The sequence below is a fragment of the Nelumbo nucifera genome, chromosome 4, assembly GCF_055504915.1.
Source record: "Nelumbo nucifera cultivar China Antique chromosome 4, China Antique-T2T, whole genome shotgun sequence".
NCBI lineage: Eukaryota > Viridiplantae > Streptophyta > Magnoliopsida > Proteales > Nelumbonaceae > Nelumbo > Nelumbo nucifera.
The window spans coordinates 65,772,252-65,916,430 of record NC_142652.1 but is presented as its reverse complement, the minus strand read 5'-3'; the positions used below and the strand labels follow the sequence as shown (position 1 = coordinate 65,916,430).

Sequence of the window (144,179 nt, the reverse complement as noted above, 5' to 3'; positions counted from 1 at the left end):
TCTCGTAAAGTAAAAGGAAAAGCTATAAGTTTTACCTGATCCTCAGTCATACCCTGTGGTTTCATGCTTGAATAGACAACGTGGAATTCCTTGAGATGCTTATGAGGGTCCTCACCTGGAAAGCCATAAAAAATAGAAAACAGTTGAATCAATCCAGATTTTAGTTCAAAGGCTACCTCGAGAGTGGGATATATTATGCACAGGGTTGTTGGTTCATGATTGGTGCAGCCAACTCCCTTAGCGTTCTCTCTCTATCAGCCATCCTTTCTTCCTCTTCAAAAATAGGTGGATGACAAGTTGGCAAGTCGAATTTAGAATTTACCCTTGGAGGTGAATCGTCCTTCCTTTGCTTAGCCTCCTTCCTTAAACGACGGGTAGTCTTCTCAATTTCGGGGTTGTACTCTAGTTCACCTCTTTGAGAAGCACGAGTCATAAAAGAAAGAAGGTTAACACAAATAGAGGGTAACAAGCTAAGAAATTAAAGTAGTTCCCCGGCAACGGTGCCAAAATTTTGACGGGTTGTTGAAGCCCTCAAAATTAATGCTAGTCCCACAATAAATTTGTAGTAGTAGTGGTACTAGGTCGAATCCCACAAGGAGCTAGGGAAATAATTTCTTAGTCGAGTGTGCAATATAAAGAGTGGAAAAATTAAATAATTAAAATTCAAAAAGAATCAAGAGAGTAATATCAACTTAAGAGAAATCAATCTTACCGAATTCTGATTCAAGGGTTCGGATTTAATCAATTGGTCATCGATCCTAGGTAGACTTCGGCAGTCTTGCAATTCAAGCATTTAACCTTAGATTTATTAGGATAGCCATAATAAACCTTGTGTTTTCCTAAATCAGCTGACCAAACCCAGCATTTGATCAACACTTATCACTAATTGACTAGGTACGATAGCGCTCCATATTAACTAGTGATAGCATTAAACTTTGTGAAAACAGTTAAACAAAAATAACAATAATTGAGATAGCTGCAATTATCAAATCTTGTTCCATTGATTCCCTTTAGGTTAAAACATGTCAATACATTGGTCAAAGGCTGTCACGAACAATTGACCTAGAAAGAAATTAACCTAATTGCTACTTGTACCACTTTTCGTGACAATTACGAATCACCGAACCATGGATAGCTGTAGGAAAATCAATATTAATTAATTTGTTAGACTATTTAACATTAAAATCCATAGAGAATAAGCAGAAGAATCAACGAATACTTGAATTAAAAAGCAAGAACTTGAATTAAATACTGAACCTCACAATGACACAATCGAACATCCCCCCTTGAACTAGAAAAGAAAAGCTTAACTGCTCATGATTTTCGAATCCTCCATGCTCTGCTTCTCAGAAGGCCGAACTGATCTTTCTTGATTGATTGAGTTGCTTGATGTTTGATTGGTGGATTTTTTTGATTGATGCTTAAAGATAGTCCCCCCCTCCCTTTATATAGCTGAGGGGGAGGGCTATTTTCCAACTCCTTTTAGGAGATTAACCTCAATTAAGAAAGTCCTGATCTGTTTTGAACTAATCCTATCCTATCTCTTATCTAGTGATCTAATCTCAATCATCTTATCTTTCTAGGATTATATTCAAAACATAAATTTGATAAGACTCTCTTTCTGGAGATTACATTCGAAATTAGGACTCTTGGCTCTTGAATTCGAGTTCGGCTGCCTTAATAACTTGGGCTGCTACAAGGCTCTTTTGCGAATTGGGCTTCAGCTGTGAAATGGGCATTGCTGTGAACTTGCTCTGACTTCGGGCCCAATTTCATCTTCGATTAGGACCAAATCTGTCAAAATCCAAAACATAAAAGTTGTCGTCGGCCTATCCCTCTTCTTTCCAGTGCATCTTGAATTATCCAAATCGGAGTCCGGAATAGAGTTATGCCCAGATTACTGAATGGTGCCGAAACATGCAAAATCATCCGATTAGCCTTGTTTTCTTCCAATCGCCTTCTTGATTGCCCTGAATCAAAATACAAGAGTAATGAGTCCAGTTAAGTGCTAAAATAATGAAAAATAGTGAATATTTGGGGGTAAAAATAGTGTACTTTTTAGTCTCATCAGCATTCTATTCTAGAAGATTCAAGAGAGGGGTGAGGTGGCAGCATCCTAGGCTCCTTGAAAGCCTATTTAAGGAGGCCTCTTGAAGGGGGAGAGTGTTCAATTGCTGGAGTTCAAGGCTCTCCCCTTGGGTTCAAAATTCTTGAAGAGAAGAGGAGAGGAGAAGGAGTTATGCGCAAGAAGGAGAAGGGCTGAAGAGATCCAAGAAATCAAGAGAGAAGAATGTGAGTTCGATTTGGGGGAAAGCATGATTAAGAGATTCTTTGTTCTATTTCTACTTAATCTGTGTTTTCTTGAGTTCGAATTCAGCTTCAATTCTTGTAATTTCTCTTCTTTTCTTTCATTTATTCTTGTTGTAATCAAGTGCTGTAAAAATTTAGATTGTGTAATCAAGTTTTTTTTGAGGCATTCCAATAGACTAGATCTAATCTTGTTGTGTTTTGAATAAAGCATGAATTGTAGATCAGATTGGCTGAATTGATCTCTTAAAAATCTAGATCTGAAATTTCAGATCTAAGATTTGTAAGGACTGAATTGCTTGAGAAAGAATTCAGACCTTCATATTTCAGCTTGGCCGATTTGATCTAACTCTTGGAATTTCTAGAGTGCTTGAGAGAGACTCTAGAAATTCAGATCTGCTATTCAAGAACTGAATTTCTTGCAAGGTTAGAGATAACTTGCACAATTCAGTTGGTGATCAATTCAAATCTGAATTGATGCCCTTGAAGTGTTTGATTAAATGCATGAATGATTAGATTCTTGATAGAAATATAAGAATCATCATTTTTGCATAGGATGAACATACACTTGAAAGAGGATGTTCATTGCCTTGGGGTTTCACCAAACCAAGGCTGAATCATGTCCTATTCGAATGAGTTAAGAAGGTTGATTGCTGAATGATGAATTTGGATTTTTAGCTTACTCTTTCATCTTGAATGTAAGGTATTTGAGTCAATGCTTCTTAGATAGATTGTAGCTTAGGATTTTGGATTTGAATAAAGTTGTAACGTTTTGTTAATCAGATAAGAGTTAACCAATTTAGTATTAGAAGTTGCTTCCTAAATCCTCGTGGAAACGATACTCTACTCATCTCTTTATTACTTGAACGGCTAGTGCACTTGCTAGTGTCACAACGACCCACCAAGTTTTTGGCGCCGTTGCCGGGGATTTATGGTAGCAATATTAGGAACCATTGGCCATTTTTAATCTGATTTGTAGCTTTGCATTCATTGCTGGTTTTCAATTCTGCATCTTAAGTTTCAGCTTTGAATGTAATGGTTTCATTGATGGAGCTGGTTTTCTTTCTTCATGTTTTATTGCTACATCTTTAATTTCAGTTTCATTTTAGTTAATTTCTAGTTCTATTATCTCAAAAGAAAAGAAAAAGATTTCTTCTCTTAACACTTGATTGCTCCATCTTTAATTTCAGTTTTAGTTATGTAGATCTGATCTCTCTCATTTTTTTTAGTTTCTTGAATTCAGCAATCAGATCTGCACTTACATAAAAAGATGTTGGCTGCATTACTCTCTTTTGTTTTAGTTCTCTTCTATCTTAAAAGAAAAAAAAATAGTATGTGTGCTTTCAAATCTGAGCTTCAAATCTGAGTTACAGATCTGAATTTCAAATCTGAAATGGTGTGAGTACAGGTCTGATTTCAGATCTGTAGCTCACTTCCATTCAAAGATTCATCAAGGTTGATGAGAAGAAAGCTAGAACAACTGATGTACAGACCTAAGATCAATGATTTTGCATGATTTTAGACCCGATCTACTGCTCTTAGATATGTATGCACCAATATACCTTGCTGAACTCTCATATCAGCCTTGATAACTGAGGTTCTAGCTGCTGAACCAAGCATCAGTAGCTGCTGAGATGCAAAATCTCAGATCTGAAGGTGAAAGGCATTCAAGCATATATCTCATAAACTTCAGATCCCAAGGTATAGAAATCATGTACAATATCTCTATCTTATTTGGATGGTGGTTTGAACTCGGATTGCAGGTCTGAATTCATCTGAGTTCAGATCTGAACTCAGACCTGAACCCACTCAAATCAGATTTGAATTTGGGTGATAACAGTGCCCAAATTGCAATCTGATGCATCAGACCTGCCTCATGGATGAAGGTGTAGCAATAAATGGTGAAATCAGACCAGAGTGCACTTGATTTCTAATGAGAACTGATATGAGATCTAATGCAGTATATGATCTAAAATATCTGTGGACTGCTATTTTTTGTTATCTTATTTGCATCAAATCTGATGCAGTATATGATCAAACCTGACTATTTTTGTGTTATATCTGGGGTTCGAAGATCTAAGAAGGGCATCATATCAGTGGACTAATGTTTGTTTTGTAAACTACTGGCATCAGATTTGATTGCGGCTGCTAACAATACCAAAAATTGCAGACCTGATTTCAAGTCTCTACAATTATTTGATATTTATGAGCTATACAAGTTTGAACTTCAATTACAGAGCTTAAAGCTCTTGAACCAAGCCTAATTCAGATCTGATTACAGTCTAGTTCAGATTTTTTTTTTTTGATCCCAGCCCGAATGCAATTCAGATCTGATCCTAGCTCTCATTGATTTATATTTCAGTATATTTCAGATCCCAATGGATGTGTATTTGTATACAAAAATAGCTCAGATCTGATTGTTATCTTATCTATGGACTATCAGTACTAAAAGGTTACAGACTTGAATTCATCCTTATCAGATCTGAGTTCGGATGCTAACAAAAATTGCAGACTTGATTTCAGGTCTTTGCAATTTATGGTTGTAGATAAGTTGTGCAGTTTTGAACTTTGAATAAGCTCTTGATTCCAGTCTTTTCTCAGATTTGATTGCAGTAGATTTCAGATCTACTTATTGATGTTAGGATTGGAATTTTGTATTCTAAATGCCTTGTACATTTCAGTAGCCATTGCTCTCAGCTTTGAAATCATGGTTCCTCATCATCCATAATTCATTTCAATCACCTTGCATTTCTTTTCAGATTTGATCTGTAATTCATTTCAGTTAGCCTGAGGCTATGGTGTGGAACCAATGCTATTGTTCTAATAAAAAGAACTGAATACTACTCATCTCTTTGCTCCTCAACCAGCTTTGACTTCAGATTGGTACAGTGAGAGTTTGCAAAATTGCAGTAGCTTTCAGATCTGATCTTAGATCTATGTAAAACTGATATCTGAACTACAGATTTCAGATCTGAGTTGAAATGATCTCAGACATGTATACTGATGGTGTGGTTGTTGGGATTTCAGATCTGATATGGTATACTGTATACTAAGAAAATTTTTTCTTTGTGAATTGCAGTAGCTAACTGATTTCAGATTTGATACTGAGAGAGAACTTGTAAATTGCTGTCCTACTCTCAGTAGCTACAGAATTCAGATCTGTACATTGATATTTAATAGCCTTTCATTAGTTCAGATCTGTATACATTGGCTTATGACTTCAGATCTGGTTTGATAGATTGCAGATTTGCTAAAACTTTTAGTTTGGTTAAATTGTATTCTTAGTTGCCTTGTATATTCCAGTTAGAGTAGGACCATTGATGGGTTAAATTATTCATATTCTTTTGTGGATACTAGTCTTTTTATTGCTTTGACTTTTACAGTTTATGACAAGCAGACCTGAACTGGAAGAAATTCTGTACAATCCGGAGATTGAAAGGACTCTCCATATCCGATTAAAAGTTGCTCGACAAGTTAGACCGGAATTAGAAGAGATAGCTGAACCTAGAACCATAATGGATTATGCAAAGCCCACTCTAACTGGAGCTGCTTCGAGCATTGTGAGGTTGGCCATTGCTGCCAACAACCTTGAAATCAAGCCGGCCATAATTCAAATGATTCAAAACACAATTCAATTCTGTGGTATGGCTCATGAAGACCCAAATTTCCATATAGCCAATTTCTTGGAAATTTGCGACACCTTCAAGCATAATGGGGTAAGTGATGATGCTATAAGGCTGAGGTTATTCCCATTTTCTTTGAAAGATAAGGCCAAGGCTTGGCTAAACTCATTACTAGCCGGGTCTATTGCCACTTGGGAAGAAATGGCTAGCCATTTCCTTTCTAAATAGTTCCCTCCCTCAAAAATAGCAAAAAATGAGGAATAATATTACCACGCTCTTCCAACAAGAGGGAGAATCTCTCTATGAGTCATGGGAACGATATATGGAGATGTTGAGGAAGGTTCCTCATCATGGCCTTTTGATATGGCTGCAAGTGCAGACCTTTTACAATGGTCTCACCGACTCAAATAAGACCATCCTAGATGCAGCATCCGGGGGCTCCATCAATAATAAGAAATGACAGCCAATAATTACCATTGGCATTCAGAAAGAACACAAGCAACAAAGCAGCATGGCCTTCATAATGTTGATTCATACACGGCTCTATCTACTCAAATTGGTGCCCTCAGTAAGAAATTAGACGAGATGCAGATGGATGCCATGCATGTGCAGCCCGTGACATGTGATTTGTGTGGGGGAGGCCACATCAGCCAAGTTGGCAATCAGTTTAGGCAGTCTACTGAATAGGTTGACTTTGTCGGAAACCCTCAAAGGCAGCAAAGATATCAGTACCCTCATGTCTTTCAACCAGGATGGAAAGGACACCCGAACCAATCATGGCAGAATCAGCATGCACCAAAGCCCTTCCACCAAAATTTTCATCAGCTAGAACAAAAATCTAACTTAGAAGAGTTGATGACAAAATTCATAGCCAGTCTGAAACCAGGCTTCAAAACCAAGAGACTTCAATAAAGAACTTAGAAAATCAGGTTGGGCAGCTGGCGCAATTGATCTCAGCAAGGATACCCGGCACATTACCAAGCAATACAGAGGTAAATCCATGAGAACAAGTGCAAGCTATCACATTAAGAAGTGGTAAAGAGCTTCCAGAAGTAGAGAAGAAAGCAAGGGTTGAACCCAAGGCAAATGCAACCCTTGAAACCGGGAACCAGAAGAAGGAGCAATCTGAACCGCAGCAAGAAATGCACCAACAGCCACAAGTTCCCTTTCCTAATCGGCCGAAGCAACACAAGCTTGAAAAGGAATTCGGTAGTTCCTTGAGATATTTAAAAGTTTATTAATATTCCTTTTGCTGAATCTTTAGCCCAGATGCCCCACTATGCAAAATTTTTGAAGGAACTATTGGTAACAATAGGAAATTGGGAGATGTGGCTACGATTGCTCTAAATGAAGAATGCTCGGCAATCCTTCTTAACAAGTTGCCTCAGAAGCTTAAAGATCCAGGGAGTTTCATTATCCCTTGCACTATAGGAAGTTTAAAAATTGAAAAAGCTTTATTTGATTTGGGAGCTAGCATAAATTTAATGCCATACTCGGTTTTCAAAAAATTGGGATTGGGAGAGTCCCAACCCACCAGAGTTGCATTGCAATTGGCAGATAGGTCCATTAAGCATCCTAGGGGGATCATTGAGGATGTGTTAGTAAAAGTAGACAAATTTATTTTTCCTGTTGATTTCATTGTATTGCACATGCAAGAAGATGTGGATGTCCTTCTCATCCTAGGGAGACCTTTCCTGGCTACCGGGAAGGCAATGATTGATGTCCAACAAGGACAACTCGGCCTTAGGATACAAGATGAGGAGATAATTTTTAAAATGTCTGATGCCGTGAAACATGCACCCTCTAGTGATGACTCTTGTTACATGATTGATGCTATTGATGATGTAGTTCATGCTTGCTTCCAGGTGAGCAGATCGAATGACCCTCTTGAAACCTACCTACAACAAGGAGAAGTTGATGTGGTAGAAAATGAGGAAATAAACCTCATGATGGTATACTCGAATGATAAGCCTTAGTTCAAAGGGAAGGGATTTCTCAAGTTAGAAAACTTAGGCAAAACTCCTGTACCAACAGGTGAGCCGTCATCTCAACAACCCCCCACCCTTGAACTGAAGCAATTACTTGAAGGGATGAGAGATCCATCGTATGGACGCCCAAATCTTGCGGAATAATGGGGCAAATTTCAAAAAATTTTCCTCTCCCTTTCAACTGGGAATCGCATTCCCTATTTAGAAAATCATATTTTCAAGGATCAATCTTGAACCATGAACTGAACCAGATCTGAACCAAAAGCAATAGGAGAAGATTATACCTGATACGGAGAAGTAATATCTCCCAACGAAGGTGTTCACGCCCAAGGAAGGATCCGAAGACTGCTCCCACTGAAGATGGCGCAATGCAGGATGGAGCAGAATCAGCAGTATTCTTCTCCAAGAATTCTGTCCTTTGCAAGAAACAACAGAATGACACGTGAGCACAACTTCCTATCATTTCTTTCTCAAAGAACTGATGTCAAGATTGAATCTTGACTTCTCCCACAACTGGAGATCAAACTGGGTGTCTGGCGGCTGCAGGAAGGAGGTGGCAAGAAAGATCCTTGCAGGGATTGCAGAAATCTTTCTTCTGTGTTTTTCAGCACTCAAGAGGATGTGAATTAATCTCTAGTAAAGGCTGCCGCCCCTTCCTTAATTGTAACCCCAAAGGTTTAGCTCCTAATCCAATTCAGAGTTGCTGATCCAAATCTTATTTGGATCAAAGCATCGCTTTAGGTGATAAGGATTAACCCCTATCTTATCTGCAGATTAGATTAGCTTTCTCCTAATCTCATTAGGAGGTTTCTAGATCTGAATCACATTCAGATCTGGACTCTCTGAGTGGATAGGGTCAAGACCCTATCCTATCTGCTAATCCATCTCAGAATTCGCCCCATATTTAACTAATTAAATAGCCAAGTTCGAAATGGGCTTTAGGCCCATTAAGCTTATGTGCTCACTTAACCTTCCTAACTGCTGCCCAGTTAGGCTTCCTTGTAAGGCGTGGGACCCAAGCATTGATTTACACATCAGCCACATGGATTCGGCCCAGCCTTTGTTACAAGGCCAGGCCGAATACACTGTTATGGACAGTGCACCCCCTGAAACCCATCAAATGGGCTCTATGGGCCCAACATTTACCCTAAGTGGTCACTGGGCCAAGCCACCTTGTAACACCCAGGGACTGTGGGTAGATGCAAGATTAGCCCATCAAGTATTATCCTCAATGGTCTTACACTTAACCTCTCAGCCCATAATGATCATACACTGCCCGACAAGAGAGGGCCTCTCCCTCAGCTGCAAGGAATAGTGTTGCACTCTCTACTTTTATGGATCCCAGGAATTAAAACCTTTTTGCAATCCTTTTAGAAACCATAAGATATATACATTCATATTTCATATAAAATATACTTTGCAAAACAAATCTCAACGATTGAAATCGGCTGTCGGCAGTCTTGGTTTCCATCAGTGAGAGTGCATCCCCAATCATTACCTTTGTCCGACAAAAGGGCTGATCCTATCACTATGATCACCCACTCAGATGAATTCTCAGATTGTCCCAACATACCCAAGTTTTGACCCCCGCTAAGGATCTCACTGATTGGTACATCAAAGACAGCCCAATCCGACACCTAGTGCAGTATCATAATCAAGTCTAGGGGTCGGGTGTAACTTTCCAGTTTTGCCCATCAATCTCCAAGGTCTAGGGCAATACTGGAAATCTAGTCCAGTTCAAAGATTCATTTAATCATACACTGTATGCGCCTAGGGTCTCACCCTGGTAGCTGAGACAGGCCACCCCAACCGACTTGGTGGCACAACAGTGTCAGCCTTATCAGGATAGGTCTCCCCAGACCGACCCACTGGCTGTGAACATTCTAAACTAACACGAGTCTCATTCAGTGTCCAGTTTAAGGGTATTACATAGAAATATACCAAGGGAACATGAATCAAATATGTACTTTTATTCATTTATAATAAACTCATATTGTACATCATTCTGATTGAAGCTAAGGGCATACAAAACTATCTAACATTACCACCCTACTTGGAGTATGCTTTCCTTGAGGAACCATCACCTCTCCCTGTAATAATTTCCACATCCTTGACCCCACTGCAAAAAGAATAATTGCTAAGAGTGTTGCAAGAACACAAAACTGCACTAGCTTGGAAGATAGAGGACATCAAAGGCATTAATCAATCAATATGCACACACAGAATTTTGATGGAAGAGGATAGCAAGCCCTCGGTTCAGCCCCAAAGACGCCTAAACCCAAACATGAAAGAGGTGGTGAAGGCTGAAGTCATTAAGCTCTTAGATGCCAGGATCATTTATCCTATCTTTGATAGTTCTTGGGTGAGTCCCGTACAAGTTGTGCCCAAGAAAGGGGGTATGACCGTTGTCCCAAATGAAAAAAATGAACTCATCCCGACTAGAACTATCACCGGGTGGCGAGTATGCATTGACTATAGGAATTTAAATGAAGCCACCCATAAAGACCACTTTCCTCTCCCATTCATGGACCAAATGTTAGAGAGGCTAGCCGAGCATGAGCATTATTGTTTCTTGGATGGACATTCAGGGTACAATCAGATCCCAATTGCACAGGAGGACCAAGAAAAAACCACCTTCACTTGCCCTTATGGTACCTTTGCATACCAAAGGTTGCCATTCGGATTGTGCAATGCCCCAGCAACCTTTAAGCGGAGTATGATGTCCATATTTTCTGATATGGTTGAAAAATTTATTGAGGTTTTTATTGATGATTTTTTAGTTTTTGGCTCTTCATTTGATGCATGCTTGAATAATTTGGAATAGGTGCTTAGGAGATGCGAAGAGACACATCTAGTGCTGAACTGGGAAAATTGTCATTTTATGGTGCAAGAAGGCATAGTGCTTGGACATAAGATTTCACAAAATGGTATAGAAGTTGACAAAGCTATGGTGGAGGCAATTGAGAAGTTGCCATCCCCATCATCTGTCTATTCTATAAGAAGCTTCTTGGGGCATGTTGAATGCCTACAGGCATTCAACACTTTGAAAGACAAGTTGATCAATGCACCCATCCTAATAGTAAACAAACATTTTCAGCCGATTTACTATGCTAGCAGAACCTTGAATGGTGCACAGCTAAATTACACCACAACAGAGAAGGAGCTACTAGCGGTAATCTTCGCACTTGATAAGTTTTGTTCATATATAATTTTGTCCAAAGTTATTGTGTACACAAACCCACTCGGCATTGAGGCACTTTCTTACAAAGAAAAATTCAAAACCAAGACTGATCGGGCGGATCCTATGTTAGACAGTTTTGTATGCCCTTAGCTTCAATCCGATTTGATGTACTTTTGACATTTAGTGTAAATAAATAAAGTGCATGTTTGATTCATGTTGTTTGGTATAATTCTGTGTAAGACCCTAAAACTGGACACTTATTGAGGCTCGTGTTAGTTCTAAATGTTCACAACCATTGGATAAGTTTGAGGAGATTTATCCTGCCAAGGCTGATACTGGTGTGCCACCAAGTGTTGGGATGGTTTGTCTCAGCCACCAGGCTAAGACCCAAGGCACATGCAGTATGGGATTACTCGAATCCTTGAACCGGACCAGATTTCCAGTATTGCCCTGGACCTTGGAGACAGATGGGAAAAACTAGAAAGTTACACCTGATCCCTAGACTCGATTATGACACTTCACTAGGTGTCGGATCGGGCTGTCTTTGATATGCCAATCAGTGAGTTCCTTAGCAGAGATCAAAACCTGGGTATGTTGGGACAGTTTGAGAATTCATCTGAGTGGGAGATCATAGTGACAGGATCAACCCCTTTGTCGGACAAAGGTAATGATCGGGAATGCACTCTCTCTGATGGAAACCAAACTGCTGGTAGTTGATTTCAATCGTTGGAATTTTGTTTTGCAAAATTAATATATATATATATATATATATATATATATTTGTACGGTTTCAAAATGTTTGCAAATGGTTTTAATTCCTGGGATCCATGTGAGTAGAGAGTGCGACACTATTCCTTACAACTGAGGGAGAGGTCCTCTCTTGTCGGGTAGTGCTTGATCATTAAGGGCTGAGAGGTTAAGTGTAAGACCATTTAGGATAGTACCTGATGGGCTAATCTTGCACCTGCCCACAGTCCCTGGGTTTTTATAAGATGGCTTGGCTCAGGGACCACTTAATGTAAGTGTTGGGCCCATAGGGTCCATGTGATGGGCTCAGGGGTTTACTGAGCTTTTCAGTAAATTCGGCTGGGCCTTGTAATAAAGGCTGGGCCGAACCCATGTGGCTGGTGTGTAGATCAAAGTTTGGGTCCCACTCCATACAAAGAAGCCCAACTGGGCAGCAGATTGGAAACTAGTTAAGCACTAAACATTGAATGGGCCAAAAGCCCATTTCGAGCTGGGCTGATATGATCACCCATTTATGGGGCGAATCTAGGATTGAAGTTAGCAAAAGGATTGGGCCTTTAACCTTATCCACTCTGGGAGACCAAATTCAAATTAGATTTGAATCTGGTAACCTCCTGATAAGATTAGGAGTAAGCTAACCTAATCTGCAGATAGGATTAAGATCATTCCCTATCCAAATACTGATTTGGATTGGGATAACTCCTAATTAGGAGGTTTCTTAATCAAGAAGAAAAGAGGAGAAACTAGAAGAGAAAATCATCAGATTTTGAACCTAGGGTTGTGTGCAAGAAATCATCCTACAAATTGAGATTAGATCTCATACACATTCCAGAAAGAAGAGAAGCAATTCAGCCATCTTCGTCCCAGGAGTTTTCCTCCAGCCGCCGCCATTCTTTCTTGCAAGATACGATCTTTGAAGAAGAAAGAAATCAAGAAATTGGTTCTTGACATCAGTTTTGCAGAAAAGACTAAAAAGATCTGGTGCTTAGAGTTTCCAGTGGATTCTTGCGAAGGATTCAGGGTGTAGGACGCACCCTGCTGGTTGTGTTCCACATACAGTTGTGTCATCTTCAGCAGGAGCGGATCTTGGTATCCTCTTTGGGCGTGAACACCAACTTTGGGAGATACTGCATCTCTGGATCAGGTATAATTCCTCCCATCCCTTTTGGTTCAGATCTGGTTCGGTTATGGTTCAAGTAGGATCCTTGATTATTGTATTCTTAATTTAGGGAATATGATTCCCAGTTGGAAGAAGGTAGGAAAATTTTTAAAATTTGCCCACCCGTTCCGTAACCTTCATGGCATCCATTAGATGGATCCTACCATTCTTTCAGTGGTATCAGAGCCACAGGTTCGAATCTTGAACCAAAAGAAAATCATATATGAACCTGTGCAAGTGGACAGAAGTTGTTCTGCCAAGATTTGCGCAGATTGTTTTCTTTACTTCAAGAAACTGTTACTTGTTAAGGGCGATTGATCTGAAATTAATCTCTGTTAAATCCAAAATTTATTTAGAATTGTTCTTTATTTATTTTGATTTAATGGACTGTTCAAACCTGGAGATCGCAGTGCAGATTTGGCGCAGATGGTCTGCGCACCCTTTTTCCTTTTTTTTTATTCAATTCGGTCTGTAAATAATTTTTTTTTATTTTCTAGACTGAATGTATAGGATTTGATCAAGAATGTAATTAATTAATAGAAATAGGATTTCTGTTATTTTTTTTCTTGATTGAAGAAGAAGGAAGAAGAAGGCGGCGCTGGAGATTTGCAGATGGAGAAATCGCTTTCTGCGATTTGCAGTTTGTGAAACTGCAACCCTAGTGATTAACCTCTATTTTGCAGGTGGTGCGAACAGTCCATGTTTGATTTGTGATTGTCTAAAATTAAAATTATTAATTTCAGATCTTTCATGAATTAACTCTTGAATTGAAAATCAGTTTCGGACAATTTCATACTAGATTGGACCAAAACTGTTTGGACCGAATCTAGGGTTCGAAGGGGACTGTTTTCAGTCCAATTTTCTCCCCCTTGCAGTTCCAAATCTGATGTTCAATTACAGGGATTAATTCGGCCCACCTATAAAGCCCAGTTTTAAAAGGTTCAAACTATAAAAGCCCACCCTTGCGAGAAAAGCTATATGGGCCGAATTGCTATCTGCAATTCAGCCCATACACCTAGTGTTAGACAGTTTTGTATGCCCTTAGCTTCAATCAAAATGATGTACTTTATGAGTTTATTGTAAATGAAGAAAAGTTCATATTTGATTCATGTTTCCTTGGTATGTTTCTGTGTAATACCCTTAAACTGGACATTTAATGAGACTCGTGTTAGTTTAGAATGTTCACAGCCAGTGGGTCGGTCTGGGGAGACCTATCCTGATAAGGTTGACACTGTGGTGCCACCAAGTCGGTTGGGGTGGCCTGTCTCAGCTGCTAGGATGAGACCCTAGGCACATACAGTGTAGGATTAATTGAATCTTTGAACTGGACCAGATTTCCAGTATTGCCTTGGACCTTGGAGATTGATGGGCAAAACTGGAAAGCTACACCCGACCCCTAGACTCGATTATGATACTGCAGGTGTCGGATTGGGCTGTCTTTGATGTACCAATCAGTGAGATCGTTAGCAGGGGTCAAAACCTGGGTATGTTGGGACAGTCTGAGAATTCATTTGAGTGGGTGATCATAGTGACAGGATCAGCCCCTTTGTCGGACAAAGGTAATGATCGGGGATGCACTCTCACTAATGGAAACCAAGACTGTCGGTAGCCGATTTCAACCGTTGAGATTTGTTTTGCAAAGTATATTTTATATGAGATATATATATTATGGTTTCTAAAAGGTTTGCAAAAAGGTTTTAATTCCCGGGATCCATATAAGTAGAGAGTACAACACTATTCCTTGCAGCCAAGGGAGAGGTCATCTCTTGTCGTGCAGGGTATGATCATTATGGGCTGAGAGGTTAAGTGTAAGACCATTGGGGATAATACCTGATGGGCTAATCTTGCATCTGCCCACAGTCCCTGGGTGTTACAAGGTGGTTTGGCCCAGGGACCACTTAGGGTAAGTGTTGGGCCCATAGAACCCATTTGATGGGTTTCAGGGGGTGCACTATCCATAACAGTGTATTCGGCTAGGCCTTGTAACAAAGGCTGGGCCGAATCCATGTGGCTGATGTGTAAATCAATGCTTGGGTCCCACGCCATACAAGGAAGCCCAACTGGGCAGCAGTTAGGAAGGTTAAATGAGCACATAAGCTTAATGGGCCTAAAGCCCATTACGAACTGGGCTATTTAATTAGTTAATTATGGGGCGAATTCTGAGATGGATTAGCAGATAGGATAGGGTCTTGACCCTATTCACTCAGAGTGTCCAGATCAGAATATGATTCAGATCTAGAAACCTCCTAATGAGATTAGGAGAAAGCTAATCTATTCTGCAGATAAGATAAGGGTTTATCCTTATCACCTAAAGAGAGGGCTGATCCAAATATGATTTGGATAAGCAGCTCCTAATTGGATTAGGAGCTGATCTTTTGGTTTAACAAAAGAAGGAGGGGGCGGCAGCCTTAGATACAGATTCACATCCTCTTTAGTGTTGAGAAACACAGAAGAAAGAATTAAGCAACCCTGCAGAATTCTTTCTTGCCGCCTCCCTGTTCTTGCCGCCCTGTTTGCCAGTTCGATCTCCAGTTGTGAGAGAAGTGATGATTCGATCTTGGCATCAGTTCTTGAAGGAAGAATTGATAGGAAGCTGTGCTCACGTGCCATCCTGTTGTTTCTCGCGAAGGACAGAGTTCTTGGAGAAGAACACTGTTGATTTTGCTCCATCCTGCACTGCGCCATCTTCAGTGGGAGCAGTCTTTGGATCCTTCCTTGGGCGTGTTGGGGGATACTGTTTCTCCGTATCAGGTATAATCCTCTCCTACTCCTTTTGGTTCAGATCTGGTTCAGTTTATGGTTCAAGAATGATCCTTGAAAATATGATTTTCTAAATAGGGAATGTGATTCCCAGTTGAAGGGAGAGAAAAATTTTTGAAATTCGCCCCCTTATTCTGCAATCTTTGGGTGTCCATACGATGGATCTCTCATCCCTTCAGTGGTATCAAAGCCATGGTTCGAATCTTGAACCAATTTGTTTCAGATCTGAACCTGCGCAAATAGGCAGAAGGCGTTCTACCCAATTTGCGTAGATATGGGCTTTGGGAAATTTGTTCCCAAAATTAAGGGGCGAATAATCTGAATTTAATTTTATATAAATCTGATTGTTATTTAGAACTGTTCTTTATGATTTTCTTGATTTATGGGCTGTTCGTACAAGAGGAGATCGAAATCTTGATTTGCGTAGGGAACCTGCGATTTTGCAGTTTTGGATTGCTTTATTACTTTTGGTCTATAAAATATTTTTTTTTAGACTGAATGTATACGTATTCGATCTGATGTAATTATTAATAGAAATAGGATTTCTATTTTTTTAATTTTGGATCGAAGATGGCGGCGCAGAAAAGGAGATTTCGCAGAGAAGGAGATTTCGCAGATGGGAGAATTATAATCTGCGATTTGCAAATTATGAAACTGCAAACTGCGATCTAACCTCTGTTTTGTAGGATGGATAGTGCGAACAGCCTTGTTTGACTGATTCTTGATTTTTCTTTTATCAGTAATTAATTTCAGATTATTTTCTTGAATTAAAGGTTTAATTAAAGATCAAACCCTAGACCCATTCGAACCAAGATTGGTTCAAACTGTTTGGACCGAATCTAGGGTTTAATCAAGGCTGAAAGTCAGCCCTAATTTTCCCACTAATGGGCCTCAGGATTGATATTTAATTTAATGGTTAATTTGGCCCAACCTGTAAAGGCCCAGTTTTAAAAGGTTAAAACTGCTAAAAGCCCACTTAACACATAAAGCTATATGGGCTGAACCATACGGCCCATATACCTAGATAATATTAATGGTTAATATTATGGATTTAAAATGGGCTTCAAATGGGCCTTATAGATGATTAATTGATTGGATCAATTTATCCCTGCATGAGATGTACGGATGTGTGATGTGCTATGTACATGGGCCATAAGTGCTTGGCCCATGCTCAATCGACAGTGGCTCTACGCACACCATGGCTGAATGCACATCATTGCCATGGTGTCCCTTTTGGTCATTGGATGACCTCCCTCAATGGTGGGCCCTGCACCTCATCAAGAGGTTACGTGCGGAACCCTAGCCCTCAATAGTGGGCCCCGCACCTCCCTCAGTGGTGGGCCCCGCACCTCATCTGACTTTATGAAAGTCAGTGGGAGCCACTTTGGTTTGACCTACATCAAACTAGGTCGTAATTAACTGTTCCCTCCAACTAATATGAGTGCATGTGATAGGGAGATTCATATGATGAACTCTCTAAAGGCCTTCCATCCTTAACATGAGGATGGGTCCTTCAGTAATGAGGAAACGCACTAGAAAATGGGCTATCCATTTGCTGTTGGGCTTGTATGAGTGTTTCATAAGATGATAGGGGCGTCATAGACCGATGTGGGAGGGGCTTCACCAGAAAATGGGAACTCTCCCACGGTACCTTGGCGTTCACGAATATGATGGGTAAGCACTCACTGGATAGAAAGGTTTACCTGAAAACGACTCTGAACCTTTTTTGACAGTGGCCAAAGGGAAAACTCATATGATGAGTGGATATGATCCTTCACAGAAAGGTGGTGGGGTTATGCAGCTGAAACAGTTGGCTCCATGCACCCTATGTGATTTCCCACATTTCCAGAGACAACCCGTAGTCTCCGTCACTGAGAAAGGAGGGAAATCTCAGAGATGAATAAATGGAAATGGAACGTAGATTAAAATCCATATCTATGAAATGAACATGAATCAAATTAGGTTGTGGACTGATGTTTGCTCTTTTATCAGAAAATGGCAAACGGATCATTTGCAAAATTGCTTGATGACAGCAAGTTGAAGGGCCCAAACTATGCCGACTGGTACAGGAACCTTATGTTGGTCTTAACCTCTGAAAAGTTGGATAAGGTAGCCAAGAATCCTGCCCCGGATCATCCGGGAGATCGGGCTTCCGAGGCCCGAAGAAGAGAATACCAAGAATGGGAGGAGAAAAACTCCCTTGCCCGCTGCTATATCATTGTCTCTTTAGACAATCCAATTCAGAGGCAGTTCGATCAAATCAAACTTGCTAAGGACGTATTGGACAGTCTGAAGACAATGTACGAAGAGCAAAATCGTTCTACTCGGCAGAAGGTCTTGAAACAGTTCATGACCATGCAGATGTCCAAGGGCCAACAAGTTCATGACCATTGTCTTCGGATGATGGGCTATATCAACGAATTGGAGGTTCTTGGATCTGGGTTGGATTTGATAACACAGATCGATGCTATTCTCAACTCTCTGCCTCCATCCTTTAATCCATTCATCATGAACAAGCTGAACGTCAGCTTCCAGGAACTCAGCAATATGTTTCAGAGGGCCGAAGAATTGATTAAAAAGGATGAGCCCATTGCCATGCTTGTTGAAACTGGCAAATCGGGCAAGAAAAGGAAGGCAAAGAGAAAGCCCCAGAAGAAGGCTGCCAAACCCAAGAAACAGAGGAAGGACAAGGTTTCAGATGCCTGTCATTTTTGCAAGAAGACCGACCACTGGAAAAGGAACTATCCTGCCTACCTAGAATCCAAGAAAGGTAATTTTGAAACTTGTGTTATAGAAACCAATTTATTGGTAGCTTCTGCGTCCTGATGTATTGACTCCGGGGCTTCAACTCATGCGTGTAACTCACTGCAGGGGTTCAAGGTAAGCAGAAGGCTGAGTGAAGGAGAAGTCACACTCTACTTGGGGACTACTTCAACTGTTGCAGCCGCGGCCATAGGAACTGTGGAGTTACTTTTTAGAGAAGGAACAATTGTACTGAAAGATAGTCTTTATGTACAAAATTTAAGGAGAAATTTGATTTTTGTCTCAAAACTGTGTGCAGATGGTTATTCTGTCTTCTTTAGTAATACGATTACTATTAAAAGAAATAACAGATTCATCGCATACGGTGAACTGGAGAATGGTCTCTATGTTCTACATCCTTCTCTAGAAACTAACATAACCGAAACTACATCGGCTGAAATCCCCAAGAAGAGAGCCCGTGATACAGTTAATCCCACGTGTCTGTGGCATTACCGACTTGGCCACATCGGTGTTGACCGAATCACAAGGTTGGTAAAGGATGGTCCTTTGGATTTTCTAACTGTAGAAGATCTTCCCACCTGCGAGCCTTGCCTACAAGGCAAGACGAAAAAACGGCCATTTAACGGTAAGCCTGAAAGATGTACAGGCACACTTGACCTAATACATACTGATGTATGTGGTCCCCTGAGTGTTAGGACACGGAATCAACACATGTATGTCATCACCTTCACAGATGATTTTTCACGATATGGTTACGTGTACCTAATGAGACACAAGTCTAAATCTTTTGAAAAGTTCAAAGAGTTTAGACAAGAGGTTGAGAAACAGTTAGGGAGAGAAATTAATGCCCTTCGATCAGATCGAGGTGGCTAGTATCTCTTTGACGATTTCAGGGACTACTTAAAGGACAATGGGATAGTATCACAATTAGCTCCTCCTGCTACACAACAACTTAACGATGTTTCAGAGAGGAGGAGTAGGACCTTATTGGATATGGTTCAGTCGCTTCTCGTACACTCAGAGTTACCCACATCCTTTTGGGGTTACACATTAGAGATTGCGATTTACGTTCTGAATCGGGTTCCAACCGAATCGGTTCCGAATACTCCATATGAACTTTGGACCGGAAAGAAACCAAGTGTTAGACACTTGAAGATTTGGGGTTGTCTAGCATACGTTAAAAGAACGAGTGCAGACAAGTTGGAATCCAAGACCAGCCGTTGCCTATTTTTAGGCTACCCAAAAGGCTCTGTAGGTTACCTATTCTATGACCCTTCACCTAGCAGACATTAATTGTTAATGTTATGTTTTTAAATGGGCTGTTTATTGGGCTTTACAGTAGTTAATTGATTGGATCAATTCTTCCTTTACGTATGATGTTTGGATGTTGGATGTGCTGTGACCATGGGCCATAAGCACTTGGCCCATTATAATTCGTTAGTGGCTCTTACGCACACCATGGCTGAATGCACATCATTGCCATGGTGTCCCTTAAGGTCATTGGATGACCCCTCCTTACTTGGTGGGCTCCACAACCCTAAAAAAGGGATGCGTACGGAAACCCTAGCCGATTAAGCCCCCCAGAAATCTGACTTTATAAAAGTTAGTGGGAGCCACTCTGGTTTGTCCTAAATTAGAACTAGGGCGTAATTTTGTTCCCTCCAACAAATATAAGTGCATGTGATAGGGAGATCCATATGATGGACTCTCTAAAGGCCTTCCGTCATTAGCACAATGATGGGTCCTTCAGTAATGAGGAAACACACCATAAAATTGGGCTATCCATTTGTTGTTGGGTCTGTCAGAGTGTTTCATAAGATGATAGGGGCGTGATAGACCAATGTGGGAGAGGCTTCACCAGAAAATGGGAACTCTTTTACGGTACCTTGGCGTAACCTGAATATGATGGGTGAGCACTCACTGGACAGAAAGGTTTACCTGAAAACGGCTCTGAACCTTGTTTGACAGAGGTCAAAGGGAAACTCATAGGATGAGTGGACATGATCCGTCACAGAAAGGTGGTGGGGTTATGCACCTAAAACAGTTGGCCTCATGCACCCTATGTGATTTCTCACATTTCCAGAGACATTTCGTCATCTCCGTCACTGAGATAGGAGGGAAATCTCAGAGATGAACAAATGGGAATGGAACAATGATTAAAAACCATATCTATGTAGGTAACATGAATCAAACTAAGGTTGTGGACTAACCTCTTTGCTGTTTTATCAGAAAATGGCAAACGGTCAATTCACAAAGCTTCTAGACAATAACAAGCTTAAGGGCCCAACTATGCCGACTGGTACAGAAATCTTATGTTGGTCCTAACTTCCGAAAAGTTAGATAAGGTGGTGAAAAATCCTGCCCCGGAGCGTCCAGGTGATAGGGTTTTTGAGGCTTGTAGGAGGGACTACCAGGATTGGGAGGATAAGAACTCCCTAGCCCGCTGCTATGTCATTGCCTCACTAGACAACTCAATACAGAGGCAGTTCGATCTGATCGAACTAGCCAAGGACATATTGGACAGTCTAAAGACAATATATGAAGAGCAGAACTGTTCTACTTGACAGAAAGTCTTGAAACTGTTCATGATCGCGCAGATGTCCAAAGGGCAAAAAGTTCATGACCATTGTCTTCGGATGATGGGGTACATTAACGAACTCGAAGCCTTTGGATCCGGGCTAGATCTTGGCACACAAGTAGATGCCATCTTGAATTCTTTGCCCTCTTCCTTCAATGCGCTCACAATGAACTACAACATGAATAAGTTGAATGTCAGCGTCTAGGAACTCAGCAATATGTTGTAGAGGGCCGAGGATCTACTCAAGAAGGATGAGCCTGTGGTTATGCTTGTTGAAGCTAACAAATTGGGCAAGAAAAAGAGAAAGGCAAAGAAGCCCTAGAAGAAACCTGCCAAGCCTAAGAAGCAGAAGAAGAACAAGGCATCTGATGTCTGTCACTTCTACAAGCAAATCGGCCACTGGAAGAGGAACCGTCCTGCCTACCTGGAATCTAAGAAAGGTAACATCGAAACTTGTGTCATAGAAACTAATATGTTAGTAACTTCTGTGTCCTGGTGTGTTGACTCCGGGGCTTCAACTCATGTGTGTAACTCACTACAGGGATTCAAAGTTAGCAGAAGATTGAGTGAAGGCGAAGTGACACTATTCTTGGGAACGACTGCAAGTGTTGCAGCTGCGGCAATAGGAACCATAGAATTAGTATTTAGAGAAGGAGTGCTTGTACTTAAAGATTGTTTTTATGTACAGAACTTGAGAAGAATTTTAATTTCTGTTTCTAAACTGTGTGTTGATGGATATACTGTTTATTTTAGTAATCCGATTACTGTTAAACGGAATAATAAATTCATCGCATGCGGGGAACTGGAGAACGGTCTCTATGTTCTACATCCTTCTCTGGAAACTAACTTAACCGAAATTACGTCGGTCGAAAATCCCAAGAAAAGGAATCGTGATACAGTAAATTCCACATGCCTCTGGCATTACTGACTTGGCCATATCGGTGTTGACCGAATCACAAGGCTGGTAAAGGATGGTCCTTTGGATTTTCTAACCGTAGAAGATCTTCCCACTTGTGAACCTTGACTCCAAGGTAAGATGACTAAGCGGCCATTTGACGGTAAACCTGAGAGATTTGCAGGCACACTTGACCTAATACATACTGATGTATGTGGTCCCCTAAGTGTTAGGACACGGAATCAACACGTGTATTTCATCACCTTTACAGATGATTTTTCACGATATGGTTACGTGTACCTAATGAGACACAAGTCAGAATCCTTTGAAAAGTTCAAAGAGTTCAGATAGGAAGTCGAGAAACAGTTAGGGAGACAAATTAAGGCCCTTCGATCAGATCGAGGTGGCGAGTATCTCTCTGACGAATTCAGGGACTACTTGAACGTCAACGGGATAGTGTCACAATTGGCTCCTCCTACTACACCTCAACTCAATGGTGTTTCAGAGAGGAGGAATAGGACCTTGTTGGACATGGTCCGGTCACTTCTCGTACGCTCAGAATTACCCACATCCTTTTGGGGATACGAATTAGAGACTGCTATCTACGTGCTGAATCGGGTTCCAACCAAATCAGTTCTGAAAACTCCATATGAACTATGGACCGGAAGGAAGCCAAGTGTGAGACACTTGAAGATTTGGGGTTGTCCTGCACACGTTAAAAGAACAAATGCGGACAAGTTGGAGTCCAAAACCAGCCGTTGCCTATTTATGTGCTACCCAAAAGATTCGGTGGGTTATCAATTCTATGACCCAAGTGAGCAGAAAGTGTTTTGTAGTCGAAACGCCCAATTCTTGGAAACCGAATACATCCTAGACACCCATCATCAGGAAATAGTTCTTGATGAGGAGAGCTCAGGAGCAGTGGGAGATGTCCTACAAGTTCTAGGTAGTGACCAACCTAGAAGATCCACTCAGGTATCCAGACCACTAGGCCGATATGGTTATGACCCGGATAGTTACCAGGTGGAAGCCTTGACTAGTGAGGAGGATCCCCTAACTTACGCAGAAGCTATGTTAGACATAGATTCCCAGAAGTTGGTGGAGGCCATGAGAGCTGAGATGGACTCGATGGAGACCAATGGGGTCTGGACTCTAGTAGATCTGCCCTCCGGGGTAAAAGCAATTGGTTGCAAATGGATCTACAAGAGGAAAAAGGGCCCCGATGACAGGATTGAGACCTATAAAGCTCGTTTGGTGGCGAAAGGGTATACTCAGAAAGAAGGCATCGATTATGAGGAAACCTTTTCGCCCGTGGCCATGCTTAAATCCATTAGGATCCTGCTAACTGTAGCAGCATACCATGACTACGAGATTTGGCAGATGGATGTCAAAACCACGTTCCTGAATGGAGATCTTAGTGAAGATATCTACATGCAGCAGCTGTAAGGCTTCATTGCTGCTGATCAGGACCACATGGTATGTAAGCTTAATAGATCCATATATGGACTTAAGCAGGCTTCTAGGAGTTGGAACATCTGTTTTGATTCTGCCGTCAAAACGTTTGACTTTGAGGAGAATCTAGATGAGCCCTGTGTTTACAGGAAGTCCAGTGGGGAAAAGATTACCTTCTTGGTGTTGTACGTGGACGATATCCTACTCATTGGGAATGATGTAGGAATGTTGACTTCGGTCAAGGTATGGCTATCACAGCAGTTCTCCATGAAAGATCTTGGAGAAGCTTCATATATACTGGGTCTTCGACTCTATAGAGATAGATCGAAGTGGATAATTGGATTATCCCAGGCTGCTTACATTGACAAAATTGTCAAAAGATACAACATGGAGAACTCCAAGAAGGGAAACATTCCTTTCAGGCATGGAGTCACTCTCTCCAAGAAGATGTCACCCAAGACTTTTGAGGAGATTAAGGGCATGAGAGACATTCCCTATGCCTCAGTTGTAGGGAGCATCATGTATTCCATGCTGTGCACTCGCCCGGACATTGCTCAGGCGGTGAGTGTGGTAAGTAGATTCCAGACCAACCCAGGGTAGGAGCATTGGACTGCTGTGAAGAACATACTCAAATACCTTCGAAGGACAAAAGAGTTTTGTCTGGTATTTGATGGTAGTTCACTACAAGTTCTAGGATATACTGATGCCGATTTCCAATCGGATCCAGATGATAGAAAGTCTACATCTGGATATGTTTTCACGATAGGATCGTGTGTTGTTTGCTGGAAAAGCAGCAAACCAGGGTCCACTGCAGATTCCACAATCGAGGCCGAGTACATTGCCACAAGTGAAGCTGCCAAGGAAGCCGTTTGATGGAAGATGTTCATACACAAATTGGGAGCGATTCCATCCAGCACATCACCCATCCCGTTGTTGTGTGACAACAATGGAGCGATCGCCCAGGCTAAAGAGCCTCGGGCCCACTTGAAGTCAAAGCACATCAAGAGGAACTACCATGTACTACGGGAGATCGTTGGTAGAGGGGACGTCCTAATTCGAGAAACACGTGGAAAGTATGAGACTCCGGCTTATACCAGATTGGACCTAAGTGCAAGTGGGAGCTGTTAGATAGTTGTATGCCCTTAGCTTCAATCAGAATTATGTACATTATGAATTTATTATAAATGAATAAAGTACACATTTGATCCATGTTCCTGTGGTGTGTTTCTGTGTTGGACATAGACTCCCGTAAATGAATAAAGTACACATTAGTGAAGAGGATCCCGTAACTTATACGGAAGCTATGTTGGACATACTCCCGTAAATGGGTAGATGCCATGAGAGCTGAGATGGACTCAATGGAGACCTATGGAGTCTGGACTCTAGTGGATCCGCCCTCCGGGGTAAAAGCAATTGGTTGCAAATGGATCTACAAGAGGAAGAAGGGCCCCGATGGCAGGTTTGAGACCTACAAAGCTCGTCTAGTGGCGAAAGGATACACTCAGAAAGAAGGCATCGATTATGAGGAAACCTTTTCGCCCGTGGCCATGCTAAAATCCATTAGGATCCTACTAGTAGTAGCAGCTTACTATGACTATGAGATTTGCAAATGGATGTCAAAACTACGTTCCTGAATGGAGATCTTGCTGAAGATATTTATATGCAGCAACCGCAAGGTTTTGTAGCTGCGGGTTAGGAACACATGGTCTGTAGGTTGAATAGATCCATATATGGACTCAAGCAAGCTTCTAGAAGTTGGAACATCCGATTTGACTCTACGGTCAAAAAGTTTGATTTTGAGCAGAATCCGGATGAACCCTATGTTTACAGGAAGTCCAGTTGTGACAAGGTTACATTTCTGGTTCTGTATGTAGATGACATTCTACTCATTGGGAATGATGTAGGAATGTTAACTACGATAAAAGTATGGCTATCACAACAATTCTCCATGAAAAACCTTGGAGAAGCCTCCTATATACTGGGTCTTCAGCTCTATAGAGATAGATCGAAGCGGATAATAGGATTATCCCAATCTCCTTATATTGACAAAATAGTCTAGAGATATAGCATGGAAAACTCCAAGAAAGGAAATGTTCCTTTCAGGCATGGAGTCAATCTCTCCAAGAAGATATGTCTCCAAAGACCTCTGAGGAGATCGAGAGCATGAAAGACATTCCCTATGCCTTAGCCATAGGGAGCATCATGTATGCCATGCTGTGCACTCGTCCTGACATCGCCCAGGCAGTGAGTGTGGTAAGCAAATTTCAGGCCAACCCAGGGCAGGAGCATTGGACTGCTGTGAAATGCATACTTAAGTACCTTCAAAGGACAAAAGAGTTTTGTCTGGTATTCGATGGTAGTTCACTACAGATCCAAGGGTATACATATGCAGATTTCCAGTCGGATCCGGATGATAGAAAGTCTACATCTGGATATGTTTTCACGATAGGATCGTGTGCTATTTGCTGGAAAAGCAACAAACAGGGGTCCACAGTAGACTCCACAACTGAGGCCGAATACATTGCTGCAAGTGAAGCTGCCAAGGAAGCCGTGTGATAACAATGTTGTGCAGACTCGGTCCAGCACATCACCCATCCCATTGTTGTGTGATAACAATGGAGCGATTGCCTAGGCTAAGGTGCCACGAGCCCACTCGAAGACAAAGCACATCGAGAGGAAGTACCACATACTCTAGGAGATTGTTGGTAAAGGGGACATCTTGATTCAGAAGGTAGCATTAGCGGAGAATGTAGCAGACCCATTGACTAAGCCACTGGCACAGAAAGTGTTCGAGAAACACGTGGAAAATATGGGACTCCGGCTTATACCAGATTGGACCTAAGAGCAAGTGGGAGTTGTTAGACAGTTGTATGCCCTTAGCTTCAATCAAAAATATGTACATTATGAATTTATTGTAAATGAATAAAGTACACATTTGATTCATGTTCCTGTGGTGTATTTCTGTGTAATACCCTTAAACTGGACACTTAATGAGACTTGTGTTAGTTTAGAATGTTCACAGCCATTGGGTAAGTCTGGGGAGATTTATCCTGCCAAGGCCGACACTGGTGTGCTGCCAACTGTTGGGGTGGCTTGTCTCAGCTACCAAGGTGAGACCCAAAGCACATGTAGTGTAGGATTAATAGAACCTTTGAACTGGACCAGATTTCCAGTATTGCCCTGGACCTTGGAGATAGATGGGCAAAATTGGAAAGTTACACCTAACCCCTAGACTCGATTATGATACTACACTAGGTGTCGGATTGGGCTGTCTTTGATGTACCAATCAGTGAGATCCTTAGCGGGGGTCAAAACCTGGGTATGTTGGGACAGTCCGAGAATTCATCTGAGTGAGTGATCATAGTGACAGGATCAGCCCCTTTGTCGGACAAAGGTAATGATCGGGGATTCACTCTCTCTGATGGAAACCAAGACTACCGGCAGCCGATTTCAATTGTTGAGATTTTGTTTTGCAAAATATATTTATATAAAGATATATATATATATATATATATGTTATGGTTTTAAAATGATTTGCAAAAGGTTTTAATTCCCGGGATCCATGTAAGCAGAGAGTGCAACACTGTTCCTTGCAGTCGAGGGAGAGGTCCTCCCTTGTCGGGCAGTGTTTGATCATTATGGGCTGAGAGGTTAAGTGTAAGACCATTGAGGATAATACCTGATGGGCTAATCTTGCATCTGCCCACAGTCCCTGGGTGTTACAAGGTGGGTTGGCCCAAGGACCACTTAGGGTAAGTGTTGGGCCCATAGAGCCCATAAGATGGGTTTCAGGGGGTGCACTGTCCATAACTGTGTATTCGGCCAGGTCTTGTAACAAAGGCTGGGCTGAACCTATGTGGCTGATGTGTAGATCAATGTTTGGGTCCCATGCCCTACAAGGAAACCCAACTGGGCAGCAGTTTGGAAGGGTAAGTGAGTACATAACCTTTAATGGGCCTTAAGCCCATTTCGAACTGGGCTGATTTGATCAGTCAATTAAAGGGGGCGAATTCTGAGATGGATCAGCTGATAGGATTGGGCCTAGACCCTATCCACTTAGAGAGTCCAAGATCTAAATAAGATTTAGATCTGGAAGCCTCCTAATTAGATTAGGAAATGGCTGATCTGATCTACAGATAAGATAAGGGTTCTACCTTATCACTTAAAGGGACTTCTAATCCAAATATGATTTGGATCAGCAACTTCTAATAGGATTAGAAGCTGATCCCTTTAAGATTATAAAAGGAGAAGGGGGCGACAGCCTTTAGAGATTGATGTTCAATTTTCTTCAGAGCTGAAATCACAAGAAGAGAGAATTCTGCACCCTACGAATACTCTCTTGCCGCCTCCTTCCTGCCACCGCCATTACCTTTAGTTCGATCTCCAGTTCTTGGGAGAAATCAAGATCTGATCTTGATACCAATCGTTTGGGAAAAGATTGATTGGAGTTGTACTCACAAGCCATCCAGTTGATTCTTGCAAAGGGTCATTTTCTTTTGAAGAACATTGCTGATTCTACTCCATCCTGCACTGCGCCATCTTTAGTGGGAGCAGTCTTTGGATCCTGCCTTGGGCGTGAACACCTCCATTGGGAGATACTAATTCTCCGTATCAAGTACATCCTCCCTCCTACTCATTTTGGTTCAGATCTGGTTTGGTTCATGGTTCAATATTGATCCTTGAAAAATATGTTTTTCTAAAATAGGGAATTCGATTCCCTGCAAAGATGGGAGAAATTTTTTGAAATTCGCCCAGTCCATTCCGCAAGACTTGGGCGTCCATGTGATGGATATCCTATCCCTTCAGATCTACATATTGAACAGGAGTGAAAACTAGTGCTTGAAGAATCTCATATTCTCTCTTTCCTTGGCTCTTATGCATTTGTTAAATAGTAGTTTACATGAATAGGAGCTGAATACTTACAAATGTTTCCCGACCACTCAATGTAATTCCCTCCTACAAACTCATCCAGTAAATGGTGAGAATAAAATTGGGGGATGATCAGTTTATGGCTGATGTCTTTGCTTGAGGACAAACAAAAGCTTAAGTGTGGGGGTATTTGATGAGCACATAGTTTACTTATAATTTATGCATTTTTTGTATGAGTTTTATGCTAGTTCGATTGGATTTCACCCTATCTTAGCTTGGTTTCGAGAAAAAATTCAGGGGAAACCAACTCAAGAAAAAGAAGGTATAAAGCAAGAAAAGAGAGCCAAAATTTAATCAATTTAGCCCAGCCCAGCCAAGAGAGCAATGGTGGAGCAATCGGCCCATGTAGCCCATGCTACACTCTTTGGGGGAACCCAAAGAGAGAGCCTAGCAAGCAAGCTAAATTCGGCCCAGCAAAGAGGAGCCCATTTTCAGCCCAAAAGCGGCCTAGAGTACAGCCAAAATATGCTCAAAATTCAACTTAGTTGCAGCCCAAAGTGCAGCCCAAAAGGAGCAAGGGGCGGCAACTTCTAGAGGTTTCAAGTAGAAGAGAGAAGAACAATCTATTCTAGAAGATTCAAGAGAGAGGTGAGGTGGCAGCATCCTCGACTCCTTGAAAGCCTATTTAAGGAGGCCTCTTGAAGGGGGAGAGTGTTCAATTGCTGGAGTTCAAGGCTCTCCCCTTGGGTTCAAAATTCTTGAAGAGAAGAGGAGAGGAGAAGGAGCTAGGCGCAAGAAGGAGAAGGGCTGAAGAGATCCAAGAAATCAAGAGAGAAGGTGAGTTCAAATTGGGGAAAACCATGACTGAGAGTTTCTTTGTTCTATTTCTACTTAATTTGTGTTTTCTTGAGTTCGAATTCAGCTTCAATTCATGTAATCTCTCTTCCTTTCTTTCATTTCTTCTTGTTGTAATCAAATGGTGTAAGAATTTTAGATTGTGTAATCAAGTTTTTTTTGAAGCATTCGAATAGACTAGATCTAATCTTGTTGTTTCTTGAATAAAGCATGAATTGTAGATCAGATTGGCCGAATTGATCTCTTAAAAATCTAAATCTGAAATTTCAGATCTGAGATTTGTAAAGACTGAATTGCTTGAGAAAGAATTCAGACCTTCAGATTTCAGCTTGGCCGATTTGATCTAACTCTTGGAATTTCTAGAGTGCTTGAGAGAGACTCTAGAAATTTAGATTTGCTATTCAAGAACTGAATTGCATGCAAGGTTAGAGATAACTTGCACAATTCAGTTGGTGATCAATTCAAATCTGAATTGATGCCCTTGAAGTGTTTGATTAAATGCATGAATGATTAGATTCTTGATAAAAATATAAGTATCATCATTCTTGCATAGGATAAACATACACTTGAAAGAGGATGCTCATTGCCTTGGGGTTTCACCAAACCAAGGCTGAATCATGTCCTATTCGAATGAGTTAAGAAGGTTGATTGCTGAATCATGAATTTGGATTTTTAGCTTACTCTTTCATCTTGAATGTAAGGTATTTGATCCAATGCTTCTTAGATAGATTGTAGCTTAGGATTTTGGATTTGAATAAAGTTGTAATGTTTTGTTAATCAGATAAGAGTTAACCAATTTAGTATTAGTAGTTGCTTCCTAAATCCTCGTGGGAACGATACTCTACTCATCTCTTTATTACTTGAACGGCTAGTGCACTTGCTAGTGTCACAACGACCCACCAGCAGCCCATAGCTCTGAACTTGGGGCCCATCAAGGACAATTAGTGCTAAACAACCATATCCTACATTTAGGTTTCTACTGGCCAACCATGATGGAGGATATGTAGCGACATGTACGCAGATGCCATAAGTGCTAAGTCCACGGCGAAAGAATTCGCAAACCTGCCAACAGTCTTCATCTAGTCATCACACCCCAGCCATTCCACACTTGGGGGGTAGACCTCATAGGCAAGATACACCTGACTTCCAGATGGTACTGCTTCATTATAGTGGCTACAAACTTTTTCGCCAAATGGGCAGAGGCCATACCCTTGCGACGAATCTGCACAGAGAACATAGTCAATTTCCTAAGACAAAACATAGTCCAAAGATTCGGAGTCCCAATGCGGATAGTGACAAACAATAGCCTATCCATCAAAAACCAAGAAGTCCATGACCTCCTAGGGCAATACGGTGCAAGACAAGGGACTTCAACAATATACTACCCATAAGGAAACGGACAAGTAGAAGCCATAAAAAGACCTTACTGAGAATGTTGAGTAAAACAGTGGTTGACAACCAAGAGGACTGGACAAAAAAGTTGTTAGAAACCCTTTGGTCTTATCGCACCTCTATTAGAAAGAGTACATAGGCGACGCCCTACTCATTGGTGTACGGTCAAGAAGCAATACTACCAGCAGAGATATAAGCCGTATCTGCTAGAGTATCCTTTGCGATGGGCAAGAAAATTAGGCTAGAGGACATGGAGCAGTTACTTGCCGATAAGCTCGAGGTAATTGGTGAAGCTAGAAAAATGGCCTTGCAAAAGTAGACCAAATATAAACAAGCCCTAGCCACAAACTTCAATAGACATTTGAGACCTAGAAACTTCAAAGAAGGGGATAAGGTACTCAAAACTCAAATGGCGATCAACGTTAGACAAGGAAAGTCTGCAGGAAAATTTGCTCCTACATGGGAGGGGTCGTATCTGATAAAAGAAGCCCACACTTCAGGCCATTATGTACTGAAAACTATAGACATAAGAAGAGGATGAAACAATCAATGGCTATTGGTTGAAACCCTACTTTAAGTAGTTTTGTGTTACTGTAATGCCATTACTGCATGTATCCATTCCATGAATAAATGTGCAATGTTTTAGTATATCTGTTTTCTTTTGAACCCTATTGCTAATACATGTATCAATAAATCACACTTTTTGTGATATAGATTTTTTTTTTATATATAGCCCTAGCTGCGATAAAGTCTACACACATCTATACTCTTCATGTGTAATCAAATTATCTAAATGCTATAATATGCTCTCCATACTTGCACTCATCCCCGGCAACCCCGGGTAAGCCCTGGTAGCCCTAGGCACTCTTATTCCCTAGCCAGTTCTAGGATGCTATGGCTGGTTCCACGATGCCGCATGCTCCATGCAAAGGCCCTGGCAATCCCATGCACAGTTAAAGCCCTAGCAGCCCTAGGCACTCTCATTCCCTAGCTGGTTCCACAATGCCGCATGCTCCATGCAAAGGCCCTAGAAACCTCAGGCGCAGTTAAAGCCCTGGCAGCCCTAAACACTCTTGTTCCCTAGCTAGTTCCAAGATGCTGCATGCTCCATGCGAAGGCCTTGGCAACCCCAGGCGCAGTCAAAGCCCTGGCAGCCCCAGGCACTCTCATTCCCTAGCTAGTTCCAGGATGTTGTGGCCGGTTCCATGATGACGCATGCTCCATACGAAGGCCCTGGAAACCCTAGCCGTAGTCAAGGCCCTGGCAGCCATAGGCACTCTCATTCCCTGGCTGGTTCTAGGATGTCGTGGCCAGTTCCACGATGTTGCATGCTCCATGCGAAGGCCTTGGCAACCTCAGGCGCAGTCAAAGCCCTGGCAGCCCCAGGCACTCTCATTTCTTGGCTGGTCCCACAATGCCGCATGCTCCATGCGAAGGCCCTGGCAACCCCAGGTGCAATCAAAGCCCTGGCAGCCCCAGGCACTCATGTCGTGGCCGGTTCCATGATGTCGCATGTTCCATGCGAAGGCCCTAGCAACCCCAGGCGCATCCACACCTCCATGCAACCTTTGGGGGGCTTTGTCAACACCAGGTATAATCCCTATCCAGTCTACAGCCGCTCTCATATATGCAATGATCTAAGGGGGAATAAACCCCAACGACCTAATACATTGGTGTGAACACATTGCCAAAAGAACAACAATAACTTCGACTGAGTGATATCTCACTTCCACAGGAAGGCAGATACAACCCTCTCATGCGATGACCATACTGACAAAAGTGACATGTTCTGAAACTATAACTTATGCCAATTATTCATACTACAACCAAACCTTAAACTGCACTGCCTGTGAAGGGTCATCAAAGACCTCAGTTACAACAAAGTTGTGATAATGAACAACTCCATCCTACAGGCATGCTAGTCACCCACTCATTTATATCACACAATATGAGTTAGCTTACTCTCATCTAACAATATCTTAGTGTGACATAGTAACTTCACTCAACTTCTCTAACGCACTGCGATAAAGCCTACAACGCCCGTGCCGATACTTAATTGCGATGAGGATAAATGTGCGCTCAACCAGAAACAGTTGAACAACGTTACCCACAAATATTTCTTACAAATTTGTGAACCACCGTGCAACTTTAGCAAAATTCGCCACTATCTCCCCTAGTGACATCCAGCACACTTGCACAGAAGTCCCAAATTACGGGATACACGCGATTTCTTTATTTTCCACTCCACTTGTGATGTTACTTGATGAGACTAAAAAGTACCCTATTTTTATCCCCAATTATTCACTCTTTTTCATTCTTTTAGCACTTAATTGGACTCATTACTCTTGTATTTCGATTCAGGGCAAGCAAGAAGGCAATTGCAAGAATACAGGGCAATTCGGATGATTTTGCACAGTTTTGGCAACAGTCAGTAATATCGGAATAACTCTCAATTACAGAATCAGAATTGGACAATTCAAGAAGCATCAGAAAGATAAAAGAAAGGCCCACAACTTTTATGTTTTGGGTTTTGACAGATTCGGTCCGCATTGAATACGAAACCAGGCCCGAAGTTGGAGCAAGTTCGCAGCAAAGGCCATTTCACAGCTGAAGCCCAATTCGCAGAAGAGCCTTGTAGCAGCCCAAGATATCAAAGCAGCCCACTCGAATTCAAGAGCCTAGAGTCCCAATTTCGAATGTAATCTCCAGAAAGAGAGTCTTATCAGATTTAAAGTTTTGAATGTAATCCTAGAAAGATAAGAAGATTGGATTAGATCACTAGATAAGAGATAGGATAGGATTAGTTCAAAACAGATCAGGACTTTCTAACTTGAGGTTAATCTCCTACAAGGAGTTGGAAAACAGCCCTCTCCCTTTGCTATATAAAGAGGGGGGCAGACCAGCTTTAGGCATCACTCAGTCAGTCCAACAATCAAGCGTCAAGCAACTCAAGCTACCAAGAAGATCAGTTCGGCCTACTGAGAAGCAAAGCCTGGAGGGTTCGAAAATCATGGGCAGCTAAGCCTTTTCTTTTCTGGTTCAAGGGGGGATGTTCGATTGTGTCATCGTGAGGTTCTGTATTTAACTCAAGTTTTTGCTTTTTAATTCAAGTATTCATTGGTTCTTGTGCATATTCTCATTGGATGTTAATGTTAATTAGTCTGACAAATTAATTAATGTTGATTTTTCTACTGCTATCCATGGTTCGGTGATCCGTAATTGTCACGAATAGTGGAAAAAGTAGCAATTTGGTTAATATCTTCCTGGGTCAATTGTTCATGACAGCCTTTGACCAATGTATTGATATGTTTTAACCTAAAGGGAATCAATGGAACAAGATTCAATAATTGTAGCTATCTCAATTATTGTTATTTTGGTTTAACTATTTTCACAAAGCTTAATGCTATCACTAATTGATATGGAACGCTATCGTACCCAGTCGATTAGTGATAAGTGTTGATTGAATGCTGGATTTGGTCAGCTGAATTAGGAAAACACAAGGTTTATTATGGCTATCTTAATAAATCTAAGGTTAAATGCTTGAATTGCAAGACTGCCGAAGTCTACCTATGATCGATGGCCAATTGACAAACCCGAACCCTTGAATCAGAATTTGGTAAGATTGATTTCTCTTGTTTGATATTGCTATAGCTTTCATGTTCTTTTAGAATTTTTAATTATTTAATCTTCCCACTCTATTATGTTGCGCATTCGGCTAAGAAATTATTCCCTAGCTCCTTGTGGGATTCGACCTAGTACCACTATTACTACAAAAATTTTATTGTGGGACTAGCATTAATTTTGAGGGCTTCGAAAACCCGCCATTACTAAATTGCGATTAACTCCCAAATTTCTAAAAACAATCTATGGAAGTGCGCACCCGGGTCAAATACATGTTCGATAAAAATCACATATTTGATATTTCCCAAAGCACATCTCACACACTAACAAGCGATAGGCTTAGCACTCATGGATCACCACCCTATGTATATGATAAGTTGTTCACATCATGTTAAGATAACTTTATTACACTCAGTAATGTCTTTGAGGAGTAAAATAGCAGCTGAATTCATCCTTTTTCCTAAATGCTTCAAGACTAGAAGTCACCTATGACCAATAGAAAGCATACAGAAGTATCGACTCGCAAAAAAAATGATCCCTTAGGCCTCATTTGACATTCACAGACGCAATGTATAGTTAATCTACACATGGAATATTTCAAGACAATAATGCTCAATGATAGTCAGCCCTTTACCCTGGCAACCTATGATAAATATTGTGATCGTATTCTGAGCAATAGCCGTTCATGTTCCACCCTCTAATCGTAGAGGTACGTGAATGCGCTGAAATTTCGCGAAACACATAACTAAGAATGGCTGACCCTTTTCCATAAAAACTGCACACCGCAATGTCCCGAATCCCCATTAAAATCCAACAACTATTGCGATGAGCCAACAATCAGCCCTCTTTACCTTTTTTTTTACAAATTAGACTTTTGTTACACACAAAAGCAAATGACCAAGAATCGAGAAAACTATAATATTGTTGTGTGTGCATGCTACACATTGTTTTTATTGTCTCATACATGGTTTTTATGATAAATCTTAATGGTTCTTGCCCTAATTAAGCTGAATTTCAGGAAACAGGAGTTTGGAACAGTTTGGGGTTAATAGAGCATGAAGACATGGTGATATTGCTGCAAAGGAGCACTTCGGTCTAGGAGAATAGAGGCACAGCCACAACTTATTGGGAGGCTCTAGGAGGCGGCTGATTTTAGCAGAGTTCGAAGGGGAGTAGGACTCTAAAGCTGCAAGAAAGAGTAAAAAAGAAAAAGAAAAAAGAAGAATTTAGGGTTTGACTTCTTGTAACAGGAACCAAGGGAGAAGTGCTGGGAGAAAGATCACAAGGCTGCCGAAGGAGAATTGGAGAGGAGATCGAGAATTCATGTAGAAGTTTTAGGTTGTCTTCTTCTTTAATTCAGCAATTTCGGTAACCTAGGTTCAAATAGGGTTTTCTTTTGTTTGAATCTTTCATTCTTTCTACCTTGCGAACCATGATTGATGTTATTTCAGATTTGTGATTGATCTCTTAAGCTAATCCGATTGATAGTTATTCAGTATTGGGATTTCTTGATTAGGGTTTTCAATAGTAAGAGTAAATTCGATCGATCTGCTCTTGTTTCTTGGATTACCTATATTGCTTGAGAAAGGGTTTAGGTAATCGGACTAACTGATCAAGAAAATGAATTGAATGTATCTTAGAGATAATTTACATGATTCGTTTGGCATTCATTCTGCAAGAACTGATATCATTCAATTTTCTTATGCTTAATGCATCTATAGTAATTAAATTCTTGATAGAGATATAAGGGTTGTTACTCGTAGATAGATTGGCATGTGCTCAAAAGAGGCTATTCATAACAAGAAGGAAATTGCTAACCCATAACTAAAATCAACTTCGGTTGGATAGTTTAATGAGATAACCACTGAACCGATTTTGCAATCATCTTCGTGAAGTGCTTTCTCTTTTCAATTAGGGTGGTTTAATTCGAGAATACCTAGAATAGTTAGCTGATTAGGAAGTAATTCATTGATTTTCGGATTATCAGATAACATAAGGCAGATTTAGTACTAGTCGTTGTTAGATTAATTCTCGTGGGAATGATACTTTACTCATTAGTATATTACTTGATTGGCTAGTGCACTTGCTAGTGTAGTTCTAAACGCATCAAGTTTTTTGTGCCGTTGTCGGGGATTATCGTAACAATATTAGGAATCATCTACTGTTGTTAATCTGATTTTGTATAATATATTCATGTTGTGTGTGTATTAGTATCTTTACAACTTTGACTTATTCAGTATATGATACACAGCAGTGGGAAGGAGAGAATCATCTACGATCTGGAGATTGACCAAACTCTTCACCGTCTCCTTAGAGCTTTGAAGCAAAGGAAGGCTGAAAGGACGAAGATGGCCAAGCAAAGGACTATGATGGACTATGCCAAGCCAACCCTCACCGGGGCAGCCTCGAGCATAGTGAGACCAGCTATAGCTACTAACAACTTTGAGATCAAACCGGCAATCGCCCAGATGATTCAGAACACAGTTCAGTTCTGTGGCTTGGCTAATGAGGATCCAAACACTCACATCGCCAACTTCTTGGAGAATGTGACTCATTCAAACACAACAGAGTTACTGATTATGCTGTGAGACTCAGATTATTTCCTTTCTCTTTGAAGGACAAGGCTAAGACTTGGCTAAACTCTCTACCAGCTTGATCGATCTCAACTTGGGATGAAATGGCCAGCCGCTTCCTATCCAAGTATTTCCCTCCATCCAAGACTGCAAAGATGTGGAATGACATCACAACTTTTTCTCAGCAGGACGAGGAATCATTATATGAGACATGGGAGAGCTACAAGGAATTATTGAGGAAGGTCCCTCATCATTGACTTCCCGTTTGGCTCCAAGTTCAGACATTCTACAATGGATTGACTTAAGCAAATAAGACCATCATGGACATTGCAGTTGGAGGGTCCATTAACAACAAAACACCTGAAGTTTCTCATGCACTTATTGAAGAAATGGCTGCAAATAACTATCAGTGGCATTCCGAGAGAGCCCAAGTTAGGAAGCAACCCGGTATTCATAATGTAGACACTTATACAGCATTATCAGCACAAATCAGAGCCCTTAGCAAGAAGATCGATCGCATGCAGCTGGCAGCCATGCACGTTCAAGCAGTAGCCTGTGAATGGTATGGGGGAGGTCATATCAGCACCGAATGCCAAGTTGAAAATCAATTAATGCAGTCCCCTGAGCAAGTGGATTTCATAGGGAATCTTCAAAGGCAACAAGGTAACCACTATCCTCATGCCTTCAATCCCGGATGGAGGAATCACCCCAATCTTTTGTGGTCAAATCAAAATGTGGTGAAACCTCCTCCTCAAAATTTCGATCAGCTGGAAAAGAAATCCAATTTAGAGGAGTTGATGACTAAATTCATATCAAGTGCGGAAACAAGATTTCAGAATCAAAAGGCATCGATTAAGAATTTAGAGACTCAAGTGGGGCAATTGGCACAAATGATATCCGCTAGAGTCCAAGGTGCCTTGCCTAGCAATACAGAGGTGAATCCCAGAGAACAAGTGCAAGCCATTACCTTGAGGAGTGGTAAGGAGCTGCAAGAGGTGGAAAAGAAAGCAAAGGAAGAAAGGTAAGATGGGTGCAACTCTAGAGACTGAAAAGAAGGAGGAAGAGCAGTTGGATTCAAGGAAGGAGACAAGTCAAAAGCAACAAGTACCATTTCTCAATAGGCTTAAGCGACACAAAATGGAAAAGGAATTCGGTAAGTTTCTTGAAATTTTCAAAAGTTTACATATTAACATCCCTTTTGCAGATGCCTAGCCGCATTATGCAAAATTCCTTAAAGAAATCTTGGCAAACAAAAGGAAATTGGGAGACGTGGCTACAGTTGAATTGAATGAAGAATGTTCAGCAATCCTCCTCAACAAGCTGCCTCAGAAACTGAAAGATCCAGGGGGTTTTACTATTCCTTGCACTATAGGCAGTTTAAAGATTAATAAGGCATTGTGTGATTTAGGTGCTAGTATAAATTTGATGCCCTTTTCGGTTTTTAAGAAATTGGGGTGGGTAAACCCCAACCCACTAGAGTTGCATTGCAATTAGCTGATAGGTCCATCAAGCATCCTAGGGAAATCATAGAAGATATGCTTGTTAAGATTGATCAATTTATTTTTCCCATGGATTTCATAGTGTTAGATATGGAAGAGGACGTTGATGTCCCACTTATCCTAGGGCGACCCTTCCTAGCTACAAGAAAGGCAATGATTGATGTCCAACAAGGACAACTATGCCTTAGGATTCAAGATGAGGAAGTAATTTTTAAGATGTCTGATGCTATGAAACATGCACCATCTAGTGATGATTCATGTTATATGATAGATGTCATTGACTATGTGATTGGTGGGTGTTTTCAGGTCAACAGGTCGGCCGATCCCCTTGAGTTATGCATACAAGAAGAAGAAGCCATAATGGGAGACGATGAAGAAATTCAAAGCATGTTAGCATACCTGAATGCTAATCCTCAGTTTCAAGGAAAGAGGTTCATCATGTTGGAGAGCTTGGACAGACCCTCAATGCCAAAAAGCAAGTCTCTAATCGAAGAGTTGCCTACCCTTGAGCTGAAACAACTCCCACCGCATCTGGAGTATGCCTTTTTAGAAGCACCATCATCCCTACCAGTGATTATCTCATCAGCCTTGACCCCCTTGTAGAAGGAAAAATTGTTATGGGTGCTATGGGAACACAAGACAGCTCTAGCTTGGAAGATAGCAGATATCAAGGGTATCAATCCATCCATATGCACTCATAAAATTCTGATGGAGGATGGATGCAAGCCCACAGTTCAGCCCCAAAGATGCCTGAACCCGAACATGAAAGATGTGGTGAAGGTAGAGGTCATCAAGCTATTAGATGCATGTATCATCTACCTGATCTCAGACAACTCATGGGTAAGCCCTGTCCAAGTAGTGCCGAAGAAAGGAGGCATGACTATGGTACCGAATGAAAAGAATGAACTCATACTGACTAGGATGGTACCGGATGATGAGTGTGCATCGATTATAGAAAACTAAATGAAGCCACACACAAGGATCATTTTTCTCTACCCTTCATCGATCAGATGCTAGAGAGACTAGCTAGTCATGAGTTCTACTGTTTCCTAGATGGGTACTCGGGCTACAATCAAATTCCGATTTCACCTGAAGATCAAGAGAAGACCACCTTCACATGTCCTTACGACACCTTTGCTTATAGGAGAATGCCATTTGGTTTATGCAATGCTCCAACAACATTTTAGAGGATTCTACAGAAGGTTCATCAAGGATTTCTCCAAGATAGATAAGCCTTTGTCCAATCTATTACAGAAAGATGTGCCCTTTGATTTTACAAAGGAATGCCTAGAAGCATACAATATCTTGAAGGATAAGTTGACTAATGCACTGATCATGGTAGCACCGGATTGGACACTCCTTTTTGAGTTGATGTGCGATGCGAGTGATTCAATAGTTGGAGCTATTCTAGGACAAAGAGTGAATAGAAATTTCCATCCAATTTACTATGCTAGTAGGACCTTGAACGGAGCTCAACAGAATTACACCACGACAGAAAAGGAACTACTAGCGATAATTTTTGCTTTTGACAAATTTCGCTCTTTTCTAATTTTGTCCAAAGTTATTGTGTATACAGATCACTCAGCACTCAGACATCTACTTGCAAAGAAGGATGCAAACCAAAGGCTGATCAGATGGATCTTGTTGCTTTAAGAGTTCAATGTCGAAATCCGTGATAAAAAGGGCACCGAGAACCTGGCCGCAGACCATCTCTCCCGGTTAGAGGATTCAGATTTGGGAGGGAAGACCACAAGCATCCTCCGAGATGAATTTCCTGACGAGCAGCTCTACTCAATTCAGGTAGATAATTCCCCTTGGTATGCTGGTTTTGCCAACTTTCTCGCCAGAAACGTCCTCCCTCCTAACCTTTCATATCAGCAGAGGAAGAAATTATTCTCTGATGTGAAACATTATTTTTGGGAGGACCCCTTTTTGTATAAGCTTTGTGCAGATCAGATCATTCGGAGGTGTGTCCCCGATGAGGAGATGGAGTCGGTGCTCCGATATTGCCATGACCAAGAAGTAGGAGGCCATTTTGGAGCCAACCGCATAGCAGCCAAAGTGCTACAATCAGGTTTCTATTGGCCCACCTTATTCAAGGATGCTCATAGGTATGTGTCTGCATGTGACCAATGCCAAAGGATAGGTAACATCTCTTGGCACAACGAAATGCCTCTTACTAACATATTAATATGTAAAATCTTTGATGTATGGGGTATTGACTTCATGGGACCCTTCCCAAATTCTTTTGGAAATAAATACATCCTAGTTGCTGTTGACTATCTGTCTAAATGGGTGGAAGCCATGGCTTTACCCACAAATGGCTCTAGGAGAGTAGTCAAATTCATTAAAAAGCTATTCACTCGATTCGGCACACCCTGCGCCATAATTAGTGATAGGGGAACTCATTTCTACAACACCCAATTTGAGCGGCTGATGCGAAAATATGGTGTCATGCATAAATTAGCAACCCCATATCACCCCCAAACTAGTGGCCAAGTTGAACTAGCTAATAGGGAATTAAAAAGAATTTTGGAGAAGACGATAGACTCTTCAAGAAAAGACTAGTCTATCAAGTTAGGTGATGCACTGTGGGCATATAGAACTGCATACAAAACACCTATTGGCATGTCCCCATATAGGTTGGTTTTTGGCAAACCATGTCATTTACCCGTTGAATTTGAGTATAAAGTGTATTGGTCCATAAAGTTATTGAATTTTGATTTGCAGGCCGTAGGTGCACAGAGACGGATGCAACTAAATGAGATGGATCAATTCAAACTTGCAACTTATGAGAATGCCAAGATATATAAGGAATGAACCAAACAATGACATGACAAGAATTTATTGAGGCGTGACTTTCAGGTAGGACAGCAAGTACTGTTATATAATTCATACCTTCGGTTGTTCCCAGGTAAGCTGAAATCGAGATGGTCCGGACCTTTCACCATATCACAAATTTTCCCTCACGGAGATGTAGAGGTGACGCACCCAACACAAGGCGCATTTAAGGTCAACGGTCAGTGCCTCAAACCATATATAGTGGATGGGGCATTGCCTACCCCATCAACTGTATACCTAGATGATCATTGATCCCACTAGAATGTCAAGCTTCAGACATAAAACTAGCGCTTATTGGGAGGCAACCCAATGTCGATAAGTAGTTTCTTTTTTTTTCGTATCATCAGAGTTCTTCTTTTATGATTTTAGGTTTTTACTTTCATTGATTATTGATCACTCCTAGTTGCTCTTCATTCTCTCCTCCTAGTTCTTTTTTATCCTTAGCAGCTAGATGGTCCATGACAAAGAAGCCACTGCAGATTTCCGAAAGCTGTTCAGGGAAGTTCTCTCAACCCCCTCAGATTCTTGAACTCCTACTCTCTACATTGCTAAACCATCTTTGTGCTCTATCAATATGAACATTGAGGACAATGTTTGTGATAAGTGTGGGGGTATTTAGGCTATAGTTATGCACCCGTATACATAAATGCATTGATAGGCCGCATAAACTAGTAAGCTCCTGGAAATTTATTGTTGTCTATAAAATGAATTCACAAGAGAGAATATGATGAAGTTTGAGGAAAATTACTTGTAAGTGTTATAATTTGTTTCTGTGACTTATTCAATTTTATCACAATATATGAGGATTAGGAAGTCGAATAGGATTTTCATCATGGCCAACACTAATTCTGTTCATATGTATAGTTGTACTTGATTGAAGTTTTAATGAACACTCGAGCATTTGGTGAACATCATGAACTGTTAATAAATGAATAAATTTTGATAGTTGAGAAAAATTGTCCCTGGACAAAGTCCGAACTACTCCGCTATCATGATTTGAATAGTAAAACTAGCGGTTCATGACATGAGTTCAGTCCCAACTCCACTATTTCAAGTTGAATAGTAAAACTTGCAACTTGGAATATGAGTAATGTCATCTGCCTTTAGCCTGTGACCTTTGTGAGATGGAGCATAAAATGCACTCACATTCAAAAAATATATATATATTCGGTGATGGATGAGGTTCAAGGGGGCAAAAATATAGTTGGATATTCAATTTAGTGCATTGACAGGAGTTAAGATCAAGCTCGAGGTGATGGTTAGTCATGGCGGTAAAGGAGCTACTATATACTGAATGGAATTGAGTGCTGGAGCATGAAGAATCTCATGTTCTTCCCGTCCCTCATTCTTGTGTATTGGTAAGAGTGGCTTGTCATGGGGATGAATTAGAATACTTATGTATGATTTTCGATCACCTAATGCATTCTCATTCCAGAATTCATGTGATAGATAGGAGTAATTTGGGGGAATGGCCAATTTATGACTATTATCTTTGCTTGAGGACAAGCAAAAGCTTAACTGTGGGGGTATTTGAAGTGTGTGCATGCTACAAATTATTTTTATTGTCTCATACATGGTTTTTATGCTAAATCTTAATGGTTCTTGCCCTAATTGAGATGAATTTTAGGAAACAAAAGTTTGGAACAGTTTGGGGTTAATAGAGCAAGAAGACATGGTGATATTGCTGCAAAGGAGCACTTCGGCCTAGGAGAATAGAGGCACAACCGCAACTTATTGGGAGGCTCTAGGAGGCGGCTGATTTTAGCAGAGTTCAAAGGGGAGTAGGACTCTAAAGCTGCAAGAAAAAGTATAAAAGAAAAAGAAAAAGAAGAAATTAGGGTTCGACTTCTTGTTACAGGAACCAAGGGAGAAGTGCTGGGAGAAGGATCACAACGCTGCCAAAGGAGAATTAGAGAGGAGATCGAGAATTCTTGCAGAAGTTTTAGGTTGTCTTCTTCTTTAATTCAGCGATTTCGGTAACCTAGGTTCAACTAAGGTTTTCTTTTGTTTGAATCTTTCATTCTTTCTACCTTGCGAACCATGATTGATGTTATTTCAGATCTGTGATTGATCTCTTAAGCTAATCCGATTGATAGTTATTCTGTATTGGGATTTCTTGATTAGGGTTTTCAATAGTAAGAGTAAATTTGGCTGATCTGCTCTTGTTTCTTGGATTACCTATATTGCTTGAGAAAGGATTTAGGTAATCGGACTAACTAATCAAGAAAACAAATTGAATGTATCTTAGAGATAATTAACATGATTCGTTTGGCATTCATTCAGTAAGAACTGATATCATTTGATTTTCTTGTCCTTAATGCATCTACAGTAATTAAATTCTTGATAGAGATATAAGGGTTGTTACTCGTAGATAGATTGGCATGTGCTCGAAAGAGGCTGTTCATAACAAGAAGGAAATCGCCAACCCATAACTGAAATCAACTTCGTTGGATAGTTTAATGAGATAACCACTGAACCGATTCTGCAATCATCTTCATGAAGTGCTTTCTCTATTCAATTAGGGTGGTTTAATTCGAGAATACCTAGAATAGTTAGCTGATTAAGAAGTAATTCATTGATTTTCGGATTATCAGATAACATAAGGCAGATTTAGTACTAGTAGTTGTTAGATTAATCCTTGTGGGAACGATACTTTACTCATCATTATATTACTTGATCAGCTAGTGCACTTGCTAGTGTAGTTCTAAACGCATCAAATATCAAAAGATTTACAGTATTAACAAAGCATAAAAATCCACATTATATTCAAAAAAATCAATCCAGAAGTTTTTTTTCTTTCTTTACATCAAAAGTAAATGTTCATCACTTAGCCCATTCATTTCCCATGTCCTTTATAACTTCCAAAACCCGGCTACATTCTTTGAAATACTAGAGGTCTTTCAACTCTACCTCATATTCCGCAAGGATCTTCCTATGACGGGCACATTCATCCATCAACAACTCAATATTCTCCGTCGTTTTCACTATATTCACCTTGACAACCTTTCGGCGGAGGCGCGCATCCTTTAGAGAACAAAACAGGACAGATCGCGATACCTTCAAACCAGCCTTCCAAAAAGCATGGGCTATCATGATGACATGCTCTTCGATCTGTATCATAAAGAAGCCCATTCTAGAAAACCCTAGCCTCCAACCAATGGGCAAAATCAGACCATGACAATTCCTCAGCTAGGTGGGTCATCACATGACTCATCATCATGGCGACAATGTTCAATGTAGGACCCATGACTTCAAGAGGAAGATTTCCCTCTGGCAACCACCCAGCCCGTATGGCAGTCGAAGCAAACTATGCCACTAAGCTAGACACACCACTGTATTGGACGCCCTTACGATGGCCCTGAACTAAAACAAGGCTAACAACTGGGTAGTGTAGTGATGGGATGTCATGATTATCGCAATACTCCATAAGCTCCTACTGTATCTGAGCCAACTCCTCTTCATGACTCAACTCCTCAGGCAGAAAGACAACCCCAAGTTTTGTGTCCCCATCCCCTGACTGATGCTCCATGTTATCAAAGACACCAAACTCCCCAACTGGGGCCTCTGGCTCAATAGAAGCATCAACCCCAGATTCCACACACTCGTCCTCAGGTTGATTTCCCAGGCCCTCAGGGGAACCAACCCCCGCAACAAAGGTCTTTGGCTCGGCATCAATCCTGATTCTTGCATTCGTAGAGAAATCAGGCTCGACAGGTGGGGCAGCAAAGAATTCTTCATGATAAATAATTGGGTTCACGTCCGTGACCACCTGGCCTACCTCCTGCACCATAGCATCAGGAGCAGCATTGCCACCCCTAGCACCTTTAGCAGTCCTAAGATCATGATTGAGGGTCTGCAAGATGTCAGGTCCTCCATTAAACGCTTGATAATAGGCAAGATCGGAATATCGGAGATACCCACAGGAAATGAGGCATGCTACATGGCGAAACAAACAATCAGTGCAATTGATTCAAGTGAGACACAAGCTGTATATCAACAAAATAGCAACCTTTCGTGTACCTCCTCGTCCACAAAAGGGATTCATGACGTCTCTATGCCTGGCTGAGCCTTGTATGCATCTATGCGCTTCAAAACAAAAGACTAAACACTAATTAGCTACAATCATAACATATAGCCGTGCCAACTAAAAGGAATCACAAAAAATGTATCGACAAAACAATTTTACTCGCCAAGTTGTATCCGAAGGAATTGCCAGAAGCCCCGCGCCCGATGGAGTGTTGCGAGTCTCAATAGACTTAAGGAAAAATAGCAAACCAAGAAACACTCAGCCACAAATCGAAATGGAACAGTGTCAAAGTAAAGAGGACTAAAAGAACAAGGTGCATAACAAATCTTCCTCCCTCAGCGCGCTCTTTTGAGGCAGGGGAGCCATTTTCTTTACACGTCCGCTCAAAAAATGGACACATGTGACCCTTTGTGGTGGGATCGCGATTGCTGATTGCGCGGAACCTGCATTTGAGTGATCATCGCTCCCGGGTGTTGGAGCAGAGGGCTCCTCCATGACCTTGGACCGATACTCCCGGTCATGCGATGAAGCCATGTCTAATGCTGCAGCCTGAGGCACGACTGGTGGCTGAATGGAACACAGGAGAGTTTGACGATGCACCCTCAAGGATCATGGCCTTTTCATCGGCGGATGGCTACCCTCCCCCTCATCTACTGGACGTTTCCCATCGCGCTTCGTCATTGTTCTTTGTGGTATGGGTGATGGGGGAGCGGCGGGACTATTTCCGTGGTTGGCGGCATGACCTTTAGGGGGAGCCTTGACGTGACGAAGACTGGAGCTTGCGTGTAACAACTCTTGGAGACCCCCAAAAAGCGCATAGAGATAAGAAAGTTCAAGGGAGGCACAACCCTGCACCCCCACAAAACCTACGATGGGGAACTGTGTGCACCCAGGGAAGGCCAACTCATGTTGCTAAGTCCAAAAGATGTCTTCCCTAGTAGATCTCAGAAACTAAGCACTCATGTCATTGACGGGTTGTCGAAGCCCTCGAAATTAGTGCTAGTACCACAATAAAATTTTTGTAGTAAAAGTGGTACTAGGTCGAATCCCACAGGGAGCTAAACAATAATCTCTCAGCCGAATGAATAATATAACTGAGTGGGAAAATTAAATAACTAAAATTTAAAAGAAAGCAATAGAAAATTCAACTAACAAGATGTAATCAGTCTTACCGAATTCTGATTCAAGGGTTCGGGTTAGTCAATTGGCTATCGATCACTGGTAGACTTCGGTGGTCTTGCAATTCAAGCATTTAACCTTAGATTTATTAGGATAACCATAATAAACCTTGTGTTTTCCTAATTCAGCTGACCAAACCCATCATTCAATCAACACTTATCACTAATCGACTGGGTACGATAGCGTTCCATATCAACTAGTGATAGCATTAAGCTTTGTGAAAACAGTTAAACCAAAATAACAATAATTGAGATAGCTGCAATTATCAAATCTTGTTCCATCGATTCCCTTTAGGTTAAAACATGTCAATACATTGGTCAAAGGCTATAACAAACAATTGACCCAGAAAGATATTAACCTAATTGCTACTTGTACCATTATTCGTGACAATTACGGATCACCGAACCATGGATAGCAGTGGGAAAATCAACATTAATTAATTTGTCAGACTAATTAACATTAACATCCAATGAGAATATGCACAAGAACCAATGAATACTTGAACTAAAAAGCAAGAACTTGAATTAAATATAGAACCTAACGATGACCCAATCGAACCTCCCCCTTGAACCAGAAAGAAAAAGCTTAGCTGCTCATGAATTTCGATCCCTCCATGCTCTGCTTCTCAGTAGGCCGAACTGCTCTTCTTGATAGCATGAGTTGCTTGATGATTTCTTGGATGCTTGAGTGATTCCTAAAGCTGGTCTGCCCCCCTCTTTATATAGCAGAGGGAGAGGGCTGTTTTTCAACTCATTTTAGGAGATTAACCTTAGCTAGAAAGTCATGATCTGTTTTGAACTAATCCTATCCTATCTCTTATCTAATGATCTGATCTCAATCTTCTTATCTCTCTAGGATTGCATTCAGGACTTTAGATCTGATAAGACTCTCTCTCTGGAGATTACATTCGAAATTGGGACTCTTGGTTCTTGAATTCGAGTTGGGCTGCTTGAGAACTTGGGCTGCTTCAAGGTTCTTCTGCGAGTTGGGCTTCAGCTGTGAAATGGGCCTGGCTGCAAACTTGCTCCGATTTCAGGCCCGGTTTCGTATTTGGTGCATACCAAATCTGTCAAAACCCAAAACATACAAGTTGTGGGCATTTCTTTCATATTTCTGATGCCTCTTGAATTGTCCAATTTGGAGTCCGGAATTGAGAGTTATGCCCAGATTATTGACTGTTGTCGAAATTGTGCAAAATCATCCGAATTGCCCTGTTTTCTTCCAATTGTCTTCTTTCTTGCCTTGAATCGAAATACAAGAGTAATGAGTCCATTTAAGTGCTCAATAAAATCAGAAAATATACTCATCATGCATCTTTGAAAAGTGCCTGGAGCGTTACATAGACCGAAAGGCATCCATCTGTAAGCAAAGGTACCGAATGGGCAAGTGAAAGTTGTTTTCTCTTGGTCCTCCTGGGCAATAACTATCTAATAATATCCTGAGAATCCATCGAGAAAACAAAAGAAGGCCTTACTTGCTAATCTTTCTAACATCTGATCGATGAAGGGTTAGGGAAAGTGGTCCTTTCGAGTGGCCAAATTAAGTTTTCGAAAATCAATTACCATACGCCAGCCACTTTGCACCCTCATTGGGATTAGTTCATTATTTTGATTTTTTACCACAGTTATCCTAGTTTTCTTGGGTACAACATGTATAGGACTTACCCATTTACTATCCGAAATTGGGTAGATTATCCCTTCATCTAACAACTTGAGTATTTCTTTCATCACTACCTCTTTCATTACCGGGTTGAGTTTTCTTTATGGTTCTCTAACTACTTTGGCGTCATCTTCCAAAAGGATTCTATGCATGCAAATCGAGGGGCTGATCCCCTTTATGTCGGATAAGGTCTAACCAATCGCCGCCTTATGTTCCTTTAGGACTTTGATGAGCCACTCCTCTTGTTCTTCGGTCAACCCTTTCGCAATGATCACGGGTAGTGTCTCTTTTTCGCCAAAGTACGCATACTTAAGGTGATCAGGTAAGGTCTTTAGTTCCAACTCCAGAGCCTGCAAAACAGAAGGTAACAATTTCTTGTGAGGAAATGATGATGGAAGATCAGAATTGATTACCTTTTGATCCGGCATCGGTTCCAGAGTGTCATAGGGTGTATCGGACTCCTCCTCCCTGTCCAATTGTGCATTGAATTCAAGTTCTTCATCCATGTCCTCTTCTCCAAAAACTTCATGCACAATTGAATCAATGGTATCAATAGAGCAGATCAAATGGCATTCACTTGGATATTTCATAGCTTCAAATATATTAAATTTAACAATCTCTCGGTCGAACTCGACGGAGAGGGTACCCTCGTCCACATCTATTTTGGTCTTGGCCGTTTTCATGAATGGCCTGCCTAATAAAAGTGGGGCTGAACTCGTGACGGTGTCCTCCTCCATCTTCAGGATGTAAAAATCGGCTAGAAAAATTAAATCATTAACCTGCACCAACACATCCTCAACAATCCCTTCCGGGTAGGCATTAGAACGATCAGCTAGCTAAATAACAACTTTAGTTTCCTTTAAGGGACATAATCTCAAAGCATAGTAAATCGAGTATGGCATGACGTTGATGGATGCACCTAAGTCTAGCATGGCATGCTTGATTCGTTTATTGCCAATCACACAAGATAAGGTGAACATACCTGTATCAGCACGTTTTTCTGGCAAGGTCCTCTTGATGACAGCTGAAACGTTTTCTCCAACCCTTACCTTCTCATCGATTCGCAGCCGCCTCTTGTTAGTGCATAATTCCTTTAGAAACTTTGCATACTTTGGGATCTGTTTTATAGCATCTAACAAGGGAATGTTGATTTCCACATTCCTGAAGGTTTCTAAAACTTCCTTCTCATATTCCTCCTTCTTGGGCCTTTCCAACCTACAAGGAAAAGGTGGTATGATGGCATTAGTAATCTTAGGGGGGAGGGGATCGGATATTACCTCAATGGGATCCTCGTTTGAACCTTGTCTCTCATCTTCCTTGTCTCATTTACCTGCCTTCGTTGGTGAGGTAGGTTGGGGCTGCAACTCCTTTAGTGTTCTCTCTCTATCAGCCATCCTTTCTTCCTCTTCGAAGATGGGTTGATCACAAGTGGGTAGGTCGAATTCAGAATTCACCCTTTTAGGTGAACGGTCCTTCCTTTGCTTCGTCTCCTTCCTTAACCGACGGGTAGTCTTCTCAATTTTAGGGTTGTACTCTAGTTCACCTCATTGAGAAGCACGAGTCATAAAACAAGAAGGTTAACACAAATAGAAGGTAACAAGCTAAGAAATTAAAGTAGCTCCCCGGCAATGGCGCCAAAATTTTGACGGGTTGTCGAAGCCCTCAAAATTAGTGCTAGTCCCACAATAAAATTTTTGCAGTAAAAGTGGTACTAGGTCAAATCCCACAGGGAGCTAAACAATAATCTCTCAGCCGAATGAATAATATAACTGAGTGGGAAAATTAAATAACTAAAATTTAAAAGAAAGCAATAGCAAATTCAACTAACAAGATGTAATCAGTCTTACTGAATTCTGATTCAAGGGTTTGGGTTAGTCAATTGGCCATCGATCACTGATAGACTTTGGTGGTCTTGCAATTCAAGCATTTAACCTTAGATATATTAGATATCCATAATAAACCTTGTGTTTTCCTAATTCAGCTGACCAAACCCATCATTCAATCAACACTTATCACTAATCAACTGGGTACGATAGCGTTCCATATTAATTAGTGATAGCATTAAGCTTTGTGAAAACAGTTAAACCAAAATAACAATAATTGAGATAGCTGCAATTATCGAATTCTGTTCCATTAATTCCCTTTAGGTTAAAACATATCAATACATTGGTCAAAAGCTGTCACGGACAATTGACCCAGAAAGATATTAACCTAATTGCTACTTGTACCATTATTCGTGACAATTACGGATCACCAAACTATGGATAGCAGTAGAAAAATCAACATTAATTAATTTGTCAAACTAATTAACATCCAATGAGAATATGCACAAGAACCAATGAATACTTGAATTTAAAAGCAATACTTGAATTAAATACAGAACCTCACGATGACCCAATCGAACCTCCCCCCTTGAACCAGAAAGAAAAAGCTTAGCTGCTCATGAATTTTGATCCCTCCATGCTCTACTTCTCAGTAGGCCGAACTGCTCTTCTTGATAGCTTGAGTTGCTTGATGATTTCTTGGATGCTTGAGTGATGCCTAAAGATGGTCCGCCCCCCTCTTTATATATCAGAGGGAGAGGGCTGTTTTCCAACTCCTTTTAGGAGATTAACCTTAGTTAGAAAGTCCTGATCTGTTTTGAACTAATCCAATTCTATCTCTTATTTAATGAGCTGATCTCAATCTTCTTATCTCTCTAGGATTACATTCAAGACTTTAGATCTGATAGGACTCCCTCTCTAGAGATTACATTCGAAATTGGGACTCTTGGTTCTTGAATTCGTGTTGGGCTGCTTGATAACTTGGGCTGCTTCAAGGTTCTTCTGCTAGTTGGGCTTCAGCTGTGAAATGGGCCTGGCTGTGAACCATCTCGGACTTCGGGCCTGGTTCCGTATTTGATGCCTACCGAATCTGTCAAAACCCAAAACATAAAGGTTGTGGGCCTTTCTTTCATCTTTCTAATGCCTCTTGAATTGTCCAATTCGAATTCCGTAATTGAGAGTTATGCCTAGATTACTGACTGTTGCCAAAATTGTGCAAAATCATCCGAATTGCCCTATTTTCTTCCAATTGCCTTCTTTCTTGCCCTGAATCGAAATACAAGAGTAATGAGTCTATTTAAGTGCTAAATAATTGTAAAAGAGTGAATATGAGGGGATAAAAATAGGGTACTTTTTAGTCTCATCAGTCATCATAGCCAAATTGACGAAGTGCTCGGTCTAGTTGATAAACGCTGAGTTGAGCCTCCCCTGCACGATCGAGGTATGCAATGGAGCCAGGTCAAGTTATTAGCCATGCTATGCTTGCGGCAGGGCTCATCGCATCGATGACAAACTACTGATCACTGTCCTATGAAACCGACATACCAACACAGAAAGGCATAGAATGGCACACTGCTTGTGTGTATGGCCTCCACACAAATCCGTCGAGCATAGAATGGCGCACTGCTTGTGGCAACTTGAATGCGCATCAGAGATTGGCGATGGGGTGTGACGCTGAGGTCAAAGCAATTACATAGGAACATCCATAGAAATGGCACGCAAATGTAGCTAATGCGCCTCTTATAGGAGGGGTCCATCATCTATTGAATTGTGTTGTCCATCTACTCATATAAATAGCCAAGGAACATAGATGCCAGAGGGACTTGGTGGTCACTAGCAGCAAGTACAACAAGAGGCACCAAAGTTGCGCGCAACCCATAGTCTGGAATTCCAAGGAAGAGGAATCACGAAGCCAAATACAAAATTTAGGCGGCGAGATGATTGTGTATCTGCACCCCAAACCATCACGTCCCTCCTAACGAAATCTTTCCCCAAGTAGTGGACCGGTCTACTATAACCTTCTAATCCGCAATCACCCTTAAGCAGCTCGTTGCAGAGATCCTTCAAATCTGCTAGAATGAATTCAATATGTTGCAAATGATAAGCTAACAAAATGCCCCCAACAGGCAAAAAGCCAACAAAGTGGCCACATCCTCGATGGTGACTGTGAACTCCCTGAACGCGCCAACAAAGGTATGAGTGCGGCAACACCAATGCTCTAGAAGGTTTCTAACATACTTAACTCCCTCCCTACCAGCCAAATTTGTATAGCAGTCTACAAACCTGAGCAGCTTGGAGTCTTGCAACGTGTAGCAATACATGGGGCTCTCAATGATAAATTGCGTCTAGGTAGTGTAGTTGTTAGCAAACCTCGAACCATTGGTCCGAGGCTCCTAACATTTGTAGGACACGGAATGCTCGGGATGGTCTCATAGACACATCAATTCTGTGTTGGCAATAACATCGAAGGTCCCTCCCTCACCCTTGCACATCGGCATCGGGGGCTAAAAACCCCTACCACCATCTGCCATTGTAGCCGCATCCCTTTCAGATAAAAGTTCCGCCATATCCACTTCCCTAACAAAATTAGGGAAGGGACATTTAGTCCTTTTCCCTACACCCTTCTTCATCTCTTTCCCAGCCTCCTTCTCTACTCTTCGCTGACGGGGAGCCATGAATGAAAAGGGGATTTCGAAAAAGGAAATAGTCGCTAAGCATATAAGGAAATGTGGAGAACACAAGTTGATGAGAACAATCAGGCAAAGCAAGGTCCCACGATAGTTTCCCCTTTTTAGCAAGGTTTCCACATGTCGGGAATGATAAACGACACCGGGGAAGACGAACTGGCGCAAGCATGTGACCCTAGCCGACACTTGACCAAAAGTAACCCCAATAAATTCACAAAAATACCCTCCAAAAGGCGGGATAAAATGGTGCATTAATTCAAAAGAGGCACCACATCAGCAATCGCCACTATGTATATATCAAGTACTGGAATAGTCACACACGTGCAAACAAGCTGCATTCATTATAGAATGACAAGCAAAAAACAGCTAATGATGATTGACATGTGGCCATCCTCGAAAGGCTACCCTGATTCCCATCATTGACAGAATTTGATATGCCATCGAATCACTCACCATCGACAAAAACCAGGAATCAAACGGCATGTTAGACCACCATACAGGGGGGCTCGCCCCTACTAAGCCATTAATGATATCACACTTTGCCAACCCCTCCCCCGTTGACAATAGTTAGGGGGGGGCATGACGCCCCAACTGATACCTCCGCACCAATAGCCAGGGGGGCTAAAATTTACACAAGCTTGCCCATTGACAAAAAGAAAAGGGTTGGCAGAAGTAACTCCCAGTGGCTTTTGCCAATTTCCTCCCCATCAACGGTTAGGGGGGCTGAAACATATAAACAGAGCACATAGCACTAACCGTTGACAAGAAGGAAATCATCAAAAGACAGGTGGGCTAAGTCGTGGAATGTAAGAAACTACCACTGCGAATATAAGGCATAAAAGATCTACACAAAGCTATAAAGCAGGGAAAATCCCCAGACCCAACGCACACAAGTGAACCTATTACAAAACCCGAAAGCAAGAAGGCAAAGTGCTTATCCATAAGCCACTTACCGATAAGCAAGGGGGCAAATGTAGGTATATAGTTGATGAGAATAAAAATTACCATATTTTTATCCCTAAATAATCATTCTTTTACACTTAATTAACACTTAATTGAACTCATTACTCTTGTATTTCGATTTAGGGCACAAAAGAAGGCGTCAGGAGAAAAACAAGGCTAATCGGGTAATTTTGCATAGTTTCGGCGCCGCTTAGTAATCTGGCATAACTCTCCCATCCGGACTCCGATTGGGATGATTCAAGATGAACCAGGAAGATAAGGGAGAACTCCACAACTTTCATGTTTTGGGTTTTGATAGATTCGGTCTGAATCAAGGTCGAAGTCGGGCCCAAAATCGAAGCAAATTCGCAAAGAAGCCCAGCTCACAACTGAAGCCCAATTCGTAGAAAAGCCTTGTAGCAGCCCAATTTATTAAAGAAGCCCCATTCGAATTCAAGAATAAAAAGTCTTATCAGATTTAAATTTCAAATGTAATCCTAGAAAGATAAAGAAGATTGAGATTACTAGATAAGAGATAGGATAGGATTAGATCGAAACTAATTAGGACTTTCTATTTTTGAGAATGAACTCCTAAAATGAGTTGGAAACAGACCCTCCTCCTAAAGCTATATAAAGGGGGGGGGGGGGGGGGGGGGGGGGGGGGACTAGCTTGAGGCATCAATCAATCCATCTTGGAAGCAAAGCAAGGAGGAAAAAAGGAAGGCGGCGGCAAGGAGAAGACAAGCTCTTAGATCTCAGCTTCAAGGGCGACATCATGAGTTCTTTCTTACCCCTTGTTTGTTTTATTTCCTTTATCATGAATTAATTTATTTGTATCTAGGGCTGTGGAAAGCCTAACCATGACAATGGATTGACTTTTATTCTGATTTATCCAAGATTTTATTTTCATATTGTCTATGAGTTTTTATGCATAATGCGATTAGGAGCTTAGCCACCTCTTAATTGATTTGGTTTATATGAATGAATCAAGAGAGGAATTCATATAGTGGACTGAATAATTCATAATGTGAATTGAATGGTATATAGGAATATATATACATGATTCATCTGATGATATAAGTTTTTCATAGAACTTACTACATCTCTATCACGAGAACTCTAGTCGAGAGATCGATGGGTTACTTGATAGAGGTAGATTTGATATATCCTGAGAGGGAATATCAAATAAATTAGGAAAGACTTCAGCTTATGAAAATAATAAATTATCTTGGTTAATCTAATAAATTGATATCCATTTGAATGGTAAGGTGGACAAACAATCCTAGCGCTTCTAATTAGATCGTTGCAAGTTTTGTCATTGATTGCCCTTATTTTTATTTCTTTTTCTTCTATTCTTAATTTTCAGTAGTTCTTATTGTTAGATCTGAAATTCGGTTGTCCAAATAGTTAAGGAAGGCTATAGTTCTAATACTTATTTTGTTAAATCCTCGTGGGAATGATATCTTTATTCTACTTGATAACTAGTGCACTTGCTAGGGTTATATAATTATAGCTATCAAGTTTTTGGCACCGCTGCTGGGGATTGAATCCTAAAATAATATTAGAACTTGTTAACCTTGGTTAATTTGGATTTTTATTTTTTTTATCATTATTTATTTGAATTCTTGCTTAGTGTATGACACGCACTAGAAGAGAAGAACTAGTAGAAATCAATCCTGAGATAGGGAGAACCCTTCGCATACTGCAAAAGAGCCAACAAAAGTAAAGGAAGAGAGGAGATTGAAGAAGGTGAACCAGCAGAAGAAGAGATGGCAGAAGCAAATCAAACCCTTTTGGACTATGCTTGTTCAACAATTAATGGGGCTACTTCTAGCATTTGTAAGCCAACAATCCAAGCCAATAATTTCGAGATCAAGCCTGCGATCATCCAAATGATCCAAACGAGTATTCAGTTTAGTGGGTTGCCGAGTGATGATCCTAATGCACATATTGTTAACTTCCTAGAAATATGCGACACATTCAAGCATAATGGAGTTAGAGATGATACTATTAGTCTTAGGCTTTTTCCATTCTCATTACGTGATAGAGCTAAGGATTGGTTTAACTCACTCCTTCCAGGAAGTATCACTACTTGGAATGACTTGACTCAAAAATTTTTAGCTAAGTATTTCCCTCCCTTTAAAACAGCAAAATTGATCAATGATATCACTACTTTTGTTCAACTAGAGTGGAAATCTTTGTATGAGGCATGGGAACAATTTAAAGAGATGCTTAGGAAGTGTCCTCACCATTGAATTAAAAGGGATGGTAGAATCCATCGTATGGACGCCAAAATGGTTGCGGAATGGGTGGAAGAATTTCAAAAATTTTCTACCTACCTTCCAACTGAGAATCACATTCCCTGTTTTAGAATCAAGATTCAAGGATCCTACTTGAACAAGAACCGAACCAGGTCTGAACCAAAAGAGAAGGGAGTGATTATACCTGATCCAGAGAAATAATATCTCCCAAAGTTGGTGTTCACACCCAAAGAAGACACCAAGATCTGCTCTTGCTGAAGATGACACAGCAACTGTGGAACAGAACCAGCAGAGTACGTCCCACACACTGAATCCTTCACAAGAATCCTTTAGGAGACAATGAGCACCAAACTGAATCAGCCTTTCAGTAAAGACTGATATCAAGAACTCTTTCTTGGTCTTTCTCTGACAGAGAAGTCGAACTGCTATAGATGGTGGCGGCTGCAAAGGGAGGAAGCTAGAGAAGAAAATGGTGAACTGCTTTTCTTCTCTAGGGTTTCTGAGATCCTATCTCAAAACTGTAGGGTGTGTTGTGTGTTCCCTAGGGTTCGAATTCTGGTAGTTCGAATAGGGTTTCCTCTAGCTGCTTAATGATTAAGAAAAAAATCTCCCAATCATATCAGGAGTTTCCCTTATCCAAATCTATAACTGGATTAGGACTCTTCTTAATCCTATTTGCAGATTAGATAAGCTTTTGGGCTCATCCTAATCTCAGATCCACCCCTTGTTAATGACTGATCAAATCAGCCTAGTTCGAAATGGGCTTTAGGCCCAAAAAAAATCAAGTGCTCAAAAGTCTTCCAAACTGCTGCCCAGTTGGGCTTCTTTGTATGGCGTGGGACCCAAGCATTGATCTACACACTAGCCACATGGGTTCGGCCTAGCCTTTATTACAAGGCCTAGCCGAATTCACTGAGAAGCTCAGTGAACCCCTGAGCCCATCATATGGACCCTATGGAACCAACACTTACATTAAGTGGTCCCTGGGCCAAGCCATCTTATAAAATCCCAAGGACTGTGGGCAGGTGCAAGATTATACAATCAGGTATTATCCTAAATGGCCTTACACTTAACCTCTCAGCCCATAATGATCAAGCACTGACCGACAAGAGAGGACCTCTCCCTCGGCTGCAAGGAACAGTACTGCACTCTCTACTCACATGGATCCCGGGAATTAAAACCATTTGCAAACATTTTGAAAACATACTTAAATATATATCATATATATAAATTTTGCAAAACAAAATTCCAACGATTGAAATCAACTGCCGGCAGTTTGGTTTCAATCAAAGAGAGTGCATCCCCGATCATTACCTTTGTCCGACAAAGGGGCTGATCCCGTCACTATGATCACCCACTCAGATGAATTCTCAGACTCTCCCAACATACCCAAGTTTTGACCCCTGCTAAGGATCTTACTGATTGGCATATCAAAGACAGCCCAATCCGACACCTAGTACAGTACCATAATCGGGTCTAGGGGTCAGGTGTAACTTTCCAGTTTTGCCCATCAATCTCCAAGGTCCAGGGCAATACTGGAAATCTGGTCCGATCAAGGGTTCAAGTAATCCTACACTGCATGTCCCTTGGGTCTCACCCTGGTAGCTGAGACAAGCCACCCCAACAGTTGGCAGCACATCAGTGTCAGCCTTGGCAGGATAAATCTCCCTAGACTTATCCAATGGCTGTGAACATTTAAACCAACACAAGTCTCATTAAATGTCCAGTTTTAGCATCTTACACAGAAGTATACCACACAACCTGAATCAAACATGTACTTCATTTATTTATATTAAATATCAAAAGTACATCAGAATTGATTGAAGCTTAGGGCATGCAAAAACTGTCCAACAGGAATACCAGTTTGCCATCAAATACAAACTTTTTATAATGGTATTACTCCATCTAATTGCTCCATTATTGATGCAGCTACAGGTGGCACAATCATGAGGAAAACTCCAGAGGAAGCCTATGATCTTGTGGAAGAAATGGTATCAAATAGCTACCAATGGAATAATGACCGAACTGATCGAAAGGGAGTACACCATATAGATTCTTTTGCAGCTTTATCTGCTCAACTTGCTAGTTTAAATAAAAAATTAGACAATCTTAGTGTTGCAGCAATAAATGTGTCATCTTGTAATCCATGCGACCTTTGTGGCCAATTGGGACATATAAATTCTGATTGTCAGTTAGGTAATCCTTTTGCTTCACATGAAAGTGCTAATTTTGTTCCTCGTGGTGGCAGGTCAAATTTCAACCCTTATTCGAATACATACAATCCAGCGTGGAGGAGTCATCCGAATTTTACATGGAATAACAACCAACAACAAGCACCCATGGGATTTCAACAATAGCCGCCCCCACAAGAAAAGAAGGGAAATCTAGAGGAAATGATTTCTAAGTTCATTAATGTTGCTGAAGCAAAGTTCCAAGATAACAAAAAGAGATTCTTAAATCAAGAAGCATCTATTAAGAATTTAGAAGTCCAAATGGGGCAGATTGTGAATTTAGTGTTAGAAAGTAGAGAGGGACGATTTCCTAGCAATACAGAGAAGAATCCAAGGGAGTAGGTGAACGCCATTGCTTTAAGAAGTGGAAAGACTATTGGCGAGACCCAGAATGATGATCAGAAAATTGAAGTGGCCGATTCACAAAAAGAGACCGAAGGGAGTACACCTAAACTGAATTTAGATGCTATTAAACTCCCTCTCCCCTACCCTAGAAGAGTTTTGAATGCTAACTTGGATAAGCAATTTGAGAAATTTTTGAAAGTGTTTAGAAAAATACATATTAACATCCCTCTTCTCAATGTATTGTCGCAGATGCCAAAATATGCCAAATTCTTGAAGGAGGTGATGTCAAATAAAAGGAAATGGGAGGAATGCAAGATGGTGAAATTAAATGAAGAGTGCTCAGCCATTCTCCAAAATAAATTGCCCCCAAAGCTTAAGGATCCAAAGAGTTTTTCTATACCTTGCACCATAGGAAATACTGAATTTGAAAAAGCCTTATGCGATTTAGGTGTTAGTACAAATCTAATGCCATATTCTATTTTTGAAAAACTTGGATTGCATGAACTAACACCTACTACTATTATTCTTCAATTAGCTGATAGAAGTATCAAATATTCTAGGGGAATAGTAGAAGATGTTTTAGTCAAAGTGGGCAATTTTATTATTCTTGCTTATTTCATTGTGTTGGATAAGGAAGATAGGACAATGCCTCTGATTTTAGGGAGACATTTTCTTGCTACTAGAAATGCTTTAATTGATGTGCAAAAACGTCTACTTACCCTTAGAATGGTGAAGATGTGGTGTTTAATGTATTTAAAACCATGAAATATCCCAACACAATTGAAAGCAACATTCTCAATTCTTGTAAAAACATGCAAATCTTGGAGGAGGAAGCTAAGGAGGTGTTGAACTATTTGGAGGCCAGTCAGGAAGAGTGCAAGCCAAGATAAGGAAAATTTTTACCATTAGATGGACTGGCCTCTACTAAGCAATTGTGACTTTCCATTGAAACACCTCCAGCTCACATAAAACTCCTCTCATCCATTGTGCAGGCCCCTATTCCAGATCTAAACCCACCCATGATGGATGAGAGGGGAAAACATCGGAAGTTACAACTACAAGACCTGGAGGATCCGGTTTATGATTAAACACAGGGAAGTTTGTTTTTCTTTTTTTCTTTTTTTCTTTTTTGCATTTATAGTTAAGTTATTTCCTCCTTTTCTTTTTACCTTACATTGAAGACAATACGTAGACTAAGTGTGGGGGGGAGAGTATAGGATTTTATTTCAATTCAAAAAAAAAAAATCAAAACCTCAACTCTTTTGAAATCAATTGAAACAATGTTCTAGGAAAATTCTTGTGAACCTAGTAATGAGGTACGATCAAGGAGTACATGACTTATCTGAAGCCATTTCCAGTTAAGCTAGTCCTAAATTCAGGTTTAAGTAAATGGGGTAGTTGTTTTACCATTGCTACAATTGGTAGGATGGAGCATAAAATGCACCTACCAACCAAGTAATTCAATAGTAGGATGAAACATAAAATGCACCTACTAGCTAGCAAATTCAACAGTAGGATGGAGCATAAAATGCACCCACTAGTCGAGTGATCCAAAAGTAGGACAGAGCATAAAATGCACCTACTGGCTGAGTGATCCAAAAGTGAGATGAAGCATAAAATGCACCTACTGGCTGAGTGATCCAAAAGTGAGACGGAGAATAAAATGCACTCACTCCCGATAAAAAGAGAAAAAAAAGGAAAAGGAAAAAAAAAGAAGAAAATAAAAAGAAAGGTTTTCCCTGATTTACTACCTGGTTTGCAGTAGCAAAAATTGGATTGACTGATGAATGAGTCGTGTATGACTTGGTTGTGTTGATTTAATGGTTTGCAATAGTTAACCTATAATATTTGTGGAGAACGATGAAGGAGAGTTGAGTTTAAAAATCAGTAGATAGTTAGTTTGTTCTTGTTTTATTTTTGCGTGAATTTTGTCTTGCCCGAGGATGGGCAAAGCTTAAGTGTGGGGGGATCTGATGTGAATAAAAATTACTATATTTTTATCCCTAAATATTCATTATTTTATACTTAATTAACACTTAATTGGACTCATTACTCTTGTATTTCAATTTATGGCACAAAAAAATGCGTCAGGAGAAAAACAAGGCTAATCGGGTAATTTTGCATAGTTTCGGCGCCGCTTAGTAATCTAGGCATAACTCTCAAATCCGGACTCTGATTTGGATGATTCAAGATGCAACGGGAAGAAAAGTACGAAATCCACAACTTTCATGTTTTGGGTTTTGACAGATTCCATCTGCATCGAGGTCAAATTTGGGCCCAAAGTCGAAGCAAATTCGCAAAAAAGCCCAGCTCACAACTGAAGCCCAATTCGCAGAAAAGCCTTGTAGCAGCCCAATTTATTAAAGAAACCCCATTCGAATTCAAGAATAAAAAGTCTTATCAGATTTAAATTTCAAATGTAATCCTAGAAAGATAAAGAAGATTGAGATTACTAGATAAGAGATAGGATAAGATTAGATCAAAATTTATTATGACTTTCTATTTTTGAGAATGAACTCCTAAAAGGAGTTGGAAACAGCCCCTCCTCCTAAAGCTATATAAAGGGGGGGGGACTAGCTTGAGGCATCAATCAATCCATCTTGGAAGCAAAGCAAGAATGAGGAAAAAAGGAAGGCGGCGGCAAGGAGAAGACAAGCTCTTAGATCTCAGCTTCAAGGGCGACATCATGAGTTCTTTCTTACCCCTTGTTTGTTTTATTTCCTTTATCATGAATTAATTTATTTGTATCTAGGGCTATGGAAAGCCTAACCACGACAATGGGTTGATTTTTATTCTGATTTATACAAGATTGTTATTTTCATATTGTCTATGAGTTGTTATGCATAATGCGATTTGGAGCTTGGCCACCTCTTAATTGATTTGGTTTATATGAATGAATCGAGAGAGGAATTCATATAGTGGGCTGAATAATTTATAATGTGAATTGAATGGTATATAGAAATATATATACATGATTCATCTGATGATATAAGTTTTTCATAGAACTTACTACATCTCTATTACGAGAACTCTAGTCGAGAGATCGAAGGGTTACTTGATAGAGGTAGATTTGATATATCCTGAGAGGGAATATCAAATAAATTAGGAAAGACTTCAGCTTATGAAAATAATAAATTATCTTGGTTAATCTAATAAATTGATATCCATTGGAATGGTTAGGTGGACCAACAATCCTAGCGCTTCTAATTAGATCGTTGCAAGTTTTGTCATTGATTGCCCTTATTTTTATTTCTTTTTCTTCTATTCTTAATTTTCAGTAGTTCTTATTGTTAGATCTGAAATTCGGTTGGCCAATTAATTAAGGAAGGCTATAGTTCTATTACTTATTTTCTTAAATCCTCATGGGTACGATATCTTTATACTACTTGATAACTAGTGCACTTGCTAGGGTTATATAATTATAGCTATCAATAGTGTCCGCTCAAACCCTCAGGGAACATTAAACACTAAACTAACATCACGGGATTGCATGTGAACAGCCTATAGTCAACCTTCCCACTACGATGAACCCACAATGCACCACAGGCTATGTGATAAACTCATAGAGTGCATCGCAGAACCGCGACGAAACCACGGTTCATCACACGCCTACAAGCCAATTCATGACCCGAGGTAATAGAGACCTAGGCTGAACCTAGGGTGAGGCACGAACGTGCTCAAATCTGCAATAGTTCCACAACCCATCAAGAATACGTGATAGAACGCCATGTAGGATTAACAAAATACTGCCCATTGGGCAGTGACGTCACTAATGCCATGTCAAATAAAATAAAACACACGAGAGGTAGTAGCACACATGAGTAATGAGGGATCTTGAGGGGAAGGAAAGCCGATCCTCAGGAAAATCCTCATGGGACTGAAGGGATGAGAGATCCATCATATGGATGGTCGACCCTACAGGAAGGTAGGGCGAAATTTCAATAATTTCTCTCTTCCATGTGGGAATCACATTCCCTGTTTTAGAAAAACTGCATTTTCAAGGATCAATCTTGAACCAAGAATCGAACCAGATCTGAACCAAAATAGTAGGAGAGGGATATACCTGATACGAAGAAACAGTATCCTCCAATGAGGGTGTTCACACCCAAAGAAGTCTCCAAAGACTGCTCCAACTGAAGATGACACAGTGTAGGATGGAGCAGAATCAGCAGTGTTCTTCCCAAGAACTGAATCCTTTAGCAAGAATTCGATTGAGGGAGTGAGCACAACTTCATATCAGCCTTTCTCCAAAGACTGATATCAAGAACTATTCTTGATCGCTCCAACAAAACTGGAGATCAAACTGGCAATGGCGGCGGCAGGAGGAGGACATAGGGAGAAGATGGCGCAGTCACACTGTTGCTATCTTCTCTCTAGGTGATCTGAGATCTGATCTCTGGGATGCTGGGATGAACTGAATGGTTTGCCCCCTCCTCCTTTTATAGACTTAAAGAGATCAGCTCCTAATCCCATTAGGAGTTTCCTAATTCAAATCCTTATTTGAATCTGGACTCACTTTAAGTGATAAGGATAAATCCTTATCTTATCTGCAGATTAGATTAGCTCTCTCCTAATCTCATTAGGAGGTTTCCATATCCAAATTCAGATCAGGACTCTCTGAGTGGATAGGTTAAGACCCTATCCTATCTGCCGATCCAATTCCATATCCACCCCTTTCTTTAATTAGACCAACTAAACCAGTTCAAAATGGGCTTTAGGCCCAATAAGTCTATGTGCTCATTAACCTTCGAAACTGCTGCCCTGTTGGGCTTCTTTGTATGGAGTGGGACCCAAACATTGATCTACACATCAGCCACATGGGTTCAGCCTAGCCTCTATTACAAGGCCTGGCCGAATTCACTGAGAAGACAGTGAACCCCTTGAAGCCCATCACATGGGCTCTTAATGGGCCCAACACTTTTACTAAGTAGTCCCTGGGCCAAGCCACCTTATAAATGAAAGAATGGTAGGATCCATTGTATGGACGCCATAAAGGTTGTAGAATGGGTGGGCGAATTTCAAAACTTTTCCTACCTTCTTCCAACTGGGAATCATATTCCCTAAATTTAGAATACAATATTCAAGGATCCTACTTGAACCACAATCGAACCAGATCTGAACTAAAAGACAAGAGAGCAATTATACCTGATCCAGAGAAGTAGTATCTCCCAAAGTTGGTGTTCACGCCCAAAGAGGACACCAAGATCCGCTCCTACTGAAGATGGCACAACAATATATGGAACGGAACCAGTAGAGTGCGTCCCACACACTGAATCCTTTACAAGAATCCTCTGGAAACTCTGAGCACTGAATCTTTTTAGTTCTTTCTGTAAAACTAATGTCAAGAACTGATTTCTTGATTTCTTTTCTTCAAAGATCGAATCTTTTCAGAGAATGGTGGCGGCTGGAGGAGAACTCCTGAGATGATAATGGCGAAGATTGCTTCTCTTCTGTCTGGAGTGTGTATGAGATCCTATCTCAATTCGCAGGAAGATTTCTTGCTCAGAAACCCTAGGTTCGAATTCTGTTATCTCTCTCTTAGGGTTTCTCCTCTTTTCTTCTTGATTAAGAAATCTCCTAATTAGGAGTTATCCCAATCCAAATCAGCATCTGGATAGGGGATGGTCTTAATCCTATTTGCAGATTATATTAGATAACTCCTGATCTTATCAGGAGATTACCATATTCAAATCTGATTTTAATTTGGTCTCCCATAGTGGATTAGGTTAAAGGCCCAATCCTTTCGCTAACCTTAATCTCAGATCCGCCCCTTAAGTGGGTGATCATATCAGCCCAGTTTGAAATGGGCTTTTGGCTCATTAAATAATCAGTGCTCAATTAGTTTCCAATCTGCTGCCCAGTTGGGCTTCATTGTATGGCGTGGGACCCAAGCATTGATCTACACACCAGCCACATGGGTTCGGCCCAGCCTTTATTACAAGGCCTAGCCGAATTCACTAAGAAGCCCAGTGAACCCCTGAGCCCATCATATGGACCCTATGGGACCAACACTTACATTAAGTGGTCCATGGGCCAAGCCATCTTATAAAATCCCAGGCACTGTGGGCAGGTGCGAGATTAGCCCATCAGGTATTATCCTAAATGGCCTTACACTTAACCTCTCAGCCCATAATGATCAAGCACTACCCGACAAGAGAGGACCTCTCCCTCGGCTGCAAGGAACAGTGCTGCACTCTCTACTCACATGGATCCCGGGAATTAAAACCATTTGCAAACATTTTGAAAACATACTTAAATATATATCATATATATAAATTTTGCAAAACAAAATTCCAACGATTGAAATCAACTACCGGCAGTTTGGTTTCCATCAGAGAGAGAGCATTCCTGATCATTACCTCTGTCCGACAAAGGGGCTGATCCTGTCACTATGATCACCCATTCAGATGAATTCTCAGACTGCCCCAACATGCCTAGGTTTTGACCCCCGCTAAGGGTCTCACTAATTGGCATATCAAAGACAACCTTATCCGACATCTAGTGAAGTATCATAATCGAGTCTAGGGGTCAGGTGTAACTTTCCAGTTTTGACCATCTATCTCTAAGGTTCAGGGCAATACTGGAAATCTGGTCCGGTTCAAAGATTCGAGTAATCCCATACTGCACGTGCCTCGGGTCTTACCCTGGTGGCCGAGACAAGCCATCCCAACACTTGGCGGCACACCAGTATCAGCCTTGGTAGGATAAATCTCCCCAGACTTATCCAATGGCTGTGAACATTTAAAACTAACACGAGTCTCATTAAGTGTCCAGTATTAGGGTCTTACACAGAATCATACCAAACAACATGAATCAAACATGCACTTTATTTATTTACACTAAATATCAAAAGTACATCAAATTAGATTGAAGCTAAGGGCATAAAAAACTGTCTAACAATAAAAACCCAGGGACTGTGGGCAGATGCAAGATTAGTCCATCAGGTATTACCTTCAATGGTCTTACACTTAACCTCTCAGCCCATAATGATCGAACACTGCCCGACAAGAGAGGACCTCTCCCTCGGCTGCAAGGAATAGTGTTGCACTCTCTGCTCACATGGATCCTGGGAAGTAAAACCTTTTGCAAACATTTCGAAACCATAATATATATATATATATATATATATATCTTTATATAAATATATTTGCAAAAAACAAATTTCAACGATTGAAATCGGTTGCCGACAGCTTTGGTTTCCATCAGAGAGAGTGCACTCCCGATCATTACCTTTGTCCGACAAATGAGCTGATCTTGTCACTTTGATCACCCACTCAAATGAATTCTCGGACTATACCAACATACCCAGGTTTTGACCCCCGCTAAGGATCTCACTGATTGGCATATCAAAGACAGCAGTCCAATCCAACACCTAGTGCAATATCATAATGGAGTCTAGGGGTCAAGTGTAACTTTCCAGTTTTGTCGACTAATCACCAAGGTCCAAGGCAATATTGGAAATCTGGTCCGGTTCAGGGTTTCAAATAAAACCTACACTGCATGTACCTCGAGTCTCACCCTGGTAGCTGAGACAGGCCACCCCAACACTTGGCGGCACATCAGTGTCAGCCTTAGTAGGATAAATCTCCCCAGACTTATCCAACGACTGTGAACATTCTAAACTAACACGAGTCTCATAAGTGTTCAGTTTAAGGGTATTACACAGAAACACACCATATAACATGAATCAAATATGTACTTTATTCATTTACAATAAATGTCATAATGTACATCAATCTGATTGGAGCTTGATGTGGCTCATTGTGACACTAGCAAGTGCACTAGCCGTTCAAGTAGTAAAGTAGTGAATAAAGTATCATTCCCACGAGGAAACAATTATCAATACTAAATTGGGCACTTCTTATCTTATCAACAATAAATCAAAACTTTATTCAAAATCTAAAAATCCTAGACTAAAATCTATCTAAGCTATTGGCCCAATTGCCTTCAATTCAGGTTAGAAGATTAAGCAATTAATGTTAATTTCAGAATTCAGCAATGAATCAAATTGAATCATTTGAACCTTTCGAATAGATTGTGATGATCCCCATATCTCTATCAAGGATCTAATCCCATGCATGCATTTCTTCAAACACTTCTAAGGCATCAATTTAAATCTGAATTGGTCACCAACTGAATTGTGCAAGTTATCTCTAACCTTGCATCCAATTCAGTTCTTGAATAGTAGATCTGAATTCCAAGAGTCTTTCTCAAGCACTCTAAGAATTCCAAGCTTAGATCAATTCGGCCAATCTAAAAATGTGCAGATCTGAATTCTCTTTCAAGCAATTCAGATCTTGGAATCTCAGATCTGAGTTTTGAAAGTTTAATTGGCTAAATTGATCTACAATTAACCCCTATTCAAGAAACTTCAAGAACAATTCACACCCATTCGAATGAATCAAAAAGAAATTGATTGCTGAACTGAAATTTTACAAACTTAATTACATCAAGAAAGAATGGAAGAGGGAGAAAGAAAAAAATTACAACAAGGAAGCTGAATTCGAATCAAAGGAAAATGAAACTAGAATGAAATTATTGCAATAGATCTCTGAATCAAAAACCCCCAATTTCGAACTCACCTTCTCTTCTTGCTACCTTAACTTGAACTCCTTCAGCCCTTCTTCTTCTTCTCCTTGTGCCTAGCCTTTCTTCTCTTGTCTTCTCTTCAAGGTATTCGAACATCTACGAGTGGGAGAGCCTTTATTTCAAGCAGTTGAACACCTTCCCCCCTTCTAGATGCCTCCTTATATAGATTTTCAAGGGGGCTCTTGCTCCTTCTTGAAGCCTCTAGAATGGGGTGTATTACACCCCCTTCTTAAACTTTCTAGAGTTCTCTTGAAAGCCTTCTAAGGGTTGCCGCCCCTAACTCTTTGGGCTGTTATTGGGGCTGCATTAGGCTCCTTTTTAGCACATGATAGCTACACTCTAGGCTGCTCTTTTGGGCTGAGAATGGGTCTTCTCAGCTGGGCCGAATTGTACTCTTTGCTAGGCTTTCTTTTCTTGGGTTTTTTCAATGAATCAACTTGTACTGCTTGGGCCGAAGTGTGCTCTCTTTCTTTCATAATTGGGTTGAGCTGAATTTGGTCTTTTTGGACCTTCTTTTCTTACCTTTTGCCTTCTTTTTTCGTGGATTAATTACCCCTGAAATCTTTTCTTAGCATTAAGCTAAATTAGGGCAAAATTAAATAAAACCGGCATAATAATCCATGAAAAGACCTCAAAAACTATAGATAAATTGTATGCCCTTAGCTTCAATCATTTTGATGTACTTTTGTTATTTAGTGGAAATAAATAAAGTGCATGTTTGATTCATGTTGTTTGGTTTAATTCTGTGTAAAACCCTAAAACTGGACATTTATAGAGACTCATGTTAGTTTTAAAAGTTCACAGCCGTTGGATAAGTCTGGGGAGATTTATCCTGCCAAGGCTGATACTGGTGTGCCACCAAGTGTTGGGATGGCCTGTCTCAGCCATCAGGGTAAGACCCGAGGCACATACAGCATGGGATTACTTGAATCCTTGAACCGGACCAGATTTCCAGTCTAGCCCTGGACCTTGGAGACAGATGGGCAAAACTGGAAAGTTACACCTGACCCCTAGACTCGATTATGACACTTCACTAGGTGCTGGATCAGGCTGCCTTTGATATGCCAAACAGTGAGATCCTTAGTGGGAATCAAAACCTGGGTATGTTGGGGCAGTTTGAGAATTCATCTGAGTGGGTGGTCATAGTGACAGAATCAGCCACTTTGTCGGACAAAGGGTAATGATCGGGAATGCACTCTCTCTGATGGAAACCAAACTGCCGGCAGTTGATTTCAATCGTTGGAATTTTGTTTTTGCAAAATTAATATATTTACATATATATGTACGGTTTCAAAATGTTTGCAAATGGTTTTAATTCCCGGGATCCATGTGAGAGGAGAGTGCGGCACTGTTCCTTGCAGCCGAGGGAGAGGTCCTCTCTTGTCGGGCAGTGCTTGATCATTAAGGGCTGAGAGGTTAAGTGTAAGACCATTTAGGACAATGCCTGATGGGCTAATCTTGCACCTGCCCACAGTCCCTGGGTTTTTATAAGATGGCTTGGCCCAGGGACCACTTAATGTAAGTGTTGGGCCCATGGGGTTCATACGATGGACTCAAGGGGTTCATTGAGATTTTCAGTGAATTCGGCTGGGCCTTGTATTAAAGGCTGGGCCGAACCCATGTGGCTGGTGTGTAGATCAATGCTTGGGTCCCACGCCATACAAAGAAGCCCAACTGGGCAGCAGATTGGAAACTAATTAAACACTGAATACTTAATGGGCCAAAAGCCCATTTCGAGGTGGGCTGATATGATCACCCATCAATGGGGCGAATTTGAGATTGAAGTTAGCAAAAAGGATTGGGCTCTTAGCCTTATCCACTCTTAGAGACCAAATTCAAATCAGATTTGAATCTGGTAACCTCCTGATAAGATCAGGAGTAAGCTAACTCTATCTGGGAAAGGGATTAAGATTATCCCCTATCCAAATACTGATTTGGATTGGGATAACTCCTAATTAGGAGATTTCTTAATCAAGAAGAAAAGAGAGGAGAATTTCGAATGAACCAAGAGAGGGAAATAAGATTTCGATCCAAGAGGTTCTGGTAAGCAAGAAAGGTTCCTGCGAATTGAGATTAGATCTCATTCTCTCCAGAAAAGAAAACAGTTCAGCCTTTTCGTTTCTGGAAATCTCCTCCTGCCGCCGCCATCTGCATTGTTGCAAGATTTGATCTTTGCAGAAAAGAAAGTCAAGAAACCAGTTCTTGACATCAGTCTTGCAAGAAAGACTGAAAGAATTCAGTGTTTAGTACATCCAGGGGATTCTTGTGAAGGATCCAGTGTGTAGGACGCACCCTGCTGGTTCTGTTCCATCCACAGCTGTGTCATCTTCAGCAGGGACAGATCTTGGAGCATTCTTTGGGCGTGAACACCAACTTTGGGAGATACTGCTTCTCCGGATCAGGTATAATCCTCCCATTTATCTTTTGGTACAGATCTGGTTTGATTAGGGTTCAAGTAGATCCTTGAATATTGTATTCTAAATTCAGGGAATATGATTCCCAGTTGGGAGAAGGTAGGAAATTTTTGAAATTCGCCCCACCCATTCCGCAACCTTTATGGCGTCCATTAGATGGATCCTACCATTCTTTCATTACACACATGAGTTAAAGCCCTGGAGTCAATACACCAGGACGCAGAAGCCACCAACAAATTGGTTTCTATGACACAAGGTTTGAAATTAACTTTCTTGGATTCCAAGTATTAAGGACAATTCCTCTTCCAGTGGTCGGTCTGTTTGCAGAAGTGACACGCATCCGATGCCCTGTCTTTCTTCTGCTTCTTGGGTTTGGCAGCTTTCTTCTGAGGCTTCTTTGCCTTCCTCTTTTTCTTGTCCGATTTGCTAGCTTCAGCAAACATAGCCACAGGCTCATCCTTCTTAATCAAATCCTCAGCCCTCTGCAACATGTTGTTGAGTTCCTAGATGCTGACATTTAGCTTGTTCATATTGTAATTCATTATGAATGGATTGAAGGAAGCAGGCAAAGAGTAAAGGATGGCATCCACTTGCATGCCAAGATCTAGCTCGGATCCAAGGGCTTCAAGCTCGTTGATATAACCCATCATCCAAAGACAATGGTCGTGAACCTATTGCCCCTTGGACATCTGAGCGGTCATGAACTGTTTCAAGACCTTCTACCGAGTAGAACGATTCTGCTCTTCGTACATTGTCTTTAAACTATCCAATATGTCCTTGGCTAGTTCGATCTGATTGAACTACCTCTGTATTGGATTGTCAAGGGAGGCAATGACATAGAAGCGGGCTAGGGAGTTTTTATCCTCCCAATCTTGGTATTCCCTCCTTATGGCCTCAGAAGCCCTGTCACTCGAACGCTCCGGGGCAGGATTTTTGACTACCTTATCCAATTTTTCAGATGTTAAGACCAGCATGAGGTTACGGTACCAACCGGCATAGTTCGGGCCCTTAAGCTTGTTGTCGTCAATAAGCTTTGCAAATTGCTCGTTTTCCATTTTCTGGTAAAACAACAAACATTAGTCCACAACCTAATTTGATTCATGTTCATTACATAGATATGGCTTTTAATCTATGTTCCATTCTCATTTGTTCATTTTTGAGATTTCCCTCCCATCTCAGTGATGGAGACAACGACTTGTCTCTGGAAATGTGGGAAACCACATAAGGTGCATGGAGCCAACTGTTTCAGCTGCAAAACCTCACCACCTTTCTGTGAAGGATCATATCCACTCATCATATGAGTTTTCCCTTTGGCCTCTGTCAGACAAGGTTCATAGCCATTTTCAAGTAAACCTTTCTATCTAGTGAGTGCTCACCCATCATATTCGTGAACGCCAAAGTACCGTGAGAGAGTTCCCATTTTCTGGTGAAGCCCCTCCCACATCGGTCTATGACGCCCCTATCATCTTATGAAACACTCAGACAAGCCCAACAGCAAATGGATAGCCCATTTTCTGGTGCATTTACTCATTACTGAAGGACCCATCCTCATGCTAATGATGGAAGGCCTTTAGAGAGTCCATCATATGAATCTCCCTATCACATGCACTCATATTTGCTAGAAGGAACAAAAAATTATGCCCTAGTTTGATTTAGGTAAAACCAAAGTGGCTCCCACTGACTTTCATAAAGCCAGATTTCGGTGGGCCCAAATCAGCTAGGGTTCTGCACGTTTCCTCTTTAGGAGGTGTGGGGCCTACCACTGAGGGAGGTCATCCAATGACCAGAAGGGACACCATGGCAATGATGTGCATTCAGCCATGGTGTGCGCAAGAGCCACTATCGAATCAGCATGGGCCAAGTACTTATGGCCCATGAACGTAGCACATCACACATCCATACATCACATGCAGGGAAGAATTGATCCAATCAATTAATAACTGTAAAGCCCATTTAAAGCCCATAATATTAACCATTAATACTATCTAGGTATATGGGCCGAAATTAGGGTTGATCAATTTGGTTTATATAGCTTTATCTGCGAAGTGGGCTTTTGCAGTTTTAACAATTTAAAACTGGGCCTTTACAGGTTGGGCTGAATTAAACATTCAATTAATTATCAATCCTTAGGCCCATTAGTGGGAGAATTAGCGATGACATTCAGCCTTGATCGAACCCTAGATTCAGTCCAACCAGTTTGGACCAATTTGGTTCGAATGGGTCTAGGGTTTGATCTTTAATTAAAGATTTAATTCAAGAATTAATCTAAAATTAAATACTGATAAGAGAAAATCAAGAATCAGTCAGATAGGACTGTTCACACAATCCATCCTGCAAAATAGAGGTTAGATCACATTTTGCAGTTTCATAAACTGCAAATTGTAGATAGCGATTTTCCCATCTGTGAAATCTCCTTCCTTGCGCCACCATCTTCGATCCAAAATAAAATAAATAGAAAACCTAATTTCTATTAATATTACATCAGATTGAATGCCTATACATTCGATCTCCATGTGTACGAACAGCCCATAAATCAAGAAAATTATAAAGAAAAATTCTAAATAATATTCAGATTTATAAAATTTAATTTTAGATTAATCGTTCATCAACAGGAAACAAATTTTCCAGAAAAACCTTATATCTGCGCAAATCGGGTAGAACGCCTTCTGCCCATTTGCGCAGGTTCAGATTTGATCCAATTCGGTTCAAGATTTGAACATGGCTCTGATACCACCGAAGGGATGAGATATCCATCATATGGACACCCGAATCTTGCAGAATAGATTGGGCGAATTTCAAGAATTTCTCTCCATCCTACTAGGAATCGTATTCCCTATTTTAGAAAAATCGTATTTTTCAATGATCAATCTTAAACCATGAACCGAACCAGATCTGAACAAAAGCAGTAGGAAATGGATATACCTGATACAGAGAAATAGTATCTCCCAATGGACGTGTCCACGCCCAAGGAAGGAACCAAAAACTGCTCCCACTAAAGATGGCGTAGTGCAGGATGGAGCAGAATCAGTAGCGCTTTTCAAAAGAACCAGATCCTTTGCAAGAATCAGTTGGACGACACGTGAGCACTTCTTCCAATCAGCCCTTCCACAAAGGACTGATATCAATATCCAATCTTGATCACTCCTACTGACAAAAGGAGATTGAACTGGCAGATATGGCGGCGGCAAGAAAGATTTGGCGCAGTGATGCTGAATTCTCTCTTCTGTGATTTCAGCTGTGTAGAGGATGTGAATATGAATATCTTCTAAAGGCTGCCACCCCCTCCTCCTTTTATAAGCTTAAAGGGATCAGCTCCTAATCACATTAGGAGTTGCTGATCCAAATCATATTCGGATCAGAATTCCCTTTAAGTGATAAGGGTAAACCCTTATCTTATCAGCAGATTAGATCAGCCCCCTCCTAATCCTATTAGGAGGATTCCAAATCAGAATCACATTCAGAATTCCCCTTAGGTGATAAGGGTAAACCCTTATCTTATCTGTAGATTAGATCAGCCCCCTCCTAATCCTATTAGGAGGATTCCAGATCTGAATCACATTTAGATTTGGGCTCTCTGAGTGGATAGGGTTAAGGCCCAATCCTATCTGCTAATCTAATCTCAGAATTCACCCCTCATTTAACTGATCAAATCAGCCCAGTTCAAAATGAGCTTTAGGCCCAATAAGGTTATATGCTCACTTAGCCTTCCAAACTGTTGTCTAGTTGGGCTTCCTTGTATGGCATGGGACCCAAACATTGATCTACACATCAGCCACATGGGTTCAGCCCAGCCTTTGTTACAAGGCCTGACCGAATACACTGTTATGGACAGTGCACCCCCTAAAACCCATCACATGGACTCTATGGGCCCAACACTAACCCTAAGTGGTCCCTGGGCCAAACCACCTTATAACACCCAGGGGCTGTGGGAAGATGCAAGATTAACCCATCAGGTATTACCCTTAAGGGCCTTACACTTAACCTCTCAGCGCATAATGATCAAAACTGTCCGATAAGAGAGGACCTCTCCCTCGGCTGCAAGGAACAGTGCTGCACTCTCTACTCACATGGATCTCGGGAATTAAAACATTTTTGCAAATGTTTGGAAACCATAATATATATATATATGTATATCAGTATATAAATATATTTTGCAAAACAAAATTTCAACGATTGAAATCGGCCGCCGGCAGTCTTGGTTTCCATCAGAGAGACTGCATCCCCGATCATTACTTTTGTCCGACAAAGGGGCTGATCTTGTCACTATGATCACCCACTCAGATGAATTCTCAGACTGTCCCAACATACCCAGGTTTTGGCCCCCGCTAAGGATCTCACTGATTGGCATATCAAAGACAACCCAATCCGACACCTAGTGTAGTATCATAATCGAGTCTAGGGGTCAGGTGTAACTTTCCAGTTTTGCCCATCAATCTCCAAGGTCCAGTGCAATACTGGAAATCTGGTACGTTTCAAAGGTTCAATTAATCCTACACTACATGTGCCTTGGGTCTCACCCTAGTGGTTGAGATAGGCCACCCCAACATTTGGCAGCACACCAGTGTCTGCCTTGGTAGGATAAATCTCCCCAGACTTATCCAACGGCTGTGAACATTCTAAACTAACACGAATCTCATAAGTGTCCAGTTTAACGGTATTACACAGAAACACACCACAGGAACATGAATCAAATATGTACTTTTATTCATTTACAATAAATTCATAATGTACATCATTTTGATTGGAGCTAAGGGCATAGAACTATCTAACAGTGCCAATTTCCCAACCTGAGTTTCCAAGTTCCTTATCAATGTTTCGTTATTCTGAAATCTCGTTTCTGCACTAGTTATGAACTTGGTCATCAGCTCCTCTAAGTTAGATTTTGGTTCTGGCTGAATGAAGTTTTGGTGGAAAGTCTTCGGTGCATGCTGATTCTTGATTGCTTATTTAGGTGGCCTCTCCATCCGGGGTTATGGGCATGATGGTACTGATTTCCTTGCTGCCTTGCAAAGTTGCCAATAAAGTCTACCCTTTCCGTGGACTGAAAAGACTGATTGCCAATTTGGCATTCAGTGCTATTATGGCCTCCCCCACACTTATCATAAGGCAGCGACTTTACATGCATGGCTGCTATCTGCATTTCATCTAACTTTTTGCTGAGTGCTCCAAGTTGAGCAGATAGAGCTGTGTATGTGTCAATATTATGCAGGCCATGCTGCTTTCTTACTTAAGTTCTTTCAGAATGCCACTAGTAATTATTGGCTGCCATTTCTTCTATGAGTGCATGGGTAACCTCAGGAGTCTTATTATTTGTGGAACTTCCGGCTGCAGCATCTAGTATGGTCTTATTTGAGTTGGTCAGACCATTATAAAAAGTTTGTACTTGCAGCCAAATTGGAAGGCCATGGTGAGGAACTCTCCTCAACAACTCCTTGTATCGTTCCCACGACTCATATAATGATTCCCCCTCTTGTTGGAAAAATGCAATGATATCATTCCTCATCTTAGCAGTTTTAGAAGGGGGAAAATATTTAGAGAGGAAACGACTGGCCATTTCATCCCACGTAGCTATTGATCCCACCGGTAATGAATTTAGCCATGCTTTGGCTTTATCCTTCAAAGAGAATGGGAATAACCTTATCCTAATGGCATCATCACTTACCCCATTGTGTTTGAAGGTGTCACATATTTCTAAAAAGTTAGCAATATGTGCGTTGGGATCTTCATGGGCCATTCCACAAAATTGCACAGTGTTTTGTATCATTTGTATAATGGTAGGTTTAATCTCAAAGTTGTTAGCAGCAATAGTAGGCCTGATAATGCTGGAGGCAGCTCCAGTGAGTGAGGGTTTGGCATAATCCATCATGGTTCTCTGTTCAACCGTTTCTTGAGCTTGTTGAGCTTCTTGTTGGACTTGTCTAGCTGCTCTTAGACGGACACGGAGAGTTCTTTCAATCTTCGAGTCATAGAGGATCTCCTCCAGCTCGACTCTGCTTGTCATAAACTATGAAAGTCAAGGCAATAAAAAGGGAAATACAACAGAATATAAATCTAAGCTTATCATAATTGAGATATGTATAATGATTTACTAATCATAAATAATTTTGATTATTAAGAGGGATCCGAACCAGCAATCTTATTTACATCCATTAGTTGCAGCATCTGCTTTTAGACCTACAATTCTTTGGGATTGTTGGTTCAGAGAAATTCAACAAGCAATAATAATTGAAATGCATTGTACACTATTGCACATATCCATTCACATCTGCTAGACTAAGGGCTGCTTATCAAAGCTGAATTCTCAAGGTGCCTTTAGAGGACCTAAATTGAGCTATAACCAGACTTGAGCCACGTTTGGGTTCAGGTTTGTAAGCTATGCAAGTGTATGGCTCATAATCTTGAAGAACTTCTATGACCTGAAATCAGGTCTGATGTGCATATAACCTGCATATGCTGCTGCTATTCGGATTAATGACAGCAGTTCAGTTCACATTTAACTCAGTCAATATCTTGGTTCAGAATTCTTATAAGTCCATACTGCACATCAGCCAACATCATCCATATCAACCCATAGCTTTCAAGTTTATGTAATATAAGCCATTCATTCCACACAAATTTTGAATTCAGGTCTGCATTATTGCTACTATTGAAATATAGCAAGTTGCAGAGCAGAATTGAATCTAAGTTTTGATCAGACCTTCTGTTCATTCACAATAGAAATCAAAGCTAGCCATCATAGAAGAAATTTTTTTTTTGAAAATTTGCAAGGAACATCCAAGAATGTGCGGGTGTTTGAAAGCACAAACCTATCCTCAAATCAGGTTTGCTATAGCAGCCTTGCTACAAGTCTGAATTCCAATAGAAACACTTAGAAAGTGCTGCTTTTCATTAGATATCTGAGGCATCACAAATTTTCAATCCAAACATACATCCCCTCAGCTACATTAGCTCGGTTATAAGTGAATAGAGCAGAGAAAACAGTTCATAAAAAATTCAAAGTATTGGTTCAGTCCTCAATTGTAGTTTGGATTTGTATCAGTTCAAATCTGAATTTCCTTAAGCCTTTGCTATCCAACTATTTTTGGGGTTTGGCAGATGTATCCTAGGGTGAATTGGGGTGATGATGGCACCCAATTCACCTCAAACTTGTATCAGTTCAGGTCTGAGTTCATCTGAACTCAGATCTGAACTGAGCAGTTCTGCAACAGCAGAATTCAGGTCTGAACTCAAGTCGGATCTGAATTCTCAATTGCCTTACCTTCAGTTATTGCTACCAAATTGCTTTTGGGGAATAGCAGAAGTGTCCTAGGGTGAATTGGGAATAGCAGAATTCTCACTTGCCCCTCTTGTTGTTCAAAAGATCTCCCCTTTTTCTTCTTTTCATTATATATATATATATATATATATATATAATATATATATTTTGTAATGGAAAAAATAAAAGTCTGAAACACAAGCATTTCTTTTCGGCTGAGTGCTATAGATCTGAGTTCTGTTGATCTGAGTGTCGAATGCAACTCAGATTTGCAACACTCATGTTTTTGTGAATTTTTTTTTCTTTTTGAAGGTAACAGCTCCAAGATAGAAAGGAAATCAGATGTGGGTAATTCTAAGCGTACGATAAGTGACCGGACCATGTCCAACAAGGTCCTATTCCTCCTCTCTGAAACCCCGTTGAGTTGAGGTGTGGCAGGAGGAGCTAATTGTAACACTATCCCATTGACCTTTAAGTAGTCCCTGAATTCGTCAGAGAGATACTCGCCACCTCGATCCAATCGAAGGGCCTTAACTTCTCTCCCTAACGGTTTCTCGACTTCTTGTCTGAACTCTTTTAACTTTTCAAAGGATTCAGACTTGTGTCTCATTAGGTACACGTAACCATATCGTGAAAAATCATCTGTAAAGGTGATGAAATACACGTGTTGATTTCGTGTCCTAACACTCAGGGGACCACATACATCAGTATGTATTAGGTCAAGTGTGCCTGCAGATCTCTCAGGCTTACCGTTAAATGGCCGCTTAGTCATCTTACCTTGTAGGCAAGGTTCACAAGTGGGAAGATTTTCTACGGTTAGAAAATCCAAAGGACGATCCTTTACCAGCCTTGTGATTCGGTCAACACCAATATGGCCAAGTCGGTAATGCCAGAGGCACGTGGGATTTACTGTATCACAATTCCTTTTCTTGGGATTTTCGACCGACGTAGTTTTGGTTAAGTTAGTTTCCAGAGAAGGATGTAGAACATAGAGACCGTTCTCCAGTTCCCCGCATGCGATGAATTTGTTATTCTGTTTAATAGTAATCATATTACTAAAATAAACAGTATATCCATCAGCACACGGCTTAGAAACAGAAATTAAATTTCTTCTCAAGTTCTGTACATAAAGACAATCTTTAAGTACAAGCACTCCTCTAAATACTAATTCTACGGTTCCTATTGCCACAGCTGCAACACTTGGAGTCGTTCCCAAGAATAGTGTCACTTCGCCTTCACTTAATCTTCTGCTAACTTTGAACCCCTGTAGTGAGTTACACACATGAGTTGAAGCCCCGGAGTCAACATACCAGGACACAGAAGTGACTAACATATAAGTTTCTATGACACAAGTTTCGATGTTACCTTTCTTAGATTCCAGGTAGGCAGGACAATTCCTCTTCCAGTGGTCGGTCTGCTTGCAGAAGTGACAGACATCAGATGCCTTGTTCTTCTTCTGCTTCTTGGGTTTGGTAGCTTTCCTCTGGGGCTTCTTTTCCTTTCTCTTTTTCTTGCCCGATTTGTTAATTTCAGTAAGCATAACCACAGGCTCATCCTTCTTGAGTAGATCCTCGGCCCTCTGCAACATATTGCTGAGTTCCTGGACGTTGACATTCAGCTTATTCATGTTGTAGTTCATTGTGAACGCATTGAAGGAAGAGGGCAAAGAATTCAGGATGGCATCCACTTGCATGCCAAGATCTAGCCAAGATCCAAGAGCTTCTAGTTCGTTAATGTATCCCATCATCCGAAGACAATGGTCATGAACTTTCTGCCCCATGGACATCTGCGCGGTCATGAACAATTTCAGGACCTTCTGTCGAGTAGAACGGTTCTGCTCTTCATACATTGTCTTTAGACTGTCCAATATGTCCTTGGCAAGTTCGATCTGATCGAACTGCCTCTATATTGAGTTGTCCAATGAGGCAATGACAAAGCAACGGGCTAGGGAGTTCTTGTCCTCCCAATCTTGGTAATCCCTCCAACGGGCCTCAGAAGCCCTATCACCCGGACGCTCCGAGGCAGGATTTTTCACTAACTTATCTAACTTTTCGGAAGTTAGGACCAGCATAAGATTTTTGTACCAGTCGGCATAGTTTGGGCCCTTAAGCTTGTTATCGTCTAGAAGCATTGCGAATTGACCATTTGCCATTTTCTGATAAAATAGCAAAATCGTTAGTTTACAACCTTAGTTTGATTCATGTTACCTACATAGATATGGTTTTTAATCTATGTTCCATTCCCATTTGTTCATCTCTGAGATTTCCCTCCTTTCTCAGTGACGGAGACGACGAAATGTCTCTAGAAATGTGGGAAATCACATGGGGTGCGTGAAGCCAACTGTTTCAGCTGCATAACCCCACCACCACCTTTCTGTGACGGATCATATCCACTCATCAAATGAGTTTCCCTTTGGCCTCTGTCAGACAAGGTTCAGAGCCATTTTCAGGTAAATCTTTCTGTCCAGTGAATGCTCACCCATCATATTCAGGTTACGCCAAGGTACCGTGAGAGAGTTCCCATTTTCTGGTGAAGACCCTCCCACATCGGTTTATGACGCCCCTATCATCTTATGAAACACTCTGACAGATCCATTAGCAAATGGATAGCCCAATTTTATGGTGCGTTTCCTCATTACTGAAGGACCCATCATTGTGCTAATGACGGAAGGCCTTTAGAGAGTCCATCATATGGATCTCCCTATCACATGCATTCATATTTGTTGGAGGGAACTAAATTATGCCCTAGTTCTAATTTTAGGTCAAACCAGAGTGGCTCCCACTGACTTTCATAAAGTCAGATTTCTGGCGGGCCTTAATCGGCTAGGGGTTCCGTATGCATCCCTTTTCAGGGTTGTGGGGCCCACCAAGCAAGGAGGGGTCATCCAATGACCTTAAGGGACACCATGGCAATGATGTGCATTCAGCCATGGTGTGTGGAAGAGCCACTAACGAGTCTTCATGGGCCAAGTGCTTATGGCCCATGGTCGCAGCACATCAAACATCCAATCACCACATGTAAAGGAGGAATTGATCAAATCAATCAATTGCTGTAAAGCCCATTTTAATAGCCCATTTAAAAACCTAACATTAACAATTAATGTCGACCAGGTGTATGGGCTGAATCGCAGTTAGCAGTTCGGCCCATATAGCTTTTCTCGCAATAGTGGGCTTTTGCAGTTTTAACCCTTTAAAACTGGGCTTTATAGGTGGGCCGAATTAATCCCTGTAATTGAACATCAGATTTGGAACAACAAGTGTGAGAAAGATGGACTGAAAAACAGTCCCCCTCGAACCCTAGATTTGGTCCAATCTGGTCCGAAATGGTCCAAAACTGATTTTCAATTCAAGAATTAATTCATGAAAGATCTGAAATTAATAATCTTGATTTTAAACAATCACAAATCAACTATGGACTGTTCGCACCACCTGCAAAAACAGAGGTTAATCACTAATGTTGCAGTTTCACAAACTGCAAATCACAGGAAGCGATTTCTCCATCTGCAAATCTCCACCGCCGCCATCTTCTTCCTTCTTCTTTAATCAAGAAAATAAATAACAGAAATCCTATTTCTATTAATTAATTACATTCTTAATCAAATCTTATACATTCAGTCTAGAAAATAAAAAAATTATTTACAGACCGAATTGAATGAAAAAGGGTGCGCAGACCATCTGCGCCAAATCTGCACTGCGATCTCCAGGTTCAAAGAGTCCATTAAATCAAAATAAATAAAGAACAATTCTAAATAAATTTCGGATTTAACAAAAAATAATTTCAGATCAATCGCCCTTAACAAGAAACCATTTCTTAAAAAAAAAAAGAAAGCAATCTGTGCAAATCTTGGCAGAACATCTTCTATCCATCTGTGTCAGACACTTGAAGATTTGGGGTTGTCCAGCACACGTTAAAAGAACGAGTGCAGACAAGTTGGAATCTAAGACCAGCCGTTGCCTATTTGTAGGCTACCCAAAAGGCTCTGTAGGTTACCTTTTCTATGACCCAAGTGAGCAGAAAGTGTTCTGCAGTCGAAATGCGCAATTCTTGGAAACCGACTATGTCCTGGACACCCATCGTCAGGAAGTTGTTCTTGATGAGGAGAGCTCAGGAGCAGTGGGAGATGTCCCACAAGTTCCAGGTAGTGACCAACTTAGAAGATCCACTCGGGCATCCAGGCCACCAGTCCGTTATGGTTATGACCAGGATAGTTACCTGGTGGAAACCTTGACTAGTGAGGAGGATCCCGTGACTTACGCGGAAGCTATGTTGGACATAGATTCCCAGAAGTGGGTGGAGGCCATGAGAGCGGAGATGGACTCAATGGAGACCAATGGAGTCTGGACTCTAGTAGATCCGCCCTCCGGGGTAAAGGCAATTGGTTGCAAATGGATTTACAAGAGGAAGAAGGGCCCCGATGGTAAAGTTGAGACCTTCAAGGCTCGTCTGGTGGCGAAAGAGTACACTCAGAAAGAGGGCATCGATTATGAGGAAACCTTTTCGCCTATGTCCATGCTTAAATCCATTAGGATCCTGCTAGCTGTAGCAGCATACCATGATTATGAGATTTGGCAGATGGATGTCAAAACTGCATTCCTGAATGGAGATCTTACTGAAGATATCTATATGCAGCAGCCGCAAGGCTTCATTGCTGCAGGTCAGGAAAACATGGTATGTAAACTTAACAGATCCATTTATGGGCTTAAGCAAGCTTCTAGAAGTTGGAACATCCGTTTTAACTCTGCTGTCAAATCGTTTGACTTCGAGGAGAATCCGGATGAACCCTGTGTCTACAGGTAGTACAGTGAGGATAAGGTTACCTTCTTGGTCCTGTATGTAGATGACATTCTACTCATTGGGAATGATGTAGGAATGTTAACTACGGTGAAAGTATGGCTTTCGCAGCAATTCTCCATGAAAGATCTTGGAGAAGCCTCCAATATACTGGGTCTTCGACTCTATAGAGATAGATCGAAGCGGATAATAGGATTATCCCAATCTGCTTACATTGACAAAATAGTCAAAAGATACAGCATGGAAAACTCCAAGAAAGGAAATGTTCCTTTCAGGCACGGAGTCACTCTCTCCAAGAAGATGTCTCCCAAGACTTCTGAGGAGATTGATGGCATGAAAGACATTCCTTATGCCTCAGCCGTAGGGAGCATCATGTATGCCATGCTGTGCACTCGTCCTGACATAGCTCAGGCAGTGAGTGTAGTAAGCAGATTTCAGGCCAACCCAGGGCAGGAGCATTGGACTGCTGTGAAAAACATACTTAAGTACCTTCGAAGGACAAAAGAGTTTTGTCTAGTGTTCGACGGTAGCTCACTACAGATCCAGGGGTTTACAGATGCCGATTTCCAGTCAGACCCAGATGATAGAAAGTCTACATCTGGATATGTTTTCACGATAGGATCGTGTGCTGTTTGCTGGAAAAGCAGCAAACAGGGGTCCCCTGCAGACTCCACGACCGAGGCCGAATACATTGCCGCAAGTGAGGCTGCCAAAGAAGCCGTGTGGATGAAGAAGTTCGTTCACGAGTTAGGAGTTGTTCCGTCCAGCACATCACCCATTCCATTGTTGTGGGACAACAATGGAGCCATTGCTCAGGCTAAGGAGCCACGAGCCCACTCGAAGTCGAAGCACATCGAGAGGAAGTACCACGTACTGCGGGAGATTGTTGGTAGAGGGGACGTCCTGATTCAGAAGGTAGCGTCAGCGGAAAATGTAGCAGACCCATTGACAAAGCCACTATCACAGAAAGTGTTTGAGAAACACGTGGAAAGCATGGGACTCCGGCTAGTACCTGATTGGACCTAAGTGCAAGTGGGAGCTGTTAGACAGTTTTGTATGCCCTTAGCTTCAATCAGAATGATATACTTTATGAGTTTATTGTAAATGAATAAAGATACATATTTGATTCATGTTCCCTTGGTATGTTTCTGTGTAATACCCTTAAACTGGACACTTAATGAGACTCGTGTTAGTTTAGAATGTTCACAGCCAGTGGGTCGGTCTGGGGAGACCTATCCTGACAAGGCTGACACTGTGGTGCCACCAAGTCGGTTGGGGTGGCCTGTCTCAGCTGCCAGGGTGAGACCCTAGGCACATACAGTATAGGATTAATTGAATCTTTGAACTAGACCAGATTTCCAGTATTGCCCTGGACCTTGGAGATTGATGGGCAAAACTGGAAAGTTACACCCGACCCCTAGACTCGATTATGATACTACACTAGGTGTCGGATTGGGCTGTCTTTGATGTGCCAATCAGTGAGATCCTTAGCGGGGGTCAAAACCTGGGTATGTTGGGACAGTCCGAGAATTCATCTGAGTGGGTGATCATAGTGACAGGATCAGCCCCTTTGTCGGACAAAGGTAATGATCGGGGATGCACTCTCACTGATGGAAACCAAGACTGCCGGCAGCCGATTTCAACCGTTGAGATTTGTTTTGCAAAATATATTTTATATAAGATATAAAAGTATATATGTATGGTTTCTAAATTGTTTGCAAGAAGGTTTTAATTCCCGGGATCCATATAAGGGGAGAGTGCAACACTGTTCCTTGCAGCCGAGGGAGAGGTCCTCTCTTGTCGGGCAGTGCATGATCATTATGGGCTGAGAGGTTAAGTGTAAGACCATTGAGGATAATGCCTGATGGGCTAATCTTGCATCTGCCCACAGTCCCTGGGTGTTACAAGGTGGCTTGGCCCAGGGACCACTTAGTGTAAGTGTTGGGCCCATAGAGCTCATTTGATGGGTTTCAGGGGGAACACTGTCTTCAGCAGTGCATTCGGCCAGGCCTTGTAACAAAGGCTGGGCTGAACCCATGTGGCTGATGTGTAGATCAATGCTTGGGTCCCACGCCATACAAGGAAGCCCAACTGGGCAGCAATTTGGAAGGTTTTTTGAGTACATAACCTTAATGGGCCTTAAGCCCATTTCGAACTGGGCTGATTTGATCAATCATTTAAAGGGGGCGAATTCTGAAGTGGGTCAGCTAAAAGGATTGGGCTTAGACCCTATCCACTCAGAGGGTCCAAGATCTAAATGGGATTTAGCTCTGGAAACCTCCTAATTAGATTAGGAGACAGTTGATCTTATCTGCAGATAAGATAAGGGTTATCCCTTATCACTAAGGGACTTCTAACCCAAATATGATTTGGATTAGTAGCTCCTAATCTGATTAGGAGCTTATCCCTTTTGAGATTATAAAAGGGGAAGGGGGCGGAAGCCTACTACACAACAATATCCATAGCATTCTTCTCTTTGAAGAAAGAGAGATTGAGAGATTTCCTGCATACTGCGAATTCTCTCCTGCCGCCACCTTCCTGCTTTTGCCATTCCTTCAGTTCGATCTCCAGTTCTTGGGAGCAATCAAGATTGGATCTTGATTTCAATCTTTTGTGAAAAGATTGGTTGGAGCTGTACTCAAGTCGTCCAGTTGATCCTTACGAAGGATCAAGTTCTTTTGAAGAACGTTGCTAATTCTGCTCCACCCTGCACTGCGCCATCTTCAGTGGGAGCAGATTTTGGATCCTTCCTTGGGCGTGAACACCTCCATTGGGAGATAGTATTTCTCCGTATCAGGTATAATCCTCTCCCACTCCTTTTGGTTTAGATCTGGTTCAGTTTATGGTTCAAGATTGATCCTTGAAAATATGATTTTCTAAATGGGGAATACGATTCCCAGTTGAAGGGAGAGATAAAATTTTGAAATTCGCCCCTTATTCCGCAATCTTTGGGCGTCCATAGGATGGATCTCTCATCCCTTCAGTGGTATCAGAGCCATGGTTCAAATCTTGAACCAATTTGTTTCAAATCTGAACCTACGCAAATGGGCAGAAGGTGTTCTACCCGATTTGCGCAGATATGGGTTTTGGGAAATTTTGTTCCCAAAATTAATGGGCGAATAATCTGAAATTAATTTTATAAATCTGATTATTATTTAGAATTGTTCTTTATGATTTTCTTGATTTATGGGCTGTTCGTACAAGAGGAGATCGAAATCTTGGTTTGCGCAGGGAACTTGCAAGATTTGCAGTTTCTTGATTTATTTGTCACATTTGGTTTGTAAATAATTTTTTTTTTATTTTCTAGACTCAATGTATAGGTATTTGATCTGTTGTAATTATTAATAGAAATAGGATTTCTATTTATTTTAATTATGGATCGAAGATGGCGGCGCAAAAAGGGAGATTTCACAGAGAAGAAGATTTCGCAGATGGGAGAATCGCCATCTGCGATTTGCAGTTTGTGAAACTGCATTCTGTGATCTAACCTCTGTTTTGCAGGATGGATTGTACGAACAGCCCTGATTTACTGATTATTGTTTTTCCTTTATCAATAATTAATTTCAGATTATTTTCTTGAATTAAAGATTTAATTAAAGATCAAACCCTAGACCCATTCGAACCAAGATTGGTCCAAACTGTTTGGACCGAATCTAGGGTTTAATCAAGGCTGAAAGTCAGCCCTAATTTTCCCACTAATGGGCCTAAGGATTGATATTTAATTGAATGGTTAATTCGGCCCAACCTGTAAAGGCCCAGTTTTAAACAGTTAAAACTGCTAAAAGCCCACTTAACCCTTAAAGCTATATGGGTTGAACCGTTCGGCCCATAAGTACTTGGCCCATGCTCAATCGACAGTGGCTCTTTCGCACACCATGGCTGAATGCACATCATTGCCATGGTGTCCCTTTTGGTCATTGGATGACCTCCCTCAGTGGTGGGCCCCACATCTCATCATGAGGTCTCGTGCGGAACCCTAGCCGATTTAGGCCCACCAAAATCTGGCTTTATGAAAGTCAGTGGGAGCCACTTTGGTTTGACCTAAAGATAAAACTAGGGCGTAATTATTTGTTCCCTCCAGATAATATGAGTGCATGTGATAGGGAGATTCATATGATGAACTCTCTCAGCTCCAAGGGCGACATCATGAGTTCTTTCTTTCCTCTTGTTTGTTTTATTTCCTTTATCATGAACTGATTTATTTATAGCTATGGCAGTGGAAAGCCTAACCATGACAATGAATACATTTTTATTATGATTTATCCAAGATTGTGATTTCCATATAGTCTATGAGTTATTATGCTTAATGCGATTAGGAGTGGCCATCTCTTAATTGATTGGGTTTATGTGAATGAATCGGGAGAGGAATTCATATAATGGACTGAATAATTCATGGTGTGAATTGAATGGTATATGGGGATATATACACATGATTCATCTGAATGTATAAGTTTTTCTTTGAACTTAAAGCATTTCTATCTTGAGAACTCTAGTCGATGGATCGAAGGGTTACTTGATAGAAGTAGATTTGATATATCTTGGGAAAGAATATTAAATAAAATTTGAAAAACTTCAGCTTGTGAAAATGACAAATCATCTTGGTTAATCTCATCCATTGATATTCATTGGAATGGTTAGGCAGACCAATGGTCCTAGCGATTTCAATTAATCGTTGCATATTCAGTTATTGATTACCCTTGCTTTTATTTTCTTTTTCTATTTTTAATTTTCAGTAGTTCTTATTGTTGGATCTGAATTTCGGTTGTCCAAATAATTAAGGAAGGCTGTAGTTCTAGTACTTATTTTGTTAAATCCTCGTGGGAACGATATTTTTATACTACTTGATAACTAGTGCACTTGCTAGGGTTATAATTATAGCTACCAGTCATGCTTAGATCCATTAGGATCCTGTTAGCTGTAGCAGCGTTCCATGATTATGAGATTTGGCAAATGGATGTCAGAACTGCATTCCTGAATGGAGATCTTCCTAAAGATATCTATATGCAGCAACTGCAATGTTTTATAGTTGCGGGTTAAGAACACACGGTATGTAAACAAAACCGATCCATATATAGACTTAAGCAAGCTTCTAGGAGTTAGAACATCCGATTTGACTCTACTGTCAAACAGTTTGACTTTGAGCAAAATCCGGATGAGCCCTATGTCTATAAGAAAACCAGTGGTGATAAGGTTACGTTCTTGGTTCTGTATGTAGATGATATTCTACTCATTGGGAATGATGTAGGAATGTTGACTACGGTGAAAATGTGGCTTTAACAACAATTCTCCATTAAAGATCTTGGAGAAGTCTCCTACATACTAGGTTTTCGACTCTATAGAGATAGATCGAAGAGGATAATAGGATTATCCCAGTTTTCTTGTATTGACAAAATAGTCAAAAGATACAGCATGGAGAACTCTAAGAAAGGAAATGTTCCTTTCAAGCATGGAATCACTCTCTCCAGGGGCATGTCTCCCAAGACTCCCGAAGAGATTGAGGGCATGAAAGAGGTTCTCTATGCCTCAGCCGTAGGGAGCATCATGTATGCCATGTTGTGCACTCGTCCTGACATTTCTCAGGCAGTGAGTGTGGTAAGAAGATACCAATCTAACCCAGGGCAGGAGCATTGGACCGCTGTGAAAAACATACTAAAATACCTTCGAAGAACAAAAGAGTTTTGTCTGGTATTCGATGGTAGTTCACTACAGATCCTAGGGTATACTGATGTCGATTTCCAATCAGATCCAGATGATAGAAAGTCTACATCTGGCTATATCTTCACGATAGGATCGTGTGTTGTTTGTTGGAAAAATAGCAAACAGGGGTCCACGGAAGATTCCACAACCAAAGCCTAATACATTGTTGCAAGTGAAGCTGCCAAAGAAGCTATATGGATGAAGAAGTTCATTCACGAATTGGGAGTAGTTCCATCTAGCACATCACCCATTCCATTCTTGTATAACAACACTTAAGCCATTGCTTAGGCTAAGGAGCCACAAGCCCACTCGAAGTCGAAGCACATCAAGAGAAAGTACCATGTACTGCGGGAGATAGTTGGAAGAGGGGACGTCCTGATTCAGAAGATAGCATCAGTGGAAAATGTAGCAGACCCATTGACTAAGCCACTGTCACAGAATGTGTTTGAGAAACATGTGGAAATAATGGAACTCCGGCTTGTACCAGATTGGACCTAAGTGCAAGTGGGAGCTGTTAGACAGTGTATGCCCTTAGCTCCAATCAGAATGATGTACATTATGACATTTAATGTAAATGAATAAAGTACATATTTGATTCATGTTATTATGGTGTGTTTCTGTGTAATACCCTTAAACTAGACACATATGAGACTCATGTTAGTTTAGAATCCTCACAGCCGTTAGATAGATCTGGGAAGATTTATCCTGCCAAGGCTGACACTGATGTGCTGCCAAGTTGGTTGGGGTGGCTTGTCTCAGCTGCTAGGGTGAGACTTGAGGTACATGCAGTGTGAGTTTTCTTGAAACCCTGAACCGGACCAGAATTTCAGTATTGCCCTGGACCTTGGAGATAGATGGGCAAAACTGGAATGTTACACCTGACCCCTAGACTTGATTATGATACTACACTAGGTGTCGGATTGGGTTGTCTTTAATATGCCAATCAATGAGATCCTTAGAGGGGGTCAAAACCTGAGTATTTTGGGACAATCCGAGAATTCATCCAAGTGGATGATCATAGTGACAGAATCAACCCCTTTGTCGGACAAAGTGAATGATCGATGATGCACTCTCTCTGATGGAAACCTAAACTGCCGGCAGTTGATTTCAGCCGTTGAAATTTGTTTTGCAATATATATATTAGAGAGAGAGAGAGTGCAGCACTGTACCTTGCAGCCGAGGGAGAGGTCCTCTCTTGTCGGGCAGTGTTTGATCATTATGGGCTGAGAGGTTAAGTGTAAGACCATTGAAGGTAATACCTGATGGGCTAATCTTGCATCTGCCCACAGTCCTTGGGTTTTTATAAGGTGGCTTGATCCAATGACCATTTAGTGTAAACGTTGAGCCCATTAAGAGCCCATGGTGATGGACTTAGGGGTTCACTATTTCCTATAGTGAATTCGGTCAGGCCTTATAGCAGAGGCTGGGCTGAACCCATGTGGCTGATGTGTAGATCAATGTTTAGGTCCCACGCCATACAAGGATAGCCAACTAGGCAACAGTTAGAGGTTTAAGTGAACACATAGACTTAATGGGCCTAAAGCCCAATTCGAACTGGCTTAATAAGATTAATTAATTAGGGGCGGTTCTAGGATTTAAATCAGTAGATAGGATAAGGGATTATCCCTATCCACTCAAAGAGTCAAGATCCAAATAAAGATTTGGATCAAGAAACTCCTAATTTGATTAGGAAGCCTGATCTTTATCTGCAGATAAGATATAGGATTATCATTATCTCTTAAAGAGAGTCCAGATCCAAATACAAGATTTGGATTAGGAAACTCCTAATGGGATTAGGAGATGCTCTCTTTAAAGGCTATAAATAAAGGAGCAGGGCAAACCTCCAATACACAATACTCAGTTCGCAAATTACAAAGAGAGAAGAACCTGCAGTTTGACTGCTCCTATCTTTTGCTTTTTCCTACTTTTGCTCCCCTGTCAGTTCGATCTTCACCTGTAGGAGTGACCAAGAAAGGTTCTTCATATTACCTTTTGGTAGAAAAGGTTATCTGAAGTCGTGCTCGCCAACCCTCCATCACATTCTTGCTAAAGAATCATCCTGCTAATTCTATTCCACCTCACACTGTGTCATCTTCAGTGGGAGTAGTCTTTGGTTTTCTCCTTAGGCGTTAACACCTTCGTTGGGAGTTACTATTACTCCGTATCAGGTATATCCCTCTCCTACTTTTTGGTTTCAGATCTGATCCTGTTTGGTTTCAAGATTGATCCTTGAAAATGCAGTTTTCTAAAATAGGGAATGTGATTCCCACATGGGAGAGAAATTTTTGAAATTTCGCTCAACCTTCCTGCAAGGTTCGGCCATCTATATGATGGATCTCTCATCCCTCAACATCAACCTTTTTTTCAAACCATCTCATTCACTCGTTGCCTTACTGATTGAAGCTTGTCGTCATCATTGTTTGTTAACCACTCAATGTTTAAACCTTCAATTTCCTCCTCAGATGCATAATCCTCACCATCACTAATCTCCAAATTCGGCTCCTTGTAGAAAATTTTACTGACCTCATTCTTTGAATATCCATAATCTTCTACCATGATTAACAATGTCCAATAAGATATCTTGTCTACATCTATCTTTTCAAAGAGCTTCACTTTATCCCTAACATACACCAATCTGTCCTTGGTGTGCTCAAATCTTCCTCCAATAAACCATCTCCCCTCCACAGATACATCCACACCCATTTTGATTCCTATTCAAAACTAAATAAATAAAAATGAAAACAACCTAATAAGTGGTTGATGAAGGAACAAAATCAAAATGCAAGAAGAGCTAAATATAACCGATTACATTACCTGTGATGAACTCAAGCTCGAACAAGGGAGACAATGAGAGGAGATGAACAGAGATGAAGAATGCTATCGGAGGAGATAACCAGAGTAGAAGAATATCAGAAAAGTTGTATCAAAAAGTTTAGGATAAAAAATGGTCAAAAAGAGTCTAATTCAAACAATGTGACGTGTGCTTGAAAATGGTCGAGTGTGGAACCCAACGATGAACTCAAATGCTGACTAGGCATGCCATGTCACCATTTTTTAATTTTTTTAATTGATCTCAAATGGCCTAGACATCGTTACGATCGTCATCTACTTCTGCCTACGGTTGGCCTTTTCTACAAGATGTGGGGTAAAAATTGGCCCTTTAAAATCTTTAGAGGCAAAATTGACCATTTTGCAAAGTTCAAGGGTTATTAGAGTCGAAAAAGTGTAAAGTTGATACTTTAGACAATAAACCCTGGAATAAAACAAACCACCCCTTTATATTTTTTTTGCACTTATTAATTTGAATGTGACCCACGAACCGTTGACGGAGTTGAATGATTCAATGATTCAACAAATCGGGTCAGCAATTTTCTGACTTTTTCAACATTTTTTAGTAAAGAACGGTTCAAGACAACCGGACCCAGAACCATGACCATTTTCCAGTTCAAACTTCAAACAGTCCAACCGTCCAATCCGGTCTAGTTTTCAAAACAGTGACAACAACAAAACACACTCTATCGGAATATTTCTATTTTTTTGCAATTTTCTCATTTTTCAATAATAAATACTATGTTGATTCATAGATGAAAAAACAAAAACGGATGATACATAACCATCTTTAACTTAATCTCCCATTTTGTGTGTCCCAAGCAGTTCCCTCCCCATGTTAAAAATAAACAATACCAGAAGCTTGTTACCAATTTCAACATTTTTCTCCATCTACATCACAACTAGATTTCCGAGGGGGAGAGGGGCTGTGCAATAATTTAGACAAAGGAAAACGAAGCAAAAGCATGGGAAAAAAATTACCCACTAATTGCTACAAACTGCAAAAGTAAATTATAATAAGAAACAAAACAGAAAAAAGGATCACAACACCACATACGCCAAGATACAGCATTCAGAACACGTTTAGGTAATCCATCCCTTGGCTGGCTGCTGCTGCTATACAAAAACTTCTTCCCATAACCCACATCTTTAAAACACCACTTTGCTTTTACTGTCTAACAATCCGTCCCAGAAAGCACATCAAAGTCATCATCCTCATCTCCAAGCTTGTATTCGCTGAAGTGATTGACCCTGAACTTCCATTCCCCTTTGACAGGGTCATAGGACACAAACTCTGCTCCTTGGTCTTGGGCCTTCTTCACTAGCATCTCCTTGTACTTTCCTACTCTTGGCCCTTCCGTATACTGCTTTCCTGTCTTCTTGTCGAAGCATTTTATGTTGAGAAGAGTTACTTCAGCAGGTTTGTTAAGGCCTTGTCCAACTGGAGGCTTCTTGCTTTCGTCAAGATAAACAATCACCTCCCGATTGTTAAACTGGACAAGGGACTCAAGCTCAAGCCGTCTTACATCAGTCGCACCCATGAACTTGATGCTGCCATAGCCATGCCTTCCAACAACAAAATCTTTCACCCGGCGGCAGAACCCTGGCTCAGCCCTTTCCTTGGCTGCCAGCTCTTGGATTCGGGGTTCTGTGTAGTAATCAGAATGCCGGAGTTTCGGCATCAATGCCTCAATGTCAGCTCCATGCTCATATACAATTGCAGCCTCACCAGCTCTGTGCCCAGCAAGTGTAATATATGATTCCCCCTTTTCCGTGGAATTATCATGTAATCCATTTGGCTTCTGATTTATTTTGACCTTGACTGCTCCATTTTCAGCAAGATTCCCTGCATCAAGTTTAAAGGCACATAAGAATAAAGATAACACTAATAACCCAAGTTATTTAATAAGCAAAAAATTCCAAGTGGACGGAACATAAAACATTAGAAAGTATAACCATGTATGAGATGAACGTAATATAAGTGCACCAGTAAATACCTCAAAACTCATTAAACTACTTTTCCTCCCCCTAGTTCAATGATTAAAAGGTAAAAAGAATGAGGATGAATTCCCAATTGCAGTATTTCAAGCAAGTTGATCACAACTTAGGAAATAATCAAACGTATAGTAGTAGTAGTAGTAGTAGTAGTAGTAGTAGTAGTAGTAGAAGGGAAGGATGTGCAAGAGAAGATGTACAATAAAATCAGCCCAACCCAAAAGATCCAAAAGCCAAAATGAACCCCTCAAGGCCTCAACAATTACAGAGGCATTGGTCTATCACTATACAAAGAAATTCTTCCCACCCCAGCAGCTTTAGTCAGCCACACAATCCGACTCTCTGAATCCATCTAAAGGAATAAGACATGGATGAAGAGATTTATTATTCTCACTTACAGCACTACCAAACCTCCATAAGCATTCCTTCTAACTGTTCATCCATCTGATCACATTCCTAGAATCTGCTTCCACCACCACCAAAGAGAAACAGAGAGCAACAGCAGCCCTAAGGCCCACTAACAAAGCAAAGATCTCACCTTCAGCAGTATCAGAGATGCAAATAGGCCCACTGAAGGCACAGAACACATCTCCATTAGCCCTTGTAATCTGACCACCAATGCCTGCCTCACCCTGATTGGCTTCTGCAACCACTATCAAACTGGATGATGTAATCAGTAGGAGGCCCGGGAGCAAGACCAACTCTTATTGGCAAGAGCAAAGTAGGAGAGCTCAGAACCTGTATCAGATTTCTATCCAAATCACCAGCTGAAATGCCTCTAGGCATTTTGTTGTCTAACATCTATGAATTGATTGGGAAGAGGGTTCTCCCTTTCAGACCCTCTAAGGAGAAGTCTTGTTTACAAAGATTCTCTTATTATGTTCCTCCCAAATGCCCCACATTACAGCACGAACAACAGCCTTCCCAAAAGCAGTCCCCCTATTGCCTAATCTGCAACTAGGCCCATTGATTGATAAAATCACCAAAAGAATTAGGGGGACCCTATAAAAGCTGTTTCCACCAATGAGATCAAGGAGGAATTTCCAAATACAATGAGCTACCTCACAATTGATGAGGTCCAGCAGGAAAGCCAGCCCGGATGGCGCGACTCAGGCCCAACAGGCCCAAGTCTCAGCCCAGAGCACTACACGCATCACGCGTATGACACCGCCCATCAAATTTATGTATACGCGACATCCACGTCATGAAGAACAATTGTATTCTGTTAAGAGATCGTGCAGGACAATCAGAGTTTGGAAGTCTGTTAGCTGGCCATGCATTATATAGGCCTATTAGCGAGTGCACGAGGCAATGAAGAATTCCATTAACTTTTCTCCCTCTCTCTCCACTTTGCTCTTCCTTACCCGCAAGCCCATTTCAGGAGGGTGAGCTCCCTCAAACCAGCTCTCAGATAGTACAACCGAAGGTAAAGACCTATCAACTGGTATCAGAGCCCAGCTGTGATGCCAACTACCAGGTCTTCATCCGCAGAGAAAGAATCGACCTCATCAAAGGTGAAGTGCAGCAGACCACTAGTGAGTTGAGAGAAATTAAGGAGACCCTCTCCACTCTGGTAGGTCAGTTCGAACGGATGACATTGGCACCAAGACCCACGGAAGTTGAAAGATCCAGCAGCAGTGGCGTCAGGAGAGGTGGAGCGTTTCCGGTCAAGGCTGCCAAAATTGATTTTCCGCTCTACTTAGGTGATGACCCTGTTCCTTGGATCTGTCGGGCTGAACGCAACTTTGAATTTCATGAGACCCCAGCAGACCATAGAGTCTCCATTGCCACCATTCACATGGATGGTAAAGGCTATTATGTGGTACCAATGGTACCGTAAGACCCACCCACAAACCACATGGTTGGATTTGACCAAAGCCTTACGTGTGAGGTTTGGCCCTTCTGGTTATGATAATTTCAATGAGTCCCTCTCCCGGGTGAGACAAACGGGGATAGTGAGGGAATACCAGAATGAATTTGAACGGCTGGCCACCCAGGTTCACGGCTGGCCAAAGGCCGCTCTGGTGGGATGTTTTATAGGAGGCTTAAGTGATGACATCAGAGTCGAAGTAAATACCATGGCCACCTTGATGGCGGCAGTCATGGTTTCAAATGTCACGAAATGTCGCTAATGTCGCCCGACATATGTCAATGTCGAGGCTCACCGACATGAAAATGGATGGTAATATAAAAATTACATTATTTCCTATATTTCGGAAATGTTGACCAAATCGGTCCAAATAACCAAAAAAAAATACAGTTTTTCCTATTATGTCAACTAATGTACATTAATAATATAATATATATAAATTATTCCATTAATAATTTCTATTTAACATTTCAAATAAATTATTTATAAAAAAGAATTAACAAAATATAAAAACAAAAGAATAAATTATTTACTTTATAATATAAAACATAAAATATTTTTCAAGTAATAAAATATTAACTAGTTAGTATTTTTTAAAATATTTATTAAAATCAGAAAATGTTTATTAAATTTTATAATAAATCATATTCTACATTTAATATAGAAAATCAGAATAAATTTATTAAATTTTATATTAAATCATAATTTATTATAAGTTTAGTATTAAAAATCATAATAAATACATGAAGTTTTATAAGAAATCAGAATTTATCATAATCTTAATACTACAAAAAGGAGAATCAGTTTATTAAATTTATAATAAAACATAATGTATTATAACTTTAATATTTAAAAAAATCAGAATAAATGTATTTCTATTTACTAGTGTGAAATAAATGTATTAGAATTTATAATAAATCAGAATTAAAAATAAGAAAAGAAAATATAAAATAACCTTGTAAAAACATCAAAATGCATAATAAATCGGTAAATCGTCATTTACTAATTTGTTATTGATCTTAGTTTCTTAGCTTTATATAATGGTTGGGAATAAGATAATAGTTTAGAAATATGTATTAATGCTTCTTTTATCATTTTACAAAATATCATTGCATATTTCCACAATGTCTCTAAATTTTACAATATTTCCCCTCGACATTTCCGACATTTCGACATATGTCCTATATTTTGGTAAGCGACATTTCCATCGACATTGACATTTTAAACCTTGGCGGCGGTGGGACTAGCTAAGCTTCAGGAGGAGAGGTTGGACCAACTTAAGAAGTTGGGGAGGCCTATTAGGCCTTAAGCGGGCCTAGCCCAGAAAGGACCCTACCCCAAGACTGTGTCAAAATCTGGTCCTCTTCTTCCGACCCCAACCACAACCACCGTTAAACCGGTTCCCTTAGTTGTTCCACCCAACAAGAGAGTTGGAGCACTGACCCTCCCTTACCGGAAATTATCCTGGACGGAAATGCAGGCCTGTAGGGAGAAGGTCCTCTACTATAACTTTGACGAGAAATCCGTCCCAGGTCACAAATGCAAGGCCCAACATGTGTATCTATTACAAGTAGGAGAGGAGGATCTTGTATCACAAACCAGCGATCCCGGGGTTCAGAAAATGGAGGTGGTACCGGAGGTAGAATATTGTGTTATTTCCCTTCAGGCCCTGGCTAGTTATCAGGCCCCAAGAACCATGAGGGTGCAGGGGCAAATATCGGGGAAGAGAGTGGTTGTCTTGATTGATAGTGGGAGCTCCCTGAATTTCATTACTCCAAGCTTAGCCAAACAACTCGGGTTAGTGATAGAGCCCATATCACCATTTGCAGTTAACGTGGCCAATGGTCACCAAATCTCTCGTGAGGGGAGGTGTAGATTGGTCGAATTGAAGATTCAAGGATACAGCTTTAGAGTGGACCTACATCCGCTAGAGTTCACTGGGGCAAACGTTGTCTTGGGCATACAATGGTTACAGTTACTGGGCCCTGTGGTTTGTAATTGGGCTGACTTGACAATGCAATTCACCTATGAGGGAAGTTCCTACACATTAAAGGGGGCTAAGACTTAAGACCCAACCCATAACTGCTGACAGCTTAGAGGTTATACTTAAGAACTGCCAACATGGCTCTATTCCCTTACTGATGAGTATGGGCTCGATGCCCATTGGGCCTACGATCACTCCACCCTCAGAAGACACTGGCCCTTCCCCAGACCAGACCAAATAGCTCTAGCTACTGCTTCAAACCTACTCTGGTATCTTCCAAGAACCCACTTCATTGCCACCCCCTCGAGCCCATGACCACTAGATTCCCATCCAACCTGGAGCCCCACCTGCCAATGTTAGACCCTATCGCTACCCCCATTATCAGAGGGTAGAAGTGGAGTGTATGGTGACTGAACTGTTAGACTAGGGATTTATCCGGCCCAGCAACAGCCCATTCTCGTCACCGATTATTTTGGTGAGAAAGAAAGATGGTAACTAGAAATTCTATGTGGACTATAGAGCCTTGAACCGAATCACGGTTAAAGACCGATACCCAATACCACTGATTGAAGAACTATTTGATGAGTTGGGACAAGCTCAATACTTTTCCAAGATGGACCTGCAATCAGGCTTCCATCAGATCCGAGTCCACCCGGAGGATGTTCACAAAACTACATTTAGAACCTTAGACGGGCATTTTGAATTTCTAGTGATGCCCTTCGGGTTAACAAATGCACCTCCATATTCCAGAGACTCATGAATGGGATTTTCAAACCTTACCTGCGCCTATTTGTGCTCGTTTTCTTTGATGATATACTTGTTTACAGCCCAAGTTGGGCCTCCCATTTAGAACATTTGTAGTGTGTATTAGGCCTATTGTGCCAGCACCAATTGTTCGCTAAACCCTCAAAGTGCTCATTTGGGTAGACCCAAATCAGTTATTTGGGGCACATCATCTCTGGAGGACAGGTGCATATAGACCCAAAAAAGATAGACTGCATGATCACCTGGGCCAGGCCCAACTCTCCACGGGCCCCCAAGGGGTTCCTGGGGCTAACGGGGTATTACCACCGGTCCATCAAAGGGTATGGGGTCCTTGCCGCTCCTCTCATTCAATTGCTAAAGAAGCATTCCTTCGAGTGGGATCAAAAAGCCGAAGAAGCCTTTCAAGCACTCAAAAAGGCAGTAGTAACCACCCCACCTACTTTGGCCCTTCCTGATTTCAAACCTGGACTTTATAGTGGAGGCTGACGCTTCAGGTAAGGGAATAGGTGCAGTTCTAATGCAACAAGGCCGACCCCTTGGCCTATTTCAGTAAGGCTCTCTCTCCTCAAGCTCAGGCTAAATCTACTTACGAGAAGGAGATTATGGCAATCACTCTGGCGGTTCAAAAATGGAGAGCATACCTCCTAGGCCAAAGGTTTATTGTCAGGACAGACCACTGCAGCATCAAACACTTACTGGAACAACGAGTTTTAGGCCCTGACCAACATATGTGGGCCTACAAGTTAATGGGGTTCAACTTTGTCATTGAGTACAGGCCTGGGCCCTCTAATGCGATGGCGGATGCACTCTCCAGAGCCGATAACCTTCACGTGATGGCCTTGTCACGACTGAATTACCCTTTATCTGACCAACTGAGATAGGAGGCCCATGATGACCCACATCTGACTCAAATCCGGGCCCAAATCCTTGAGGCTTTTCATAGACTTCAGGGTACACAGTCAGGAATGGTACTCTCTTCTACAAAGGCCATATGGTGGTGCCAGAAGTGTCCAAGTATCATCAGGAATTACTTCGGCTATTCCATGACTCGGCCCAAGGAAGTCATTCTGGAGCTCTCCGCACCTATAAACACTTGGCAACCCATTATTATTGGAAGGGTATGAAACAAATGGTACAAGAATTTCTTGCCTGATATGCTACTTGCCAATAGCAAAAATATAGCACTTAGACTCCGGCAGGGTTATTGCAACCTCTACCCATAACAGAGGGAGTGTGGGAAGAAGTTACCATGGATTTTGTAATTGGGTTACCCACGTCCCAAGGGAAATCAGTGGTGTTAGTAGTGGTAGACCAACTAAGTATGCGCACTTTATAGGCCTCTCCCATCCTTACTCAGCAACCACAGTGGCCCAGGCCTACATCAAAGAAGTGGCCAAACTCCACGGAACGCCCCACTCTATTTTAACAAACCAGGATCCTCTCTTCATGAGTACTTTCTAGAAGGCCTATTTCACAGCTCAAGGAGTTAAGATGATGCACCCCACCAGTTACCATCCTCAGACGGATGGACAATCTAAAGTAGTCAACCATTGTTTGGAAACATACATGAGGTGCTTTGTGGTTGATAGACCCAAACAATGGGCCCAATGGCTACCATGGGCCGAATATTGGTATAATACCACGTTCCAGATCTCAATCGGAGTGACTCCATTCAAAGTGCTTTACGGATGTGATCCTCCATCCATCTTGCCTTATGAACTGGGCACATCACCTGTAGCCGAGGTTGAGGCACAATTACAGGAGAGAGATAGCACGCTTAAGCTCCTCAAATTCCATTTACAACAGGTCCAACAACATATACAGTTAGCCTATGATAAGAAGCATCAGGAATTAGAATTTTTTATTGGGGACTGGGTCTATCTAAAGCTCCAACCTTATAGATAGGCATCTCTTGCACAGAGGGCATCCCAGAAGTTATCGCCAAGATACTTCGACCCATTTCAGGTGGCAAAGCGAATTGGGGTTGTCGCCTACCGCCTCCACTTACCTACAGAATGCAAATTGCACCCTATCTTCCATGTCAGCCTTCTGAAGCCTTGCTTGGCTTCCACAAATGTTATCAACCCCACCCTTCCTCAATTCACAGAAACGGGAGAAGTACTATTCGAACCTCTGATGATTAAGGATCTTCGTTAGGTTCGAAATGGCAACAAAGTCTATAAACAGGCTCTAGTCATTTGGCATGGCCTACCTCAAGAAGATGCCACATGGGAGGATCATGATCAACTTCAGAAGCAGTTCCCCACCCTTGACCTTGAGGACAAGGTCATTCTTGAAGGAGGGAATGTTAGGTCCAGTAGGGAAGCCAGCCCAGATGGTGCGACTCAGGCCCAACAGGCCCAAGTCTCAGCCCAGAGCACTACACACATCACGTATATAATACCGCCCGTCAAATTTATGTATATGCAACATCCACGTCATGAAGAATAATTGTATTCTATCAAGAGATCGTGCAAGACGATCAGAGTTTGTTAGAAGTCTGTTAGCTGGCCATACATTATATAGGCCTATTAGCGAGTGCATGAGGCAATGAAGAATTCCATTAACCTCTCCCCCCCCCCCCCCCCCCCCCCCCCCCCGCTCTGCTCTTCCTTACCCACAAGCCCATTTCAGGAGGGTGAGCTCCCTCGAACCAGCTCTCAGGTAGTAGAACCGAAGGTAAGGACCTATCAAGCTACCTCACAATTGATGAGGAGGTGACTGCAAGATTCTCCTTCATGTACATTAGGCAAATATGAGGCACAAGATACCACTGCCCCTTTCTTTTCCTTGGCAATCTGCCATAAGTATGTATCCCACCACAAGTAGCCTCCCAAATAAAGGACATTCTGAGGGGGACCACAGAAAGCTAAACCTTCCTTTCAAAAAAGAAGAATTAGAAGAGCCCACCACCAATTTGAGGAAATAAGACTTAACGGAGAACACACCATGAAGAAAAGGGGGATCAAATATTAACTACCTTTTACTCTGTTTTTTTTTCTTTTGAGAAATCATCATCAATCTAAGCCTTGTCCGAACTATATGGGATTTGACTACATGAATCATGTTTTGTCGTTCCATTCTGTTAAGCGTCATATTCATTGCTAAATTATGGGCCCTTAAATCATTTCTCACTACTTCAACCCATGTCCTTTTTGGCCTGACCCTAACTCTTCTAAGTTCTAACCCTTCAACTTGTAACAGATCATACATCCCCTTACTGATGTTGTAGATGTTCTTCTCTGCAAGTTCCCAAACCTTCTTAATGTACTTTCGTTTTAGTGCTTATTGGAGCTACTCCTAGGTTCCTTTTAATAAGTTCATTTCTGATCCTATCCTTTTTAGTTTTTCCACTCATCCACCTCAACATTCGTATTTCTACCACACTTGTTTTTTTTTGTGAACACGTTTATTGACCCAACACTCTGCTCCATCAATATTGCTGGCTTTATAACCATTTCATAATATTTTCCTTCCACCCAAATGATATTCTCCTATGACAAAATCCTATATGCACCACTCCATTTTGCCCATCCCACTCTGATTATATATAGGCAACATCCTAAATTTCTCCCTTGTCATTTATTATCAAACTAATGTAACACAAGAGATCACATTGAAATATCTCTTCGTCTTCATTCCTAAGTAAACCCTATTTTCAACTTCTATAATTATTAAAACCTCTTGCTTTAAGGTATTAATCCATAAATCTTGCACTTAATCCTTCCTCCTAAATATATTAAGTCAATTCAACCATGACTACTGCAAATAATTAAGGGCTTTAGTGATGTCCAGTTGCAACTGGAAACTCTGATGTCTCTTCCACAAGTGTCCTAATATTTGATTATATACATCCTAATAGATGCCCTTAATTAGGTTCATATACTTATTTGGCACTACTTTTTTCTAAAAGACATCATATTATCTCTTTAGAAACTCTATCATATGCTTTCTCTAGATCAATGAATACCATGTAAAGAACCCTCTTTTCTTGAAACTTTTCTCCTATCCATTTTCTTAATAGAAAGATAAGCTTTCATGATTTATATCATCGGCAAAGTACAACACCACATTGATTTTTTGACATGCTCGTTTTATGCCGTAACCTCTTTCTACCGAAGTTCCATATTGTGGCTCATGCAATTTAATCCCGCAATAGGCCTTCCTCCTCCATACCCATTCAAACTTATATTTAGATACCATTAGGTCCTAATGCCCTTCCCTTCTTCATATCTTATTTAAAGTCTTCCTCCTCCATACCCATTCACCTCTTTGATCTTCCTCTTTGATGCATATAACATGATTTAAATCTCTGCTTTTTCTTTCTTTTATCTTTGCAAGTTTATAAATTCCATTTTTCTCCTTCTTTAGATTTAAATTTGACTTCACTCACTTTCTCTTTAAATTCTTTTTCATTTTTCAGTCACCAATTCCCAATTTTGTAGATTTTCAGTTTTGTTTATTCTTTTTTTGTACTACTTCCCATTTAAATGAGGTGAAGTAATGCTTATTAATGCTACTTCTAGATACAACTTTATCTAACAATTTTGGGTTATGGAGAGGCTCCATTTTACTTGTAAATTAAACTCCTTCCTTTTTAATAATTTTTCCATCAAATAGAAACAGCCAATACTTGCAATAAAAAATTGAATTTCTTGCTAATCCTTAGTGCTACTGATAGGGGAGTTTGCATAGGAATATTGTAAAAATAAATAAAAAGCTTACTCTTGTAGACTATATCTTCATTTATTCTATAACTATTTCCTTGCTTTTATAATTGTGTTGTATATACATCTTACCTTACATTGCATAAAATTAATCTAGTTATTTTATGTAAGTATCTTTGTGGTTGATTTTTCTGGAGATTCCAGGCATACTCTAGGATACTTCATCGGGGGCAAAAATGCCCAGATATCAAGCTAACACCTCTCAACCATCAACAACTAACTCCACATTCTCAGTTGATGCAGAAGTAAATTTTAAAAATAAAGTTTCTGTCCTCCCACTTTGCCATATCTTTACACCTTTAAACTCACCAAAACACGAACCAAAGAAGCAAATAAACAACTTAAAGACTCACTAACAGGAAAATAAACACAAAAGAGAACATTAAAAAAGAATAAATAAAAACAAGAGGTGAGATCTAAATATGGAGGAGCATAATAAAGCCAAGTGCTTAGTGCTTACTATCTTTATCCTGTGATATAAAGCCATTTGTGAAAGGAGCAGACACCTCTGCAGATGCTTTTCCTGAATGACAGGGTATCATGTCAAAAAGAAGAGGAAAGAAAGACAATCAGGTATGAACCTAAGAGTATCTCATCCTCTAAAGAAAATTGTTAATGGAAGTGCAAATATAGGCTGTCTGGTTGACCAGGAAACACAAGAATTTAGTTAAAATCTAGAAAGAATTTTCTGGCATTCTCTTATTAGAGTGCCTCTATTTGATCCTCACAAAATATAGGTCAGACAAACACTATTAATTCCATTGAATCATCTGACACTCAGCAGTTATTTCTTTCATCTAAAAATCTACTGAAAAAAAGTGATAGAAATAAAAAGGATAGTGACACTTCAGGGCCCAACTTTCACTTGTGACAGAGAGCTACCCTGTACTTTCAGATTCCAACACTTTACTCCCTCCATTAGCATTCCGTCAGGTAAGGGGTGAGAAGATTCACATGTGATATTATGTGCAGCTTTAAACATTTATAAAACCCTAAACTACTCTTTCCTTGTTTATGTGGCTAGACATTGTAATAAAAAGCATAAAAAAGGTGGTCATTGGATCCCCTCGTGTTGCCTTCTTAGTTGCTAGCCTGCTACCGCTAGATTGTGAGGGCTGAGTTTAACATGAATGAGGTGGCAGTGAGAGATTTTCGATTGGAAACCGAACAAGAGCAAGACTGTTAGGGGCAGTAACAGATCATGGCTTCATATTTGGTTTATTGATTTGAGCCTTTGAATAGGGTTGGTGTCCAACTGGTTATAGAAGGAAATGAGTGGTGGTTTAGCAGGGTCTCTTCCAACCACCAATAGTGGACAGAGTGGAGGTACCAGTGTAGGCTAGGTGCATGCATTAACCGAGCTTAAACATGGAATGAGCAGAGCCAATAACAGGTAGGTTTTGGCTTGTTTTCAATCTTTGAACAGAAGGGGAGGGGGTAGAAATGAAGGAAAAAGATGTAAGGGACCTGGATCTTTTATTGTTTGAAGGGATTAACTCGGATGCTTTGATTCTGGCTATAATGGAGATGTTTCCAGTTTTGGTTGACATCATGAATGAGGCTCTCTTTTGGAATGAAGGATGGAAGAGAAACCCGGTTCTGCTGGGATGATCATCGTTTTGGACAGGAGAGATGAGACTGTGTATTGAACATGGGTCTCCAATGGTGGCTGATGGTCTGGGGCTGCACAGATTTGGTTGAAGAAAACAGAGTAGAAGAAAAGAAGGAAACGGAAGCACTAACTCAATTCAGATAAAAAAACAAAGCTCTCCCAAGATAGACTGGGCTTTTCCAGCACAGGCTTGAAGAACTGAAGGAACAGCTACCTTGTTAATTCAAGCGTTCGGTATAGGCCCGTGCTTCAAAGAGAAGATAAGCATGTTGTTAGTCAAGCCCCATATAGCTTTAGTTCACAACAGGCCGTGGTAGAGGGAAGCTGGCAGTTAAAGAGATGGCATTTGTAACTTGATTCTTGTTAATGACTTGGGCTCTAATATGCAGTATGTGGCCATTCAAAGCAAGCTACCATTCAAGAATTTCTCAAGATGTCATCCTCCAAACTTATTTTTCTTACAGCTCCTTTTGTCAATTTGTTCCTCTCAATATTTGGACCATGTTAAGCCCCAAGTTTAAGGTTCAATTAACTGAAATTCAAACTGATTGAGCCACACTCGACACTCTATTTTGATAGGTCTTGGTTTTGTTGTCAAGTTATTTCACCACCTTAAAATGCAGGTAGCTGTTGATTGCCTTCCTGTATGATTTATCCAGCAAAGATTTCTGTAGGCATCATGTAAGTAACAAGAATTTAATACTCCAATGAGTCTACGTAACTCATTCAATCAATTGCTGTGATGTTTTAGGTATGGTAGATCTGTTAGAAGATGCTAGCCGATGAGTTACTGTAAATTCTAAATGGCTTTGTCTGGTAGTTTCAGCTAGATGGGATCCTGCTAGCCCCCAAGAAAGAACATTGAAGAGGCAAAATTGACTCATCATCCAGGTGTAACATTTCTTATACAATTTGTAAGATCAATTGATAAAAGTTACAGCAAATGATACTTGCTTGTTTGATTGCCTGTAACTGGTCCATACATTTCTTCAAAAAAACAGTAACTGGTGAAGAGAAAAGGATGAGAAGAAATTCATACATTACCTCTTCTTAAAAAAAGGATGAGAAATGGAGAAGAAACAGAAAGCTGGAAGGGGAAAGACGGGGAAGAGAAGAAAAAGAAGAGACAAGGAAGAGAAAGGAGCAGGGGGTGACTGGACTATGAACTGGTGGTAGTTACCTGCTATGGGTTCTGTTATAAGCTCTTGACAGAGAAAGCAGGAGGGAGGAAGGAAGCAAGGAAAAGGAAGGAGGCAGGAGGCGAACCAGCTCTCCTTCTCAACCATGTTAGTTTGGTTATGGAGCGAGTGGTGCAGATTTAGTGGTGGCAGCAGAGAGGAAGGGAAGAAGAGAAAAAAAGGAGTTGAGCCTGTGAACAAAGACCAGGCAAACCGAGTTTTGACTTTTGAGAGGGAGTGAAGTGTTGCAATATGAAAGTACAGTTTTCAGAAGGAACAGAGGGGAAGAATTGAGTTTACCTCAAATGGGCATTTTAGTAAATTTGCCCTTACCATCACATCCATTAACGAAGGAGCGGAGTGTTGGAATCTGAAAGTACAGGGTAGCCCTCTGTCGCAAATGAAAGTTTGTGCCCTTAAGTGTCACTACCCCCAAAGTACAGGTTAGTTCCCTGTAATTTACGTTTTCCCTTAAATTTTTCATGTTTTCCAAAAAGGCTGACAGAAAATCAGTGGTATTCACAAAACAACTGTTAAATATCATTTAGAGACCACCATTTCAACATTAAAATGGGTCCAGCAGTTCTAAGTATTAAAAAGATCTCAAATTTCTGACTTGTTCTTTGACAACTAATTGTCAGAAAACTCAGAATATTGTGTTTCTTTTCCTAAGTTTTTTTTCTCTTATCTTTTGAGGCATTTTCTTGAGTATCAAACATAGCCATAACTCCCAGGTAACAGAACTTATCATCAATTGGGAGCTTTATGTCACCCTCAACATTACCTCCACTATTTTGGAATGCCCAGACCAAAGCACACTTGCACTATAGTTGATAAAATCAGATCGGGGACTAATACCTGGGGTTGAAACCCACCTTCACCTACTAACCACTGGCCATGAAGCTTACTGATTAAATATAGCCCAAATTTTTCAAAGAACAATAGCACATACACCGATAACAGAATATACACCAGATTTAACCTCAACAACTACAAAGAAGATTTGTGAGATGACAGAAGAGAAACAACAATCGAGGATGTGAGAGAGAAACACAAGCAAGTTAAAGTGAGGCATTTGGTCCTGGAATTATGAACTAGCATTGATGCAATCAGAAACTTAAAGTTTTGAACCATCCCATTGAGGCAGTGCTGATGCATTCTTTGCATTAAATAGAATAAAGAAAGAAAACTTAGCAAATCAAAAACATGCTCACAACATACAAACTCATGTCAAATTTTCAGAAACAAAAGCATGACACGAGGCATTCCACTTGCTTGAAGCATGGGGCATAAGCCTCATAAGCACCAATTTATTTTTTTTAATGAGTAAGGATCCATTTATTTCATGCTATATATACATGCCTTGTATAATAAGAATGAATGGGAAGATATACTTCGGATGACTTTTGTTTGGTACTTGGTCGACTACCCTTTTATCTAACAAAAAATGGCGGTTCCTTGTATATCCTATTTTTTCTTTTTTATACTTTTAACCTACCAACATTAGCATTTTATCCAGTTCCAACCTTACTTCTTTTATCTTTTTCTTCTTTTCCACTCTTTTGATTGGTAATCTTTCATCATTTTATTTACAAAGTACACATTATCACAGCCTTGCACAAAATGGCAGGCTGGTCTTATTTGATCCAGTAAACAAAAAGATCTATGTTTGTTGGTTTCATGGTGAAGGTGAGCCCTATCCTTGCAAGGTGCCAGCTGGCTGGTTGGTAAGGTCTCCTGCTGGTTGTAGTGAAGTACTGATTTAATTTGACCTAGAAAACAAAAAGAACTGCATCTTCATGTTCAACCACTTACTTGAGCCTTGTTTCACTTGAGTATGATGAAGGTTTAGAGAATTTGAAGAGCTTAGTTGATAGAGAAGTGGAAATCAGAATGTCTATAGGCTTATTCTTTTTGGGAGGGGAAAGTATTGTTAGGAAAGCTTTGGAAGCCTTTGAAAGGAAGAGGAGAGAAGAAAATGCGAGGAGACTGGCAGACGCTCTTGAAGGAGAAAATTGGGACAAGGAAGGAAGCTGTGAAGAGATTGGAGAGATTGAAGAGTAATTGTGCTCCACTGCCACATTGTGTGAATGAGGTATAAGTGTCGCCTATTGAGCTTGCCTTTTGTATGTTTGTTTGTTTTAGAATGGGTTGGAGGCCTTGTAGGGCTTGTGGGGTGTTATCTTAACACCTGATTCGGTTGTATTCCTTTTCTGTTTTCCCTTTAATATAATATTTTCTTTTACTTATCAAAAAAATGATGATGGTTTAGATGGATAACAACAAGCTGGAAAAAAAAAAAAGTGATAAGGGAAAGGATGCAGGGATCATAGGTACGTAAAAATGGTAGACTATCTTATAAGAGCCTTTTGTCCGGGCCATTAATTAAAGGTTAATCATTGTTTTGCGTTATGGTGATGTGATCAAGTGCTTCAAGGAGACAAGGATGTTTTGTTTTGTAAAAAACCATTTTGCACAGAATCATTTTCCTTACTTAAATCAGTTCAAGTGCTTCAAAGATGTTTTGCTTTGTTTTGTAAAGAACCATTAGCATAGAATCATTTTGTTTGCTTAATCAGTTGCCTTCCTCTTGAAACGCAGTGATACCATTACAACAGATTTGCTCTTTTGTCAACCACAAACAATGCAGCTTTAATGTAATTTATCAGCTACCAAGGGGTGGACTTCCAATAGGTGGGATTCTCGGTTAAAGAAACTTGGAGTATGCCTATCCCGCTCAAAATTCAAACTTTCTGCTTGGAATTTTTTCTTGGTAAGGTAAATACTTGTGACATGCTGCAGTAAAGAATGTCTTTCGTTTGCCTCTCTCCTCATTGTCTGTTCAATTGGGCCTATGAATCATTTTTACCATAAATTCATAATTTTTAAGTGATGATAAATTTTACTATCACTTGTATTGGGCTCAATTGTAATGTTTTTTCTGATTTTTAACAATCTAAAGAGGTGAATCTCACACTTCCCTTTGGGTTCCATGTATTTATGCATATATTGACTTTATAATAAAATTGAAGTTACTCGTCAAAAAAAATGTCCCTCTTTCTAAATGAAATTTTAGTGGCAATCCTGCAGTCTAATTGGTCTTTGCTTATATTCCATCCTAGCATAATAGAAGAAGATTGCTATTACTGAGAACAGTTTGACATCACATGCTAGTTTTTTTGGTTGCCTAAAGCCAAAGTAGCCTATTCATAATGTAAAATGGCCTACAGGCTAGAGAAACTACAACTTCAACTTACAATAGCAATTTCTTCATTGAAGATTATTCCTGGATATAAATAAAAAATCTATGCATTCTTTATCCCTAGGAATGTCTTAATGGGACAAAAATTCCCATGTTACAACATGCAGATGATATGCTCCTTTTCTGCAATGCTTCAGAGGATCAATTTATAAAACTCAAATATCTACTGTTCTGGTTTGAGATTATTTCAGGTCTGAAGGTGAATTTAGCAAAAAGTGAAATAATAGCTGTGGGGGAAGTGCCTAATATTCAAGAATTGGCTGAGCTTTTGGGATGCAAAGTAGGTAGGCTGCCCTCAAATTACTTGGGTCTGCCCCTTGGAGCTAAATGTCCTTCTAAAGCTATTTGGGGCTCAGTTCTAAAAAGAATGGATCAAAAACTGTCAACTTGGAAGCCAAGACATCTCTCTAAAGGTAGAAAGGCCACACTAATCAAAAGTGTGTTAGCTAGTCTTCCAACTTACTTTATGACCTTTTTTCCCATCCCACCGGAGGTGGCAAAGGAAATGGAGAAAAAGACGAGAAACTTTCTTTGGAAAGGCTGGAAAGAGGCTCACAAGTATCATTTAGTGAGTTGGGAATAAAGCTGTTCAATATAGCTTTATTGGGAAGTTGGCTATGGAGATTCTCAACAGAACCAAATAATCTGTGGAGGAAAGTGATAGAGGATAAATATGGCCTAAGGAACAATGGGTGGGATGCTGGACCACCCCCTCAAACGTATGGATGTGGAGTGTGGAAAAGAATATGTAAGGCAGCTAGAAAGTTCTCCGACTGCATCAGATTTAAAGTGGGAGATGGAAGAAAAGTGAAATTCTGGTCAGACCACTGGATTGGTGGCAGGCCCCTAAAGGAGCTGTTTCCTGACTTATACGATGTGGCCTCAGATAAAGAAGCCTTAGTAGCAGACTCATTCAGACTTTAGGAGAATAGCATGTGTTGGTCTGCTTCTTTTAGAAGGAGCTTCAATGACTGGGAAATTCAGCAGGTTGCTGATCTTCTCTCTGTTACAAAGCCAGCAACCAAATCTCCATTCCCAAGATGCAAAATGCTGGAAAGGGACCAAAACTGGTGTCTTCACAGTTAAATCCTTCTATTATAAGCTAGTGGGGAGGACTGAAGATCCTTTTCCTAGTCGGGCCATTTGGGGGAATCTAGCTCCTTCAAAAATTAAGTTTTTTGTTTGGGTTGCAGCTTTCGAGAGATGCTTGTCTAAGGAAATGTTGATAAAAAAAGGAATGAGCATTCCAGATCTCAGGTGTTGTTTATGCAATGAGGAGGTGGAGTCTGATTGACATCTTTTCCTCTACTGTAAGTTTAGTTCTGCATTATGAAGCCACTTTTTGAAATCACTGAATTTGAACTGGTGCATGCCAGCACCAGTTAAAGCTCTTTTGGAAGAATGGCAGATTTCTGGACTTTCCAAAAAAGGGAGACTTTGCTGGGCTTCTGTTCCTCCAGCAGTGCTCTGGGCTGTGGTCAGAAAGAAACAGAAGGTTGTTTGATCAGACATCCACTTCTGAAGCCGAGGTCATCAATTCAGCCATAGATGCCATTAGGAGATGGTTGTCAATACATACTGAATTCAAAGATGTAACCTCTGATCATACTTTTTTTAGAGTGGACATTTTTTGAGGTCCTTTTTTGTACAGTTTCTCGTTGTACACAGTACCAGTTAATATAATCATACTTTACGTTCTTTCAAAAAAATGTCTTGATGAGATTATGTGAGATCAACGAGACCCTGAAAACACTAATATGCACAAATCACATTTTGAGCACTTCCCCCATTCATGATCAACACTGCATCATGTTTATCCAGTTCGGTGCAAAGACCCAAAAAAGAGAGGGAAAAAAAGATTACCATTTTCATGGACAGGGCCATTTGCTTCCTTGAGTAAAGACGATTTCTCAAGACTGGTTCTTGAGGGCCACTGGTCTGTCGACCGAATAACTAGTGCTCTTGGATTTTCTCTTGGGATAAAAAGAGCATCTGCCTTTGGTGTGCCAGACACTTCTTCATCATCACTAAAGAATGGAACCTGCATAAAACAGCAATTAAGCTTTTTTTCCAGTAAATGGCTTTCATATTGGAACCAGATCCCAGATATAGATAGACCCAAATTGGGATGAATCTGATGAGCTATATTACCAAAACAGTACCACAAAAAATTTCAACTAAGCTTCCTTAACCAAATTCTTACCTTTGGACCATCACTTTTTGGATGATATTTCCTTGCTGGCAACCGAATCCTTCTTTGGGACAAGTGTCGAGAAGTTAACGAGGAAACTCTAACTGGAGCAGGCTTGTCAGTAACCTGTTTGGGAATGATGCCAAGTTAAATGAATTAAGCAAAGTAATATCACATGAAAACAGCACATGCACATAAAGCTTATGCACCAGATCTACTTTTGCCTTTTTTTTTCTATATCCTTCTAAGTTTGTTAATAAAACTTTTTGATTACTCATCCAGAAAGAAGAAAAAAGAACTTGTGCAGTAAATCTACTAAATAGCAGCTAAGAAGACCCTTCCACATTGGTTCTAAACAGAATGTTGTGAAAGGCCCCAAAAAAAACAACCACAAATGCAACACATCAGGGACTAGTGAAACAAAAGCACATTTCCTAATAATAATATATTTTAGGATCAAACAAGCTCCTGTTACATAAAGACCAAGTTTTAGAGTAGGCAAGCTATACCGGCATGCTAGAAATTCCATATTGAATTGAGGGCGCAGACCCAGAGTGACCAATAGATATCTGAGGCATTGCAGGAAGAGTTCCAAAAGGATTGGCAACAGGTGCTGGTTGAACAACAGCAGTGCTCTGAGTTGCGGACCTGTTAAAGATATAAATATGAACAAATATGAATCATTAAATGAATAAAGAAAAAGAGAACCATGTAACATAATACAGAGAAACCGACATCAGTAGATCCTATCTTTAGCTAAGTGCTTTGCATTTTTCATTTCAGATATGAAGGATATCACTTGATTAGAAATACCGAAGGAAACAACTTTTCATGCACCACTAACACTATGGAGATGCGAGATGCATAATACAACTCAACCCAACAAAAAACATGTTGACCATCTACAACATCAGTAAGAAGAAATGACCTGTTGTAAGTTTGAAGGATCTAGAAGAGCTAGGGGCAGACCAAAAAGGAAATGGCTTGAACTAGTGAGAATCACTTGAGGGCATATAACAACAGATACGACACTGAAAAGAGCAGAAAGGCAGAACAGGATTTATGTAGCCAAACCCCATATGGAGGAACTAAGGATTCCACACAACCCACCTCTAACAATCCTGTTGCACAAGTTGAGGTGTAGGTTGGACACAACTCAACTGTATCAAACTAAAACCGATCCATTGGATGGCCCTAACTAACTAAACTGATACAAGTTTTTCAGTTGACAAAAATTAGAAAATGGTCAAGAGAGAGAGGAGAAAAGTGATAAAACATACGATTGTCCAAAGGTACTCTGACCAAAAATGTTTGACACACCACCAAAGCCACTTGAAGCTGCTGAAATAGAAAGAGTTGAAGCCATTAGTTAAAAATAAATAAATATGAAAGATGAAGAAACCATGGTATCTTAAAATACCTGTTTGTGCCTGGCCAAAGTTTCCGAAGGAAAATGCCCCAGTTGTCTGGGCAGGTTGTGCAGGCTGAAAAGGATTAGAAAGAAAAGACTAGAAATGAAGAACATATAAAACCAAAAAGTTACTAAATGAAAATGTAATGTAACCTAGAATGAGAATAAAACAATAACAAAACCTAACAGGGATTAAATAAAATGTAGGTGGAAAAGTAATTTGGTAATTTAAGAATAACCATCGAAAAGATTGTAAGAAGAATTTGTTGCCACATCATTAATATACAGTCTTGTGGCATTATTATATGGATTATGATTATCAAATGTTTGCTCGCATATTAAACTAGTTAGAACTGTATTAAAGGATCATAAATTAACAATGGATATGGCACTGAACAGAATGCAATGGCAGAATAAGATTCATGTAACTAACCCCATATAGTAGGGACAAGGTTAAGGCTTTTTGTTGGGAAGTGGGCCTCAGCAAAATCAACATTTGTTATATGCTCCAAAAAAGGAGACCCAATGGTGAGACTTTAACCCACTTACTAATCTCCTGATCTTCTGTGTCTAGATTTTGGGGGCACTTTTAGGGGTGTCAACAATATTCGAAAATCCGATTTCGAACTTGAGATTCGATATAATCGAATCAAATTCAGATAATTCAAATATCTAACCGGTCGAATTTGGATATCCTATTCATACCGAATAGCTAATCGGATTCGAATTCAGATATGACCTGATTCGATTCGATAAATATCCGAATTTGGCCGATTATTTAATTCTTATATATAATATATAAAATTTTTAAATGTTTTATATAATTTATATATATAATAATTAAATTATATAAATAATTTATATATTTATATACTTTATATAAATAAAATATTTATTTTATATATTTATTAATTACCTAAAATAATTAATTAGTCAAATTCGAATCAAATCGAATATTCGAATATTTAATCGGATTCGAATTCAAATATTAATTTTCAATATCCGTTGGATATTGAATCGAATTCAGATATCGAATTTTTTAATCGGATTCGAATTCGATCCATTTACACCCCTAGGCACTTTTGCTTTCTCTTTGGCTACGGATGGACTTCACCTCAGAATTCTGCTACCTGCTAGTATCGAATTTTTTAATCGGATTCGAATTTGATCCATTTACACCCCTAGGCAGTATTGACAACACTCAACAGTAACCCTCTCCATGGTGCACTAAGCCCCCAGATTGCATATATATAGCAAATTCAGTATGGTTTATGACAATCCAAAATTAACTCAGTAAGATGCAAACCGAGGTTTTCCCAACCATAACCAACCTCCCCATCCAGCCCCTTTCTCATATGCAACATCAAGATAAGAAATTTAAAGATGTTAAAAATAAACATGTTTATAATTGTCCAAGGGACTTACAGTTGTTTGACTGAAACCCAATGGAGTGCTTGTAGAAGGCATAGATGGGGTGCTTGAGAACAAGCTCCCTCCAAAACCAGTTGATGGTGTACTGAAGATGCTTGGCTGACCAAAGGAAGAAATTGTACTTTGTCCAAAAGTAGAGGTAGTCTGTCCAAAAGCAGAACTTGTCTGCCCAATTGAAGGTGTTGTAGACTGGAATAATGGAGATGACTGGGTATTGCCAAAAGTCAAGCCAGAACCAAATGTTGAAGTCGTTCCTGGAACAGAAGAAGACCCGAAAATTGAGGGTGATGACCCAAATGCAGATGTTGTTGATGCACCAAACAGAGATGGGGATGAAGTAGCTCCAAATGCAGGGGTTGATGGTGCACCAAATATAGATGTAGATAATGAAGCTGTTCCAAATGGGTTTGTTGTTGATGATGAGCCAAAGGGTGATGAGCTGAATGCAGTAGTAGATGAGGTACCAAAACCTGAAGAACCAAAACTCGTTTTTGGAGCAAATGGGTTAGAAGATGTTGAAGTGGAAAAGGGATTTGCAGAAGACTGTCCAAACGTAGGTGAAGCACCAAATGGACTTGGCTGTGAAGTAGGGGAACCAAAACCAATTGCACCTGTAGGCTGACCAGCAGGATTTGGCCCACCTGAAATGTCAAATATTTATGCAAATGCATAAAAATTAGAAATATACATATAATGAAAGTAAAAGCAGAATATCTCAAGGCATTCATATGACTACATAAGGCATACCTTTATCTCCCAACTGATAATCCTCCCACCTTAATTCTTCGTGGCTTTTATCTTTGTAGGTGGGCATAGCAGATATTGACTCCAGCTTTCCAGCGGGCTGAGTACCAGTGCCGCCATCCACCTCACCTGTTGGGGTGTAAGGTGTAACTCTGCTTCCCCCACGCTGAGCTCCAAAAGCTGACTGCCCGAATGCTGTGCCTCCAAATGTTGGTGTAGTTGTCTGGGCTCCTGTATGTAAATTTCAACAAAATATCAAAACCCAGGTATTTGTGGAACAAAAGACATTAAATATACCCACTAAATTTTTCCCTAAACCCCTTTGTAGTAGTATGCAAATCACCATTGGCATTCCAAACTGTAGAACCACCAATATAGGAAAAGCACTCACCAAAAGGAGAACTCTGAGCTCCGAAAGGGGATGTAGTTGCCCCAAATGGACTGCTACCAAAAGCAGAAGTTGATTGACCAAAGGCTGGACTTGAACCAAAACTAACGGAAGGAGTACCTGATGCACCAAAAGCAGGAGTACTTGAAGCACCAAAAGCAGGATTACTTGAAGCACCAAATACAGGAGAATTTGAAGCACCAAATGCGGGACTGCTGGAAGCACCAAATGCAGGAGTGCTGGAAGCACCGAATGCAGGGGTGCTTGAAGTCCCAAATGCTCCAGCAGAACCAAATGCCGGTGCACTAGATACACCAAATGCTGTGCCCGTACTGCCAAATGTTGGTGTTGTTGTGCTTCCAAAAGCTGGGGTAGTTGTGGCACCAAAGGCAGGGCTGCTTGTAGCACCGAAGGCAGGGGTACTTGTAGCACCAAAGGCAGGTTGACTTGATGCACCAAAAGGTGAAGAGGAACCAAATAAACTGCTGCCAAAAGCTGGTTGTGTTTGTTGAAATGCACTTCCAAATGGACTTGATAGAGTAGGAGTTGACCCAAATCCTCCAAATGCAGGCTTCTGCCCAAATATAGAAGACCCTATAAAAGAAGGAACAAGTAAAAGAATTGTCAGTCAAGAAAGGCTATTTAACAAATAAAGTACATAAATGGATAACAAATACACAAAATGACGACAAATAGTTCCTCCATTTGATGAATGTAGGTAAAGAGGTTCTATTCTGACAAAAATGAATATAAATATATGTTAGAAAAACAAAACCAAACTAATTTTTTAGAGGGTTTCATACACTCTTAGGGTTGGAAGTTAAACATTTATTTTATTTTATTTTATTTGTTGGGATACTGGTTTGGAGTGATGCCTTTTATTTACATTTATGCACAAACAAGTAAGATACCCGCATATGCTATTAATGTTTCATGTATTGAAAATAATGAAAATTGATATCGCAATATCCAAACTATCAAACAGTTCCTTGGCACAGTGCAGGACAGAGTAGAATCAGACCAATGATAAAGATAACAGGTTAAAAATGCTTGCTTTATTGTCAAAAAAATAACAATAACAATACACATTATGAAAGCTCAACAATATGTCACAAATCATACCAAATGTAGGCGTTGAATTTCCAAAAGCTGGTGACGATGAAGCACCAAATGTTGGTGTAGAACTTAGAGGTGAAGAAGATTGAGTTGCTCCAAATACACCAGTTGATGTGCCACCAAATATGGAACTCCCTGTCTGTGAACCAAATGGTGTGGTACTACCAAAGGGTTTGGGAGCAAAAGGATTGGTGTTAGAATTGCTGGTCTGCCCAAAAATTGATTGGGATCCAAAGGGGCTGCTGGAAGACTGCCCAAAAGCTGTTAAACGACAATGAATGAACACTCATCAATTATAGTAACAAAATCCGGAAACAACTTGAAAAAGAAAATTCTCCAAGAACAGAAACACACATGAGAAATAACACACCAAAAGAAAAATACACAAGTTGCAACCATATTTATGTAAAATCTAGAAACATCCTTTTGACGGTTCTTTTACTCAAAGATACCCACTCGACAGTTGGTTAAAAGTGAACTAAAGATTCAGGCATGCAGCAAGATTTGGAATGCATCCAAAATCCAAACTTCCAAAATAAATGGTGAAAGAACTGCTAAAATAGACATTTGCCACCGTGCAACATTGAAATTCATAATTACAACCAAATTTAAAGAGGTGAATCTAGAAACCAAAAAAAAAAAAAGAAAAGCGATTGGTGGAAGGCGAAAGATTGACGATGTGAGACGTCGCAACAAATAACAAATGCAACCAATATAAGAACAAAAATCATAAGAAACACTAAAATCCTTTCGATATTACTAGCTAAATTTCAAACCAATATATACAAGTACAGAGTGTGAGAGAGAGAGAGAGGCGCAAATATCATAAAAGAATTCAAGCAAACTTTCCAATAGACACAGAGGCTGAACCCGACAACAAAATGAATCGAAATGCAATAAATGATGACTTACGGTTACTCGAACCAAACATTTGGCTTCACGTTCTTCAATCCGAATCGACTTACTTTCTGCAATTCGGATATAAACAGAGAGAGAGAGAGAACATGAATCAGAGAAAGTAGAGTGATACGATACGAACTGAATCTTCCGATATTTATATGCGTTCCAAGCTTCCTTGATTCGATCGGTTAACGCGTGCTTAAATCCAACGCTAATTAGCCATCCTACATGAAAACGAAATTATTATATTTCGATCATTAGAGACTCGTACCTGTTCACGCGGTTCAGAGGCAGTGGATCGAACCGGTAAAGGGGAAGGTGCAGGGGTTTCTATTTCTGTTCTCTCATGGCCAGGGCAGTTGAAGAGACGAGAAAAAAAAAAAACAATGGGGATTCCACTTCCAGAGGGTTTAATGCAGGAAAGAAGAGGGGGAGGGAGGAAGAAAGGAGACGGTGAAACTTTTGGTAAGAAGAAGCCCTTCTTTTGTTTCTTCTTGGTATTAATATTATTTTTTCTTTTTTGGAGAAATATTTACGTATATGCTGGCTTTTTGTTTTTAGATAGGGGTATGGAAGACGTGCCAAATTGTTGATTTGATCAACGGCTCTGATCTATGGGCGAAGAATGTTGTATCAACAATCAACATGTGGTCAGTGACTTGGTTCACACATTCCCTTTATGGGTCTACCCGAATTGCATCTCGGCAAGACAATAATAATGTGTTGTTCTTGCCACGTGGAGGATGCTGGTTGAGTTAACCTTGCCACGTAAAATGGTAACTGTTAGCCCCTGATACCGTTTTGACCTTGTAGACACAAGAGCGATGTGCAAAATGGTTCGAAGCAACAACCATTGTTTTGTCAATGCGTAGTTTAGGCTCCATTTGGATCTACCCACAATAGTCCTACTCACGCCTCACTACATCTGTGTACATTAAGGTTGCCTTTGACTGGAGTGTAAATTTATTTGCCAACACAAGTGCATAAGAATGCAAATTTTTGTTTAATTTTATTTTTGGAGTTTATTTATTCTACTTCATGTCTTAATTTACTTCATTTGTATTCCAATCAAACAAAATAAGTTAAAATCTAAAACAAAAATAGGTCAAAATTTATATTCAAATCATTTGCACTGCTATTGTTTTGCATTAATACAAATTTATTTGCATTGCAACCAAACATAGGAACACTAGAGACTGGATTCTTGTGGGTAGGATATCTGAATTGCCATTTAAGACCGGATCTAATCTTAACAGCAAGCATTATAGTTATATATCAGGAACATCTTGTCAGGAAGGAAAATAGAGATGTTTTCAATACATGGCTGCTAAGGCTGTTGAGATAGGTTATTGAGCCTGATCAACAAGAGTGAAAATACAAAATATAATACAAAAGTTTTATATTTGCATGAAACATGTTTATATTTATACTCTTTCACCAGAGCCTTAAACTCAGTTTGGAAGGAGGAATTGGTTTTTCTAAGACAATTGGTATAACAAGCATGGAATTCATAATATATTAAATATATTATATATATATTTAATATAAATAATGATTTATACTATATATAATATATATTATAATTTATATAATATAAAATATTATGTAAGTCAAGTTTGGGTATAGCTTTTATCAAAATTTGAACGGGTCCGATTACAAGCTTGAGTCCTATAAAAGTCAAACACGAAAGCCTTCCTATAATGTGCAGGCTGGCTGCCTTGCAGGCCTTACTAGAAATGATCACCCCTACTAGGGCTACGACTATTGTTAAGAGTTGACGATATAGAGACTATAATTAATATAATGCTTTATAACTGAATAAGTAATGAAGATTAATTATAGTGTTGCTAACAAGGTAAGCTTAGCTTATTTAGAAATTAAATCAGGAGCAAAAAACCCTAACTTATTTTCCCTAGAAGGTAGCAACTATAAGTTATTCATTCAACAAGACAAAAGTCCCAAGTATGATCACCTAAAACTAAGGGATTTCAATTGATTGGGTTTGGATCAGATTAGCAATTCTTGAGTGATCGTTAAGTTGGACAAGAATGCCACGTGGTGATCTCTGTGCTTCTTTTTCAGGTCACACCAATGTCACACATAACAAAAGAGTACAAGTAAGAAGGAGTGTTCTACACAGGCAAGGAAGCAGATTCCGCCGGGGAAGAGGGAACCTCCTGAAGACCTTGGCAGATGCCCTCATTTCGACAACCCCGGAAGCCCTATCCATCTAGGACACGGATGCCCAACTATAAGTAGGTATTCGGTATTCCCCATTCGAGGTAAGGGACTCTTGGAATTCTTCACTCTTTGAATACCTCTTCACAACTATCTCTTCGACTCGGACCAACATTGTCTCAACTTGCTTGTCCCGACCGCATCCCTTTCTATCCTACTAACTTGAGCGTCGAAGTGCCTACCCAGGGAATAACTCCTCGGGCCTTTGACCCTTCTCCTGGTTGTAGATCTCAGTGCGCGACTTCATCATTCCACCTCGGCCTCATCCAGTTGGCAGGACTATCTGATTGCGCCTTTGGTTTGGAATACCTCGGATCAGGCAGCATCATATTGGCATCATCTGTGGGAAACATGCAAAAAGTCATTTCCCAAACCCCTTTTCGTGCACTAAAAGCAACCTTGTGTAAGAACACATCCGACCGCTCCAGAGCCCGTTCCCCATCTTAGGGATCCCGCTCACTTCGTAGCTCCCCGCTTTGAGAGCCCCAGCATCAGGTAGCAATTGACCCTACGCAATTCCAAGCCATGCAGCAGAAGGTCGACCATATCCTAACCATGATGGAGACGCTAGGGCAACCGACATACGCCCCCCAAGCTACTTCCCTTGCCGCGCAGGCGCCTACTATATCTGATCCTCACACCAAGGACCCCAAAAGGAGTCACGCAGATAGGCATAGGGCCCAATCCGACTATGAACAATTGCAACCATCCAAAAGAACAAACTCCCCAACCCGGCTTCACATGCACAACACCCGTAGTAGATCCCATCACTCTGCCACTCGGGTACTGGAAAACGGCTCAGCCAACGTCTACAGCAACTGTTGATCTCGATAGCTGAACCTAACTCGGTCTGAGACTGGCCTGTGATCCTAAAAGGGGAAAAGTCCGCAAACGTGGTCTCAGCCGACAATGACGCAGAAATTAGAAACTAAGAGAGCGCTTGGCCGAACTGAAACATAACCAAGCGGATAGAAGCACAACTCCTCTGATGGCCTGACCCTCAGAGCAGCACCACAGCCAGCCTGCAAAGGAACCCGTCTTCGTCTAGGAGATCATTGATGAGCTTCCCCCAGTCAGATGGCAACCCCCTCAATTCGAGAAGTACGACGGAGCCTCGGACCCCAACAGTCACATTGAGGGGTTGAAGGCGATAGTGATGCTACACAACTCCTTTAAGGGTCTCATGTGCAAGGCCTTTGTCGCCAAACCCAATACGCCTCCTTCTAGTGCGGTCCATATCCTCCTAGGAACAATTAGAGACACAGTTTCTAGCAGTAGGGGTGGCCATGAGTCGAGCCTTTCACGAGCTATTCGAGCTCGGCTTGGTTCGGTTTAAATCGAGATTCGAGCCGAATTCAAGACTGATATATAGGCTCGTTTGCTAGTCAAGTTGAACTTGAGCCTAGTGAATCTCAACTCGTGAGGCTTGCAAGCCTAGTATTAAATAAATAATTTTTATTATACATATATAATAAATAATTTTGTTATATATATAATAAAATTTTTATTAATATAGTATTTTTATTTTTTATGTATAATAGTAAATAATTTTATAATTATTTTTTTTGTATATACAATATTTAATAATTTTTATAATTCTTAATTTTTTTGTCTAAAAAATAAAAAAATAATAATTTTTATTTTTCAAAAAAAATACTTGGCTTATAGTCGAGCTCGAACTTGCGAGCTATGAACCGAGTTGAGCTCAAGCTCAAGTCTCTAGCTTCAATTGAGCTCGAGCTCAAGCCTGATACTATTCTTGCGAACCGAACTTGAATAGCTAAGTATTTGGCTTGGCTCAGCTCAAATCCACCCCTACCTGGCGTAGTCCACCATCAGCCAAAGGTATTAGAAGACGTCACCAACCTCATGCAAGTATGACAAAGGAAAGGAGAAACCTTGAGGGAATACTTGGCAAGGTTCAATGTCGTGGCCCTTCAAGTCTGAGCTCTAGACCAATTGGTAATTGTGACAGCCATCATGAGTGGGTTGCACTCCTCAATGTTTAGCTTCTCGCTGCAAAAGAACCCTTGGCCCAATCTAACCGTGCTCATGAAGCATGTGTAGAAGTACATGAACTCTGAGGAAGCCCAAGCACTACAAAGGAGTAAAGAGGACCAACATGATTGAGGACCCTACCGTCAACGTATAAGAACTTTACTCCCCTAAACATGACATGGACAAAAATATTGGTGCAGATCCTCAACCACAGCTTCATCAAGTGGGCTGAAAAGATGAAAACCTAGGGCAACTAGAGGAATCAGGACAGGTATTGCGATTTCCACCGAGACCACGACCACAACACTGAAACTTTCCACAACCTTTGCCACCACCTGGAAGACCTTGTTTGATGCGGATACCTCTGTGGGTTCATCGATATAAAAGAGCATAGACCCAGAGAAGAGTTGCACCGCACCGATGAGCCCCCAGCCTGAGCTCCCCCAATTGGGGTCATCGCCGTCAACTCGGGCGAGACAATCCTTAAAGGGGGAAACTAGGCACTGAAGACATACTATGAGGAGCTAGAGTGCTAGGACTAAGATGTACTGACGACAATTAGCGCTGAGCACTAATGGCGACGGGGTTGTACACAACAAATAAGAAATTTTCTTCAAGCACAAACAACCAAACGCCTGCACACAGTCTGGATGAACTCCGCATTAACCAATGGTTGCACTACGACGGCAACCTCATCAAAGACCCAATCGATCTATAACGGCTGAGGCCCAACAAGCCCTTCATGGACACTACAGGAACAACGTCCCCACTACATAATGGCAAGAGGATGACTATCGAACTTTGCACACCCTCCCGGCTTGCAGCCAAAGCAAACCTAACCGAGGACCACAGCAAGCCTAGTCAAAGAACGTAAAGCTCTCCAAGACCAAGTGCCACCAAGCTCCCCGGCAACGTTGAGATCTTGGAAACACCTCGGCTAGCATAAGACAGAGGCCACTAAGCCAAAGACCTCGGCCAATGAGAATTAGAGCCAAAGGTCTCGACCAGCATAAGATTAAGGGCATAGAGCCGAAGACCTCAACTAGCATAAGACCGAGGCCACGAAGTCAAAGACCTCGGCAATCCCAAGACCCCGGCCGACATGAGATCAAGGCCACGAAGTTGAAGACCACCCTAGTCATCCTGTGTCAAGCCCAAGACCTCGGCCAACATGAAACCAAGGCCATAGAGCCAAAGACCCCAACCACAGCGTCAAGTCTGAAACCCCGACTAGCTTAAGAGCAAGTATAGAAGAAGCACGGCCTATGGAACCTATCGACCAACCTAATTCTGAAGTGGAGCAACTTAGAAGAAGAAACAACACAAAACATGCTCGGCAAAAAGACTAAAGTCCCATTACTTAAGAAGCTGATACAATGATTATAAGCTTGGCATACAAAGGTATGTACAAAAAAAAGAAGAAAAGAGCATCAATCCATGCCAATTTTGCTATCTGTAGGGTCCACCTCCTCGGGGGTGGCCATGCTACCGGTCGGGGTAGAATGCTCAACTTGCGGTGCCTCAGCATCAAAGGGACCATACTACTCCATGCATGTGGCGATTTTAGGGTACTTGCGCATGACCCTCCTCTGGAAGTGAGCAAAGCCGGTCTGCCAGGAGCCCGTAACAAAATCGTCGAGGGCAATCTGGAACTCCTCAGACTCCTTGTACTTGGCAACCGCCTTGTTGGTGCAAAGCAGTTTCACCTCTACCTCATGTACCTTGTCACAATCCCCTTGAGCTCACGAGCACGGCTCTTCAGACACTGCAACTCTTCATCCTTGGCTGCCGCTGCTTGCTTAAGCTTGGCCATCTTCGTTTGTAGATGAGAGAACTCACCCTCCCGAGACTTAGCCATCTAACGGAGGATACACATTTGGTCAACCAATGTCGTCACCGCATAGACAACCTATAAAAGGAAAACACAAGTCAATGAGCATGGAAAGTCACACTGAAGAGCAAAAAAGGCAGTGCAAAGAGCCTTATCGCGACAGACTCCCAAATGGCTACACTCTCCAACACCCTGCTCATGTAGTCACTAGTCTCCCTATGGATTTTGGGCAACAGAATGCCCCTAGCCAGCTGCTCAAGCATGCCCTCAGTTTCCAGAGTGTCCTTCGACCAAACACTCCAACCCAACCTATACACCTCGGTTGCCAACTCCACTAGATTTGGAGATGGGACCTCAAGACTTCTTCGTCATGTGGACCATGGTGGAGACCCGTTAGAGCCAATGTCCACCACATCTCTCCCAATTGGCCTTAATCTCTTGTGCAGCCAAGGGTTCGCAACCTCGGGGCGACGCTACTAATGAGTCACCACAGCCTGGGCCACCACCCTCCTCTACATGGAAACTTGCATGCACTTCGTTATTTCCTCCTCATCCATAATCGCCATATCTGCTAGAAAAAACCAAGTCAGTCAAACCCGAGGAAGCAGAGCAAAAGAGAACTCACTAAAGCAGGGACAGACCAGCCAGGGCTCCATCAGCTCAACATGGATCAACATGGAAAATGATGTGTACTCCTGCACATCTACTCTCACTATCCTCCTAATGGATCCTAACTCCTCCCTAGATAGCTCGGTCTCGGTCGATGCCCTCACCTTAGTCCTTGGGATTGATAGCTCGGTAGGGAATGACTAGCCCCCCGGACAGTGCTTGAAGAACCCCTCCTAGTATTTCACTGAGGAGGGGGCTTCAACAAGCAACTTATTGTGTTGTCGAGCCAAGAAGTAATAATAGCCTTACTAGTGCTTCTTCGGGTGTAAGAAGTATGTGAACATCAGCAGGGTGATGTCCACGTTGTGAAGTGAGTAGTAGCAAAGAAGGACGACCAAGTATCTAAGGGAATTAAGCATCGGTTTCACGAGCCATGAGCGCAGTGGCCTCGGGGTGAGACCTCGGCTCAGACTCATTACTTGACGTGCAAGAGCTAGACGAAGAGGAAGAACAAGACGACAAGGAAGATGAAGACATCTTACCGAAGAGTCACACTGTAGGACACCTGAAGCACCAGTCGAGGACTAACTCTCGCTGGGCTCCTATGACCACTCACTCAAAATGGCAAAGTAAAATGGCTCGCCACCTCCCCTTTTATAGGGGAGACCAACGGTCCAGATCAGCTCAAATTAACAGTGTCGATTCCATGCCACACTTTGCATGCGTGTGACCTCGGGAAGACGAAATGACGTGTATGCCGCACTACAAAACTCTTCCACGCCTAACCGTGGCCAAGCACTAAACTCCTTGACTTCGAAACTGGGGGAGTGGTGTTCGGGTGATGATTGAGCTGGCCAAGGATGCCACATGGAAATCTCCATGGCCCTCCCTTTCAGGCCATGTCAACGCTACGCGTAACAGAAGAGCATGACTAAGAAAAAGTGTCCCACACGAACAAGGAAGCGGATTCTGCCAGGGAAAAGGGAACCTTCCGAAGACCTCGATGGACACCTTCATCTCAACAACCCCGGAAGCCTTATCTATCTAGGACATGGATGCCCAACTATAAATAGGTATTCCCCTCTTGAGGTAAGGGACTCTTGGAACTCTGCACTCTTTGAATACCTCTTCACACTATCTCTTCGACTCGGGCCAACATTGTCTCAACTTGCTCATCTCGGCTGCATCCCTTTCTATCCTACTAACTTAAGCGCCAGAGTGCCTACTCGGGGAACAACTCCTCGGGCCTCTAACCCTTCTCCTAGTTGTAGATCTTGGTGCATGACTTCGTTCTTCCACCTCAGCCTCGTCCAATTGCAGGACTATTAGATTGTGTCCTTGGTTCAGAACACCTCGGATCAAACAACATCAAAATACATACCCAATTCAATCAAATTTGAACACTTTGTCTACTTTAGTTTTTATATGTAAAATATAAAATAAAAGTCAATCACTTTTTAACATATACATACAATAAATTAATATCAATATGGAATATTGAATTTATTATATAAAATTTATATAGTATAGTACACGCAATTATATATTTTTTGTATTTATGTATCACGATCATCTTCCCATCCTTATCCTAACTATATAGGATCAGTTATATGAATCCTATTTCATGAGTCCATTATATTTAATGCCATATCATTGCTTTTTTCTTTTTGGATAATTAAAATGATATTATATCCACCACTAAATTATTGGTACTTCTATCCATGTCTTATTTGGTCTACCGCTTGCCCTCCTAGCCCCTTCAAACTAACAAATCACTTTTTCTTACGGGTGTTGTTGATGGTCTTCTATACATGTGATCAAATCATCTGTCTACTTTATATTATTTTATATATAATTTATATATATTAAAATCAATATATTATAACATAAATGGATTTAGATTTTAGTTGGATTGGATGGAGTTAAATCGACTCCCAATTCAATTATACAAACAGATCATCCGAAACCCAAGATAAAGGGATTTGATTTTAGACTTCTAGAGTTTGTTGACAGCCCAACCTAAAACACACCAACTGGTGGAAAAACGTTTAGTGGAAATATTTAACATTTTCATATTCTCTGCATCACCCTGTTTTGAAACCCTAATGGGAAAGCTAATAACTTGTTGAGTTGGGGGCACAATTCCCTTCCCTACAATTTTCATAGCAGTCCAAACATTACATATGAGTTAATTCATCAACAAAATTTCTTCAATAAGGAATTGCTAATAGATAATTTAAGATTAGACCAACTATTCCCCCTTCCCAAGCCAGGAATGTAAGGGTGTGACTGGTTTTGGATTGGACACCATTCAGTCCAAAATTATTTTGGACGATTAGACGGACCCACAAGACATATTAGATTGGATCATTCCAATCCAAAATAATTATTAGATTGGATTGGACCTGGTTCATCTGTAATAAATTTGTATTGGATTGGGTTGGGTTAAGCCAATAGCTAGTCTATTGATATAAGATAAGAATATAGGTGTCAATGGACCAGGTGTGGGTTGAAACCAATCTAGATCAAAATGAATTTGAATAGATTGGATGGTTCATGCATTGAATTGGATCGATCCAATATCAATACAATTGGATTGGACCCAATACAATTTAGGTCAAGCTCGATCACTAGCAATATGTTTTGTTCTTAAATTTCAAAGTGAGATGAACCAACTCATTTATTTATTTAAGGAGGGGAGGTTATTTATGTGCACCAGTTAGTTAAGGTCATGTGCATGGCTTCATAAGCATTTTATCTTAAAATCTTAGTACATTAAATCCCACCCATCAACTACATAAACTCTAGCAAAAAGGTGAAGTATCAGAAAATTCAAAATTTGAGGGAAAAATATGAAAAATGTTAGAAATAATAGCATATAATATGCTATTTTCCTTCAGGGTAAAATTTTAACATAAATAAAGTGATATTTGCATTGTTTACTTAAGGGAAAAATGTGGAGTATCTAGAGTGGCATAGCCTACCAGCTATGGCATGACCCCCAAGGCCAGGCTAAGCTGAGGGTTTATGGCCCATGACATGGCCTGACCCATATATTATATAGTTAACTTAATTTAATTTTTCATTATTTTTACAATATTTATTAAAAATTCATGTTGGCCCATGGTTTGACTTGACTAGGCCCGGACCTTGGACCATAGGCTTCCCTCTTGAAAAATTCATGCCAAACAAGCACGACTACCAGACCCACATGTTAGCCCGACACGACCAGCTACAATGCAAGCGACCCGCAAAAGTGGGTTGTGCTAGCCCAATCCCAACACACATTACACCTTTGAGAGAATCAATACTCATATCATGGTTATCAAAATTGGACTGGATTGGATGGTTGGACCAGAAAAACTGGTAACCATTCAGCCCATGGGTCTAGTTATACTGTAAACCGGTAAATCCTTAAAACCCATTAAAAAAGTTAGAGAACCGTTGACCCGAGCGGTCGAACCGCTAAACTGTTTGACTTGGGCAATGGTTCGCGGGTTACCAATTTTATTTTCGCTGGTTTTAAAAATAATGAAAACATAAAAATGACCCTCATAACCCCGATCCCACCTCTTGCGAAAGTTTAGGGTTAAAATGACCCCCATTTTCATTCTAACCCTTCCCTCCTCTCAACCCCCACACTCGACCGACAACCTACGGTGGCCACAGCCTACGATGACACACAGCGACTGACGATGACAGTGAGCTTCATTTACGGTGGCCAGTGTAGATTTTGCAACAGGTCCAGTAGTACCTCTAAAGTTTTAGTCTACTCTATTTATCAACGACTTGCAGCAGTGACGGGCGGAGGTTTCTAACATGCTGCGGCAGTAACAGTTGCAGCGACACTTGGAGCTTGGAAGCGGCATTAATAGTTGCAGCGACAATCACCTGCAACCAAGCTCGAGCCGACCGACAACGATTTTTGTGAGCTTAACACTGTCACACGACCATTACTAGCAGTGAAACCGTAAAGGACCTGGAGGTAATAAATGCTTACTTCTTTGAATTTTTGTGAGTTTAATTGATTCTTTGAATTTTTTGCTTAATTCTTTGTTTAATTAATCTTGCTTAATTATTTTTTTTTTGCTGAATTCTTTGCTTAATTAGTTACAGAGATTCACATACTCACATTTGCTTAATTAATTTTGCTTTGTTATTTTTTTTTCAATTCCTTACTTATTTTCTATGTCAAAGAATGATGATGATGATGATGCTGTCAAAGAATGATAAAATCCTTTTTTTTTATTTTTCTGCAAACATATGACTGAAGACATATCACTAAAACATTATACTTTCTTTTTTTATATTTTTTCTGTATTTTCTGTATTTGTTTGTAATTTTCTATGTTTTCTGTATTTTTTTTGGATTTTTTTTTTGTATTTTCTACACATGTATGAGTATGACTCAACACATCCTAATTTATGTTTGTTTTTTCTGTATTTCTTTGATTTTTTTTGTGTTTTTTCTGTTTTTTTTAGAATTTTTTATTTGTGCTTTTTTGTATTTTCTATGTGCTATGTACTTTATTATTTTTGTATTTAGATAGTTTTATTTTTCTGTATTTTTTTGTGTTTTTTCTATATTTTTTAGAATTTTTTCTTTTTTTTGTATTTTCTATGTGTTATGTACTTTATTATTTTTGTATTTGTATAGTTTTATTTTTTGTATTTTATTTAATTTTATGCTTTTTTTATTATTTATAAATATTTTTTATTTTTAGTTGATTTGTGACATCATGGGTCAAACCGTTCAACCTGAACGATTAAACCGCTGAACCGAAAAAACAGTCCCCTGACTGGTTCTGTTTCCTGGTCATTTTTAAAAACCTTTACTCATATTACTAAATTGGATGGGTAAAAGAAGCAACTAATTATGATTGCTTCTCTTTATTTTTTTTAGGTTAAAGTATATATTTTGTCAAATGGCAAAGTGGCTATAGTTTAGTGATTTGTAATTATGAGTGATTATTATTTAATGTTTAGTGTGTAAGTAAATATTAATCATATATGATATTTGATGTTTGGATTTACTTGCACGTAACCCAATGCTATATCACTTTATATAGCATAGATAAAGGCAAAATTAAATCCTTGGTCAAGGTTTGAATCCTTTTGATTCTACCATGAGGATAGTTAAGGCAACACCGACGAAGTTTTACACTGAATCGTCATTAAGTGATTCTTGTATTTTTGAAAAATGTGATGCAATTGGTGTAAAGTTTTACATTAATTTTATTAATGTAGTATTTACATCGGATGTAAAACTTTACATATGATGAGGTTTTACACTAATTCACAACGTAAAACTCTACTCCATCCAAACGTGTGCAAAACTGAACCAGAGTGGAGTTTTACGTCAATCATTATTATACACTCTTTATAAATGCGAACAAAACTAAACTGACATAAATGCTTACATTGTTCTTGATTTACACCGATTCCAAACGCATCCTAAATGAGTGGAAACTTTTTTTGGCTGTCTAACTTTGACAACCTGATTTGTCAAGTGTCTATGACTCTCCCTCCATGACATGTTAGTTCACACCAACTCCTTGTAGGTTGTAACAGTATGCATTGCTTGATAAACTAAAATATAGCGAGAGTACTGTTGATAGTCCAAGACACGTGGGCAGCCAAAGATTATTTGAAAGATTAATAATTTAAATAAATTCTTGTTGAAACCACTTTACTTGAGGGCTTTTACATTTAAACTTTGCTGCTCTATAAAAATTCAAGAGAGAAGAATCTTTTAAAGAAGAGAATCATGCACTTACTAAAGAGTGATATGAAGTTTTTCCTGCTTTTGCAACTTTTATTGTCTCTTTGTTTTTACGTAGAAGTAGGGATAGGCCCAATGCAGATTTCTGATTTCCATTACAGAGCTATAAACATTCAAAATGGAAACAATCCACATTCTATGCACCAACACCTGCCCGTGAATTGGCATCAAATCCGAGTTGGCACCTACCCCAACAGTACTTTGTGCTTATAAATTCTAACCCTAGGATGAACTATCTTTTTCCCTTGTTTTTATGATTTTTTAGGTAAATGATAGAATACCATCCTGTACATTGGGGTAAATGATAGACTCCAACACTTTGCACCCTCCATTAGCATTTTACTAGTTAACTTTAAAAGAGATTCTCATGCGATTGTCTTGTTCTTGTTGAACATTTCTAAATTCCAGAACTACCCTTTTCTTAATTTATGTCATCATTTTGCCCTTTCTTTTACTTAGAAGTAGATAATATGCTTTGCCCTACCCATTTTTGTTATTTTGAAATGCTATTCTCTCATTATGTAAATCTTGAAAGGGCATTTTAGTAAATTAACTCCTTACATCAATCTAGTTAATGGGGAAGGGGCAAAGTGTTGGGAAAAGTAGGGTGTTTTAGGGATAGCAGTGTTCATAGTCCATTCAATCTAGTTTGGAGAAAATCTCAAACCAAAAAAAAAAGTTATGAGAAATTCTTAGGCAAGACCAAACCATTTTAGAATAGAAATTAGACTAGATCAAACCATTTTATCACTGTTTAGTCCAATTTTTAATACTGTTTGGGCCATTATATTGGGCTCAATCCAATTAGAAAGCCCAAATAACATACAAACCTACATAAATAACAAATATAATTCTCATCGATTTATAATCTGGTCTGGTTCTGAAATTCGAACAACCGGACCAAAATAAAAATAAAAAATAAAAAAATTTAAAATTTCCTAGACCAAATTTCCGATTTCATTTTTTTTTGTAGTCTAGACCATATAATGAACACCCCCATACAAATGGGTCCTGTTGCAAATGAAATTTTTAAGGGGCTATAAATTACAAGGTGGTAATCTGTAATTTACCCTTTTTATGAATACTTTGTTAAATCGAAAATAAATATATGATAAGACCCACACCTTTGCAGCCAAATAAATTAAAGTTTGCTTCACCTCCACAAGGCAAGCCTATTGATCTTTTTTTTTTTAAATGAATGATGAGATATCTTTTTAAAATCGTCTTTTCGAAGCTCTATTGCTCTTTGCATTTTGATTGGACCATGCAACCTAAATTTGGGAGCCTTGTTGGTCCAAAAGCTTGAGATAAGACCAAATGCCATGCAATACGTTATCAACCAAAATGCTGAAAGCTGCAAAATAGGCTACTCACTTCACTAGATGTAAAACTACTTGAGATCACATCTGCGCCCCACATGCACATCTCACTGTGCATTGGGAACATCTCCTAAATTTGTCAGTGGGATGTTTCCAATACATTGTGAGATGTGCATGTGGGGCACCTTCTATGGGGCGCATATGTGAATTTGTTAATGTGGTGGAATTAGATCATATTGCGATAAGATGAACTTGTTTATACAAGAGCTAAACATGAGCCTTCGATGGACAGATCATGGTTCAAGATGAGTTCGGCTTCGGTCAGGGCAAACTCTGTTCGGGCAGCCTTTACTGCCTTGCTTTGAGAATATCTCCATACTTATATACTTTATTTCATGGGGAGATATTCCCAATGCAAGATTGGGAAAGGTTGCTAGAACGGTGTGGGCATGGATTTGCCCTGACTGAAGTCGGTCTTGTTCAAGATAGACCGACCTATAAAAGGTAAGAAAAGAAGCAATATTGAACTTGATAACAATGTTATAGAAACAAGACAAAGAAGCACTAGCTGTTTTTTTTTCCAGTATTTAGAAGCACTAGCTAGTTGACAAGGCCTCCTCTGCTAGTTTTAGTGGAGGCTTGGGATTGAATCCCATATGCACTAGAGTTTGGGGGTGCACTACCCCGTTGTGTACCCCCATTAAAATATAAAAATATTTGCAAGCCCCATAAAGCTATTTCATGTCAAAATAGTCAAGCAGCCTAAATATTATAGTGCAACAACTTTTGGCTTTCCAAGCTCACATAAATACAAGGATTAAAATATTGGTATCGGGTATCGTATCATTCACCTTGGATATGAATACGCTTTGGAAACGCATGGATACACTAGGGAAATACATACAAATTTCATAAATATATTAATAACACTAAATTTAAGATCAAAATGATCACAAAATAGTATATAAATACATAAAAAAAGTGTAAATATTAAGGATACATATGAAGAAATATATTACGATTAATGAACCGTGATGCATAATTTTATTTATAGTGCATCGATCAAGAGTCCATGACACTAAACATATGCACCTATTATATTTTAATTATTATATCAAATATTTTTTATTTCACTATTTGAATTTTCTAACATTAAGGAAAAGTCAACTAAATATTAAATTTTCAAGTGCAAATCAAAATATCAATTAATAATTTATAAAAATACAATCTTAACTGAAAGTATATCAAATTTGTTAAAATTTCTAAGATCCATATCATATACAAATTCATAGTTTTTAATTACTAAAATAATTATTCCATTATTAATATTTTTATTTATATAAATTTTATGAAATAAAAAATCATTCTTTGAAATAAATTTGGATTAGTGGATTTGAAAGATTCAATTTAATATTATATTCTTCAATATTTTGTATATAATATTTTTATTTATTTTTTAAATAATAAACATGTTGTTATTACTTATTAATGTAAATTAAAATATTAGTTCACAACTAATAAAAGTATATAAAAATTTTAAGATTTATATCATGTGTAAATTTATAATTTTTAAGTATTAAAATAATTATTCTATTATTAATATTCTTTTTGTATAAATTTCTTTATATTAAAAATCATCTATTTTATATAAATGTGGATTTGATACATTATTTATTCAATTAGTTTATTAAACACTTTTTTTAAGTATTATTTTTTAATTTTTAGTTAGAGTTATTAAATATAAATGTGTTTTTTTATTTAAATTGCACGTGAACAGAAAAAAGTAATAAAATATATTTTATTTTATTTTATATCACAAAATGAAGCGTGGCTTATTGGTTTGGAAATGCAGTGACTTTGAAATGCGCTTGTGACCTGACTTTGAAGCACCTCATTGATGTTTTTATGGAGATTATTGAATTGACGCATCGCGTATCGTGCGTATTGACCGATACAATGCGATACAGGCCGATACGCATCCATATCCATTCGATATGAACGATTGATGGGATATGCTATGATTGATGGGATTCGTAGCGTATCCCATACCGTTACTAACCAATACTAATACGATACGCCCCGTATTGAATGTATCGTATCGATATTTAAATGCTTGCGTAAATTGCCTAAATCGATCGACTACTGTTAGTTAATCATTTTATGGGCCGCTCTAGTCTTTGAATAGCTTTATCTAGAGTGATTCAAAGCAACATGACCAACCTACTTGCATTGAGGAGTGTTCATTATTTGGTTTGGTATGGCCTCAAAATGGTTTGGTTTGGTCAAAGAATTCCTTAGGTTGCAATTTTTTTTGGTTTTTTTAGTTTTCTAAAATTTAAAAACTAGACCAAACCATAAACCGTATTAAACCAATTTATTAATAATATATTTATTAATGCATATATTGATCTGATGCTGCTCGATCCTAGGTAGTGCAAGAATCGAGGTCACAGTCAGATAATCCTTGCCAACTGGGCGGAGCCGAGGAGGAAGGACAAAGCCACTCAATGAGATCTGCAAGCAAGAAACAAGTCAGAGGCTCGAGGAATTATCCCCGGGTAGGCACTCCGACACTCAAGTTAGAAGAGGGCAGTACGTGGTTGGGTTGAGCAGTTAGAGAACAGTGCTGGTCCAAGCAGGGTAACGGTATGAATGTCAGAAGTTGGATCCCTTACCTTGAGTGGGAGGTACCTTTTTTTACCCGAAGATCCTAGGTAGTGGAAGAACTGAGGTCACTGACGGGTTGTCGAAGACCTCAAAATTAGTGCTAGTCCCACAATAAAATTTTTGTAGTAAAAGTGGTACTAGGTCGAATATGCCAAAACCCAAAACATAAAAGTTGTGGGCATTTCTTTCAGCTTTCTGATGCCTCTTGAATTGTCCAATTCGGAGTCTGGAATTGAGAGTTATGCCCAGATTACTGACTATTGCCGAAACTGTGCAAAATCATCCGAATTGCCCTGTTTTCTTCCAATTGCCTTCTTTCTTACCCTGAATCGAAATACAAGAGTAATGAGTCCATTTAAGTGCTAAAATAATGAAAAATAGTGAATAATTGGGGATAAAAATAGGGTACTTTTTAGTCTCATCAAATCCCCCCACACTTAAACTTTGTCCGTCCTCGGGTAAGGCAAAACTCAAGCAAAACAAAAGAAACTACCTATTGATTTTTAATCTCTCTTTCTCTCAACATAAAGCCTGATCCATTGCATGCTTCAGTCTAGACTTGGTAACCTTCCCCTTCCATCTCTTTCTCCCCTTTTTCTCGTCCAAGAGTGATTGCAAATCACCATTCCTCATGGTCCCAAGTTAAATCGACAGTCAAGGAAACAAGCCTTCCACCGGCTGAACCTTCTTGGACTGAACAAGTACCCATTGCTTTAACAAACCAATTAAGCCAGATTCAATTATCTTTCTTTGTTTCTTAGGTCAAAATAAGGTGTGTTATTGCCATAAGCTTGCTATGTATCACATCTCCACCACTTAGTATTAATTCCAAGGGTCTGAAGGTGAGAGTGGGGTTGGGGTTCTAGGGTGAATGCATTTTATGCTCAATCTCACCCTTGCTTTCATTTCTAGATGTGAGTGGATTTTATGCTCCATCTCACATTAGTCACGATTTTATTTTATTATTCTTTTTGCACAAGAACGAATCACAAGGCATCACCATCTGATCCATGAACTCATCGATCGTGGTCTCAACATGCCTAACATAGCAAATTCTAGAATAATCAAACCATGTTTGACAGATATTTATGTGAAAATCAATCAAACCCTTATGCGGACAACTTTATATGCATCTTGCCTATTGATCAATTAAAATAATGAGGTACCATATGCAACCAAAAAAATTCAGTTAGTCATGCTTGCATCCTATCCTATCTATTCAGCCTAAGCACATGATTCCTGATAAGTCAAAATCATTCAAGGATAGGCTTCTAGGGAGCAGAATTTTCAAAAGGCAAGGTCAAGAAGTGATGATCGAAGCATGCTCGGGTTACCCCAAATTCCATCAGATTTCCCTAATCCCCCCACACTTAAGGTATACATTGTCCCCAATGTATGTGGTTATGCATATAGTAGAAGGATTTGAGGGAACTTTCCTGTACGCCTTGTTGGGTTCCTTCAGATATAAAGTCAGCTACTAAACACAAAAAATCGAAACCAAACAAAATAACAAAATAAATACGATGGGTTGCATCCCACAAGCGTAATTGTTTAACGTCGTTATGCTCGACGTCCTCCTTTGCTTCCTTAACTCGATGAATAATGAGGAAGGTCCAACGAGATGTCTACCATAGAGGAGACATTTTCATCCTCATGGAACAACTTCAATCGATGCCCATTCACCTTGAAAACCTTGTCTGTATTGAGACTTTTGATCTCTACTGCACCATAAGGAAACACATTAGTAACAACAAATGGGCCCATCCACCTGGGACACAACTTACCTGGCATGAGTTGGAGTCAAGAGTTGTATAATAAAACTTTTTGTCCAATCATAAATTGTTTTCTCAAAAACAAATTATCATGGAACAATTTGGTCTTCTCTTTGTAGATTCTCGAATTCTCATATGCTTCTAACCGCAACTCTTCCAATTCTTGCAATTGGAGCTTTCTTGCCTCGCCAGTTTCTTCCATGTTCATATTGCAGCGTTTGATTGCCCAATAGGCCCTATGCTCAATTTCGACTGGCAAGTGACAAGATTTGCCAAAAATCAACCTGTAAGGAGACATCCCTATTGGTGTTTTTTATATGCTGTTCGATATGTCCAGAGTGCGTCATCTAGACGTAGGCTCCAGTCCTTTCTTCCTGTATTCACCGTCTTCTCCAAAATGGACTTGACCTATTTATTGGAAATTTCAGCTTGGCCGTTTGTCTGGGGGTGATAAGCAGTGGCGATTCGGTGATGCACCCCATACTTCCTCAGTAAGACTTCGACGGCTCTATTGCAAAAGTGGGTCCCTTGATCACTTATGATGGCTTGAGGAATGCCAAACCTACTGAAAATGTTAGATTTGATAAACCCTACAACACACTTAGAATCATCAGTCCTGGTGGCCTTTGCTTCCACCCATTTTGAGACATAATCGACTGCCAAAAGTATATAAGCAAAACCACAAGAGGGAGGAAAGGGTCCCATGAAATCAATACCCCAAACATCAAAGATTTCACAGACAATAGTGGGGGTTTGGGGCATCTCATTCCTGCGAGATAATGCACCTGTTTGTTGACATCTTTCACAGTTTTTACAAAACAAGTTTGCATCTCTAAATAGGGTTGCCCAATACAACCCACTATCTGAAACCTTTCGAGCAGTTCTCTTTGGCCCAAATCGAGGGGCTGACCCCCTTTATGTCGGCTAAGGTCCAACCAATCGCCGCCTTATGTTCCTTTAGGACTTTGATGAGCTGCTCCTCTTATTCTTCGGTCAACCCTTTCGTAATGATCACGGGTAGTGTCTCTTTTTCGCCCAAGTACGCATACTTAAGGTGATCAGGTAAGGTCTTTAGTTCCAACTCCGGAGCCTGCAAAACAGAAGGCAACAATTTCTTGTGAGAAAATGACGATGGAAGATCAGGATTGATTACCTTTTGTTCCGGCATCAGTTCCGGAGTGTCATAGGGTGTATCAAACTTCTCCTCCCTGTCCAATTGTGCACTGAATTCAAGTTCCTCATCCATGTCCTCCTCTCCAAAAACTTCCTGCACAATCGAATCAATGGTTTCAATAGAGCAGATTGAATGGCATTCACTTGGATATTTCATAGCTTCAAATATATTAAATTTAACAATCTCTCCGTCGAACTCGACGGAGAGGGTACCCTTGTCCACATCTATTTTGGTCTTGGCCATTTTCATGAATGGCCTGCCTAATAGAAGTGGGGTTGAACTTGTGACTGTGTCCTCCTCCATCTTCAGGATGTAAAAATCGATTGGAAAAATTAAATCATTAACTTGCACCAACACATCCTCAACAATCCCTTCCGGGATAGGCATTAGAACGATCTGCTAGCTGAATAACAACCCTAGTTTCCTTTAAGGGACCTAATCTCAAAGCACAGTAAATTGAGTATGGCATGACGTTGATGGATGCACCTAAGTCTAGCATGGCTCACTCGATTCGTTTATTGCCAATCACACAAGGTAAGGTGAACATATATGGATCAACACGTTTTTCTGGCAAGGTCCTCTTGATGACAGTTGAAACGTTTTCATCCAACCCTTACCTACTCATCGATTCGCAGCCTCCTCTTGTTAGTGCATAATTCCTTTAGAAACTTTGCATACTTTGGGATCTGTTTTATAGCATCTAACAAGGGGATGTTGATTTCCACCTTCCTGAAGGTTTCTAAGACTTCCTGCTCATATTCCTCCTTCTTGAACTTTTCCAACCTACTAGTAAAAGGTTGTACAATGGCATTAGTAATCTTAGGGAGAGGGGGATCGGATATTACCTCAATGGGATCCTCGTTTGAACCTTGTCTCTCCTCTTCCTTGTCTCCTTTATCTGCCTTCATTGGTGAGGTAGGTTGGGGCTGCAACTCCTTCCCGCTTCTTAGCACCACTACACTTGCATTTTCCTTGGGGTTGACTACTGTCTGTGATGGTAGTAGCAAGTTGGCTGATTTGGTTCCCCAAGTTCTGGATGCTAGCTCTTGTTTCCTGCTGAAATTGCTGAGTGTTAGTAGCTAGAGCCTTAACTATTTCATCTAATGACATACCTGAACTTGAGGGTTGGCCTTGCGCCGTGATAGGTGTTGAAATTTGGGGTTGTCTATTGAAAGGTTGAGGTTGATATCTCTGTGGTCCTCCTTGGTTTTCATAGCTTAGATTTGGATGATCCCTTCACCCCGGATTGTAGTAATTGGAGTAGGGGTCATACTTGCATTGAGGCTGGCCCGAAAATCCTCTTACGGCACTAACTTGTTGCATCGATCCATCCTATAGTGATGGACACATATCTGTAGGATGCCCAGGGATCGAACAGTCACCACATACCCTAGTTGTTTGCAATTGTCTAACCAAAGCAGTAAGATCAGAAATTTGATTTTCAAAATTAACATGACTTACCTCATTAACACGCCTAGTAGTGCCATCTGTTCTTGCTCCAAACTGTTGTGAATTTTCGGCCATGTTGGAAATCAATTCCCTAGCCGCTTCGGGTGTTTTATTTACCAAGGCTCCTCCACTAGCTGCATCTACCATACTTCTATCCATAGGTTGGAGTCTTTCATAGAAGTATTGGATCATGAGCTGTTTGGGTATTTGGTGGTGTGGACAGCTAGCAACAAGTTGTTTAAATCTTTCCCAATATTCATATATTGTCTCACCACCAAACTGCTGAACTCCACAGATTTCTTTCCTAATGTTTGCAGCTCGGGATGTAGGAAAATATTTTTCTAAAAATATTCTGTTCATCTCATCCCATGTACGTATCGAACTAGGAGGAAGAATATATAACCAATCCTTTGCTTTATCTCGTAAAGTAAATGGAAAAGCTATTAATTTTACCTAGCCCTCGGTCATACCCTTTGGTTTCATGCTTGAACAAACAACATGGAATTCCTTGAGATGTTTATGAGGGTCCTCAGCTGGAAAGCCATGAAAAGTAGGAAGTAATTGAATCAAACCAGATTTTAGTTCGAAGGCTACCTCAAGAGTGGGATATATTATGCATAAGGGCTGTTGGTTCATGATCGGTGCAGCCAACTCCCTTAGTGTTCTCTCTCTATTAGCCATCCTTTCTTCCTCTTCGAAGATGGGTTGATCACAAGTTGGTAGGTCGAATTTAGAATTCACCCTTTTAGGTGAACGGTCATTCCTTTGCTTCGCCTCCTTCCTTAAACGACGGGTACTCTTCTCAATTTCGGGGTTGTACTCTATTTCACCTCGTTGAGAAGCACGATTCATAAAACAAAAGAGGTTAACACAATAGAAGGTAACTGGCTAAAAATTAAAGTAGCTCCCCGGCAATGGCGCCAAAATTTTGACGGGTTGTCGAAGTCCTCAAAATTAGTGCTAGTCCCACAATAAAATCTTTGCAGTAAAAGTGGTACTAGGTCGAATCCCACAGGGAGCTAAACAATAATCTCTTAGCTGAATGAATAATATAACTGAGTGGGAAAATTAAATAACTAAAATTTAAAAGAACAAGAAAGCAATAGCAAATTCAACTAACAAGATGTAATCAGTCTTACCGAATTCTGATTCAAGGGTTCGGGTTAGTCAATTGGCCATCGATCATAGGTAGACTTCGGTGGTTTTGCAATTCAAGCATTTAACCGTAGATTTATTAGGATAGCTATAATAAACCTTGTGTTTTTCTAATTCAGCTGACCAAACCCAGCATTCAATCAACACTTATCACTAATCGACTGGGTACGATATTGTTCCATATCAACTAGTGATAGCATTAAGCTTTGTGAAAACAGTTAAACCAAAATAACAATAATTGAGATAGCTGCAATTATCGAATCTTGTTCCATCGATTCCCTTTAGGTTAAAACATGTCAATACATTGGTCAAAGGTTGTCACGAACAATTGACCTAGAAAGATATTAACCTAATTGCTACTTGTACCATTATTCGTGAAAATTACGGATCACCGAACTATGGATAGCAGTAGGAAAATCAACATTAATTAATTTGTCAGACTAATTAACATTAACATCCAATGAGAATATGCACAAGAACCAATGAATACTTGAATTAAAAAGCAGGATCTTGAATTAAATACAGAACCTCACGATGGCACAATCGAACCTCCCCCCTTGAACCAGAAAGGAAAAGCTTAGCTACTCATGAATTTTGATCCCTCCATGCTTTGCTTCTCAGTAGTTCGAACTGCTCTTCTTAGTAGCTTGAGTTGCTTGATGATTTCTTGGATGATTGAGTGATGCTTAAAGCTGGTCTGCCCCCCTCTTTATATAGCAGAGGGAGAGAGCTGTTTTCCAACTCCTTCTTGGAGATTAACCTTAGCTAGATAGTCCTGATCTGTTTTGAACTAATCCTATCCTATCTCTTATCTAATGATTTAGTCTCAATCTTCTTATCTCTCTAGGATTACATTCAAAACTTTAGATTTGATAAGAATCTCTCTCAGGAGATTACATTCGAAATTGGGACTCTTGGCTCTTGAATTCGAGTTGGGCCGCTTTAAAAACTTGGGCTACTACAAGGCTCTTCTGCGAGTTGGGCTTCGGCTGTGAAATGGGCCTAGCTGCGAACTTGTTCCGACTTCGGGCCTAGTTTCGTATTCGATGCGGACCGAATCTTCCAAAACCCAAAACATAAAAGTTGTGGGAATTTCTTTCAGCTTTTTGATGCCTCTTTAATTGTCCAATTCGGAGTCTGGAATTGAGAGTTATGCCCAGATTACTGACTGTTGCCGAAACTGTGCAAAATCATCTGAATTGCCCTATTTTCTTCCAATTGCCTTTTTTCTTGCCATGAATTGAAATACAAGAGTAATGAGTCCATTTAAGTGCTAAAATAATGCAATAGAGTGAATAATTGGGTATAAAAATAGGGTACTTTTTAGTCTCATCAGTCAGTCAGATAATCCTTGCCAACTAGGTGGAGCCGAGGTGGAAGGACGAAGCCACACAATGAGATTTGCGAGCAAGAAACAAGTCAAAGGCCCGAGGAGTTATCCCCGGGTAGGCACTCTGACGCTCAAGTCAATAGAGGGTAGTAGGTGGTTGGGCCGAGTAGTTAGAGAACAGTGTTGGTCCAAGCAGGGTAACGTATGAGTGTCAGAAGTAGGATCCCTTACCTTGAGTGGGAGGTTCCTTTTTATAGCCGAAGATCGTATCCTGATCGGATTAGGCTTCCAGGGTTGTCGGGATGAGGTTAACTACCGAGGTCTATGGAATAAGACTTAATCCCCAGCGGGGTTGTCCCCATTTGATCTCCTATCTTGGTCGTGCCTATCCACATGACGTGGAGTCATCGTAGCTAGAAAGGCAGAGTGGGGCTGCGGAGGTGGCACAGTGCTGACGTGACCGAGAAGATAAGGTAGGCCGCGAATATAATGTGGGGCTGACGTGGCCGAGAAGATGAGCTGGCCACGTAGACTCCACGTGGCGTCCTGAGCCAGCTCGACCATAATTTGAACACCACTCCCCCAATTCCGAAGTCGAGGAGTAAAGTTCTTGGCCGAGGTATAGCGCGGAAGAGGTCTTTGGTTCTCGGCTGAGGAACTTAAAGTTGAAGTTGGGTTGAGTTCTGGTCTGGTTCACGTGGTCCGAGGAGGTTGAGAACGGGCCATTTGACTCCCTGGGATATTGCTCGGATCTGAGCTATGTACTGCATACCCGAGGAGTATGAGCTGAGGTGTTTGCAGAGCTGGTGAGAGGCCCACAGATGCTTGGCCGGGCGAGCTTTGTGTGTATGAAAAGAGTCTGGAGTCCGGGCTAAGGTTCCCTATGCACGAAGAAGTAGTTGGGATGTTGGAATGGTACCTGGTATTGCCGGTGCAGCTAATGCTGAACCCCTTCAGGTTTTTGATCGGCTTAATGTCGTATTGCTTCGTCCATGATGTTGAGCATACCTTGAGGATGGTGAGTTATTTTCTCCAACTGAAGCATCACCAGCAGGGCTACTGCTATTTCTCGAATAGGCAGCACATCAAGGTGTTGTTCGGAGCACCATCCTCGGTGAAGCACTAGAAGGAGGGGTTCTTCTTCGTGCGTTGCTCCGAGGGTTCGCCCCTTCTAGCCATGCTCTAAGAACCAAGGACTAAGGTGCCGCAGCCCAAATGATCCCGGCTTACCAGGGAGGAGAGGGCGGCCATAAACATGATTGAGGAGATCAACGTAATGCTGTACACATCCTTCTCGATGTTGATCTGTGCCAGGCTAATGCGCGGGGAGGTTGGTCTGTTTTCTTGCTTTAATTCATTTGTCGATTCTCTTTTCTAAGCTTATAACTTGTTCTGACTAATTTCCCATTATTGGTGTAGGTGTCGATATGGCAAGCGAGGAGGAAATTCTTCATAGGATGATGGCCGGGCAACAGAGGTGCAACAAAGGTGCTGCAAGGGGCCAGACCCATTCTGAAGCAATTCCATCGAGGTCCACCGAAAGGGCATCCTGGCAGCAAAAGAGAGCTAGGTAGTAGGACGATGACGAGGAGGTCTTGGTGGTTGACCCGGAGGAGGGTTACTAGTCTGCCGTTCCCCCTTCTCCGCGGGTGGATGCGCCTGGGAGCAATAGCTCGACTCTTCATATGCCGTAATGGACTGTCCATTCTAAGGACGGGCTCAAAACGGAGGGTGTGCTAGAGCAGCTTCTCTATGGAATTATGACGTTGGCCATTCAGCGGGAGGCTGCGGAAACAACAAGCGGAACCCTGGAGTGCTCGCTCCTTCGCCAAGTCGCTTCAGTAATTTCGTACTTGGTTTCTTGTTTGGTTGAAGTTGACCATGCTGACGTGGTTTCTTTTGTAGAGTGCTTGTTCAGCAGTTGCGGTGGTCGATTGCCTCCGGGCACTGCGGCGCCTCTATGACGAGGAACACACCGAGCTTGTGGGTCTGAGAGCATGGTTAGCTGAGTTCGAGGCAGCAAGTGAAAGAACGGCCGCATTGAAGGGGGAGATAGCCGAGCTGAAGCGTCGGGTTAATGAGTAGTCAAACACCATCTACAACCTAAAGAAGCACATCAATGAGCTGAAGGCAAAGCGGGAGCAGATGAATAAGGAGGTGGCTGACAGGGAGGTTTAGGCGGTTGCTCGGTTCAGGAGTTCGGAGGAGTACCAGCATGAGATAGACGACTTTGTTGCGAGCTCCTTCGAGACGGGGTTCAACCTTTTCTGGAGCAGAGTGCTGCGCCATTACCCCGACATTGCCGAGGTTGCGCAGATCTGGGGCCCCTATGCCAATGCTATCTCGCCTGTCGAGGATGATACCTCCGTGGACGTGCCTGGGGAGAATGTTGGGGCCGAAGGGAATGAAGAGGTCGTGGACCCCCCTACCGAGGATTGAGCTATTGCCTGCTGCAACTGCCACTTGAATTTTTGTTCTGCTTTATTCTGTTGCCGTTGTTGGGATGCTTACCTTTTTCTCTCTTTTGTTTTTTTGTAAATGGTTCGGTATGCCTAGCTTAAAATGATGTATGGACTTTTAACTATTTAATGAAAGTATGCTTTTCTCACTCTGAGCTTGCTTGATGCTCTTTTTCCTTCTTTTTTTTGTTAAAGTTGTAGGCCTCGGTCTTACCAAGTTGGTTGGGGTGGCTTGTCTTAACTACTAGGGTGAAACCTGAGATACATGCAGTGTGGGTTTTCTTGAAATCCTGCTCCGAACCAAATTCCAGTGTTGCCCTGGACCTTGGAAACAGATGGGCAAAACTAGAATGTTACACCTAACCCCTAGACTCGACTATGGTACTGCACTAAGTGTTGGATTGGACTGTCTTCGATATGCCAATCAGTGAGATACTTAGCGAGGATCAAAACCTAGCTATGTTGGGACAGTCTGATAATTCATCTGAGTGGGTGATCATAGTGACAGGATTAGCCCCTTTGTCGGACAAAGTGAATGATCGGGGAAATGCACTCTCTTTGATGGAAACTTAAATTGCCGGTAATGGATTTCAAATGTGTTTGAAATTTGGTTTTTCAAAATATATTTATATAGAGATATACTTATATATTATGTTTTTACAAATTGTTTGCAAAAGGTTTTAATTCCAGGGATCCATGTGAGTATAGAGTGCAACAATGTATCTTGTAGCCGAGGGAGAGGTCCTCTCTTGTTGGGCAGTGTTGGATCATTATGGGCTGAGAGGTTAAGCGTAAGACCATTGTGGGTTATACCTGATGGGCTAATCTTGCATCTGCCCACATTAAGATGGCTGGACCCAAGGACCATTTAATGTAAATGTTGGGCCCATTAAGAGCCCATGGTGATGGACTCGGGGGTTCACTGTGTTCTATAGTGAATTCGGACAGACCTTGTAACTAAGGTTGGGTTGAACCCATCTGGCTGATGTGTAGATCAATGATAGGGTCCCATGCCATACAAAGAGAGCCAAGCTAGCCAGCATTAAAAGGAAGTGACCCTGAAAGCTTAATGGGCCTAAAGCCCATTTCGAACTGGGTTAATTGGATTAATTAATTAGGGACGAATCTGGGTATGGATCAGTAGATGAGGATAAGAGGATAACTCTTATCCACTTAAAAAGTCCAGATCCAAATAAAGATTTGGATCAAGAAACTTCTAATTTGATTAGGAGTAGCTGATCTTGATCTGCAGATAAGATAAGGGATTATTCTTGTCACTTAAAGAGTTCAGATCCAAATAAAGATTTGGATCAAGAAACTCCTAATCAGATTAGGAGATTATCTCTTTAAGGCTATATATAAAGTGCAGGGCGGATCTGAAAATGATAACACAGAAGACAACAGAGTTTGACTATTTCTGCCTTTAGTTCTTTCTCTCCCTGCTCTTGCCTCCCTACCTTGTTCGGTCTCCATTTCTTGGAACTGATCAAGATTTGATCTTGATATTGTTTCTTGCTAGAAGAAACAATTCTAAAGCTGTGCTCACTACCCCATTCGATTCTTGCTGAAGAATCAGAAGTTCTTGGTGAAGAACTACTTGCTTATCCTGCCTCATCCTAAGCTGTGTCATATTCAATGGAGGGAGGATTTGGTACACTCTTTGGGCGTGAACACCTGCATTGGGAGGAGCATTTTTTGCGTGGATTCCGTATCAGGTATACCTCTCCCTAATTTTGGTTTCAGATTTGGTCCGGTTTGGTTACAAGAACAAACCTTGAAAATGCAGTTTTCTAAATTGGGAATATGATTATCAGATGGAAGTAAAGAAATTTTTGAAATTTCGCCCAACCTTCCTGTTGGGTTTAGCCATCCATATGATGGATATTCCATCCCTTCAGCGGAAGCGTTCTTCTTCGCTTCAGGCTCTGGTCGTCGACAGTTGAGTCGATTTGCTTGATCGGCTATGCACTGCCGAACTATGCATCGTGGGCCCTGGTCATTTAAGTGGTCAGCCGAGTTGGTGTTCTTTATGCATGTAGTGTACGTCGTGCAGTGTGCGAGGTGTGTGGAGTGAAATATGTGCGGTGTGCCCGCCCCGGGAGCAACCATCGGTATTCCAACTTCTCTGTATGGGCCTGCTGTCGATGTCTTCTAGCCTATAGGTACTAGGTCCGAGGACTTTGGTGACTCTGTATGGTCCTTCCCAGTTGGGTTCGAGCTTGCCTTCTCCCGGGGCAGGCACTATGACTTTGCGGAGGACAAGGTCGCCGGTTTTGAACTCCCTTCTTTGGACTTTGGAGTCATAGTACTTGGCCATCCTCTACTGCTGCACTACCGTCCTGACGTGTACTTGGTCCCATTCTTCCTCCACTAGGTCTAACTCTATGTGGAGGTCTTCATCATTTTGTCCTCATCGTAGAACTCGGTCCAGAGGGTTGGCGAGCCTATCTCCACAGGTATCATGGCTTCTGCCCCGTAGGATAGGCTGAAGATTGTTTCTCTGGTAGCCTGCCGTGAGGTAGTCCTATATGCCCAGAGAATGCTCGGAAACTCCTCGAATCCTATGGATGGACGAACCATGCAGGGAGATGGGCGAAATTTAAAAAATTTCTTTCACCCTTCCCCCGAATCCTATTCTTAGTTTTAGAAAAACTGCATTTTTCAAGGATCATTCTTGAAACAAAGCAGACCAAATCTGAAACCAGGATTAGGGATAGGAGTGCCTGATATGGAATCCACGCAAAAAACTCTTTCCAACACAGGTGTTCACGCCCAAAGAGGGTACCAAATCCTTCATCCACTAAAGATGACACATCTTAGGGTGAGACAGGATCAACAAGGGGATTCTTCAGCAAGAACCCAAATTCTTCAACAAGAATTTTGTTGGGATGTGAGCACAAATTTCAGATTCTTTCTTCCACCAAGAAACAATATCAAGATCCAATCTTGATCACTCCAAGGGGTGGAGATCGAACAGGGTAGAGCGGCAAG

General features: G+C 40.7%; 1 protein-coding gene and 3 non-coding genes across 12 annotated transcripts; 1 reads left to right on the top strand and 3 right to left on the bottom strand.

Annotated features, from left to right (window-relative positions):
- Positions 1-36,918: 36,918 nt before the first annotated feature.
- Positions 36,919-37,023, bottom strand: LOC148800654 (small nucleolar RNA R71). The gene has a single exon (XR_016071086.1). It is a non-coding gene; the product is annotated as a small nucleolar RNA R71 (small nucleolar RNA).
- Positions 37,024-55,570: 18,547 nt separating this feature from the next.
- On the bottom strand, positions 55,571-55,677 carry LOC148800653 (small nucleolar RNA R71). The gene has a single exon (XR_016071061.1). It is a non-coding gene; the product is annotated as a small nucleolar RNA R71 (small nucleolar RNA).
- Positions 55,678-74,659: 18,982 nt separating this feature from the next.
- LOC148800652 (small nucleolar RNA R71) lies at positions 74,660-74,766 on the top strand. Its single transcript, XR_016071087.1, has one exon. It is a non-coding gene; the product is annotated as a small nucleolar RNA R71 (small nucleolar RNA).
- A 15,788-nt stretch (positions 74,767-90,554) lies between these two features.
- Positions 90,555-115,873, bottom strand: LOC104590696 (nuclear pore complex protein NUP98A-like). Of its 9 annotated transcripts, none has more exons than XM_010249429.3 (13): positions 115,678-115,861; positions 115,419-115,474; positions 114,513-114,767; positions 113,394-113,984; positions 113,006-113,233; positions 112,253-112,899; positions 110,837-110,900; positions 110,697-110,757; positions 109,926-110,064; positions 109,429-109,542; positions 109,089-109,266; positions 101,634-101,696; positions 90,555-91,678 (listed from the first exon to the last, which is right to left on the bottom strand). In XM_010249429.3, exons 2-13 carry the CDS (start codon positions 115,435-115,437, stop codon positions 91,008-91,010), a joined length of 3,030 nt encoding a protein of 1,009 aa, XP_010247731.1. In that variant the 5' UTR covers positions 115,438-115,474; positions 115,678-115,861; the 3' UTR covers positions 90,555-91,007. The 9 variants fall into 9 exon arrangements, with proteins under 9 accessions (XP_010247731.1, XP_010247728.1, XP_010247727.1 ...); XM_010249426.3 differs by having other exon boundaries at positions 115,419-115,630; positions 115,711-115,861; XM_010249425.3 differs by having other exon boundaries at positions 115,419-115,854.
- Positions 115,874-144,179: the final 28,306 nt, after the last annotated feature.

Bases quoted from the DNA above. Each gene is read 5' to 3' on its own strand.
- LOC104590696 (XM_010249429.3), bottom strand. The intron at 112,900-113,005 runs GTATGCCTTATG...TTGACATTTCAG, and splicing joins TTATCAGTTGGGAGATAAAG to GTGGGCCAAATCCTGCTGGT. The intron at 110,901-112,252 runs GTAAGTCCCTTG...AATCCTTTTCAG, and splicing joins TGGGTTTCAGTCAAACAACT to CCTGCACAACCTGCCCAGAC.